The sequence below is a fragment of the Lissotriton vulgaris genome, chromosome 6 (assembly GCF_964263255.1).
Source record: "Lissotriton vulgaris chromosome 6, aLisVul1.2, whole genome shotgun sequence".
In the NCBI taxonomy this organism is placed as follows: Eukaryota; Metazoa; Chordata; class Amphibia; order Caudata; family Salamandridae; genus Lissotriton; species Lissotriton vulgaris.
This window is the reverse complement of record NC_141694.1, coordinates 677,307,987-677,452,165: the sequence shown is the minus strand read 5'-3', so window position 1 is coordinate 677,452,165 and position 144,179 is coordinate 677,307,987. Positions and strand designations below refer to the sequence as shown.

Below are 144,179 nucleotides of genomic sequence, written 5' to 3'. Positions count from 1 at the left end.
TCGCAAATAAGGAATAACTCCCCATTCATTCCTATGGGCCAAAAGGCCCATAGGAATGAATGGGGAGTATTCCTTATTTGCGATTAGCAATTTGCTAATCGCAAATAAGATAGCGATTTTAAACAGGTGTTGCGCACACACATGTCCAAAGTTTTCGCTATTTACCACGAGGTTTGACCTCGCAGTAAATAGCGGGCCGAAATTGCGAATTTGCAATTTAAAAATGGATGATGAATTGCATTTAAGGAATCTCAAATAGAGATTCCTTAAATGTAATTCCCCGCAAAATAGCGAAATCGCTATTACCGATTATTGCATTTGGGATGATGAATCCCAAATGCAAAAATCGCACTCGTAAAGGGCCAGATTCTCAGAATCTGGCCCTTTGCGAGCGCAAATCAGCTTGATGAATCAGGCTGTATATTTTTTAATCATTGTTTTACATAGCGCACATTCCACCTATCCTGCAATCAACAATCAATGTGGTATAAAAGCACAAAAAACTGAAATTAGCATATTATATTCGTTGGACCTGGCCCTTTTAGCAGGGTAAACCCCAGAGTTTTGATTTTTGTTGCTGAACCCGTTTTTTGGCATTAGGGCCTCTGTTTTTTTCCTTTCTGACCTGAGGTAAAGTGCTTGTGCTTTCTCCCTAAAACATGATACAATTGGCATCTACCTGATTGATACATTCAATTTAATTGTAAGTCCCTAGTAGATGGTACAACGAGTACCCAAGGGTTGTAAATTAAATGGTGCCAGTGGGCATGCAGCACTCATTAAGCCACCCACTAAAGTAGCCTTTTAAAATATGGCTCAGGCCTGACACTGCAGCCTGTATCGCAGTTTTAAACTACCATTTCAACCTTTCAAAATAAACCTTTATCCCCAGACTAAACCTTCCCTTTTAATACAGGAAAGTCACTCCTAAGGCAGGCCCTAAAGGCTCATATGGCAGGTGCAATGTATTTAAAAAAGTAGGACATGTGTGCTTAAGTTTTAGTTGTCCTGTCAGTGAACAACTCCTAAAGTCACTTTTCACTATTGGAAGGCCTATCTCTCCGATTGACGAACAATGGTTTACCTTATTACATATAATAAGTGTTAACTTTGAATTGGTTGGGGACAGAGCAGATATAAATATACTATTTATACTGAAATGAATTGCAATTTAAAATCCGTTTTAATGGTATTGTTAAATTTAATGTCACAATTCTAAACAAGTGGGGTTGGGACTATTTTTTGTTAGTAAGGCTAACAAATCATGGGTCTATTAAATAAGAAAACATGGGAAAGTCGCTGCTTATTTCATACTGACATATTTCACACTGTCAGTCATTACATGATTTTCCCCTCATTCTATTCTTAGATCATCGCGGATATTGAATTACACAAAATACATTTGATTGCATTGTCAAGATTCCAAGCACCCATCATGGCCTACTGGAAATAAGTAAATCAGCTGACATAATTGGCCAGGTATTTTGAGTAATAAGGGTAGAGTATATACATTTCTTTAAAGAATAGTACTAAATGTGTTTTTCTTCTAGTTTTCTGTTACAGTGTCCTACAGTTTGATGTCCTAATGAGAACTCCTAAATAAATTGGGGTTCGAAACACGCTGACACGCTGTGAACCACCAGAGCGACCTTATTTTAAAAATAATAGCCCAGCTTTGAGGGAACCTTTTTGGATTCTTTGATGGACTTTGTTACAAGGTCCCTTTGCAGAGCCTAGTAAAGTGGAGTGGTTTATCAATACTCCTGGTGTGTCACCTTACCATAATTAAGACTATACACATTTTTCAGTCTGTTGGGGCTGCATGAGTGTATAGGTAGTGCCGGGGTAATTGGATGACTGCCTGAGTAGTACCTGGGTGATTGTATGTGTGCGTGGGTAGTGCCTGGGTGATGGGATGAGTGTATGGGTAGTGCCTGGGTGATTGGATGAGTGCATGAGTTGTACCTGGATAATTGGATTAGTGCATAGGTAGTGCCTGGGTGATTGGATGACTGTTTAAGTAGTACCTGGGCGATTGGATGAGTGCATGGGTAGTGTATGGGTGATTGCATAAGTGCCTGTGTCAAGCTTGGGTGGCTGGATGAGTGCATTGGTAGTGCCAGGGTGAATGGATGAGTGCATGTGCAGTGCCTTGGTGATTGGATGTGTGCCTGGGTAATTATATGAATGCAAGGGTAATGCCTGATTGATTGGATGAGTTTATGTTTAGTGTGTTGGTTATTTCATGAATGTATGGGTAGTACCTGGGTGTATGGTAGTGCCTGGGTGATTGTATGAGTGCATGAGTGCATCAGTAGTGCCTAGATAATTTAATGAGTGCATGGGTAGAGCATGGCTAATTATTTGACTGCATAGGTACTGCCTGGTTGTTTGCATGAGTTCCTGGGTAATGCATGGGTGATTAGATGAGTGTATGGTTAGTACTAGGGTGATTGTATTAGTGCATGGGTAGTGCCTGAATGATTGGATGAGTTTGATGTGTAATTCCTGGGTAATTGGATGACTTCATGGATAGTGCCTGGGTGATTTGATTAGTCCATGGGTAGTGTCTGGGTAATTGGATGAGTGTATGGGTTGTGCCAGGGTGATTAAATGAGTGCCTGAGTAGTGCTTGGGTAATCGGATGTCTGCATTGGTAATGCTTGGGTGATTTGAGGAGTGCATGGGTAGTGCCTGGGTAATTGTATGAGTGTATGGGTAGTGCCTGGGTGATTGCATGAGTATATGGGTAGTGCCAGGGTGAGTGCCTGAGTGCCTGAGTAGCACCTGCGTGATTTGATGTTTGCCTTGGTAGTGCTTAGTTAATTGTAGGACTACATGGGTAGTGCCTGCTTTACTGGATGAGTGTATGGGTAGTGCCTGGGTGATTGCATGAATGCATGTGAAGTGCATTGTCTGGATGATTGGATGAGTATATGGGTAGTGCTTGGGTGATTGCATGAGTAGCGACTGGGTGAGAGCACAAGTGCATGGGTAGAGTCTGGGTAATTGAATGACTGTGTAGGTACTTGCTGGTTGTTTGCTTGAGTGCCTGGGTAGTACCTGGGTGATTGGATGAGTGTATGGGTAGTGCTTCGGTGATTGTATTAGTGCATGTGAAGTGCCTGGTTAATTGTATGGCTGCATGAGTAGTGCCAGGATAATTGTATTACTTTATAGTGCATAAGTAGAGCATGGTTTAAAGGGATTGGATCACTGCATGAGTAGTGCCTGAGTGATTGGAGGAGTCCATGGGTAGTGTGTGGGTGATTGGCTTAGTATATGGGTACTACTTGGGTCATTGCACGAGTGCAAGTATAGTTTCTGGATGATAAGATGAGTATATGAGTAGTGACTCAATAAATCCAACATTAGATTAGTGATTTGAAAAACTTAATATATTCCGATCTGCAACTACTTTAAAAAAAATATATTACACAGTGTATCAAAAACTCATGTTTTTCTAGTGAGTTTTTATAAAAAATCATCTTTAAAACGTGTTTTCCATTTTCTCTGTGACGTCGGAAGTCAAGATGACATTGGTACCCGCAACGATCACAAATACGTCACGAAAACATGAAGCGAATGCAAGACTTCGATAGCCATCACCACATTTAAAATGTATAGCTACATAATTAATTCTAACCATCACACTAGATAAATCACTATCTAAATAACTCTATAAAAACATTTATCAGTATCTCAATATCTCTATATCAGTGTGCATTATTGGTTCACTGTGTTATGTGAGTGGGTGCATAAGCCTCCAAGTGGGTCTGTGACTAACTGCATAAGTCCTTCACTAAGTCTATAAGTGGATGCATACGTCTCTGACTGGATATGTGAGTGCATGTGTGAGTGTCTGAGTGAGTATGTAAATGGGTATATGAGTGTATGAGTGGGTTTGTGAATGGGTACTTGGTTCTGTGAGTGGGTGCATAAGTGTCTCAGTGGGTCTGTCTATCAGTGAGTGTGTGAGTGAAAGCATAAGTCTCTCAGTTGGTCTGTGCATCAGTGTGTGAGTGTCCAAATGAGTCTGTGACTGAGTGCATGAATCTCTGAGTGGACCTGTATTTGAGTGTAGAAGTCTCAGACTATTAATGTGAGTGGACACATGAGTCTCTGAGGGCATCTGTGTGTGGGTACATTCTCCCTGAATGCTTATGTTAGTACATACATGCATCGCTGAGTGAGTCTGTGAGTGGGTACACTAGTGTCTGGGAGGGTATGTGAGTAGCTTCATGAAACTGTGACCAGCAATGGTCTGTATCTAGATATAGATACTTTTCGTTTTATATTACCACCAATATTTGGGACGTTGCCATAATAGTCATTACGTCCATGCAACAATACACCGGGGCTGTGCTGATGGTCGCGACATCAACGTTTATATCGCGTGTGCATAATAAAAACAATTCTGGACACATAACTTTTATCACTGACACCCTCATTTCTCAAACATGGGGTCAGAGTAACTACACCCTGACACCTTATGTTAGCTTTCACAGAAATGTTCTGCCCTGGAAACCGTTCCCAACCGATATCAGCTACAATTTTCGGTTCTGGTTGAACCCAGCCAATCACAGCATTCCATTGGCACTCCCATTCAAGAGTAATTGCGAAATCGTTATGAAATATCCACGGTCAGAGATATCAGTATAATTTTCAACTTGAATTTCTCAAAAACTACTGAATTGAATTGTACCAAATAACAACATCTAACGTTCTGCCAAATTTGGTATAATTCTGTCCAGCAGTTCGGGCTGTAGGTTCTACAACGCATTCCTATAGGAATCAACCTTACAAATGCACCCTTAATTTGTGCCCCTTTTTCTTGGTGCCACTGCACGAATCATCCCAAAACTTTCTATGACACACAGAACCTACCTTGATGCTTTTTGGGGAAAATATCATGAAGATTGGTCAAATGATGCTAAAGTTATAGGCAAGTCAAATAAATGCTTTTCCTATGGAAACTAGGTGCTAACTATACAGAGAGAGAGAGAGAGAGAGAGAGAGAGAGAGAGATAGCCCTCTACTATGCACAGTCTTCTCATAAATTATGTGATTTGAGACATAATGTGTGCTGTTATGAATGCTATGGTTTAACCTGCTATAAGTGATGCGGTATGAAAGAATATAAGCAGTGCACGGGGAAGGAGCTAGTTACAGTTAATTTAGTCTGGCTAGCGAGTTAACAACACTCTATACAGAGGTGCTCAAGCTATAGTAAGATTTGGGGGGTGCAAAATATAACTTAAAGTTATAACTTCAGAATTTATAAGGCTTGTGTGGTTTAAATTTGTTAGAATATAAAAAATCATTGAAGGTTTCCTAACTATAACTAATCTTAATCTTTTGGATCGTTCATATATATATATATATATATATGTATATCCCTCAAAAAGGTACATTTCATTTGCCTATATCTTTAACACTGGTTGCTGAATCTTCATAACACTGACGGAGCAAGGATTCGCATACAAAGCGAGTTGCTCGTACTCATGAACCTCAAATAACGTTAATGAAGTAACCAACCTGTTTGTTTTACTAATTTTGCACATCCTTCATTTACATAGGGTATACGAGAGAAGCTTGCTTATGTGTTTACTAATCCTAATACGCTTGCAAATAAAATGGCTGCTGCTACGTGGGAATTTCTACTGCGCATGCGTCTGTCATACCCACGTGACATGATGTACTCCTCAGTTGTGGAGGGAAGTCTGTCGCATCTGCGCACTAGTGTTGATATGGCTGTTCTGTGTTCTCACATGCGAGAGGCTTGCACTGCTGCTTTTGCTAAGCTGTTCGTTCTGCTTAATCCTAATGCTATAGTTTATTATAAACTAATGGGTATAGTGTAGAAATTCATGGTATACAGTGTAATCATTTATTTCTGTATTTTAAATTGTTTCCTTTTACTTTTCATGTATCGTATTCTTTGGGCCTTGTTGGTGCTTATTACTCCATCTTGAAAGTCTTTTCCGCGCATGACAGTCTGCAGCGAGAAGTTGAAAACATTTGACATTGAATGGGAGCCAAGAAAGCCACAGCCAAGATGCGTCTGGGAAGCTAACCCCTCACCTGCTAAAAGAAGCTGAACTGTACTGAAATTATTACATTGTATTTAATGTTAAATTCACCATTGTTAGATGGAAGGCATATGTCATGAGAACCTGAAATTTAATGGCCGTAAACAAAATTTGAATAAGGAGACAGAGAAAGTCTAAAATTTAGGTGGTGTGATGACCTGTCCTCCTCCTTTGTCTAATCAAAATTGGCGATCCTTACACTTGCAACATTGGGGGGTGGTACACTGACCTGAAAAACAGTATAATTAGCATAGGTTTAGCTAGAGAAATTGTCCGACTTGTCTGAATAGCTGACCTGTCACAGACCCAACGCACTCAATAGGTAACTAAGAGCAGAGGGCTGCGGAGCACTCTGACGGGAGGTACGAGAACCCATTTGGGGTTTTGGGAAGTGAAAGTGCTGGCGAAGCACTTTTGTTGGTGAAAGCTGTAACCCAATCGGGGATTTTGGCAGATTCCTTGCAGAGAGGGAGTAGCGCAGGCGTTGCAACCGAAACTGCAGGTGCTGATCTTAACCTTTGGTGGCCCGGTCCTTATCCAATTTCTTGGTTATCCTGTCCTGATTGTCCATGAGCTGCACCTGCTTGCCTACTGGCACTGAAGTCTTTGAGGTTTCTCCTGTCCTTTCCAACTGACCCGTGGCCAGGGTTGGTCTTCACACTATTCTAGGTAAATATAAATCTGTGTAGGAAATTGTCTTTCTAAATCGCGTCCTTACCTTCCTTGAAATTTGCAAAGCTTTGACTGCATATGTTCCTTTTCTTTCCCCTCCCTCCATAAATGAGATTTTCATGTATTACTGTCTATTAGCGTGTTCCAATTTTCAACCCACCTTTAGTCAATGCTAAATGTTTCTATAATAGTATATGCTCCTTTTCTTACCCTCCCTTTCAAGAAGATAAGCTCAATTTATAGTGTGTTTCAATTCTTACCTTCCCTATAGTCATGTGCTGAATTGAACCTATATTTACATATTGTGTTCTCTTTTTCCAAACTGCCAATGAATTGCGAAAGTTCTTGGGTTTAGTATGTTACCTTTCTTTACCCTCCTTTAATCAAGTTGCGAAAGTCTGTTCTCTAAGATTAGCATGTTCCTTGTTTTTACCTTCCCTTTACTTCAAGTTTTCTAAATGGTTGGCATAATCTATATTTTACATAGCTATACGCTGTTTATGAACTTGGTTATTGACAGTTTAATTGCTTTTAATCTCTGGCTCATGACTTTTGATGATGATTAGATAAAGAGTTTGAACCTACCCTGAGTCTGTGGTTATTATATAAAAGTAAATGTTATGATATATTTTTGAGTGCCTGTCTTTATTAAACTCCCTGATTTATCATGTTTAGGTATCTAGTGACAAGGATTGGTAAGTTACTGGTATAGGAATTAGTGTAAACACAAACTGGTAGTAGTGCGTGGGTTACCTTTCTGTGGTCACAAAATTGATATCTTTTGAATTATGGGCCCAGGCGAGTATTGGTAAGATCCTAGTTGGGTGACCTGCGCGCTCCATCAGTTAATTACTTGGTAGCAGCAGTATGGTTAGGGATTAGTTCAAGTTAGGTAGTCAATTAGTTAGTAGGTTAAAATTCATATTTCATTGATCGATCAAATGTGGTATTATGGAAATGTTAATTTGATGCTGCTATATTGAATTTTATGTATTAACCAAAATCGTTCGTACCTGTTATATGTTTTGTCTGGAATCCCCAGTGGCAGAATAGCGGGTGGTAAAGAGAAGCCACATCGTGGCGAGGTCAATTACTAGAGGAAGTTAGTGCATGGTTGGCAGGACCGGAAGCACTATTTAGGGTTTTCTGTATGAATGTATGAATAATTTAATAGCAAGGAGCATGTGGGAGGTAATAGGACTGAGAAAGCTAAACATTTAATGAATAATGTTGATTCCGATGATGATTACATGGAGAATTTATTAATGAAAAATCCACCACCCTATAATGAAGAAACAAGTATAGTGAATCCGAATAACCCGTTTTTTAAGTCACCTTATTATGAAGAGTCAAGCACATCGAACCTGACCGCCCCGTTTTTAAAGCCACCTTTAATTCCGCAAGTGATACATGAGACCTCCATCGAAAGGGTATTACAAGAAAGAGAAAGAGAAGCTTTAAATAAACAGAGAAGTGAACTAATTCAGAAAATTTCCCAATTAAATACCAGTCCTGAGGCTTTGACAATTCCAGTGACTATGTGCCAGTTGTTCCTTTGTACGGAGATAAACAAGCTAGTCCAAAAGCTCCAGTTATAACTGCATCAGTAGTACAGCCAAGAAAAGAACCACTGATAGTAGATGATCAGGCAAGTGAATGTGAATCAGTGATATCCCTAATGGATTTACAGATAAGGGAACGTGAAGCTGGTTCAATGAGAAAAACCACTCCTTTAACTTCAAGAGAAGTACAGATGGAGACTTCCTCAGGTACGAGAAGTGCCACTGTAGTAACTCCTGAAGAGATAGGCAGATGGACACGAGAAATAGAAAGACCAAAGACACAGCCTAAGCCATTAGACATATATAAATTAAGGATTGAAATAGAAGAAATGATGGCTGGGAATGTGGGATTGGAAAGATTAAATACCCTTAATGAAGATGATTTACTGTTTATCTGCAAAAGCATCACTAGAAATACAAAGGTGTTTCACGAAAAATTTATGGACACAGCAGCTAGCATGGGATTCGACATTGGTAAATCTAAAGTATTGCAGAAACCCTACCGAGTAGAATTCTCTGACAGATTTAGAAAACATGAATGTGTCGGGGAAATCTGGACAGATAAGAGAGCAGATGACTTTAATGCAAAAATGGGGAAAACTAGAGAAATAGAAAGCAAGATGGCCAAAGAAAAAGGAAGAAATTCGATCAAGACAAATGACTTCAGAATATGTTTTAAAAGAACCAGAAAAGGAAGAAAAATGATGTCCCATGCAAGAGGTACCAGGTGGAGGCTATGTGCATGTTCCATGGTCCAGACAGGATATTTTGTCATTTATGAATGATTTCCCAAAACTTCGAGAAAAACCTGTAGAATGGTACAGACAGGTCGAGAGATTTGTAAAAGTATCAAAGTGTCTTTTGAAAGACTTAGATGGCTTATTTGACATTGTAGTTCCCGTAGATTTGTGGACAGAATGCAAAGTAGATGTTGATTGGCCTAGTGATGAGTACCCAAGAGACCCAAAGACAGGAGCACCTTCTGAGGATGTAATTAAAAAAATACAATCAGGTAATACTTAACCTAAAAGGAAAGGTGTCTGCAAAAGAACCACTCAGAACAAGGATGATTCAGTGCATTCATATTATGAACGTCTACCACAGATCTTTAAACAATACAGTGGATTAGACAACATTGACATGAAAGACATGACACATTTTATTTACCGATTTGTACTGGGATTAAGACCAGACATTTCACAATGGATTAAATACAATAACATTTGTTGGCAAGCTAAGCCCATAGATTAGGTCCTGAAATATGCAAAATATTGTGAAGATGAGCTAGAAAACAAACGGAAAGATTTTAAAGAAAAGGTTATGTGGGCACAAGTGAAATTAGCAGAGCACCAAGAACAACAGTCAAATCAGATGACTACTAATCAGAATAAGTGCGATGGAAGTGGGGGAATGCCGGGGGGAAAATTCAATAGGGAAGAGGCGAAAAATAAATTCCCCTGTCACGGATGTGGCAAGTTGGGGCACTGGAAAGACGAGTGTAAGGCTGTACAGAGTGGTAATGTTCAAAATAATGATTTAAATCCACAGACGCAGCTTGAGGTGCCACGGAAGACCCAGCAGCAGGTAATACAGAACCAGATACCCCCGGCGCCTATGCCAAATTATAGGAGCAGAGCACAACAGAATGTAGAGACTTCGAATTGGGAAGGAAGGGAAAAGAGAGATGCATCAACCTCACAATTTCTTTTGAATGACACATTCTTTTGCGAAGAACCATACTGACGGTGCCTAAGGGGGGAGGACGAGGAGTGCGGGCTTGGTGCCTCCTTGCCGGTAGACCAGTCAGGGCCATACATTGAAGGAAAGGTTGAAGGGAATGATGTCACCTTCCTGTTGGACACTGGTGCTACCCGTTCTACTGTGAGAACAGCAGACTTTCCAAACCTACCCCTATCGGGAGAAGCAATCCAAGTAGTGGGCGTTTCTAATAAACAAATTAGTACCCCAGTCACAGAACCAATGGAAGTAAAAATAGGGAATTTTAAAGAAATGCATAGATTCGTAGTCTGTGACTCAAGTCCTGTAAACCTGCTAGGACGAGATTTGTTGTGCAAAATGAATTGCACCATCTTTTGCAGTCCAAATGGTGTTGAATTCAAACTCCAGACGAAGATGGCATATACAAACTAATGTTAGCAAGACCAGAGACAGAAGTTGCCAGAATGACAATAAAAGACTTACCAGAAGAACTGCAACAGACGGTAAAACCAGAGGTATGGCACTTTACTGGAAAGGATGTAGGATTAATGGCAAATGTTGATCAAATAAAAGTGACCATAAAAGAAGACGCAGTTTACCCAAACACACGACTGTACAAAATGAATGCAGAAATAAAGGCAGGCGTTGCAGTAGAGATAAAGTGGTTGCTGGAAGCAGGCATTTTGCAAGAAGTAATGAGCAGGCCATGTAACTCCCATATAATTGGTATACAGAAACCCAGCGGTAAGTGCAGATTAGTACAGGACCTGAGATAGGTTAATAAGATTATTGTCCCTTGCTGTCCAGTTGTGTCAAATCCTACAGTGATTCTGTATCAGATACCGTGGGAAGCTGGATGGTTTACTGTCATGGACCTATGCCATGCATTTTTCTCGATCCCATTGCACCCAGATAGCAAAATTCTTTTCTCATTTGAATTTGACAGTCATGTCTATGTTTGGAATCGTGTCCCTCAGGGGTACACAGAAAGCCCCTGAATCTTTAATCAGATTTTGAAAAAGTGCCTGGAGTCGCTAGTACTACCTGGACGGACAGTCTTGGTTCAGTACATAGACAACTTTTTGGTGGCCTCGAAATCACGAAAATACAGTGTTGTCAATACCATTGCTTTACTGAATCACCTGGGTGAAGGAGGACATAAAGTGTCCCCAGAGAAATTGCAATTTTGTGCTGCCTCCGTGAAATATCTGGGACATCAGATAGAGAGAGGTGTCAGGAGAGTTACCACAGAAAGAATCAGGATAATTAAAAACATGAATTTGCCAAAAACACAAAAAGATGTCAGAATGTTTCTTGGAGTCGTAGGATATTGCAGGCAATGGATTGTGGGATTCGCAGTCCTTGCAAAGCCTCTGATACAAATGACAAAGAAAAGAGCCAAAGACCCAGTAGAGTGGGATGACGAAAGCATGACTGCCTTTGTAAATTTGAGAAACTGCCTGTGTACAGCTCCAGCATTGGGAATGCCTGACTGTTCGAAAGATTTTGCACTTTTCTGTGACACACAAGATAATTGTGCACTTTCAATTTTGACTCAGATTCTTGGATTGGTGCGACGACCTGTGGCATATTTTTCATCCACACTAGACCCAGTGGCCACCGCATTACCCAGATGTCTGAAAGCAGTAGCTGCAACTTGCATGAGTCTTGAGCAAAGTGAATCCATCATTATAGGACATCCTGTAACCGTATATGTTCCACATGCAGTTGTAATCTTGCTAACCAGGACTAAGACTCAGTATCGCACATCTAGTCGGTTGACTAAGTATGAGAGGATTCTTGTAGGTGCAGGAAATGTAACCATTGCTAGGTGTAACATTTTAAATCCAGCAACCTTACTGCCTAATTCATATGGTGCAGAACGTAAGGAAGAAGTTGAACATGACTGCATTGATCTGACTGAATACAGTGCCAAACCACGACCAGACATAAGAGAGGAGCCTCTAATTGATTCAGACTACGAGCTCTTTGTTGATGGCTCATGCATGAGACATGAGGAAGGAGGTTTAAGCGCTGCCTACGCAGTGTGTACCTTCGGAGGCTCAGTGGAAGCATCCTATTTACCTGGAGTCAAGTCTGCACAAGTTGACGAATTGGTTGCCTTGGCAAAGGCCTGTAAATTTGGGAAAAATTGGATAGTGACCATATTCACTGACAGCCAGTATTGTTACGGGGTTGTGCATGACTACGGCCAATTATGGATACAAAGGGAGTTTCTGACTTCCGCATGCACCCCCATTAGAAATGGTCAATATGTGAAAGATTTACTGGAAGCAATCCTGTTGCCAAAGGAAGTGGCTGTGGTCAAGTGTGCTGCTCACAAATCTGGCAATGACAAAGTGACAGCTGGTAATCGATATGCTGACCAGTTAGCCCAACATTGTGCAAAATACAAAATGGCTGGTAACAAAAAGGTTGAGGTGGGAGGAAACAGCTGCTAACTTATGTTACTGGATGGTGTGGATACATGGGAAGAAGTGAGATATTTGCAGAATGCAGCAGAACCTAAAGAAAAGGAACAATGGAGGAAATTAGGGTGTAAGAGAAGGGTTGAAGATGGTGTCATTGTTTACCTTGACGAAACAGTAGCGTTACCCAACTGTCTGCTTGCTCCTATGGCTAGGTTGATTCATGGAGATTCACATTTGGGGAGAGATGCTATGATACGTCTGTTCAGACGAACATGGTTTAATGCAAAATTCAGGAACATAGCAGAGGCCCTCGGCCAGAGTTGTTTGATATGTCAGCAAATTAACCCAGGGAAGAGAACAGTGGTATTGCCCGGAAAAATTGGAAAGGGAGAAGGTCCTTTCATTCGATTACAGATTGATTTCATTCAGTTGCCCCCTTGTCGCAGGCTCAAATATGTACTTGTCATTGTCTGCCTGTTTTCAAAATGGGTGGAAGCTTACCCCACCCGTAAGAACGATAGCATCACCGTGGCTAAGCTTCTACTTAGAGAGCTTATCCCACGGTTCGGATTTCCAGTAACATTTGAATCAGACAGAGGAAAACATTTTAACAGAGAAATAATGGGTCTAATTTGTGAAGCATTCAAAATCAAGCAAAAACTTCACTGTGCATATTGCCCACAAGCATCTGGAGTGGTAGAACAATTGAATGGCACTATAAAGTCAAGATTGGGAAAGATGTATGAGTCAACTTGATTGGAGTGGCCAGATGCTCTGCCACTTGTTCTGATAGGACTTAGAAGTATTCCAGACCAGAACACAGGCTTAAGTCCCCATAAAATACTGATGGGAAGAGCAATGCGGCAAACATGGGTGCCAGGACACAGACTGATAAACATATCTGATGATTTAGTACTGGAATACTGCAAAGAACTGGCTGATCAAGTGCATTCTATCTCTCGTCAGGTTGGGGAAGACGCTGTCCCCAGACCAGCAACTCCAGCTCATGACTTGAACCCAGGGGATTGGGTTGTCCTTAAGAAACCTACTCGAAAATCTTGCCTCACACCCAGGTGGAGTAAACCACGTCAAGTGATTCTGATCACCACCACAGCAGTAAAGTGAGCAGGAGTTCCACGCTGGATCCATGTCAGTCACACGAAGAAGGTGACGGAAGCTGATGAAACTGAGGCTGAAGGTTGCGCAGCTGAAGGGTCTCAAGACATCTATCCTGAAGTAGCTGAGGAAGAACAACCGAGCACCAGTCAAGATGATTGGATTCCAGTAATCGACATACCTGCAGAATATGTTCGAACAAGGAGCCAAACTTATTTAGACAGACAGAGTGATAGCGAGAATGAGATAGGTGTAGAGCAAGATACTCAGGTCATTGAAATCCATGTCAAAAATAATTCTGAGGAGGACCAGATAGGGAAAGATCAAGTAATCGTTACTCCACCCAGAACTCCTGAATCTGAAAAGGGACAGATAGTAAACAGGGGGCAAGCTAAAGCAGAAGAAAATCAAAGGTTCGAAGAGCTTGAGCAGGGCCAGGTAGGGATAGACGATTGTGTTCACAACGAAGAAAGTGAAACAGATAAAAGTCAAATCCAACAGATTCCTGAACAAGGCCAGTTTAGTGACCAGGCAGAAGAAACAGAAATAAGACCTGGATCTAGTCAGATAGAGAGGGAAGAAGAAGAAGACACTGAAATTGATGTGCCACAACTGAGCGAAAATAAAAGAGCATTTGAACAGGGCCAAAGCACAGTGCCAGTTAAAAAACTCAAAAAAGGAGACAAATGTCCTAGATATGTCAAAAGACTGAGACTGATTTTAAAGAAAATTAATGAAGAACCTGAACAAGTGGATGAAGTAACAAGTCAAACTGATTCACCTGTGATACAACCCAGGAGAAGAAGTCCACGACTAAAGAGACTGAACAACAAATACAAGGGCCCTGAGTGGACCTACATAGTATTGCAAGAATTTTAGAACCTAGAGATAAGTGACGAGAATGATGAAGAATTGATTGCTGATCGAACTACCGAAGAAGTGAGACCCACCTGAGAGTTGCACGGAGTAAAGACTGTATAAAAGCTTCAAAGAGGGGTTGAGATTTCTTTAAACCAAATGGCTGATTCAACTGTTAACGGAAGACCGAAAAGAAATTATTTAAAAACATACTGCAAAGTATCTTTATGTAGTGTAGCAATACTACTTATACTTTGGATAGGACTAACCATAGCTATTCCTTACATGATGAGTAAAGATATTAAATCTGTACCCTATTAAGCAATTGACAATGGACACAGAAGAGCTGCAAATGAGAAATGCACCACCAAGAATAGACATTAAAGAGAGAGCACTTAGCCTTAGACAAACTAAAATAGACTTAGATGCACCAGATGAGGAAGGACTGCATTATAATAGAATCAAAAACAGTACTCATTTAAATGTGTTTTGCAAACCTATTAGTACACTATGTAGAAGCAATGGAGATAGAAGACTGCTATGTCTGTATGAAGCTGCCTACTTCGGTTGCTGAGGGTGTAACGTATCACCACGAGCCGCTAACATACGGAATCTCCTGTAGTATTTTAACCAGCTTATTTTAAAAGAAAGGACCTTTACAGTATTATTATTCTAACTTAGATGTGATATTTTCCGAACTTCCTGTACGTAGAAACCTGAACCCTGTTCATACTACTAGAGATGTAGCACATTATATGAGTGAATATTTTCTCACAGTAGGGAAAATAGAAATAGGTGACGCACACAGAAATAACTTAACATGTCTATTACACGAGAAAAAAAAAGATATTTCTAAACATGGTTGAGAAAAGAAGGGAGAGTTTCCAAAGAAAAGCAAATGACAAGAATAAGAAAACCCCTAAATGGGCTGAAAATATAGGGAGCACCTCAAATGGTGGAGTTAATGCTGATAGGTTACTGGATTTTGAAAAGAAAGGGAAACTCTGTCTTCACAGAGAAAAGACTAGTTTTTATAACAATGTATTCATTGGTTCCAGTGAATGTGAGCACAATTACAAGGTAATTGGGGGCTGGGGTTTCAAAGATGGGTCAGAACTTGTGTTTCCCGGAATTTATTATATATGTGAGAACAAGGCTTATTTCAAATGACCAGATCATTGGTATGGAAGCTGTTATTTTGGTATTGTCTTCCCAACGATATACCATGTGGATAAAATCACTGGAAGCAATGAAGAAACTAATGGATTAGTACGTAGCAAAAGGGAAAGTGTTGGAGAAATAGTAGGTGATATATTTAGTGCACTGATACCTACAGTGGGAGTTTCTCTGAATACACACAGAATTTGAAAATTGTCAACAGTAGTGGATCGGTTATCAACTGACACTGCTGGAGGTTTCCTGATGGTCAATACCGAATTGGTTGCAATCAGATCTATGGTTTTACAAAATCGACTTGCTCTTGACACATTATTGGCAAAAGAGGGCAGAGTCTGTAGAATGTTGAAAGCACAACATTGTTGCACTTACATTCCAGACAAAAGTGTTGAAATAAAGAGGTATGTGAAAAACATTACTAATTTGGAAAGAGAGCCTAAACCACTGGAGGTTGATAGTGCCTGGAAGAGACTGACTGATGGTCTCTCCTCTGTCGGTAGTTGGTTTTCTAATCTAGGTAAAAGTCTTGTGAGTAAAATACTGATGCCAATAGAGGGAATAGGTTTATTATTTTTAGGGATAATAATTTGCTGCAAATGTCGAAAACATAAAAAGAAATATTCTGTAAATCAGCGAGGAGTGAAGAGAAATATTGAAGAACTTGAATTACAAGAGGTAAATAGTCAAATTTATAAAAAGATGAAAAATTCTCATCCGAATAAAAATAATGAGAAAAAGCAGAATAGAAAGTTTGAAATGGGTGAAATGTGAAACGTGAAAAGCTGGCATCTGTTTCATTAATTAGTGATGATATAAAATATCATCAAAGAGGGGATTGATGGAGCAAGGATTTGCACACAAAGCGACTTGCTCCTACTCATGAACCTCGAATAACGTTAATGAAGTAACCAACCTGTTTGTTTTACTAATTTTGCACATCTTACATTTGCATCGGGTATCCGAGAGAAGCTTGCTTATGTGTTTTCTAATCCTAATACGCTTGCAAATAAAATGGCTGCTGCTACGCAGGAATTTCTATTGCGCATGCGTCTGTCATACCCACGTGACATGGCGTACTAGCAGTTGTGGAGGGAAGTCTGTTGCATCTGCGCACTAGTGTTAATATGGCTGTTCTGTGTTCTCACATGCGAGAGGCTTGCACTGCTGCTTTTGCTAAGCTGTTCGTTCTGCTTAATACTAATGCTATAGTTTATTATAAAGTAATGGGTATAGTGTAGAAATTCATGGTATACAGTGTAATCATTTATTTCTGTATTTTAAAATGTTTCCTTTTACTTTTCATGCATCGTATTCTTTGGGCCTGGGAGGTGCTTATTACTTCATCTTGGAAGTATTTTCCGCGCCTGACAGTCTGCAGTGAGAAGTTGAAAACATTTGACAATGAATGGGAGCCAAGAAAGCCACAGCCAACATGCGCCTGGGAAGCTAACCCCTCACCTGCTAAAAGAAGCTGAACTTTAATGAAATTATTACATTGTATTTAATATTAAATTCACCATTGTTAGATGGAAGGCATATGTCATGAGAACCTGAAATTTAATGGGCGTAAACAAAATTTGAATAAAGAGACAGAGAAAGTCTAATATTTAGGCGGTGTGATGACCTGTCCTCCTCCTTTGTCCAATCAAAATTGGGGATCCTTACACTTGCAACATTGGGGGGGTGGTACACTGACCTGAAAAACAGTATAATTAGCAAAGGTTTAGCTAGATAAATTGTCCGACTTGTCTGAATAGCTGACCTGTCACTGACCCAACGCACTCAATAGGTGACTAGGAGCAGAGGGCTGCGGAGCACTCTGACGGGAGGCAAAGCACTTTTGTTGGTGAAAACTGTAACCCAATCAGGTTTTGGCAGATTTCTTGCAGAGAGGGAGTAGCGCAGGCGTTGCAACCGAAACTGCGGGTGCTGATCTTAATCTTTGGTGGCCCGGTCCTTATCCAAATTCTTGGTTATCCTGTCCTGTTTGTCCATGAGCTGCACCTGCTTGCCTACTGGCACTGAAGTCTTTGAGGTTTCTCCTGTCCTTTCCAACTGACCCGTGGCCAGGGTTGGTCTTCACACTATTCTAGGTAAATATAAATCTGTGTATGAAATTGTCTTTCTAAATCGCGTCCTTACCTTCCCTGAAATTTGCAAAGCTTTGATTGCATATGTTCCTTTTCTTTCCCGTCCCTCGATAAATGAGAATTTCATGTATTACTGTCTATTAGTGTGTTCCAATTTTCAACCCACCTTTAGTCAATGCTAAATGTTTCTATAATAGTATATGTTCCTTTTCTTACCCTCACGTTCAAGAAGATAAGCTGAATTTATAGTGTGTTCCAATTCTTACCTTCCCTATAGTTATGTGCTGAATTGAACCTAGATTTACATATTGTGTTCTCTTTTTCCAAACTGCCAATGAATTGCGAAAGTTCTTGGGATTAGTATGTTCCCTTTCTTTACCCTCCTTTAATCAAGTTGCGAAAGTCTGTTCTCTAAGATTGGCATGTTCCTTGTTTTTACCTTCCCTTTACTTCAAGTTTGCTAAATGGTTGGCTTAATCTATCTTTTATATAGCTATATGCTGTTTCTGATCTTGGTTATTGATAGTTTAATTGCTTTTAATCTGTGGCTTATGACTTTTGATGATGATTAGATAAAGAGTTTGAACCTACCCTGAGTCTGTGGTTATTATATAAATGTATTATATAAATACATATTATATCAATGTAAATAATATGATATATTTTTGAGTGCCTTTCTTTATCAAACTCCCTGATTCATCGTGTTTAGAAATCTAGTCACAAGGATTGGTAAGTTACTGGTATAGGAATTAGTGTAAACACAACTGGTAGTAGAGCGTGGGTTTCCTGTCTGAGGTCATCTATCAACACTTAGCCCATACAATTGACCGTTACTTCAGGTGCTGTCTGGAAAGTTTTTGGATGTTTTATGTAGCTGAGAAAAAGATAACCATCGGAACTTTCAATGCAACTACAGCACGAACTGCCAGATGGAATTACACCAAATTTAGAAGAAAACTAGCTGTTGGTTCGCTGATTGTGCATTTTGAGATTTGGTGTTAATCCATTCAGTAGTTTAGGAAATATTAAGGGAAATCTAAATTATAAATATTGGGAGGTTAATCCTCCGCGGATCCAACAGTCCCTGTGTCCAAAAGTGATTGAGTGCTAACACTTAATCCAGGAAGTGTTGACCGCAATCTTGGGAGTTCCACAACAGATGTAAAAAAAAATAAAGGGCAGCAGGGTAGGGATCACCTGACTCCCTAGGACTGGTGGAGGGGTCCCACAGGAACCTCGCAGGGCTTAAAAAAAATTGCGGAGTCAATTTTGCCACAAAATCATGGGTGAAATCACGGATTTGCGGCAAAATTGAAAGAAAAAGAAGTTTGGCCTCCTGCGCTTCTTTTCAAGGACGCCCCTTGGTGGGCCAAATCCCAAGGGCACTCTTTTTTATTTATGTGGGGGGTGCCCATACAGCACTCCTGTGCCCCAGGAACTGCCACTTCCCTGGGGCAAACAATGTTAATTTAATGTAGAGAGGCCACATGGCACCCCTGCAGCCCCGGGGACTGCCACCTCCCTGGGTCTTTACTTAAAAGCAATGTGGAGGGCCGTGTAGACCCCCTGCAGGCCCATGGTCTGCCACCAGCTCGGGGCTTTAATTATATTGATTGCAGGGGGGAACGTGGATCTACCTGCAGACCTGGGGATTTTGAATACAGTGCAGGAGACCACACAGTACCCCTGCAGCCACTGGAACTGCCACCTCCCCTGGGGCTTTTTTTTAATGGTATGCACGGGCAGCACAGACCCCTCTGCAGCTCTAGGGACCACCACCTCCCCCAGGCCCTTTAAAATTTGGATGTGGGCAGGCCTGCTTTGCCGGCCCGTTTGGCCTGGGACCACCACCTACCCGGAGAAAAATACATGACCATGGGGACCTCCACCTCCTATGACTGGCTCCTGCTATGTCCCAGGGGGGACATCCCTGGGACACAGCTGCTTGATGTGGCTTAGCTGGATCTTAAACCACTGCCACCAAGCAAACACTTTTAGTAAGCGAAAGCAGTGAAAATGCTCTCGCTTGCTGAAAGTGGAGCATTCGCCTGTTTCTCTGGCCGCTGTCAAGTGAGCAGGGAAACAGATGAATTTCTTTCACACATGGGGAGCTGCATGTTTAGCAGCTCCCTGTGAGTGAAAGCAATGCAGGCTCCCTCAGGAGTAAGCATGGGCTGAAAATTTGTTCCCCTTGCGGAATTTGCGGATTTTTGGCAATTTCGCGGTCTGTGAATCTGGCGAAATTGCCCAAAAATCCGCAATTTGCTAGTTGGCGAATTTTTTTTGCTTGGTCGCGCTTCAAAAACTACAATCTCGTGTGCGCGGCGTTGACTTACCGTGATTCTGACTTTGCTGAGTTGTTTTCCTCCTGGTTTGCGTGCGCTGCGCCATTTTGGATGTGGCTGCGTGATCGCGCAAGACTTTTCGGCCGCGAGTACGTCATGGAGTCCCGCCATCTTGCATTATGAGACTTTGAGAACGTGAATACGTCATAAGGGCCCGCTATCACGCATCGCGAGAGTAAACAATTGCGAATACGTAGATGCGACGTGCAGCTAACATCCGGCGGGAGATTTGAACAGCTCGCTTTCCCGAAGTCGCAAAAATTGCAATTCTGCACAAGAAATCTATTGATGGCAGCAAAAACCTTCTGAAAATGATGATTTGGATCAGAATAACTCCTCAGATTGACATTTGGGTGCACTTTTTTGTGCAAGGAGTCCATTTTTGGGGGGGTGGGAGGAAGGAAGTGCCCCAGAGTCTCCAACTTCCTGTTCCTGTCCAGATGGCTCCTCCCAGTGCTTTGTCCATGTCCTGGTAACTTTTCATTTGGATCTGGAGCTGGAAGAATGACTCTTTGTGGCTGCAGCTGGATATTTGTATTTGAGGACTTTTTGTTTGTATCACTTTTGGATTTGAGATTTTACAAGTAAGTTGGTGTTGTTTGTTTGGGGCATTGCAGTTGCTGCAACTACAATTTATAAACTTTAAAAAAATATATTGTGGGTAGCCACAGTATCCAGTAGGCCCAGGGTTAGTCATTGGTGCATGATACAACTGTTTTGTTGAACTTAAATATCTCTTATGGCATGGATGGCATGGAATTGAATAGCTCACTGTTGTATGTGGAAGTTTTTTTAAATTTTGGGGTGCTTGTTAAAGCCACACTAGCCAGTAGGCCCAGGGGTAGTCAGTGGTGCGTGTACCAAGTCTCTCTTGAATTTAAACATCATTTAGGGCATGGATGGCATTGGATTGGGGTGAATTTTGTGTGTATTTCGATTTTTTGGGTGTTGTTGGGGCCTAGTCCAGTGCCTGGTCATGTGGGTGGGGAGCATTTCGATGCCTGGTCCAGGGCCTGGCCATGTGGGTGTGGGTCTAGGGGCCATTTTGAAGCCAGGCAGTGTGCTTTGTGCCATAGGCCTGAACCCAGTCTGCCTTGCTTTCATCCATTATGCCCAGGGTAGTCAGTGGTGCATGGACAAAGTCTTTCTGTGGGATCTCTTGAATTTAAACATCATTTAGGGCATGGATGGCATTGGATTGGGGTGATTTTTGTGTGTATTTCAATTTTTGGGTGTTGCTTGGGCCTGGTCCAGGGCCTGGCCATGTGGGTGGGCGCAATTTTGAAGCCTAGTCCAGGGCCTGGCCATGTGGGTGGGGGCCTTTTTGATGCCTGGTCCAGGGCCTGGCCATGTGGGTGGGGGTCTAGGGGCCATTCTGAAGCCAGGGAGTGTGCTTTGTGCCATAGGCCTGCACCTGGTCTGCCTTGCTTTCATCCATTATGTCCAGGGGTAGTCAGTGGTGCATGGACCAAGTATTTCTGTGGGGTCTCTTGAATTTAAACATAATTTAGGGCATGGATGGCATTGGATTGGGGTGATTTTGTGTGTATTTCGATTTTTGGGTGTTGTTGGGGCCTTGACCAGGGCCTGGCCATGTTGGTGGGGGCCATTTTGAGGCCTGGTCCAGGGCCTGGCCATGTGGGTGTGGGTCTAGGGGCCATTTTGAAGCCAGGCAGTGTGGTTTGTGCCATAGATCTGTACCCAGTCTGCCTTGCTTTCATCCATTATGCCCAGGGGTACTCAGTGGTGCAAAAGTCTTTCTGTGGGGTTTCTTGAATTTAAATATCATTAAGGCCATGGATGGCATCGGATTGGGGTGATTTTTGTGTGTATTTCGATTTTTTGGATTTTGTTGGGGCCTGGTCCAGGGCCTGGCCATGTGGGTGGGGGGAGGGCATATTGAGGCCAGGCAGTTTTTGCCATTGGCCAGGAAGCTTGCGGTTGCGAGCCAGTAGGCCTAGGGTTATATGATGAATGGGTGCATGAAAGAACTCTCTCTGTGTGGTCTCTTTTCTATTAATTTAAACATCCATTTTTTATTAGAATTGAAATTTTTATTTTGTGTCTTTCCGTTTTTGGTTGTGTTGTGTTAATAATATTAAATACCTATTTGCAATAGTATTAATTGAAGCACGACATATGCAACATTTATTTAACTGATGTGTGTTGGACCTGGCCCTTTTTAGCATGCCATGAGAATGTGACCTTCATTAGACACTCGGCAGATTTGTTTGGGCACTAACCGAGATCTGTAATCTTCCACAGATCATATGGTGGCCTTCTGATATGTAAGTCTTCAATAGATCTTTATCTCACGTTTGGGTGTATTTACAACGGGCGCGTTATATTGTACGGCACTCTTGAGCTAACTTGACTTCTTGTTATGATTTAGAACGACCAGTCTGGCGTGCAACTATCGTGAGTAACACTCTAACTAGCACATAATATACTTAGTAATACTCACTATTGACTATCTCTGACGCCACTGCCTGACATATTGCTTTCTATCAGATTATTCGCTGGTACTAGTATTTGGACACGTGAGTTATGCCTATTTGGTATTACTATATACTTTGACTTTTCTGGCATTTCTTAGAATTTGGGTCTTGGATAAATATCATGTGGTCCTGGCATGTTTTTGGAAACTGTATTCATAGTTTCATCTGGTGATGGTTTTTAAAATTTTCACTTTGCCTTAGAGTTGGTGTTTTGCATGCAGCTGGTCATGCTCTCATCACTTTATTGTCTCTTTTTGTGTTGAGCTGAGTATTTATCTCCTTGTACCCTAGGGTTTCATTTATGCCTATGTTATTATGTTTATATTAGATACCTCTGTGCAACTCTTCTGTCCTGAAGATGGTCCTACGGATCGTTGTGACCAACGAGGACCGAAACGTCGACGCATAACACCTTTTTTGCAACATACTGTACAATTCACTTAAATATAATTTGTGAATTTCATTGTGTTTAAATTACTTATATGTGGTTCTATTGTTTACCCACATCATAGGCGAAAGGCGTTCGTTTACTACCATATCACCTGTTATATTTGCTTTGGTAGTATTTCTGTTGCCAGACTTTTATTGTCAAAAATAAGCTATCTATGCACTGAAAATAAAAAATAATCAATTTTTATACAATTTTGAGTGTTGCTTGTGAAGCTATATGGTCACTATAATTAAGTGTTCACGTATGTGACACAGATAACATTGAAAGTATATTTGTAATGATTCCTTCCTGGACATTTTGCTTCTATTGTTTATGATACCCAGTCCCGGGGGGATTATTGGGTGGCTCTGTTCTATTACTACCTTTTTAGCAGGTTCACCCCAAAACTTATTTTTTGCTTTTGCCTAGCCTGTTTCTGTAACCTGGTGCTTGTCGATTTTAGGTCTCTGCGCACTTTTTCACTGTGGTCCAGTGTAAAGTGCATGCGCTCTCTGTGTGTGTGGTGAGAGTGACCTGCCCTCCTATAGGAATAAATGGGGAATATGTGTGACCATGGTAGTTCCTGATGTGTGGAGAGTGCAGGGTCAAGTTTGGTATGTGCGAACTCGTGAGATTGAATGCTGCGTAATGATGTATGCGGCATGATTGTGTCTAGTGTGGATGTGCCACTTCTAGAAGTTGGCATGTTAGTGTAATTTGTGTCTGGCGTGTGATTGACTGGAGCTGGCTGGTGAGCCTTGCTCCAAGAGTCTGGATGGGTCTGCCCGGTGGTGAGTGGAGAGATTCGCATGCCGATGTGAGTGGAGGGGTACACCTGGGACCTGAATAGGGCTGGGTTTTCCCCACACAATGCTGGCTCCGCCCCCTGTGGTGTGACTGATGACCCTAGCCTGGCCAGTGAATAGAGAGAGGGGCTGAGCTCATCAAGATTGCTCCCAAACCAGCTGCGCCTGGTTTTGCCCCCACCCTGCACCTTTAGACAAAGGTTTGGACTGTGTAAAAAGAAAGGGGCTGTGTCCCCTTACAAAATGTTCTTGTCTTGCTACTTAAATCCTGCCAGGGACGTGCTGCTGCTTGGGCCCAGGGAAAGGCTTACCTCCTTGGGCCTTGCCCAGCCCCTGGATGCCTGATGGATGTGCCTGAAACCTTTGGGGGCCTGACCTTTGTCCTGGGCTGGGGTGTCTCTAGCGCTGGGGAGCGCTTTATTTCACTTGGACATTGTTGGTCCTCTAGCGCTGGGAGCGTTTTTTTTTTCTGATAGCGCTTAAGAGCGCTGTGTGCTGCTGGTCCTAGAAGCCGGTGCCCACCCGGCACTTTCCCCGTGCTTATCGAGTCCTGCGGCGCGGGAACCCACCCCGCTTATTTGCCGCTTCTGTTGGCCCGTATTTGCGTATTTTTGAGGGTGCCCACCCCTCATCTGCCCGGGGAATATCACCGCTGCGGCCCGAGGCCGAGTCTCCCATGAGAAGGCAGCTGCCGGCATCCTGTAAAGGCCGGGCTGGGATTGGCCCAGCCGGCCGAGCCTCCCGCCACGTCATAGGGCGAGGAGCAGGAGAACCAGGAAGCGGACGGGAGGCCACCCCGCACTCCTGCATCGAGGAAGAAGGCCCCGCGAACAGGAGACCAGCCGATGCCTTCCCCCGGTCTGGAGAAGCTAGCAGAGTCTCCCCGGTGATCCCCTCAGTCCCGAGGGAGAGAGCGGCACCGGCAGAAGCAGAGAGCCCCGCCCGCTGCCTCAGTGAAGCCGCCGGGGCTCCCATGAGTGAAGGAGCGCCCCGGCGGAGGAGTCCAGCGGCGGCTGTTCAAGAAGTCCCTGGAGCCTGGTAAGTTGGGGCTGGGCAGGATACCGTACTGCATTCCCCCCCCCACTCCTCATGGGAGCAGGGTACGTGTTCAGCGCCCTGAGAGGGTACTAAGTCAGGGCGGCCCCGGCTGGCAGTGGGTCGCCCCACCATTTTGTTTAGAGCCTGAGAGACTCCACAAGGCGGCCATTGGTTACTTAGAGCCCGCAAGGCTCTTCTGAGGGCCCAGTCATTCGTCAAAGCCCATGAGGGGCTCCAGAGGGCATGTGTTTATTTAATGTAGAGCCCCTTTTTGGTCCAGCCTGTGTGGCTCTGACTGGCCCACGTGTTTAATGTAGAGCCTGTGTGGTAGAGCCTGTGTGGGCCCTGTCGCAGTTTTGTTGTTTCCCAGCTGCCCAGCAATTAGTGGGCAGCTGCACCGTTTAGACACAATTTGAGAATCCTTGGGAGGGACAGAGATGACACAGTGGTGCCAGGCCTGCTACAGCTGTGCAGCCCTTAGTGGCAGCTGCAATGTTTAGGCCGTGTTACTGTTCCCAGCTGCCCAGCAATTAGTGTGCAGCTGCAACATTTAGGTTTGCGCCGGTGGCGCACCCCTGAATGGCGCTGCGTGGCAGCGCGCCCTGACATTCCGGACACAGGGCATTTGAGCCCCTTCTTGAGATGGCCAGTTGGCCAGGGGGCTGGTATGTGGGTAGGGTGCAAGGCCCTAATGTGATTTTTGCTCAATGTGATTTTGCTATGTTTATGATAGTAATTGCCTAAGGTGATGTTTGCGCAATGTAATTATGAGGTTATTTTACCTATGTAGGTTTATGCTAGTGAGATCTTTTCACTCTGTGAGTTACGCCCCTAAATATGATTTATTCTTAGGAGGCAGAGTCTAATGTGTTTAGACTAGTGAGAGATTGCCTACGGTAGTTTTACTGGTTAGGCCTAAATGTAGTTATGCGTAATGTGCTATGCCATTATGCCTGTGACACCGCTGAATGTGTTTTATGCATTATGTGTCTTACCTACACCTCTGAATGTTTTTATGCATCATGTGTAATGCTTCTGGCCTATACCCCTAAATGTATTTTATTCTTAGGTGGTTGTGTTTTGCCTAGTATAGTTTATACTAGAGAGGTAATGTCTCCATGCGTGATCTAGGCCTATGGTTATTAGTATTGCGTAGTGTGTATCTACCTGTTACCAGTGGTTACTGATTGTGGTCTAGAATTGTTATTTTGTGATACGCTTATTCTATGTTCTAGAAGTGCTATTTCTACTAAGTGCTGATTCTGACAGTGGCCCACGTGGCCCTGTCCTGGTGTACATAATCCCTTGTGAATATTGCCCGTGCCAGTTGGCACAATGTATATTGTGTGATTACTATCTGATGTGTTTTGACAATACAAAAAGTTATTTTTATATATGTGGAGTTCCTTTTGTGGTGTGCCTCGGATGTTGTTGCTGTTGTGTGCGTGCGCAAATGCTTTACACATTGCCCCCGGGATAAGCCTGTCGGCTCGTGCCAAGCTATCAAGGGGGTGAGCAGGGGTTATCTTGGCGTGCGACTCCCTTGCCCTGACTAGGCTTTTGCGTAAGCCTTAGCCAACCAGAAATCCCAGTTCTAACAATGTTCCTCTGGCTTCTTTGCTTTTAGGTGCACAAAGACTGAGAACCAGGAATCATCCTCATCATCATCACTTGTTGTAGTGCCAGGAAGAAGTCCTGCTGCGATTTGTGTACAAAGTCAGGTGACGTCACATGTGGCCACAGACAACTCTGCAACTCGTGCAACTGCGTCCTGCTGTTCTGACATTTGAAGAAGATGGGCCCAAAGAAAAGTGGCCGTAGCTCCTATACCAAGAAAGTTGCCAGTGCCACTGCCAGTAAGAAGGAGCAGAAGAAGCAAGTGGCACCACTTACCAAGGAGACTGGTGTGCTGACCGACACTTTTTTTGGGAAAAAAAAAATTACGCCTGCAGCAGCGTTGTCCACCGGGGACCAACCTGGGAGCTGCACCTCTGCTTCATTGGTCTCAGTGCCACCACGCCAAGTTAGGCCCAAGCCCATGAGTGCCGCAGAGGCAGCCACTTTAATTGCTCTTTCAACATCGACCAGTGATAATGGCGTTGACTCATCGCAAAGTAGAATCCAATCAACGCAGGGTGTAACTCCTCTGCCGAGTGTTCAACCACAGCTGCAATGACAAACACAGGTGCAACAAGGAGAGGCGCAAGGAGAGGCACAAGGAGAGGCGCAAGGAGAGGCGCAAGTAAAGGCGTAGGGAGAGGCGCAAGGAGAGGCACAAGGAGAGGCACAAGGAGAGGCACAACTGAACACAATACTTGTTCCTCCAGAAGTAGCAGCACATGAGGAAATCGACATTCATGTGGAGGTATCAGCCGAGCAAGCCACTCCTGATGATCCATTGTCTTTTAGATCCCCACCAAGGAAAAGGATGGCTACTAGTACAACTTCTTCTTCAAGCCCCTTTCCTTCTGATGATCTAGATCTTGATTGGCACTCACCAATTCAGTCTGAGAGGGAGGCATGCCATGAGCCGACAAAGCAAGGTAAAAGGAAGGTTCCCGCAAGGCTTTCAGTTATGGGTGATGACAAAGAAGAAGTAGAAGTGGTGTATTCTGCTGCTGATGAAGATTCTGATGATGACGACCCAGTCATCACAGTCGTCACTCCAGCAACAGTGGGCATGCAGCAGACAGACATTTTTACCCTATCCCGAAATGCTGTGCGGGATGTGGGCAGCGTGGCACTGGTACCACCACCAACACAGGTAAAGACTACACCAACACGACCTACAGCTCCCATATTTTCTCTTCAGAGGGCCGGCAGGGACCTCCATCCAGCTCGACCTCCAGTACCTCAAGTAGTGGTGCTGTAGGTGCACAACAGAGACAAATTCCACCACGCCCATCGTCCACTTCATCTGGCATTGAAAGTGGAACCTCCACCACCACCACCAGAAATCTAAACTCCCCAGTTTGGGACTTCATTATTATTAGCAAAAAGCAGGAAAACCACGTTATTTGTTCGATTTGTAAACAAGTAGCTAGTCGGGGTAAGCTTGGTACCAACTATGGTACCGGAGGCCAGAGGGGTCATCTCCAAAAACAACACAGCATCCAGTGGAAGGCGCACCTAAGTAACATCCGGAAAGCCAAAAGTACAAATCCAAATGTAGCCATTGATATTGCATCTGGTGATGACGAGGAGCTGATGGTGCAGGGGGAGGTGAAGAAGCGAGAGACATTTTTTCTGGTACACACAGTACCCCTGGCAGCAGCACTGCAGTGGTAGCGCCCACACCCTCTACCCCAGCAACATCTAGGAGGCACAGTAAGAGTCTGGTAGAGACACCAATGTGAAAAAGTGCATCAATGAGCCTATCTGGGTTGAAGAAGTCTGGCTCATCATCACATATGAAAACGGTCCAGACCACCATTAAAAGCATGTTTTGGTCGGAGGTGCTATTTGAACACAACCACCCAACGGCACGTCTGTATAATGCAATGCTGGCTAAAATGTTAGCGCTGGACCTTTCCCCTTTTTCCTTCATGAAAGGGGTGGGTTTTCTAGAATTTGTGGCAACAGTCTGTCCTAAATGGAAGGTTCCTAGCCGGTCCTATTTTGCCAGAGTTGTGGTTCCAGCACTACATCAAGATTTGCTGGACGTGATTGGGGCAGCTTTGCAGAAGAGTGCTGTTCACACTATCCACCTGACAACAGACATGTGGACCAGTTGTCAAGCCGTTGATTACATGTGCATCAATGCACACTGGGTCTCTTTTGCGGGGATTAGAGAGAAGATAGCTGCAGGTATTGACAGTGTCACAATTTTTCAAGCTACTCTGAAACATGCAACAGTAGCCATGTTTGCCATGCAGAAATCTCATACTGCAGTAAACATTTTAGAGGAGTTTAACAGTAAGGTCTTTGAATGGCTGCAGCCAAGAAGGCTGATTGGTTATGTTTCCACGGACAATGGCAGTAATATAGTTAAGGCCATGGCTGATGGTGGCTATTTCAGAGTGCTGTGTTTGGCGCACAGCATTAACATTATTGTTCAAGATTTCTTGAAAAAAGAAAACACAGTCAGCAAGTTACTGACCACCTGCCAAAGAATCTGCACACATTTCAGCCATTCTTTTAAGGCCCGGAAGCAGCTGAGGATCATTCAACGTGACCGTAGAGTGCCAGTCAGAGGACTCATCCAGGAGGTGGCAACACGTTGGAACTCAACCTTCTACATGCTTGAGCGTCTGTTTGAACAGTACTTGGTAATCAATGAGTATGTTTTTCATGCACAGGGTGCTTCTATGAAAGACATGAGGCTAGAGGTGGAGGAATAGGACCTAGTTAAAAGCCTGACAGACATGCTTCATCCTTTTGAGGTCTTCAAGCGTGAAGTCAGCAGGGAGGACTGTACTTTGGGCAAAGCTATCCCATTGTTGCGCATGCTAGAGCACCAACTGAAGGCGGTGTCTTCAACGTTCCGAGTTGATGCTGAAAAACAAGATGTATATCAGTTGGCGGAGAGCTTATTAAGCCGCCTAGTTGACAATGCATGGCTTAAAGCAATACATTCAGAACAACATTACATTTGTGCCACTATTCTGGATCCACAATACAAAAAGGCACTGGCCAGCAATACATTCATTCCATTTTCGAAAGCAGATGTTTCCAAGTACAAACATTGGCTAGCTCTGTCAGCCACTTGGTTTGAAAAAGAGAGGCAGGAAATTGAAGGAACCACCACAAGTACTACTGAAGCAGCAGGCCATCCGGCGTCAAGGTCCACTTCTGTGGCCGAAGGCAGTCACATTCCCTCAGAGCGGTTACCGACACCAACAACCGTATCATCATCACCTGTACCAGGCCCAGCCATAATATTGTCAGAAGCGGATTGGATAACTCATCAAGGGTTTGCTCTTCCAGTGTTGATGCAAAGGCAACAGATGGTATGCAAAGTGGAGCACCCCTGGAGGACCTTGAGTGGATGGTGCAGGCCTATCTGGATGACCCAAAGGGGTCTTCTTTGATGAGACCCCTTTGGTGTATTGGTATGGGAAAAGGCCTCAATGGCCACTGAACACCAAGCTGGCTATAAATTATTTGGCTTGCCCACTCGCAAGCGTGTCTTCTGAACGTGTTTTCAGTGATGCTGGTGCCATTGTAACTTCAAAAATGACCTGCCCAAAAATGTGGAGAGGTTAACAATGATAAAGATTAATCAGCATTTCATACCATCAGATTACAAAAGGAAGAAGAGGACACCGACTTAGGTGACGGAAGTTCTTCTCTGTTAGCTGACCTACTCCTGTTTCAATTCACAGAGTTTGAGGATGAGCTCTACTTCCCTGACACCTAGGCTTGAAATACTTACTTTTTTTTCATCCTTATTCACTTTTATTTCTGTGTGTCTTTCTTTGTTTTGCAACTTTTTGCACAACAAAACTCTAATCACAACAAATCCATCAGCAGCACTGTCTTCGTCTTATTTCCATATTGAAGGTGCCGTTGCCTGCATTCCTGAAGTTCACAAGTTCACAACTCAGTCATGCTCCTCTATCCTCCTCCTCCAGACTCCCCCTATCCATTTCCCTCAAGGCAGATGGCTGGATTACGCAGAATCAAGAAACTTTTGCTACTTAGACGAGTCCCCTCAAAAGAAGTGGGACTGGAATGACTGACTATGCTGACTGTTATTTCTGAAATTGACACAAGAGGCTGTCCTGTGGCCCTTCACTTATAAGATGCTGACAAAAAGTGGAACAGGTAATGAATGATGAGATGGCATGCAGTGGACAAAACTGGCTGTCTTGCTCTGATGAAAGCAATTGCTGTTTGTTTGTTGTGCATGACATGAATCATATGTGTTCTGTTATTATTTAATCTTTTATACACTAAGGGGTCGATTCCGAATATGTAAAAACCGCTCCGAATAGCCGTACGGAGCGTTTTTCCCATACGAATCGTACCCTGCAGCGTCCCTCGTACGTACGACGAAGTACGATTCATACCAGGAGCTGGACTTTGTATGAATCGTACAGAGACCGTACAAATCAAATCCCCATACTAGTCTCCCTCGGAACCCGCTGTACGCGACATCCGTACCGTTCGCTGCAGCTTTTTCCGACCCGGCAAGTACGATTTGTGTGGGGTACGCACCGTACAACGTTTTTTCTACGGGAGCCGAAAACATCCGGAGAAGCAGAGTTCGCCTCAAAACAGGTACGGAATGCCCCCCCCCGGTACGGTGTGTATACCCCATGATCGCAGGGGTACGGTGCATACCCTGCGATCGCAGGGTACAGTGCATACACCCCATGATCGCAGGGGTACGGACCGTACCCCTGCGATCATGGGGTGTATGCACCGTACAGTGTGTATGTGATTGTGTGCTTTTTTGTACGAATCGCCCTTACCTGATGTGGACCGTACGAATCGCGTCCTCATACCCCGGTCCGGATCGCACTCGTCGGGTCGTACGGCATGTGTACGAGTCGCACGGTTCACGGTTTCAGCCTTGCAATACGTACAGATCGCAACGATTTTGACGGATTGACGAAATATGGATCATACTATGCGACTCGGACGGACGGGTACGATTCGTACGGAGAGGGCTCCGGATACAAATAGTACGGACGTTTTTTTTCCAGGATCGGATTCGACACCCAAATGTAACTCAAGTCTACTCTGTTTACCTTGTTTAATACAAATTGTACTTCGACTGCAGGGGCCACTATGTTGAATTTATTTATATGGAAAATGTCCTTGGACTCACAGTTTGTAGACTGTGACTGCATGAACAACATTGAGTTTGCCAACACCATGATGATGATGAGTCATGATGACCAAAGTTACATTATATCTTTACAGTCACTCACTGGGATGGATGGATCATCATCATGGATTTACGGAAGAACTACGGACATTTCGTGAGTGGCAAACAGGTAAACAAGTCAACAACTACAGCAGAACTACATGTCTATCTAGTGATGGTATGGAGTGGTCGGGCCGTGTAGTGTTATGCCAGAGTCCAGACAGCGGTGCATGTAAAATTGCGGCTATGTGGCTTGCTGTATAAAATTAGGTCTGCTTTGTCAGTCTGTGTCAAAGATGTATGCTACATGGAGGTTGGTTCACTCAGTGGTGCCTGCCTTGATCGTCTGCATGGCCCTGGCCTGCAGTGTGCTAATTATTATCCTGGAAACAGAGACTCAGAGTAGGCACTTTAGAAATGATGCATGTATGTAATACTGTCACCTCTGAAAGTGAAAGTGTTATTTTTGCACTACACACTGTACCTTATATTTTTCCTCCGGGGTGTTTTAATATCCCTTTCTGTTTTTACATCGACAATTACAGGCCGGCACTTACCCTGTGCAATGGGAAAAACATTAACTCAGGCTTACCATAGCAATCCGCAATTCCGCATCCGCCAGGCAGGCAGTGGACAGTGTGGTCACCAAGATTGATCGACGGAGCGCCCGATGGAATGGAGGAGTACCGCAAATAAGAGGAATGGCTGGATGCATGCAACTTCCAAATTTGACCAGTACAACTACAACATACAGTTACAGTATCCACTTCACTTGTCCTTATCTTTTGTGCGCTTGCTCTCTGCTTCAAATTCATCCCTTCAGCTATTTTTGAAACTAATGTAATTTACTACTAAGTGTTTATTCTCTCTGAGGGCAGATAGGCAAGTGAAATTGTATAATTATAATTACTGCAGCCCTGTACTGTCTAATTGTTTAGTACTAGTTAGTAAGTTGTAGTAAGTACTACTTTTCAGTAGCCTAACCATCCATTTAGCAAACAACTTCATTCATGCACTTCCTTTATGTCCCTTAAAAGATTTATGGATATCTTCGTATCCAAAGATGTTTTTTTCTTCATTTGTTGTTTGTGGATGCTGTGTTTTTTTTTCTCACTCCAAAAAACTTTCCCAAAAACCCCCATTCCCATCAATTTTCAAACCCTAACCCTCTTCCCCCGGGCTGTGTGGTTTTCATTGAGGTGTGACTAAATTACACCAATAATTTAACACGCTTGCTGGGGAGGATAAGGTCAAAAGCAACAGAAAATCAATTTCAAGGCAGGTCAAGAAATCCGAGGATTTATTCTTATTCTGCTTGAAACACACCCATGAGTATTTGCAAATCAATTCAGAATTTCAGGTCTGCCATCGAGTGGATTTATCATCAACAACATCCTCCTACACGTGACTAAAGCTTACGCTGCTATGTCCTTCAGTACTAGTTCTTGTAGTAGCCGTAATCCACGCATTGCTTAGGCTACAATGGCACTGTACTATTTTACTGTTCTTATGCTCCTCTCAGGCCACTCAATGTCTCATTTCCTTTTTTCATATGCTGCTACTGCCAGTGTGTACCACTACTACTACCACCACAACGATGCCATTTCATCCGTCCAGGATTCAATAGCCAACCTTAATCGCCATTTGCCATGCAGCCTAAACCTGTGCCTAGCCCTATTCTCAAACACGAATCAAAGGTAAGATGAGCATTTTGGGGGAGGAAGAATAATGGAGTAGGAGGAGAGGAGAGACTGACGGTAGTACTAGTAAAGTACGAGGACAATTGAATTCACTAACTCTGTCAGTGGCACTTTTGTACAAATGTGGGCGATTACTTAGACAATTTGAATCAACCAGCCAGTTAAGTTTCAGGAAAACAAACGTACAGTTAACCCCCCCTGCCTCTTCCACAAAACAGTAAAAACGAGTATGCTATGTTTAAGTGGAAAATAAATAATTATTTCGACCATAACAAAAATAAACTATCCCTCAAGACCCAACTCCTCCCTAACCCCAACCAATGTCCATGAAATGTCCCCAAAAGTTCAAAAACCTCAACTCCCAATTCCCACCCCCACAAAAGTCTTTAAAAAAGGGGCAAGAACAGTCTCTACTTTGTCAGGTGGTTTCCTGTGGCCAGGTGGTCCCGCATCTCTCTCCAGAGGGCCTTGAACAGGACTTTCTGCCTCTCCACCTCCTGCTCAAGGTAGGCCACTTGCAGGTACTGTGGGGTGCAACTGTTGGTTTCGCTGCTCGGCGGCGGCGGGTGGCTGCCGGACCATGGAGCCATACCGCTGGAGGAGTGCGCTTGCTGGCTATCCCAGGGGCAGTGGAGGAGGATGCAGCTGTTGTTGTTGACTGAGGCTCATCCTCCTCCTCCTGAGCCACCCGCCACCGATATTCGGCGACAATTGCCTCCCGCTTCCGGCGCGTGGCCCGGATAGCCAACTCCTTCCTTGATGGTTTAGAAGGAGTATCTATATGAAGAAAGAAGAAAATACTGTAACCAATACTCTTTAAGATTAACACAAAATAAGTCAACAGAAAATTGTGTCACAGTAGCACTAGCAACTTGCAAGCACAGTACATAACATTTGTGGCATGTATCTATCTAACCTCCCACTTTGTCGGCCTCTGCTCTCACATTAGTGGGAGTTTCAGGAATTCTATTAGCACTATGGACTCACTACATTAGACTCAGACAGTTCACCAGTCTTCTTCTTCTCTCTTGTTTCACAAAATTAGTACGTAAAGTTGTGGAAGCCAGTATAATGCCAGCGCAGTCAGCTTGCACCCAAGAAAAACAGACGCAAGCCATGATGACGCAGACTTGCGTTACTGTTAACAGTACATGCAGGTGGGGAAGCTCTTATTTTTCTATTACGGGTGGCACTGGCCATACTCTGTTACAACAAGGGCTACTGCTCAATTAATTTAACTTTCACCCTGCCCTGCCCCTTACTACTACAAAAGGAAAATGAAGAAGATAATATGATCATCTATCCTTTCACATGATATTTGCTTATATAAGGGATGACTTTAGGTGCTTTATTTTTATTGATTGAGTGAACACCGATAGGCCACACATGAATGCATAGGTAGTGAGTGGTCCCCGTAATCGCCGGAGGAAGGCACTCGTGACTTGACTTGATAATGTGAACTATACAATATAGATACACAACATATGCTGTGCTTGCTAACTACTGCTAGTCAAGAGAGTATTTAGAAAAATTACAACTTCTACTTTCCTCTGCCTTGCTACTCTGGCACGGACATACAGTGTTACATGCTCTCCAAACTAACACTCTTCATCGAGTGCCCATCTACTCTGTCTACTCTACATACACCTATGCTATCTATGAGGAAGATACCATCCAGGCATCCATCCATTCAAAGTAAATGTTAATCATTCTTCTTAATGTCTCAACTGAACAAACCTTACTTTTTCTCACCAACAAACACCCTTTTAATTTTATTTTGTAACCCACCACCCATGCATCCGGGCTTGACTTGCATTTGAATTTGACCCAAAGGATATATTGCGCACACATACAGTTTCTGTTTCACCCACCCAGGCAGTCCTCTTTTCTTTCTCCTTCCACCCATCCTTGCTTCAACCGGCCATGCATCAGATTCCTACCAGCCACCTCTGCCTGCATTCAAAAACATGTATCATTCTTTGCCAGTCATTAATTTAACTTGCTCGTCCTTCCTCCTTCCATACATCCTTCTTTCCCTTTTCGTTCATCCCATCCATCAAGTTCATCTCTGATCTGACTTGGCTTCTCGATAAAACTTTCACAGCTGAGTTGAAGTCAAATTTAGTGGAGGCCATTGGTTACTCGTCAATTCCCGCCGCTAATGCTATTGCTAATGCGAAGTCAAGGGTGACTGTCTTCTACCTGGTTGACAAAAACTTAGTTCTAAATTTGTAAGTCTTCTTAACAGTAAAGTGTACTTGTGTAGCAGGGATTCTGCCCCTACACAGAACTGTGCAAAGAGACTTAGAACTTCAGTGAATTAGGGTGTGCCAAAACTCACCTTAGTATCCAAAATCCTCTACCAGGCTAGCAATCAGTGTCTCGTTGGTTCTTACAGACCCCCAATGTTTAGACAACCTAGAACATGGACTTAGAACACCTCAGGTAATGTGGAACACATGAACACTCTTTCGTTATACTAACATATCAGTCCAGAACGAGGAGTAAATGATGACACGTGTAAGTTTTAAATGTTTATTTCTAATGCAGTGTTCTCAAGCGCAGTATCTTAGCTAATACAAGCAAACATATTATAAGGAACAAGGTTAGCAGCATAGTTACTATTCCACAAAATACAAACGGAGAAAGCATGTTAAAATGCTAAAGGGAAAAGGTTTAAATAGAACCTCAGTTTACCCTCCCTTGCTAATATGTTATATTATATCTACAGAAGGTCTCTTTGGGTTTAGAAGGGCGGGCCCATACCTCTGGTCTCAGCAGAAATGGATCACATCATCTCCTGCACAGACTCTCTGTTCCAAATATTCATCAAGTGTGTAATTCATGCTCTGTGCAGTGCATTATTAATCGCGCCTAAAACCCAGAGTTGGCCGCAGCTGTATATGTATTATGTCTAGACTGTGCGCTGATCAAACCGAACAACAAGCGCTGTGTTGAAATAACCTTGAAGGCCTCAGCACTCACTGTACAGACATAGCTTACCAAGCAAAGCTGATATTATAAGCAAACATATTCTTTTGTGAAGCAAAATATTCTACTTGGCGAAAAGCTTTAATAACATAATGTGTCGTGTGCAGAGGCTGCAGAAAAGGAAAATGGCGTTTAAACTTCTAATAGGCTCATGCTAACATAACACAGTGCGAAGGTAAAACCAACCCACAGGACACCCTCCCTTTGATCCGAGCACGGACAGGACAATTAAAAGGGGCAAATTTAGGAATGCAGAGTTCAAGATCGATAGTTCGAACACAAGTCTCCAATTTGGTACCTCAAGAGCAGAGATAAAATAAACATATTTGTGAAGAGAAAAAAATCTAGCCTTTGGACATTGATAACGTCAATAGGCTAGGGCTCAAAAAAACTGTGCGAAAAAGAAATCCAATTAAAAGTGTCAGTCAAGGAAGCGAGACTGCAAACTCATCTCATCCTAATAATGAATATGCAAAAATATGCAGCAACAGCCTCGAACAGGAAGTCACTGTTCTCATCCAAAAATAATTCAGCCATCCAATTTAACAAAGGGAAAGAACATACATGCTCTTCAATTACCAGAGCCTCTAGCACCATCAGAGGACAACTCAGTGGGTTTTCGAGGAAGCTGTGAACCAAGAAATCTTGCACCGCTACGAACACATTCCAACTACCCAGTATTCCATGCATCGCTGCAAAGGCCATAATCCCTCCATAAGAACAAAGCAATTCATGAGCAACTAAGGGGCTCATAAGTTGATTATAATCCGCATCGGGGGACACCGTATTGCGGAGACACAAATACAGGGCCCATTCAAAGTTGCAACTCAGGCAATGAAAGACAGGCTGGACGCATGTAAAGTAGGAAAATTGAAACGATAATCCATAAGCTGCACTCAATGTAGCAAGAGGCAGCGCTCCATAGTACTCAAGCATCCGGGCCCGAAGCAGCCCTAGCCGAGACAGCTCGTCTTGTAACACAGGATGTGCATCCATTTTGAAACAAGCAAAACGGCAATAGCAAGCCAGCAGCAAGAGCCAGTAGTAAGGGAAATCCACCGAACAGGCTGGAAAAAATAGAATGGAAGAAAGCTGGAAAGACCCCGAAAATCATTTGGAAGGAAGTCACCAAGCCACTGCTTACAACTTTAAAAAAGTGAGCCAGCCCGATATGGAGGACACATTAAAGATTGTGTGAATTAATTCACCGAAGTGCAAGGGAAAATCAGTATTTAATAAGGCATGCACCTCTGTGCGGGTGTTAGCCACGTGAAGGACAAATGTCCTGATAGGGAATTATACAGAACATCGTTTCAACTGTATAAAAAGCTTATCGTATCAGCTAAGAAGGACTATTATGAAACACGTATGAACAATGCCACAAACATCCAGAAAGAAACCTTCCAAATACTGAAAGAACTAAGCAAAAAGGAGGAAAAGGCAGATACATTGATTGATTGTGACACTTTTCAAGGATATTTTCTCGAAAAGGTAGCAACTATACTGTCAGATATCAAGAAAGACAACTCAACTACACACACCATGCCATTGCCCCCTCAAAACCCCTCAACCCCTATCATTACTAGATTTCCCGAAATTGACTCCACCACCCTTAGACAACTAGTAGCATCTACCAAGTCAGGTTCCCCTGCCGACCCCTGCCCTCCCGATATTTTTCGACTAGCAATTCCGATTCTAGAGGACCAGATCCTAGACCTCCTAAACAATTCATTAGCTACTGGATCATTACCAACCACCTTTAAAGAGGCACGCGTCAGACCCCTGATAAAAAACCTGGGGCGGATCCAACTAGCCTGAAGAACTACAGGCCAATCTCTCAGTTGCCATTTCTATCAAAAGTTCTAGAACAGCATGTGTTAAAATCATTGTCACCCCTTCTGGAATCTCACCATCTTCTCCAGGAGCGGCAAGCTGGTTTTCGTGCCCACCATAGCACGGAACTAGTAATGCTGTCAGTACTGGATGAGCTCAGATGCATGGCTGACAGTAAAAAGCCAAGCGCCCTGATATTATTAGACCTTTCAGCGGCGTTTGATACTGTCAGCCATGCACTGCTCCTGGACAGACTAGCCAGGTCCGGGATAAAAGAACAAGCCCTCCAATGGCTAACGGCCTTTCTACTAGGGAGGACGCAGAGGATCCAGCTAGCAGATCAGATCTCCGACGTAGGCGCCTTGGTTTGTGGAGTCCCGCAAGGGTCCGCGCTCTCACCACTTTTATTTAATCTATACCTACAGCCACTGATAGAATCCTTGGCAAACATGGGCTGTAAAGTTTTTAACTACGCCGATGATACTCAGCTGCTGCTGAGTATCGACAACACAACATCGGCTCAGTCCATGGCCCAAAATATACTACGGTTCACAGTAAATTGGATGTCGTCCAACCTATTAAAAATCAATCCAGACAAAACGGAAGTCCTTGTAGTCTCAACTTCTACTTCCCCCTGGAACGATTTGTTCTGGCCACAAGAACTCTGACCTACCCCAAAACCGTGCCCTAGTGTAAAGAGCCTCGGTATGAAAATCGATCAGGAACTCTCGATGACCAACCAAGTGTCCGCTGTGGTTGGCTCCTGTACCAACCTGATCAGGCAGCTACGTAAACTCGTCCCTCTACTCTCAATGAACATGCTTCGAACCATTGTTTCAGCCACAATAGTGTCCAGAATCGACTACGGAAACGCGTTATACCTAGGCCTCCCAAAAAATTTCATCAATCGTCTTCAGGTCATCTTGAATGACGCAGCCCGTCTAATATTCGGATTACCCAGGTGGACCCACGCCTCCCCCCTGCTTTATAGGCTACATTGGCTCCCTATGAAGCAGAGAGTCAAATTTAAGAGCATGTGCATCTGCCATAAAGCAATTCATGGACAGGCGCCAGCCTATATAAAAGATAAGCTTGAAAGGTATGAACCTAAGCGCGCCCTGTGATCCTCCGACTCCTTCCTGCTATCCTGCCCACGCTTTAAACTGGCAACTAAAGGAGGCAGATCCTTTTCAGTCCAAGCTCCCATCATCTGGAACAAGTTGCCGGAGGTGCTTCGTAGAGAACCCAATCTTCTCCGCTTTAGGAAATCCCTGAAGAACTTACTTTTCAAGGACGCGTTTACATCCCCGTAAGATAGGTCGATATTTTCACACTCTTCCATCTTGTTTCTTGTTGCTGTACTTGGTCAGAAGCGCTTTGAGACCTGTCGGTGAGTTGGCGCAATATAAAACCCAGACACAAATACAAATACAAATACAAATGTTTCACGAGCAGATGTAAGGGCAACTTCTTTTTGGGACAATAGAGCTCTTATGCGACTCATCTTATTGAACTCTGCTTTCAAGGTCGGAAACTTAGGCCAGATGGAAACATCAAGTTTCCCATGCGGGGGTGGATACATTACATTCTTGCAGCAAACAACACGCTCACTGACGGTAACTACATAAGCAATCCCTTTTAATAACCCACAGCAATTTTTATTGTTTAAAAGTAAATAACTCCCATTTGCCAGTAATGTGAATGTGGGAACAATTGTAGGCACTGGGGTACCTTTCAAAATACAGGCTAAATTCTGCTTGTTTTGATTACAAGAGCCGTGTAATTGGATATGTCTACATATTAATGAATGATCCGGTGTTTCAGTGCATTCTTCACCATTCAAATAAACTTCCTTACCCTCCCTAAGGCATCTATATGTAAAAGGAAGTGACCAAGCTTCATGGAGATAAGAACTTCCAAGAGGCTCATATCTACCAATGGCAAAGTACTTCATACAGTTCTTAAACTTGAAGAAAGGGAACGGGAGAGTTATTAAAGCGTGAATAAGCCACATTGCAGTATTGACCGCTGCCAAAGAAAACGGTAGAGGCTCTAACCTTTCAATGTGTAACATGGAAAAAGAAGCATCTTTCATCGACAGTAAGCGCTGCTTATCAGTCAAATTAAACGGGGCAAACAATGATGATGTATTCATGTAATGCCATGGCACTTTTCCAGCTTTATGGGTCTGCAATGTCCATGCAAACTGCATAATGGAACGCAATTGATTTTGACCGTGGTACAAAACAGACACTTCATCCCAATATTATCTAACATGTAAATGTGGGAAGAGAGCGTGTTGATATTGTTATCTACAACTGCTAGCACTTTTTCTTAATTAGCTTGATCTATAGCTCTAAGGCGGGTAGCGGCCTCGATCTGGGATGTTTTCCAGAATTTGTTATAAACAGCATATATCCATCTTTTAGATCTACCTTTAGCCGGGCCTTTTATAAAATCATTCAGATCAACATCGTCTGTCAGTTTAAATAAATGCAGTTTAACTGACGCCAAGGTAGAATGTCTGAGCCAATTTTGACATAATTGGCCTACAGAATAGGTAGTCACAGAATGGTCACTTTCAAAATGGGGATCTACCCTGACCTGTGTAAAGCCATGAGCTAAACCCAGAAAAGGATGCTGGCATGAGTCAGCACTTCTGTGCCAGAGCAACCAGCCTTCGGGATCCAAACTGGATATGTTAAAGGAGGAATACAATAACAGAGATTAGTAGTATTACTCCAACTGGAATATTCCTCTAAATCAGGAAAAGAAGGAGCATTTAATCTTTTAGGTGTAGCCAATCCAAAGCATGTTGTCTGTGAAATTGTAGAATTCAAAAACAACATATGGTTCGGGATTAGGCATGCACGGTGCAAAGCCTCAGTGCCTTGCACTTGTCAGCTTTTAGAACCCCAAACTGATTTAGGGTCAAAGGTATCCCTCCACAACTCGTAGCCCCAACAGCTAACTGGTCTAGAAAGGACTTCGAATACAATAATTTAGTATCGGTAAGTCAACTTTGGATGTGGACTTTTCAGTCATTTTAACATAAAATGCATTGGGATTAGACTGAATAAAATCTGTAAATAAAGTGAGTGAACCTTTTCAAAAAGGTTGCAGAACTGCCTTGTATAGGAGCTGGACAGTGTTCCCACTGGGTGTAATTTACAGTGAGCCTCCTAGTATTAGCTTTATGCAGGTAGTGATTGCCAAAATGTTGATAACAATACATATCACCGTAATTAGCAGACTCCAAGTACAAATCTTCAGCATCAAAGGCAGGATAATATTTCAAATCAGAAAACAATGATTCTACGGCCTGAACATACCAATCATCAGAACGTATATTTTGTTTAACTACATCCCCCATAGACACTCTAAGCACATTAGGGACATTTATAACCTCAGTGGGCCCATGGATTTGAAATCGAACAGCATCCCATACAATCCCATCTATGACAGGCCAAGCAGTGATGTTAACTAAAGCCAAGTCTCTCTTAGATCTGTGTGATGAGGAATGGGGAGCTAATGTTCCATTGATATGTCGAATGCATGTTCTCTCCTCGACATAGTTTCCATTGACGAGACTCAAAGAATAAAACACAAAACCAATTGACATAAAAAGGTACATTGAAAAAAGCACCATCCAAATATAGGTCCAAGGGGAACCAAATTTTTTTTTTTAAACAGTCTTGCCAGAACAGAAATCTTTGAAGGCTTTTTTGATGTGTGGGAAACAGAGTCAAATGAAATTCTGGATTCTGTAGCTAAGCAAGTTTGCAAATCAGCATCGATAAGTCAGTTGGATAAGTGTAGTCAGTTTCATCATGTTGAGTAGCAGGCAGAATACTCAATAAAGGACTGGAAATAGCAGGCATCTCGAGAGCAACATCAGGCACAGGATTGGAAACCGGGGCCAAAACAGAATTTCTCATAATCGAAGGACATGAGACTGCAGGTGTCATACTAAGAAGAATAAGCCACTCTGTCTATCTTGCCATTGTCACTGGAGATATACCTGTTCTCCTTACGACCTGGAAGTGGTGGTAAATGACTGTTCTTGTGCCCTTCACACCAAGCACTGGAACCGGAGCTCGATAAGAGGGACCAAATTCTTTCTTGTTTTCGATCTTCTCAGGATCCAGTTTTTCAACTTGGGGTAGCCAGCCAACTACCAGGATCTGCAACGCATCATCCGAGGTGGAGGGCAAATGTTCCTTTGCAAGACTGTCTCTTGTCTTTTGTAGATCCTGTAAAACATTCCAATGTTCATCTACGTCAAAGGAGGCAGCTAGAGCCACTGAGTCTAGACTGTCAAGGTCCAGGACATACATCTTGATACCAAAGAGCATCTCGTATGGGGTCCGCCCACCCAGAGACCTTCTAGGGAGATTATTAAGAGCACGCTGCACGCTATTGAGGTGGGCCAGTCAGTTCCTGCCAGTGCCTATAACTTGAGCTGTCAAAGACTGCTTTAAATCTCGGTTCATCCGTTCCACAACACTATTATCCTCAGGTCTGTATGGAGACAAAACTTGACTAGGACCCCCAACGAAGTCATGGCATCCTTATATGCCTTAGAGGCAAAAACCGGACCGTGATCCGAATGGAAGGTACCACAGGCAAAAATCCCTACAAAGACACGCAAGTCTCTTATGACAGTCTGTGAATCAGCGCTACGGTGTGGCCACACCGCAACAAAGCGTGTACATGAATCAACTGCTACTAAGATGTACTTATATGCAGTATCAGAAGAAAAAGGACCACAGTGATCTAGATAAACACACCCAAGGGGTTTATTAGATATGTACAACTGTGTCTGGGGCAGACGTGCAGCAGTTGAAGGCTTAATATGCTGGCAAATGTCACATTGAAGGACATAATCATGCGTCTGTTTGTACAGTCCCCTTACCAGAAACTTTGTTGTAACTGAGCTACAGTAGCCGAACCGCCTGCATGCGCAGACGCAACACCTTCATGGGCTGCACTAATCAGTGTGCGCCTGCGGGCCGCGTTGGGAATTAACCTCTCACCAACGTCAGGTATTTTCACATAAGGAACTTTATCAGGACTTAAGTGGTATGAATACTTCGAAGGGAATCCTTTAGGATATTTACTCCCCTTCTCAGTTGCAGCAACAGCTGCCAAGATATCATCATCAATCTTTTGGAACGTGTAACTGCTGCAACCAAATATGTTGATACTGCTGATTTTGCTGCCTCATCGGCAAGCGAATTGCCAACAGCGTGGACTCCTACGCGCTGATGACCGAGAGTATGAATCACAAACACGAGGGGCAACTGCTCTTTAAGCTCATCCACTCAGATCCAGATCATTTTATGCTTTATTGTGCTACCCTTGGAATCACGAAAATCATTCTGTATCCAAAAGAAGAGGTTTTCATTGTATGACTGGACACAGTAGTAAGAATCACTCACAATAGGAGTTGTCACACTAGGATCAGCATACTCCAACGCAAGCTTCAGAGCACGAAGCTCTGCCAATTGTGCGGTGCAGTCCCCTAGAGTCTGCGTGTCCACGACTCTGGACTTGACCTCCTCATTCACCATTTCACCTACCATAATAGCACAGGCGGAAACGTATGCGTGCTTAGACCCATGCGCAACCTGCGTTGAACCATTAGTGTATATGATGCAATGGAAGTCCTCCAAAGGCTGCATAGCCAAAGGGGCAGGATGAACAAATTCATACTGCAAAAACTGTAAGGAGGCATCAAAAATAAACGTGACATCCGGAGATGTCAATGATGCTGCCCAATGTATCCACCGTGGGTGCAAAGCTTTCGAATTTGGTACACTGGCTTTCGCCACTGCCTGTAATGCAGGAAACGGGGTAACAACCAACATGCGTTTTCCCTGCGACAGTGCACGTTCCTTATGAATCGCCATTTGCATTGCTGTCAAAACTTTTTCCACAGAGGAAAACCGCATTTCAGCCAATCTGTACAAGTGTGACTTGTAAGCAATAGGTACTGTGTCTCCTTCGTTAAACGTAAGGTACGTAAAACCCACCGCCCCAGGAATGATTCTTATCACCAGGTTGGTGTTGTTGTCACGAGTCAGCAAGAATTTAGATTCTAGAAGATCAGCCTGAAAATATTGCAAAATAGCTAAATGTTCTGGCAGCCAGCAAGATTTGGTAAAGGTAGGTTGTATCAAAGCATACAAAGGCTTGATACGCTGGGCATATTCGGGGATATAAGTACGCCCGAAATTAAAAAATCCCAGCAAGGACTGTAATTTTTTTCAGAGTTGTAGGAGTGCGCAGTTGTGCGCATTTCTCCAAGAAGTGAGGAGCCAATCCTCGACCTTAATTGTTGAGCTTGTAGCCCAGGAACAACACTGTTTACTCTGCAATGTGAGACTTTGCAAAGTTGAACTTGTAACCAAAGTCCGCAAAGTTACAAATTATGCGGTCAACGCGACACTAATGCGCCTAAAGCTTGTCGTCTGTGAGATAAATGTCATCCACATACGAACAGGCATCCATGTTTATCCTCTCTAAGAGAGAGACAATACGGAAACACGCCTGGACTATTTTTATAGCCCATAGGCAAACGTTTATATTGGCGTAGTTTGCCGCCACAGGTAAAACTGATCCACTGGGAACTCAGTCCGTCCAAATTGTGGGCAAAAAAAACGTTGGATATGTCAAGCGTTGTTTTAAACCGTTTAAGCACAAGACCATTCACAAGAGCAAAGCCATGAGTATTCTGTACTGCACAGGTACGGCAATGCGAGTTTAAATGCCGGCAATCCAATACCAAACAGTACGAGCTGTCAGGCTTGGTCACAGTAAAAAGAGGGTTATTCATCGTGAACACACAAGTTTCAATCACACCTTGATATTCCAATTGTTCAAGGATTTCCGCGACGGAAGCCTTAGCTTCACGTCGGATGGGATATTGAGGTTGAGGCTGTGGCATAGACCGCAAAGGAATCTCGTGGTGTGGGGAAAATGTATCCCAACCACACTGTGTACGGTACAGAGCCGACGCAAGAGCCTTAGCCCACTCCTCTGCAAAATTCAGCGCATGCTCTTTCGAGACCGTGTTTGCGAAACTAGGGAGGATTACCTCCTCCCCTTTCGGAGCTGTGAGCACAAAAGGTGGGGGTCAGTCAGCCTCCGCTAACAAAATGTCATAAGTAGTCGTAAGATTTTCCCAAAATACCCCTTTGATGTTACGCCGTATGTCACCTTCAATTAAAAGGACTATGTTATAAAGTCTATCAGGGGGAGCTACTCTAGTATCAGCTGTCTCCACAGCAACATATTGGTCAGTCGCTGTCACCTTCAGTAGTGGACGCAGGGCCTCTCGCACTATGGTAATCTCCGCCGCGCTGTCCAGCAAGGTCAGAGCCCATGTCTGATTCCGAAGCTTCGTTCTCACTATCTGTGGCATATCTCGCTGTTAAAGAAGCAACTTTATTTTTCTGAAACTGGGGTCTTTTCGGTGTTGAATCATCCTGCTTGCCTTTACTGCTGTCTTTCGGGCGGGGCTGGTCGCGTCCCTGCTGGCCACCCCGACCTCTGCCGCCTCCTCCACCACCGGTCGATGAGGCCGATGAGTCCTGAAAAGAACGAGGAGAGCGTTGTTCAGAAACCTGAAAACGATCAGGTGATTTTATCGTCGCGCAATCGCGCAAGTCATAAATACGTTCTGTAGGCGCAGGCACTGGAGATGCAGGACGAGACTTTCTGCTATTGTTGTTTACCCTGTTTTTGTTTTTTCAGCCAATTTTGCTTTTTAGCCTTGGGCTGCTCGTCAGTCTCTGACTTCGGCCCTTGGGTTTGCTTTTTCTATTTAGTGGAAAATGGCTTGACTCCCAAACTATTGTGGCCCATGGTCTTATAAGCCGCCACAATAATTTTCGGTAACTGACGGGGTTTATCGGCATCGGGTACAGCCTGCAAAGCATTAGACACCTGAATGCTCACAGCATCTCCCTTGACATCCGCAAGAACAAGATTGGAAACTACGTCAAAACTGCCGCAGATGCGCATACCCAATTCAACCGCTGCCTCAGGTCCGTGCTCATCTTGAACACACTTAACGACCGTCGGAAGGACCGACATTGACAGTGTGCCAAAGCACCTCGTATATACTGCTGCAAAGATCTTACCCCATGATTCACAGTCACCAGCTTCTGGAATCAAGTCTTTAGGCATGCTAATTGTCAGAATCCTGTGTTTTTCTCCAGGACTTGTGTTAGGAAATACCGCTTCCAGCTGGTCAAACTTCTTGGTAAGCCAGAAAGGAAAATCATCCTTATTCTGGGGGCCCTTGCCCATCACAGCGTTCACCATCACAGGACTAAGTTTCATTCCGCCCTGTCTGGCTGGAAACGCTGCAACACCTGGGGCCCCACCTGGGAGTTTGCGGGTAATGTATTGTACTAACGACCTAATCACGCTAATTGCAACTACATGTAGTCGTCTTATATCAGCAAGGGGACACGTCCTGTGTTGAGCATGAGGTGTAAATCCAACCAAAACAGGCCAAGTCGTGCCTGGAATGGACAACGGACCTAACCTCAGTGCTGTCAAAGAGTGGGGTAGGACGCCATTAAACCAAACTGGGTGCTGCCAAGCGTTAATCGGAACTTCCTGTGGCCTATATGGAGCATTGTCCTGAGGCACAGCAGTGGGAGTGTACATGTCGAACACAGTAGTATTTACATTCACAGCCGGGAAGGTCACCCAAGAGTAAAATATTTTCTACGGGTAAGCCACCTCGGCACTCACTACCATAATTACGGCCATGCCATCCACTGGGACATTATAATTCTGCAAGTGATTGCGCACCGCAATGCGACTATGTTGCGGAATGTCCACCGCGGCCATAGTGACACAGAAAGGAAAAGATACAATAAAAACTATGTAGCACAACTAGGCAGTAATTCAAGGAAACCGTTTCAAAAGATTCAAGCTTGAAAAAACCTATGTAAGTATAGGGAGGATTGTCCGACACCACTGTCTTCCGGAAACAATAGTGAAGGGTGTTAAGGACCGATATAAGCACTATTCAAGTGTCATGTAATAAGACCACCAACTATCGGGCGCCATGTAGCAGGGATTCTGCTCCTACACAGAACTTTGCATAGAGATTTAGAACCTCAGTGAATTAAGGTGTGCCAAAACTCACCTTAGTATCCAAATCCCCTACCAGACTAGCAATCAGTGTCTCATTGGTTCTTACAGACCCCCAATGTTTAGACAACCAAGAACATGAACTTAGAACACCTCAGGTAACGTAGAACACATGAACACTCTTTCGTTATACTAACATATCAGTCCAGAACGAGGAGTAAATGATGACACGTGCAAGTTTGAAATGTTTATTTCTAATGCAGTGTTCTGAAAGCGCAGTATCTTAGCTAATAAAAGCAAAAATATTATAAGGAACAAGGTTAGCAGCATAGTTACTATTCCATAAAATACAAAAGGAGAAAGCATGTTAAAATGCTAAAGGGAAAAGGTTTAAATAGAACCTCAGTTTACCCTCCCTTGCTAGTATATTATATTATATCTACAGAAGGTCTCTTTGGGTTTAGAAGGGCGGGCCCATACCTCTGGTCTCAGCAGAAATGGATCACATCATCTCCTGCACCAACTCCCTGCATGCGAATATTCATCAAGTGTGTAATTCATGCTCTGTGCAGTGCATTATTAATCGCGCCTAAAACCCAGAGTTGGCCGCAGCTGTATATGTATTATGTCTAGACTGTGCGCCGATCAAACCGAACAACAAGCACTGTGTTGAAATAACCTTGAAGGCCTCGGCACTCACTTTACAGACATAGCTTACCAAGCAAAGCAGATATTATAAGCAAACACATCATTCTTATTTGAAGCAAAATATTCTACTAGGCGAAAAGCTTTAATAACAAAATGTGTTGTGTGCAGAGGCTGCAGAAAAGGAAAATTGTGTTTAAACTTCTAATAGGCTCATGCTAATATAACACAGTGCGAAGGTAAAATCAATACACATGACGTTTGTACTGTACAACATACACCCCTGCAGCGAGCCTACTCTGCAATCTCATTAAGTAAGGAATATAATAGCTTACCACTGCCCGCCACTACCGAGCCATCCCCCACGGCAGTTCCTGCTGGCACTGGTGGCACTGCATCCACCCCTGGAGTGACCAATTCCGTGCTGGCCCCGGCACTGGTGGTGGTCTATGCTGATGGTGTTCTGCCTAGAAAATAAATTTCATATTTTTAGATGCCATATATACCACTCCCTATTTTGTCTAGGAATGAAAAAAAATGTTACTACATAAACAAATTTAATTATTTGTGACTCTCTAGTCTAAACTTAAAATTCCCCTTTCAGAAGGGGAGGCTGTTTTGATTTATGCTTAGCCATAACATGCTACACTCTTTGGCACAACTGATGAATGCTTGCTTTTTAACACACACCATTTTTCTCATAACAGACAGAAGATTCCCTTCTACGAACAAGAGCAATATGTTACTCATCATCATCATCATCACCACCAGTACTTTAAGTTCCAACCAGGTGAGGGGTCTCCCACAATTAATGTGTAAATCAGCCACTGTTCAGTTTTCATGAGTTCACCATTTCTTTTCTATGAAGTTGATTTTAATAAATGTTTTTATATAATGCACAATTGAAAATTAATATACAGAGTACACACAGACCTATTTGTTTTACTTTCAATACAGCTTTAAAACTTACATAGACTCTGTGGTTTTTGGTCATGAGTGAGTGAGCGAAAGGGTTTGCAATTTGCAAGTATGATTCCATGACTCTGAGAGGTCGGGACTCTGACTTCGTAGTCTTATCTTCTGGGTTGTATAATTATTGGGGATCATCGCTGCATTCGGGATCTAAATAATGATTCTGACACACTAGCTAGTCAGTAAGGAGATTGGGGGTTCAACTTCTGTTATGATTGAGGTATGTGGAAAGTATAACTGCGCCTATTGTCACCAATGCCCTATTTCTTGTCCATAGTTCTGTATGTGCAGAATAGTCCCTACAACAGTAGTTGTATGTCCTCCTATCCAATCAAAAAGTAAACTAGTATCTTATTCTTGGTGGCCATTGACATTTTATTGTTGAGAATTGTCAAAGCATAAACATTAAGAATATTTCAATAGACATTATGTACAACCCAGAGGACTGCACTCAGTGCCTAGAGCTATTGCTGAATAGGAGTTTTGTTTAACACCTTTTGCCAACTGTGCAAGCTTAGCTAGCTACACAGACAGACTAATAATAAAAAATAGTAGTAGCACAGAGAGTCATAGTAGAGGCAGGATAAGAATTTAGAAACAGTCAACAAGAAGATCAAAGACGATTTAGGAAAAAATAGAATTATGATGAACGTTTGGAATAAATAGGTGCTGTAAAAGTTAGGGAAGTATAATTATTATTATTAACAGGAAAACTTACTGGGGTCAGCAGAAGAGCCCTCGGCGGACCGGTCCTGGCCTTCCTGCTCTGCCGGCGCCGCCACCTCTGTCCTCTTGCCCCTGGGAGGTGCTGATGTACATGAAAGAAAGACACAAACATGGATGATTGTTGTCAACGAAATCAAACATTTAAAAAAATCAATAACAAATTATTTTGGGGAAATAAACAACAATTGCACAAAATTTATTGACCTATCTGATGTGGTCTACTAGGATATTAGTATTGCTGGATTCAGGGACCATCTACTTAGAAAGTTATGTAACTCACTAAACCAACTACAAAAAGCTTCTACTAGGACTGGCAGCACTCAGCAGCACTCAGCAGACACGCAGCAGACACAGTCCGTCATGATTGCAGACCACAAAAAATGTCCTACTAAATAACAAGTCATAATATACTCAAACTATCAATCCACCACCACTATCTCTTCTTAGTGGCAGGAGTACAAAGGAAGGACTGGACTTGAGTCTCTAGTCTCTAGCATTACGCAGTTCTGTAAAGTACACTCATACATAATCACTCAGGCCAAATGAGCACAACATTGAAAACATGTAAGCATAGTAGCACCGCCACTGAGCAGGCGAGCACCTGCAATCACAGAAGCTTTTGAAACATAATTTACCTGCAATGTAATCAGCAGCATTCTTGCTCTTAGGAAAAAACATATATTTGCAATATAACACAGAGCAGAAGAAAACAAAGTAGTTATTAAATAGCTACTAGTACTCACCAAGCCCAGGGATCTCGACGCCAAGCAGGTCGAGCAGGTCTTGTTCCCGCTCCAGTATGTCGGACCACCATGCGTCACCTGGTTGTAGCTGCGCCGGACCCCTGACTCCCGATACATGGCCGGGCACACCTTACCACATAGCTGGCGACGCTCCCGGATGCCGTACCCGGTTCCAGGCCTGCTGCGATGGTCTGAGGGAGGTGGCACTGCATAAAGAAGACCAGTGCGGCCACCGCGCTGAAGATCTCCCTGGGACTTACAGACGCCCCCCTTAAACGCCCGGAAGGGAGCAGTCTGCGGGGTGCGGGACTCTTCCCCTTGGACTTGCCGGCTCCCTTTGCCAAGGTCCTGGGTTAAAGAAAGGAAAAATAGGAAAAAATAGGGAAAAAAAGTAAAGGAAAGAAAAGAGAGAGTTAAAAAAAGTAGTTATTAAAGTAACGAAAAATAGAAAAAAAACACAAAACATAGATGTACAAAAATAGAGAGATAGATAATAAGTAAAAAAGATTTAAATAAGTTCAAACAAAGTAGTACAAAGATTGAAGCAGGATAGAAAAGGCATGCCCAGAACCATAGCAATTAATGAAAAACAAGATGGCCGCGCCAATTGCAACCATGTGGGTAAGTTTGCGCACAATTTTCCTCGCGATCACGCAAAAACAGACGCGAACACGCAACTGCGACCCGTAACAGGAAATGCGCAACACGAGCATGCAACTAGCGACCGGAAATGGAAATACGCTACGTAAACAGTGAAAACAAGATGGCCGCGCCCATATACGACCGCATGGGTAACTTCACGGTAGCCGCAGTGAAAAAAAATCCTGCAAACTCGCAAAAATAAAAAAATCCGTAATCTCACGAAACTTCGCATATTTTGCGAACCGCGAGTACGTTTTTTCGTGTGAATTTGCATACCGTGAATTCGTAAAATTTGCCCACACTTACTTTGGAAGCCACCTCCTGTGTTGCTATAGTTTTCGGAGTCTGCAGGAGCTCAGGTTCAGCAGATCAGTCCGTTGCGTTAAGGTGCCTGCAAATGCAGGGAAGTGACTCCTTCACTCCAAGGGAGATTCTTCAGTTTTCCTTAGTGCACTACAGGTCCTGCATGGAACAAGGGCACAGATAAAGCTTTGGACGGAGAGGGAGATGAAGTCAGGCCCAGTTGAGGTCCAGCGAAGTCTTGAGTGTCCAGACTGTCGAAGGTCAGTGGTTTCTTCTTGTAGAATCTTGTCCACATAAAATCTAAAGTCTTACAGCCAGGTTAGCCCTTTTGTACCCACGGGAGAGGGTTGGACACATTCAGGGGAGGGTCAGGACAGAGGGGAGGTTACTCCCATGTCCTTTGTCTCGTTTTGTGCCAGAGCAGGAGCCAACGCCTCCCAGAACTGGTTTGAGATGGACTATGCACAGGGTCACCAAATGTGCCCCAGGTTCAGACTTTCAGGCCCTTTGGAAGTGCACCCAACCAGCCCCAATGCACTAAATCTTGTCTGGGAGGTGGTCACACCTCCCTGTGACAGGATGCCTATTGTGCTGCCTTTCTCTGCTCGAGCTTGGCTCAGCAGCAGGAGGGCAGAAACGTGTATCTGGTCGGCAGCACCCATTTTGTGCTGACTGCGTCGAGAAGGCTGGCACCAGAAAGACCAGTGACCCCACAAAGCTCACTTCAGAAGGGTGGAATCATACCTCCCACACCGGTTACAGGTTTGGAGGTATGATTCCAAGGTGTTTGATACCAAACACAAAATACTTTGTTTCAGTCGTTTCCGAGATAGCATTTACCACGAGCTTATGATGCACCTCTAGCTATATGTCTGGCTGAGTCACAGACAACCTGGGAGAATGGTCTCCGATGGCTGCTGAGAGGCTCTGCTCATGCAAGGTCACCCTCTCACATAAAACCCAGCACCCTGCCTTCAGGATTGTTAAGACCTGCTATACGGAGGACATAGGTTTTAGGTGCAGTGACCTACAGATATAGTGAACCTATATCTAAAGTAAGTGGTGCCAGCACCAGCTTACACAGGCTGCAGTAGCAGACCTGTAGTTCGATTTTGCATGGCCTCTCATGGGTGGCATAAAACATGCTTCAGCTCATCGGAGGCCTCTGGGGTACCTATGCCCTGGGTACATGGGTATCATATACTAGGGACTTATAAGGGTACCCCAGTGTCCAATCTGGAGTGTACCAAAGTACATGGTCTAACATTTTAATGAGAAAGCAGATGTACTGGCGTCCTGATTAGCAGGATCCCAGTCAGACTAGTAAAAACAGTGTAACATCAATCAAAAGTGGAGGTAACCATAAGAAGCAGATTCTACTTTCCTATAATAATTGTGTCTCAATCCTTCAGGATCTTTTGATTTCGTGCCTTATACGCAGAATGCCCAATCACCATTTCCTCTGCTTGGGCCCACTTATGACCCTGAGCCCTCCAGCAGTTAGTGTGGCGGCTTCCAGCATAGAGCTTTTGCTCTTCGTGTAAGTACTACTGCTAGGCCAATAAAGTGGTTCTGATTCTGCCTCCCTTGGGCCTCATGATAAGGGCCAGAAATAATGCATGTGGTGTACCTGTCCATCTTCCAACTGTCCCTTTCTAGATTAACACCCCCTCCTCCCACACCTGCATCAAATAAATACAGGGTTAACAATGGACCCTGTAAAAGCATAATATAAACAGAGTCATCAGGAGTCTTTCATCTCGGGCAATCACGTGACACAACAAGAATATTCAGTGCAGTCTCGCTGGCTTTATATAGGTTCTGTGACCATAACTGAACCGAGCGAGCTTCTCACAGAAGCAAAGAGAACCCTCTGAGGGGTTAGCTTTATCGATTGATATATGTTATCTGTCATATGGTTAACTCCTCCCCACGATATTAATGTCTGCAATGTACAGTTAGTCTCAGGTTCAGTGGATGTCCGCTTACATGTAGTTGTTATTGCTTTGCATGATGCGTCATTCTGTTCTGCATATGATATGAGGGAACTTGAAATAAACGCCCAATCTGCACTATACCAGCCACTGTCCAGGCTCTTTGGTTGAATGTGTCCTCCACTTTAAAAAAACTCTGACTTCCACTACATGAGAGTTTCCAGTTTATACATAGATCTTTCCGCGACTATCTATGCAAGTAATGCCTAGAACCTTCCAAAAGCAACAGTCCTCTGTGTGGACAGTGCCTTGCACCAGTAAGTATTCTACTACTAAACCTTCACCCAAATGGGGCTAAACATAAACCTACCTCTGGCAATGCCACTGGGCTCAACTACCTTGCAACCCACTAAAGCTACATCAATATATAATACAACTCGAACAAAGGAAGTGCCATGCTTCCCTACTCTAATGATTCATAAAAGGGGGTGGTGATGAACAGAGTGTCTGAATTAAGCAGACCACTCTTACCCAGTCCAAAGATCAGGGCTTGATCCATCACCGTTATTTATCTCACTGCACCATCCCAGTTCAGAACCTGGCTATATGCAAATCAGTCTGTCCCTGGCCCAGTGCATCATGGGAACAGGGCAGACTAAACTACCAAGCCAATTTTTCACCAGAAAGGAGACAAGCTACCGGGGACCGGTTTCTGGCATTTCAGCCGTCTTCGGCCCGGCTTGCTTGAATCCTGATGGTGCAGTGAGAAAGGGACTCATGTCTGAGTATACCCTGCCACACCTATAGTGGCCAAAAACGATTCATAAAAGGGGGTGGTGATGAACAGAGTGTCTGAATTAAGCAGACCACTCTTACCCAGTCCAAAGATCAGGGCTTGATCCATCACCTACTCTAATGGCATAGGCAGTTTGGTCAGCACCACCGTTCAGTTACCCAACCTCCATACTATGTCCACCAAAGAAACTTGTGGACACTACCATGTGTATTGTTGAGAAGTACTATAGTACTATAGTACCCAGGGAAACTGCACCATTTTAACCCCTTCGATGCTGATGACGAGCTTAGCTCGTCATCAGCCACCGTGGTCGTGTGCTGATGACGAGCTGAGCTCGTCATGAATATATGGCATCAGTGATTTTCCAGCACAGGGGAAAAATACCCACAGCAGCCAAGGTGTTAACGAGAGATCCCCTTCCCAGTACCAAAAGGGGAAGTCATTTTCAAAAACTCCCCCATGGAACGCAAGGCCACCAGTTCACTGCGTAGTTTCCTATCAAGCATATCCCTCTACTCTCTAAAAATATGAATTCCCAAATATATAAAGGTGTGAGTATGTAAGTCAGAGATTTCTGCATATCATGCTGTGTTTGTTTCAGAGCCTGCAGTGGTCAGTGGGTATAAACAGGACTTGGAAATATTGAGGAGAAGTCCTGATGTTGTGGCAAACTCTCGCAGCATTGTGAAAGTCAACAGTAAAACTGTAGAGACATCTGTAACATATACCAACGTGTCATCCACATATAGGTAGCAGTGTGGGAAATTAGTGGAATTTGTTTCCACTGGATTCCATTAAAAGTTTGTGAGATTCTGCGGAATTCCACAACATTGGGGAGTGGGTATTTGGTGTTATTTTCTTGGTGCAAATTGCACTCTACCATCTAAAAATGGATAGGAGGATGCATTTTTGCGCTAAGAAAATTGTAGAGCCAAGTTCCCCCAGCACCCTTACACACTCTGCCGTGATTGTGATCCCAACACAAGACTATAACCACATCTGCACCATTCTCCTTTTGAACATGTATATCCAATGGCATATCGGAAAAAGGGCTCTCATGTTTGCCTATTTTGAATGCAGCTCTGATGACATGGCAGGTCTCTTACTGTACTTTAATTTGCATCTTCACACTGTACTGTGGAAGTCTTCCACAATACCTCTGATCTACAATAGGCAGTGTCTTCAGATGATAGGATCTATGCTCATGACAAATAAAAATGTCCACAAAGAAATTTACTGCTTATCTTTAGAAGGGCTATATTGAATGACAAAGCAATCTACCCATTTGATGGAAAAATGCACTCCTTGACTTGTTTCTGTTTTAAGATTGACCTTTCAGCACACTTTACAACTATGCTTGTCGTTGGAAAATAAGGGGGTAATTATGATGGCAATCCATCCGCCATCACAACACAAGTTACCCCCGCCATATTACTATGGCGGGGGTACGGCGGCGAACGGAAAGTCAGTCCGCCGTTTTTCCACCCGTAGGCACTGCCATCCATATTATGATGGTTGCAGTGGGTATGCCTTTCCATGGCAGAGACTCTACCATGGAAAGGCAGGCGGGAAATGACTTTGGTAGCCCGTTGCAGGATCTGGGTGGGTGGGGGGCTGCACTGGAGGGGTACTTATGGTACACCCGATATTGCCATGCACAAGGTGGCAGGCACTGCGCGGTGCCTGCCACGTTGTGCATGGCAATGCACAACTTGGGATTTTAACATGCATACAGTGCTGCAGCCAGCAGCACCGTCCGCAATGTTAATGTACCAGGTTGTGCCCGCCAATGTGCAGGGTGCATCCTAATAGGGCGGGCGGGACTGGTGCACCTATGTTGGATGGTCCCAGCTCTGCAAGGATGTCAGGCGGACGAAAGTCCGCCTGCCATCCTCATAGGCCCCTAAGAGTCATAGACACTTTCTACCTTTAATTTCGAATTTCTCCCTGGCCCAACAGGCTGAGGCATCAATTTGATCCACCCTTTCCATCACAATTCCAGGGAGGAGTATGTGACGGTCTTTGCTGCCACAACCATATACCAACACCCCATCTTCATATTCAACTCTTTTCTCCTCTTCCCACCTTCATTTTTTGCCTTGTGTCATCCTGATTTGTGTTTGCCTTTGAAACTTATGATCTGGAGAACTTGTTTGTTTCACAAGATGTGACTGGAGCATTTTTCTTCTGCAACCACTGAAGCATCTCCATAAATAATTGTGCAAGTTAATTAATTTTAAAACAAGCATTAACTAAAATTCACAATTGACTTCAAATGCTGGCTGTGGATACAAATTGAGATTTTCAAAAACACAATTGAAGAGAAAGCTCATGTCACTTTTTAATGCCATGGTGTACACTATATTGGATATTAGCAATTCGATCATCACAATTTAGGAGTGGATTAAAAAGTGGCAACCCTAAGCTTAAGATATTTAACTGAAAAATATTAATTTAAAATTATTTCCATAATGGGATAATGCTTCAATGAAATGCTAAATTGTTTGTTCCAACAAGCAGGTCTCAATAAATTAGAGGGAAGACAGTGGAGAGTCTCAAAATGTGGCTGTGACACTTTACCTCTAAAACTTGTTGTTGAATTGAAGAAAATGGAAGATTGCATAGCTTTTGAATTGGACTAGCAGAAACCTTTGTAGTAGGCTGAAGGAAGCTGGAAATTTGGGCAGAATCCCCAGTTTCACTGATTCTGTGACAACTGTGCTCTGTGGCCTACTCAGTGACTCTGCTTGTCTCTGATCTAGCAGCGAACCTGATCCCTCTCTGGCTTTTTAGTGCTGTAGTCTTATTCATTGTCCATCTTTCTGTTCTGACAACAGAAGCACCCTCCTCCGGTTTACGGTTAGTGTCTCGAATAGTATGATCTGAGAAACCTTTTAATTAAAGAATGGAATGTTAAATAAAACGCTAACTTACATTCACTAGACAGTATTGATCATTCTGCAATGCTCTCTACAGAATCACGAACTGCACAATTTTAAATTGTTCTGTAAGCATGTAATTAAGTTTGAGGACAAAAAACAAATGCAAGGCACCAGCAAATCCTGGTTTAAATACCAGTGTTCTAACAGCTATGCAACTGGTCCTGCACCTTCTAATAAAGAAGGGACTACTTGAATAGCCAATCAAACCACCGAGATATTTTAATGCAGGATATATCTTACAGGAACTGGTTAACCAGACATGGAACGCAATGCGTTAATAATGTGTTACCACAGGTGATGCTGTATGCAACAGTTACATTTAATTAACCCTTGTGTGTCAATGTCTATGTTTTCTGTGTTGGGAAGGACTGTTGATTAGGTCATTAGTCTATGGAAAATTATAGGCCTACTTTGTATGTGCTTCACGCAACACACCACAAGGCCAGAATTGGGATACTTTTGAGTTTTCTGTTATTACATCTAGACATAGTACTCAAAAGTGAATAAATACACCTAAAACAATCCTGATCTCTTGGTTTTGCAGTTACTTTTTACCAATATCAGATTAATCAGATACAACAATGATATTAGTAATTTGAGAAATTACCACATAAGTAAGTTATTAGATTTGAAAATGTTTCAATTCTGAAACTATGAGACCATGCATTGGTAGGGTCAGAAATAGGTAGAGGTCCTCGTATTGTCTCAATCATTTCTGTTCTCCCCTTTATACTACTTTCCTGTGCAATCACTATTAGGCAACATACATACTTTTTCTCCCAACCTATTTCTGAAATGCCCTATCTGCTTCTCCCACATGCTGTCTCCATCCTCTTCCTCACTTTCTTTTCACTCTTTCTTTCTGCAGGTACCTCCTTGCATCACCTCTCTTTTTCCTGGTGCTGTCAATATTTCACCACTTATGAATCCCTCCATCACACTTTCATGTACAATATAAAGTGTAATTACTGTATGTGACTGTTACTCGATGTACTCTGAAGGAAGACCCAAGATTGGAAGAGTACGTAGTCTGAATATCGTTATGCCTGATTGATGAACACAGTACAAGAATCACAATGCCTTCAGATTCATTGATCTCCACAGGGCTAAATCAGGTAAAAGGATCTCATACTTCATTGTGTCCATATTGTGTGTGTACCTGATTGGAACCAGCTCCACCTGCTTTGAAAGCATCACTCTACACAAAGGCAAGGGGCCTGAGAAGTCCACTTTAAAAGTAATCTGTATTTGCAGTGCCCTCTGTGTGGGGGACACAGTTTACACTTTCACTGACTGTTACACATAGTGTGTGGGCAGAGTAGGTGTGCATGGATAAGGTCATGCTGCATTGATGTACCAGTTCTGTGTTTGGGAGATGCTTGCCCTCCAGCAGTCAGTTTTGTACCCTTGTGGCATACTAGTCATGGACTTCTACGTTTTCACACTCCCTGAATTGAGGTCCTTGGTGTGCCCCTTCCCAGTTCCTTTGTGACTCTTTCACCTGACCAGAAATAGGCCTTGTCCTTCACCTGGTTATTATGCTGCCACAACTAACTTCTATTTAAGCACTCTGTCTGGGTCTCGGCCTTTGCAGATTCTTCAAACAAGAACAAATGGTATGGTATTTTCCCTTTGGAAAGGTGTCAACCCTAATAGGTAGGCCGATCCATGGAGAGGAAGGGGTGCTATGGAAGGGGCTCTGCTGGATAGGCCTTCACAGTTGGACAGTTTTGGACACCCAGGTCCTCGCTCTGCTGCTTCTTTAGTGCTAGGATTCTGAGGCCTATGTAGGTGTTGATATTGACAAAAACAATGCTAAGGCTTATGATGGTACACTCGCATTTACAAATGAAATCGCATTGCTATTGTCAGATTCGTAAACTATCAACAGGAGAGTGAGGGTATAATCATTCACTTTCTTACCCCTACTAGATTATTATTAAACAACAGAAGAGTGAAAGACCAACAAACAACCACAAAAAATATGTGAGGGTTAAGTGGAAGGGAAAGAAAGGTAAGAGAAATCAACACATATAAAAAAGATTATTTAAGAACCCTCACTCACCAACCTAGTGGTGACATGCTTCATCACTGGGTTCCCACTGGAAAGACCTAATGTCTTTCCAGTGTGCTACAATGCCTGTTTACAGCGGAGCTGGTTCTTGTGTGTGTTGAAGGGGTGAAAAGAAGCCAGATTGTGCTAAGTGAGTGCAAAAAGGTGTGAAATATAAAAAGTGCGAAGTCGTGACTGTCAACTACTTTATTAATAGTCCAACCAGCACTGATTAAAAACAGTTATGAGTGGAGTCATAGGGTTGGTCTCATCTATCAGAGACACCTAGTCCACAGTGAAAATGAATTTAGGTCGACATGTTTCTGCTTTTGGGAGCCCGAGTCGCTCAGCTTTCTTCAGGACCAGATAATGTGATCCTCCGGTGGTATACACGCCCTAAGGTGCACCCTGCCGTGAGGATTTTAGTGTTAAAAAGACAAAAAAAGGTATTTCCTATTATACTCATGGCCCAGACTACCTAGTCTGTCACCACCGCGCCCCGACTGAACCAGGTTCAGTCGGGCCGCGGTGGTGACAGACTAGGTAGTCTGCGGGGAGTTGTCAGCAAAAATATATGTGACGTGAAAAAAAACCCCATCGCGTCAGCCCATGTGGAATGAGAATCGCCTTCCTCGTGTACCTGACCCTAGCAAATTGCTGATTGGGTTTGAACGGCTTTGGGCCGTGAGTATAATAGGAAATACCTTTTTTGTCTTTATAACACTAAAATCCTCACGGCAGGGTGCACCTTAGGGCGTGTATACCACCGGAGGATCACATTATCTGGTCCTGAAGAAAGCTGAGCAACTCGGGCTCCCAAAAGCAGAAACATGTCGACCTAAATTCATTTTCACTGTGGACTAGGTGTCTCTGATAGATGAGACCAACCCTATGACTCCACTCATAACTGTTTTTAATCAGTGCTGGTTGGACTATTAATAAAGTAGTTGACAGTCACAACTTCGCACTTTTTATATTTCACACCTTTTTGCACTCACTTAGCACAATCTGGCTTCTTTTCACCCCTTCAACACACACAAGAACCAGCTACGCTGTAAACAGGCGTTGTAGCGCACTGGAAAGACATTAGGTCTTTCCAGTGGGAACCCAGTGATGAAGCATGTCACCACTAGGTTGGTGAGTGAGGGTTCTTAAATAATCTTTTTTATATGTGTTGATTTCTCTTACCTTTCTTTCCCTTCCACTTAACCCTCACATATTTGTTTGTGGTTGTTTGTTGGTCTTTCACTCTTCTGTTATTGTCAAATTCGCCCATCATGATCTCTTCATAAACCCCGTAAAAATGTGTGATCAAGCAGGCTCTGCCACCCAGACCCATGGTAAATGATTGACAGGTCACAGCTGTGGTGAAACGTAGCTGGCAGACAAACGTGTGAACAGGATACTCAGGTACATCCCCCAGATAAGTGCAGTGACACTACAAAAGGTCCGGGGAAATTCGCCCCAATAAAATACACATGGTCAGAGGGGTGTGCGCATGCCCAAACACCATACAGTTAGATGCCACATAGAGTTAGGAACACACAGCCAATCAGCACACAGCACACACACTTCACTCAGCGATCACTCTCACCTAATGCTGGACATTTGAACATACTACCCACTGACCCACATTGTGTCCACTCATGGTCGAGCCACCTGCATTTGTTATCAAAGACCCTTTATTTATGACTCCACAGACAAGTCTCACATTCCTGTACCAAACAAGGATCACCGCATGTGCTTTTATTGTACCCAAAAATGTATAAAGGCCCTCATAAATTGATTGTACGTTGAGACAGTCCTCAGACTGTGTGTTGTACTCCCGGCCATAATGTTTAATTAAACCAACTGTTCCTGTAATGCCAACTGCCTCTTGTTTTTGTTTTTTTGCGAGGTAAATTCATATTCCAGCAACATAGGCTTGTCCATGAAGGCGGAGCGAGGGCTATAAAGGGTTCTCTGCTGGACAGATTTGGACACCCAGGGTGCTTGCTCTGATGGACAATTTTGGACGCTCATGTTCATCTCTCTACTTCTTCATCTGCTTCATAAGTGATAAGGAAGAGAAGGGGGGCTATAGAGGAGGCTCTGCTGGCCACAGATGGACCATTTTGGAAATCTGCATTACTCGCTCTGCTGCTGCATATTTGCTAGGGTTCCGTAGCTAAGGTAGGCCTGTCCATTGAGGGGAAGATGGAGTCAGGGCCAGACTGGTCTAATGGGCAATCAAGCAGTGCCCGAAGGGCTGGTCTGATAGATCACTGTATGAGCAGGTTTTTGTCTGTTTGTAGCCCCTTTTTTGTTCTTGTGAGACAGTTTTTTGTTGTTGATTTTTCTGATATTATCACACACATTGTCTGCAGCTAACAGAAATGCATAAAATCTTTCATACCTTGCAAAACAACTATACAGCTTGTCTTTGAAACTACTCTGATTTGTAATGGAGGACACTTTTAATTTTGTGCCTCGGCTTGTATATTGTCCCAGTCTGACCCTGGATGGGGTCCAGATGTAGATCTGGTGTATGGGTCACAGAACTGGCAACTCAGCTGCTTATTTGCTTAGGAAGGTAAGAAGTACAATTTTAAAAGACTACATCCCTGAACACTAGTGGCACCACATCACACATTACACTAAAGTATAGAAAACAAATTCATCTGCAAAGCAAATTTCAGTGACTGAAACACTGAGGAAGACATGTGAAATAAGGATCACAGGAAAGGTTTTCAACAGTCATTGCAATAGCACTCACATTTCTTCTGTTTTCCCAACTTACTTGGTGTTTATATTTGGAGCACTCTGGATTCAGCTTCTGGCAGTCTAGGCTGCTCTTGTCCGGAAAAGGAGCAGATCTGTAAATAAAGGGCTAGGAAGCTCTGGGCATGCAGGAAGAAAGATTTCCAGCAGAACCTGCTAGGGCTCGTGGTGTTTAAACAAAGAAAGGTACAAGGACCAGTGGATGGCCTCTTCTAAAGCAGCCTGCTTTTCACACGGAAGACCTCTTCTTTTTCTGGGGGGCATCATCAAGGGTAGGTAGGCAGACAGCACTGTGTGGACATTGGCAGCATATGAACAAAGATTTACAGTCTGGCTGAGCCTCAAAATAAAAGACAGATTGGGTCAATTTCTGGGGCACCAGTGCACCCTGATGTCTCAATAGTATAGGCCATGGACACAGAGGGGTCAGGCAGGTAGGGTCATGAGGTCAGCTGTAAATCACTGCAGGGCTGTCATAGGTAGTCCTTATCGCGGGCTTATTCAAGATTGACAGCCTCTAGAGTGATACTGGGCAGGCGGCGACTAGTAGGGCCATCCTATATGCACACCACAGAGGGCTGTGTGCACTAATTTTTAAGTAAGGACCATTCCTGCCATCCTAGTATGTATTTTTAAAACAAAAAATAGGGATTTTATTATAATTAAAAAGTAGGAGCACATTGTGCGCTGCTGATTCTCCCACTTTGACCACTGGCTATGACTGATGTTGTTCTTGAACTACTTGCTCTAAGTACTGCATTCTTGCCATACTGGGTCATTACATTGGGATGCTAATAGCACCAAATTACGTCTAGCCTGTTGTTCTCTACTGTTACACAGAAAATGTCAATACAATGTTTAAAAACTAAAGTCTGACACCAAAACAAAACTTTGAATATGACAGAAATTATCTCCTCAGATGTCTAACGAGGTTTACCTGATCAATGTCTTGTTGTGCACTGCAGATTCTCCCACTTTGACCACTGGCTACGACTGATATTGTTCTTGAACTATTTGCTCTAAGTACTGAATTCTTGCCGTACTGGGTTATTACATGGGATGCTAATAGCACCAAATTACTAGCCTGTTGTTCTCTTTTGTTACACAGAAATGTCAATACAATGTTTAAAAACTAAAGTCTGTCAACAAAACAAAACTTTGAATCCAACGGAAATTATCTCCTCAGATGTCTAACGAAGGTGATCTGATCAATGACTCATTATTCCAACAAATCATGCCAAAATATTTCAAGATAGGTGAGGTATCACCCTTACTCAAAAAACACACTCCTCTGAGTTGAATAATATTCACCTGGGGCCTCATTTATGTGGTTTTGGCGTAAGGCAGCTGTTGCAAAGTCATCCTGTGCCTTGGGCACCCCACACATTTTGCTGACTGGTACTGGTGGTAACTGACTCTGACTGACCCTGGGCTCTGCTTAACCAGGCCCAGGGCCAGTGCTATGCTGAAAAACACTACTGTGAAAACACCTAGACACAATAGTGTACACTATGAGTTGGGGTATCCCTGTGATTGGCATGAGCTACCCTATAAGGCCCTAGTACATAATAGGGCAGGGGGATGAAACTACCTCTCAGTCTTTAGTATGTGATAGGGCATGGCAGTTTAGATGCCAGCAGCCGTTTCTGCACTTGCATGTGTGCACTGCTGAGCCTGAGGTCATTTTAAAAGTAGCCCTGTATTGCAGGACTGCTTTTAAAAAGTAGATTGTGCCCAAACTCGACTTTGGGGTTTGAGGTACTTAAAAATGGATAACCTATCAATGTTTGGGCACATTAGGCCCTCCCAGGGTTTCCCCAAGGTGCCCCAGGGGTAGGTGGTCAGGTATCTATAAGGAGGACATTTATAAAATGAGTTTTAAATGTCCTGGGTTAAGTGAAATTGCACATTTCACTTTTCACATTGTGATAAAGTGCTGCACAAACTCGACTTTGATGCTAGAAGCACTGTGGAGGGAAGATCTGCAATATTTCTGCATATCCAGAATCCCAAAAGTCTCCCCTAGGTATACCAGGGGTGGGGGCCTGTAGATGTAGGAAAAGTCCTTATAAAATATGTTTTAATAAGCCCTGGTGCTGGAAAAATGGCCCACGCCATTGCTCCCATTGTAAACCCCCTGCCACATAGATTAACATGGCAAGAAGGTATTAACTAATAACTCTTGATAGGAGAAGGCTGAAAGTACCATTCAAAGACTTTTCAGAATGGTAATAATAAACTAAACAATATGATATTGTTGAATTTCTCTAAAAATGTACATACAAGAAGTTATAAGACTTTCTTGTTTGTAAGTTCAGATTTAGCCTTCCAGTGGTCTTTCCTGATTGGTCAGAGTTAAGTGGATTAGCCCGGCTTCTTTGAAGTGGTGATAAAGAGCCCCTGAGGTTCACCAGCTCTGCTGGGAGAGCAGTGTTCTGTTACACAGTATTGCCAGAGCAGGGGGAGGAGTCGTAAACAATGGACTTCAAGGGAAGGGGAAGACCCCAGTGTAATTTACAACTCTACTCTTTTGAACCTCGCCAGATGCTAGGATTAAGGATGAAATGAGCAGATGCATGGGGGAGAGACTATGGAGATGAGCCATCCTAGATGTGTGTTTAGCCAGCTCTTCTATCCTTCCTGGAAAATCAGCCATTATGAATTTCGAAGAATTTGTGCGCTCTGGAACAAAATAGTGCCACACTATGTAGGAACTTGTCAGACCTTGGGACGGTACCCTACACCCCATTGGACAGGAGTGACCTCCTGCTTGACCCAGAGAACTTGGAATAAGTATCTGAGAGTGGCAGAGCACTCAGATCTGCTGCTTGAAACCTTAGAAAGCAAGACGGGCCATGCTGAGAGGTTTGATGTGCATTTCCTAAGGCCTGCTCTCTGAAGATTGCACCTTCTGCACCATTTGCAACTACAGCCTGTAAACGGACTAATGAGTGGCTACATGCAAGCTACAGGTTAACAGAGCTCATTTAGATTTACACCACCACCAAGGATCCTCAACCTGGAGAACTACCTGTGGATTTGTAAGGGTTTTGTCCAAATGGATTGTGGGAACTGAAGTCCTCAACTTTCAAGGACCATCTTGAAGTTTCCAGACCCTTGGAGTGAGTTTAAGACACTTTGGGACCGTTTGGGGAACTTCAGGAAGAAGCTCCAGGAGTTTGGAGAACTTTGGAGCAACTTTGGAAAAAAGCTCCATAAGGGGAACGACTCAACCTGGCCAGCCAAGCCGTCTGCCTTCAATGGCGAGCTGGCCTACCATCCAGGTTTGTCCCGCTGAAAAGCGCTGTAGGTCCTACTTCCAGAGTTTGTCCGGTAGTATGTGAAATCCGAGGCTGGCGAACCCTCACTGAGTCCGGCCTGGTGAAGACCATCGAGGGACACACGAATAAAAGCTCCAGAAAAGTTTCTCAGTCCGAGGGTAAAAACTGTGACCAAGAACTACTGTGAGGGGTAGCCGAGCTGGACTCCATCGTGGTCGGCCTGATACTTTGACTTTGACCTAGTCTATCGCGACCAGATGTCCCGATTAAGGCGCTATGGTTTTCTATGTGCTAGAAATTGCTACATCTTTGAAAATCCAAATCTCCTGTTCCCTACATTGAATTTTTGTTGTTTTGGTGTCATTTTAAAGATACAAATAGTTCCCATGTTTAAAAATTGGTGTTGGATTTTTAGTGTGCATTGTGTCTTCATTTTTTACTGAATTGGTGTTTGTAAATGCTTTACATACTTGTCTTTGAAGTTAAGCCTGCCTGCTCGCAGCCAAGCTACCAAGGGTTGAGCATGGGAATAGTTTTCTAAGACCTATTCTGCGCCCTATACATTGTTAGTGGCCTTATTGCCAGTGGGAGATACACATTTGCCCCTACTAATAATCCACTTACCAACAGCAGCAGAGCAAGTAACCTTGCTGTGCTGCCCTATGTCAAAGTAAAAGGGCAGGAACGCACTGTATTTAACTGATACCGTACACTCCAGCCCTTTCCCCCTGTGCTGGCGCAGTTTTGGCAGCCTAGCACCAATGCAGTCAGCCTTGCACCATGTTGCAAGGGTTCCTGTGTTGAAGGCAGAACTTTTTTTGTGCAGGAAGAGGCACCTACCTGCACGTAAACAATCCTGGGAGGCTTTTTCCTCTTTCCATGTGCGCTGCAGAATGTAGCAAACATGGAAAGAGTTAAAAACAAGGAGAAATAACGTTTATTCTCCTCCTTGTGGCTTTCCTGGGGAGGCATACATTTGTGGTGCATATTAATTTTATCAAATGATTTAGTCTTGTAATCAAAATATATTTCAAATTGCCATAATTTAACGTGCTTGAACCTGACCTTTCTGTACTTATCCCTTCTAGCAACAAGGTGTGCTTCCTATATCTATGACAGATATCTGAAAATCTATCAGCAGTCTTCCCAGGCCACAAGGAATACAGCTGGTAAATATATGTTAAAGGCTCAGAATATTGATGGGCAAAGACTAACGTTAATGACGTGCATGAAGAATATTACAACCCTGCACATGGATAAAAGTCGAAGAATTCACACAACAAACAGATGTAACTTTACAAATATGGAGGCCTGCGGTGTACCACCTACTATTTTCATATTAAAATCACTAGCAGGAAGTAATAAGCTTATTTTTAAGCTTGTAATGTTAATATGCAAACATTGAAACCAGGTGTACCATTACAGCTGCATCACGAATCTGTAATACTGTGCAACATAAACATATATTGTATCACATTTCCAAAGGAAGAAATAGAAAAACATTCACATCTGACACTAGTCAACTAATAAGAATGCAATAGTACACCCATATTTATAAATAGCTGATGTTGGCTCTCTTTGATTTCAGCTGTGCTTATTTTAAGAGACATACTGATAAGATAGAGGCAGTACAAGTTCACATTCAAGTAATCTTTATTCAGCTTTACATAAAACCATAAAAGATAAGACAATGCAATCATAATCACATAAAACACTATTTGAACATCATTGTACTTTTTACAAGAGATCATAAAGAAATACCATACAGACATAATCAGATAAAACACAATTAAACCTCATTATACACCTACACTATACAAACAAAGAATAAAATCAAAATGTAAACACTCCTGGGTCAACGCTCCATAGATTTCCTACATCTAACTGGCACTTAGAGGAAACACACACCTGGGCTATCCAAAAGATATAAATAAAATAAAGCATCACAACACTTTCTGAAACTCAGTCATTTTAAAATTGGCTTCAAATAAATAACAAGAAGGCTCTGTAAAATGTACAGAAAGCCATAAAATGGAGAGCTAGAGTCGATGACCTGTCACAAGGGCAGGCCTGAGCACACAGTATCAACAAATGGGAACATTCCCAGCAACAAAGGAGACGCCATGCCAAGCCTGCTCTGAATCAGACCAGAAACAATCTCTCCCATAAAAAAAAGAGATAAAGATAGATAAAACGCCGGTAACTCAGGCATCCTAGTGCTAAGTACCTTGTATATATAAAGAATAAACAATAGAGGAGCCAAGATGCATCCTTGGCGCACCCCTCTAGCTAACCGGAAGGAATCTGAAATTTCACCTGTAGGATCCGATCTCACTTTAGCTGTTAGATCCTCATGCAGATTGGATAAAAAATGTACCAGTGCAAGATCCAGCCCCAATTACAACAAGTGGACAAAACTGTAGCAGAATTCCATAGAATTGAACAAAATAAAAAATCGAACAAAGTAAAGAAGGATATAAAATCCTATAATATAGAAAATACTTACCCATATCTACAGAAAGATTTCTATACAAACAAACCCCATTTCAACCCCAACACAAGACCTTGGGGGAGATATAATAAGCGACAGAACCTTGTGGGCTTTTCAGAGACCTCTGGAGATTCTTCCGATAACTCGGACCCTGGGGAGGGTGGTAACAACTCGAGACGACGTGGTGGGGCACAATCCAATTTTTTATCCCGAGGCCAACCGAACACCCCCCAACGAGGGAGGGTGAAGAAACCACAGCGTTGGTTCAACGTGCACGGCGAACGGAAGACTCGCAACAATTTCTACCAATGGTAGTTGATGCGCCTAATATTGAACCTCCAATTGAGGTGATCCCCATCTTCAATTTGTCTCAACACAATTTGTGTGGCCCAGAATTGGAGCTCCTTAAAAAGGGTCTCTCATTCATACCAACTGTTCGTCCAAATTTTATGGACCTACAGGCGGAACTACTGAAATTCTTCAGAGTCATCCGCCTGAAAGCCTTCTTTCAGTTACACCCCTCTCCTATGAGTAGCTTGAATACTCCCTTTCACCCCCTCTCCACATTTTTACCCACTGCCAGTATGATCCCCGCAGAAATTATGACCTTTGAGAAACTGGTCATAAATGATCTGGTAGAACTAGAGAAAAAGAAACTCTACATACCATACAACATCTCCAAATCAGAAAGAGAAGCAATTGATACATTAAAAATAAATTCCTCACTCGTAATCAAAAGTGCGGATAAAGGAGGCGGGATTGTCCTCCAAGACATCGATGCATATAAAACAGAGGTCCTCAGGCAACTCGGCAATACTGACCACTATCAACGCCTCCCAGGGAACCCAACCAAGGAGATCCAGGCCACCATTATGGAAATTACCACCAAGGCTAGAAACGAAGGGTTCCTCAGCAAAAAGGAATATAGTTTCCTGAATGTAAAAAGTCCTCGCACTCCTGTAATCTACACCCTACCCAAAGTTCACAAAAACATTGACCATCCACCAGGTAGACCCATTGTGTCAGCTTGTGGGTCTATCCTGAAACCTCTAGGAGCATACGTGGACTTCTTTATTAAAGAATTTGTCCCCAATACTGCTTGCTACGTCAGGGACAGCATGGCAATGATCAATCTAATAGAGCATCATCCCTTCGATCCCACCGTCAACACATTGTGCACCCTAGATGTAGAATCTCTTTACACCAATATCCCACAAACAGCTGCCTTATTGGTGATCCAAAAAATCTTAGACACACGACCCCGCCCACACAGGGTCCCAAGCCTTTTTATCCTTCAACTACTTGAAATATGTCTCTCAAAATTTTTTTTCTCATTCGAAGGCTCATACTACCAACAGATCAAGGGGACATCCATGGGGGCTATTTTTGCCCCCAACCTAGCCATTCTATTCATGGATGCATTAGAGACTGGTGTCATCCTACACAACAGCAATCCATTCTTTGCAGGTATCTCCCTATGGCGTCGTTACATAGACGACATCTTTCTAATTTGGAACCTTGACATTGATGTATTGAACCTGTTTCTCCACTGGTTAAACAATAACTGTGCAGACTTAACTTTCACCATGACCCATGACAAATCACAAATAGCATTTCTTGACCTGTCAATATACCATCATGAAGGCGAATTGCTCACCCGCCTTTTCAGGAAACCAACTGAGCGTAACACTCTGCTCAGTTACAAGAGCTGTCACCCGAGAGCATTAAAAGACTCATTACCCTACTCGCAGTTCCTACGAATAAGGCGTAATTGCTCCAACAAAACTGACTACTTCAGGGAAGCCGCAAAGTTATCAAACAAACTAAAAATGCGTGGCTATCCGAGAAGAATAGTTAAAACAGCCCTAAAAAGGGCTTGGTATTGTCCACGGGATGCCCTATTGACACCAAAGCCAAAAGAAAATAAAGACAGAATCGCATGTGTGACCACATTTTGCCCCGTATCTAATAAAATCAGAAAATCAATCCTGAAGCACTGGCCCACTATAAATGCTGGAGTCCTAACCCTGGAGAGACCCCTTTTCGCATTTAGAAAAAATAAGAATCTGAAAGACCACCTGGTGAGGGCAGCCCTACCGACCCCCACTCCCCGTACCACTCTTGATTCCAATTGGGGGATGCCACCATTGAGGGGCCATGTCAAATGTGGACACTGCATTGTCTGCGATTTCACAATTGAAACCAGGAGTATCAGTCACAATGGGGTAAATTTCGATTTGAAATCATTCACAAACTGTAACACCTGTAATGTTGTGTACGCTATTTTCTGCCCATGCAATAAAATGTATATAGGCCAGACAAGTCAAAAGGCCAAGACCAGAATCAGCCAGCATCAGAGTAGGATAAGATGTAACACGCCGAATGCCCCCATGGTGGAACACTTCACTGAGATGAACCACACAGCAGATGACATCAAGTGGACCATCTTGAAATCCATCAAACTCCCACAAAGAGGTGGGAATTTGGCCCAAATTATGAACAGAGAGGAACTTAAGTCCATCATTCAATTCAATACTATCAGGACTGGTTTGAATAGGAGTGAGGATTGGACCAATCTGCTCTGATTGCAACGCAATAAATCTGCCCGTTGGGCTTCTGCCAAAAATGTATATGGATGTATATAACCATTTTGTATATAGTATATTGTGCGCTTTCAGCCATATGTTGATGAAACTGTATGTGTCCTTGTTCACCTCTTAGGCACGCACTTAAAGCGCCGTAATTCACTCCCCCGCCACTCCAATATGGCCACCACAACCGACTGGCCACCACATGACCACTGTTATATGCAAACGTAACCAACCTGGTTACTTAAGAAACTGCCAAGCGTCTTTCAAAACGTTCGTAATCATTCGATATATATCACACCTTGGCATGCCAATGCTATCCTGTTAGATTCGTGTCTTTGCATGTTCACCTCCTAGGCACGCACTGAGACTCCTCCACCACTCCAACATGGACGCCGCAATTTACGGAGGATCACATGACTAACGTCACATGACCGCACTCCTTCAAAGCCCTGGATGTACGCTTCCCAACTTGGAAGCAACAACGCTTGCTAGGAACAGATGCACCGTCATCCTGACTAAAGCGAGGTAAGAATCTGCCCCTGCCCGAGCTCGTAACTCTGACACGGTCAGCAGAAGGGCACACCCTAACCTGACTCTCCCTTATCTAACCATAGCGGATCGTGCAATCTCCCGACCGCCGCTACGGAGCCCCTGGAAACCGGGTGAGAACGCCAAACTAGGCGCTCGCTCAACTTTACTTAGCTATCTGATGCTGTTACGGGATAACGTATCCCCCTCCAAGGTAAGCAAGTTCCCGCTCCTGCCCATTGGCGCAATTAATTATATTTCACATAATGCTAAATTCCCGTCACCTCTCTCCTACAGACTGTTCCCCCATTATCTCTTCTAACCGGGCACCCCTCATTGGGCAGCCGTTCCAGGACGCTGGATAAATATATTGGTAAGAATCGGTGCTTGATACTCGGTTTGAAACGAGCACCCATTATCGAATTACTTATAATGACCATTCTTTCGCAGCTCCTTGAAGTACATCACTAACGTCCCAAATGTACCGCATCATCGAGGTACAGCAATTACTGAAAGCGCCTCTTCAAACCCTTCTCTGGGTACGTCGGCGAGTTTTAATCCAGTTATTCCCACGTCTAATTATTTTAAGACCTGCACTCCTCCACTACTGTCTCACCATTTTTAATGAATCCGTTTTTCCAGTAGCTCATATAATCACAAGATGTCATCTCTTCACTCCCACAGAAATGACTATCTTTCACAAAATAGGCACATCCCAGCCACCGCGCATTGTTCTGGTCGCCATCATCAATGAAAACTCCCTTCACCGCACGGCGATTCCGAAATTGCATGTCATTTAGAGTGTGACTAAGTTGACTCCTTGTCTTTATCTGTGCTAAAATACAGAGTAGCGTTCTAAAAAATATTTTTGCCTCTCTGTTTTCTCCAGTTTTTTCCTTACAGGCTTGATTGTTCTTTGTTATTCCAGGCATATATTAAGTCCTGATGATGATCCTTTTATTTTAGAGCACAGGATCGAAACGCCGTCGACACTGTTATGTAGACATACATTCTTATTTATTGTGATTTATTTTTGTATGTTCTACTATGGGAATACTGCCAATTTAAATCCTAAAGCAGTACCACTCTTTTGCTCAACTCTTCCTTTGCCTGATGTAAACTATTCTTTCCTCTGCACCCCTTTTCACAAACTTTTCTCTATCCTGTTGAGTACGGCACAGGCTTGTGCCTTACTTCAAACACTATTATGTTTGATATGATATTGTAAGATTTGAATTGACTTCCTGTCAAACATTCCTAAAATAAACTCTTTGCCCGGCTGGGTATAAGAAGAACTGTACATATTGTCCAATTGTGGTCTATATGCTATCTAATTTTCTAGAAATTGTTCTAAGCTTAGGACCTTTGTTCTCTTGAAATAGCCAATTACAACAGCATCAACCATAGTTTTGCTCAGTTGACACAGTTAAATGCTGTGGATAAGTCCATAAAGGCCAGGTGCGGTGGATAGTGCCTAGTGACACAGCGTTTTCTGAGCCCACTTGCATACCATTGGTCCTCCGACTGACCTTTTTTTTTGACTGAGAAGTGATGGGAGTTAACATTGATATCAATCAAATTCAAATATCAGTGCAAATCATTTGGCTACACAATGAGGACCAGAAATCCGTAGCTAGGGTTAAGAAGAGTTATTAAAAATCATATTGAGGTACACAACTCCTAACACTATGCTACAGAAGTACAAAATAGCAACAGGTAGTCCCAACCTGCGGTAGAAATTTAAACGGGCTAATTTGAGGCAAACAAGCAATTCAGTCACAGCAATACAAAAGATCAAGGGCCAGATGTATGAAGCCTAATACCGGTCGGTAACAGCAGAAATTACGACCGGTATTAGGAATTTGAGATGTAGGGGCCTAATTTAAGGATTCCGTTTTTACCAAATCGGTAATTTAAGGAATCAGTAAATTACCGAATTCTTAAATACTGATTCGGTATATTACAGAATCCTTAAAGTAAGAAGCACTCAAATGAGTGCTTTTCACTTGTAAGGATTCGTTATTTACCACCAACTACAAGTTGGTGGTAAATAACGAAAACTGTTAAAAAAGCAATTTTGTGCTTTTTTACAAGTGCCATGTGGCAGACATGTATGGGTGCCACATGTGCACCCATGCACTATACAGGGGTGCAGCGGGGTGTCAATGTGACACCCTGCCACCCTTGAATGTGTTCCCCATTTTACCAAATTGGTATTTACCAATTCGGTAATTCCCATTCATTCCTATGGGCTTGGAGGCCCATAGGGATGAATGGGAAATACCAAATCGGTAAATACCGATTCGGTATTTACCGAATCTTACCGATTCGGTAACAAATACCGAATGGATACCTACATCCCATTTACCGATTCTAAAATACAGAATCTGTAAAATTCGGTATTTTAGACTCGGTAAATCTGGATTACCTACATCTGGCCCCAAATGCAGTATCTGGTGCTTAGAAATGAGTTGTAAGTTGTGTTGTCTATGCATGGATACATCTAAATCACCTAAAAAGAGTTACAACTAAAAGAATGGTTCTAAAAATCTAGAGAGTCTTAACATTAGGAATTTTCATGAAGGAAATTAAAACCTGGCAAGGGAAAAATAAATAGGTAAAGTGTCAGCATTTCAGAAGCTCGATCAAGAGTCTTTCTTTGGTCAGGAAAAAAAGTGTTAGCTTAAACCACACTTTTGAAAGATACAAAAGTAAGCATTGAGGTCCAAACCTCTCGGACTCCAATGGAAAGGAAGTCCCTGAAGGGGCAGAGAAGGTTTGAAAGAGATCTCCAAAAGCGCCTTTGGAAAAAGGGGTTCTGAAGTCTAACAGGATGAACACAAAGGGCCAGAATATGAGTCTGGCAGTCCGAGGACCATCAGACTTGTGGTGGGCAGCTGTGGCGGTGCAGCGCCGCACTGGCAGTCCAACCGCCCCTTTAGGACTTGGGCAGTTGGACCACCATAAGACCGCTGACTCCATCAGGGAATCGCCGTACCCTTGCAGTGGCACGGCAGTCCTGAGGCCACAATATGCTTGGCAGGACAGGCAAGCATATTACAAGTTTCCTCTCTGCCACAGTTTTCCTGGTGATTCCACAGCCATGAAAACCGCGTCAGAGAGGAAAGAAAGGGGACTCTACAGTGCTCTACAGGCCCCCCTGGTGCTGTGCCCCCCTTTGTGCATGCACACCAGTTCCTGCACGGCATGGATTTAACATGGCGGCATAGCGCCCGCTTCCCCAAAGTCATAATCGGAACCTAAGTTATAAACAAAGTCTCCTGGGTAACACCCCCTTTGCATGCATCATCACGGGTCCATTGTTTTCGTCCCTTTCTCATGTTGCAGACTGCAACAATTTCCAAATATCCACACCGAACATTGAAACAACATCTCCTTCACATGCACAGATCAGATCCCAACATTGCTGAAAAGGCCTTTCAGTTGACACTCTGGTTCCTCATGTTCTTTCTTCAAGGTCTTCTTCTCAGACTCTCTCTAGTAAAGTAATGTGTCTATACCACAACTAACAATGCAAGAAATGTCACGTTAGCAGAAGATGGAAAATAGTACTTATGCAGCATGGAGAAATAAAGGCCTAGTAAGTATAAGTTAAAACACTAACTCAGTGGTGCACATTTATTTATTTATTTTACAGTTTTATAGAGCGCGAACCAGACCTGTGAGGGTATCAGAGTGCTTTACAGGATTAAGGGGGGAGGAATACAAAGCATAGATGGGAGGGATAAGATTAGGATACATTGTAGGGGAGGAGCACACAGTATATAGTTCAAACACATGTGGGAAAAAAAGCAAGTAGATAAAGAATACAGGGGGCTACATTATGCCTGAAGAGCGTGCTGTCAAAGGTCCAAGCTACTTGTGGGATCAATAGGTAAGTAGTTAAATAATTAAAGCAGGAAGGTCTGAGCTCATTGAGGGAATGATTGAAAGGTGTTCATTAGATTAGGTAATTTCCCATTAAGAACGTTTTGGTCTTTTTTTTAAAGTGTACCAAGGACGGAAGTCTTCTAATGGCGGGTGGGAGAGAGTTCCAGATTCTTGGTGTGGCCCCAGAGAAGGCCCGATTGTAGGTTTTTTTCTTCCAAAAGCGTGCTGGTTGCAGCAGCAGGTCTTTGGCAGATCGGAAGTTTCTGGTTCCTCCGGATATCCTGAGTTTTTGGGCTAGAAATAATGGGGAAATGGAGTACAGAGCCAGTTTAAATTGTATTCTGGCCTCAAGGGGAAGCCAGTTCAGTGCTTTGAGGTGGGGCGAGATGTGGTCACATTTTTTTGAGCCTGTTAGGAGTCTGGCGGCGGTGTTGAGGCAGGCTTTCAATGGGGCCAGAGAGTTCTTGGGTAGCCCTGCAAGAGTAGAGCATCCATATTCAAGTCTGGAAATGACTAGGGCTTGGGATGCTGTTTAAGGGGAACCTGCCTTGAGGACTTTGCGATTGCGGTGCCACCGTTGCTGACTGTTTGTTGTCGGGAAACCCACTCCTCGCCGCACCCGCTGCGTGGGTGCCGCTTCGTTCGGTGGGCCTGAGGAGGAAGACTCTGTGCATCAAGGGGGAGTGTGCAAAGTCGGAGGGAACTGGGCAGGGACTCAGTGTCCCAGGAGCCTCTGCATGCACACACACCTGGGCTGACTCCATCGCCCGGCCCCGCTCTCCCGCACCCACACCTCAGAAAAGTCCAGCGGATCACTTGTTTAGTGGGAACCTGCCTTGAGGACTTTGCGATTGCGGTGCCACCGTTGCTGACTGTTTGTTGTCGGGAAACCCACTCCTCGCCGCACCCGCTGCGCGGGTGGCGCTTCATTCGGTGGGCCTGAGGAGGAAGACTCTGTGCATCAAGGGGGAGTGTGCAAAGTCGGAGTGAACTGGGCAGAGACTCAGTGTCCCAGGAGCCTCAGCATGCACACACACCTGGGCTGACTCCATCGCCCGGCCCCGCCCGGCCCCGCCCGGCCCCGCCCTCCCACACCTGCGTGACTATATATCAGATCTGACCGCGCAATGCGGGAGCGTGCAGGAGTGCCCGAGTCTGGGCTGGGCCACGACCCCAGGCCAAATACTCAGGTCATTGTGTTCTCTTTTGCAAGTTAAGTCTGTTGTGTTCTTTGCCATTGTATAAAATCTTGCTTAGGGGACAGGCGACGCATTGTTGGACATTCTATCTTGGATAAGTATCTTGTCTCTGTATATTGTTTAGAGTATGTCGAAACCGAAGGTTGACAAAATTTCTTCTGGGGGGCCCTGTATGGACAACTATCTGGTAAAAATAGTTAAAAAAAATAAATAATGAGCGGAGAGTTTCTCTAGGAAGAGATAGTCCTGTGGTAATTGATCTTCCTATCTCTCCTTCTCTCTCCCCTACCTTTATCCCCCCACCGCTGGTAACTTCTGCAACGACACCATCTACTACTTGTAAAGCTATAGCTATTTCTGAGGGGCCCCAAGATGGCAGTGCACCTGTCGCGGTAGATAAGATCTCTGGCCCTCCAACTGCATCTGTAGGGAGTTCCGCTCTGGCTCCAGCTCGTACCCCCAAAATTTTGGCTGTAGATATTGAGAACTCACAGGTGCAATCAGCGGCAGCAGTAAAATTAAGAGCACGAGGGCTATCGATTAAAAGGAAAAGAGTTGTTAGCGGTGTAGGGGGTGGGTGTATAAAATCCACTAAGAAGCCCAAAAAATTGAGGGAAAGTTTTAGAGTGGGGGCAGGGGTGAAGGATGTGGCAGTCAGTGTAGATAATATTCAATCATGTCACATGCCTGCCACTCTGGCCACTGTAAATCCTAGTGACATTATCCCCCTTGGTCCCCCTACTCTAGAGCCCAACTTGATTTGTTTAGAGAAACTCATGAAATCTCTGTTATCACCCATTATTGAGAGCCTGGAAGGGAAGGGTTGATAGGCTCGAACAAACCTCCCTGGACAAATTCCACTCCCTAAAAACCTTAATAAAAACCCAGGCAAAAGGCAGGGAGCTGGTAAATTTATCTGATAATAACTCGAGGGGAGCATTTGAGCCGGCAACCCAAGATTGTGGGAGGGAATGTGAGGGGCCCTCGGCAGGGAAAGCCTTACCTAAGGCTTCCAATGATTTAGCCAAAAGTAGATGCCCTAAAAATGTAGCATCCCACATAGGAGGGAGCAACTCCCAGGCTCTGGGTACAGACATCACACCCATATTGAACCTGGGTTCTAACTCTAATGGCATTACTAGTAGGCCCTTGGCCTCTAATTGTCCTCCACTTGTTACCCCTGAAGATCCCATAGCTGAGGCAACCACGGACTTGGTTCATCTTAGTTTGCCCCCTGCATGTCTCCCCTATGTAGTGGTCCTAACAGGGGTTCCCAAACTAAAGGAGGGTAAATATGAATCATACCAGGAATTGAAAAACAAAACCATGTTCTGGCTAAATACAAATAGGCCTATTTTAAAACACCATGATGGGAAAATCTTAAATGTAAGAAGAGCAAGTCGGGTGGGCGACTGTAGGAAGGATATAAGTGGCGATTGTATTTTGGTGAATTTTGGCGACCCTAGGGCAGTTAGCCACATATGCAACCAGCAACCCAAAAATGGAAGCATGGGGATTGGCACTTTTGACTTAAGCTACTTCCATCAGCAAACTTTGCCCCCCTGCTTTATGGGTTATGACTTTAGGGGAACTGAGCTTGGAACTCCCTATCGTCCTGCTATTTTTCCTAATAGTCCTTGTTTTCTTCAATCTAGAGACAGGGGCGCCCCAGGTTGGCCTTTTGGCTATTGATATAACAAGGCCTTGGGTTAGCCCTGGGTATGCATGCTTCAGCAACACCAAACTGCGACAAAACACCACGTAGCCATGTCTTAAGAGAACTGTTTCCACATCTACCAAGTACTGACACCATGAACGTGCCACCTGTTCTTCCTCCTATACCACACAGTCCTGCCATCGGATGTGATCTCCTCGAGTTGGCTTCCCCGGTTTCCCCATCCGTCAGGCAGAATCTCAAAATCATTAGCTGGAATTTGGCCGGGATTGGTAGGAAGCTTGAACTCCCAGATTGGAATTCAATTATTGGGTTACATAACATATGTATTTTCCAAGAAACATGGAGTCTTGTTCCCTGCCACAAAGTTGGTTACTCGACCTATCATGTCCCAGCAGTTGCTTCTTGTTCAGGTCGGGGCCGCCCAGCAGGAGGATTACTCATCTGGGTGGATATTGCCCTAGGGCTCCGTGTTACTCAAATCGAAACTAACTCCCCAGATCTACAAAAAGTGACTCTGTATGGTCCTAGGAAAGGGGAGCCATTAACTATTTTTAATATCTATGCCAGGGGGTCGAAGGGCAGTTTACCATCACCCACTGTTACCAAGCTTGAGGAGGAGCTCAGGAATCTGACTCAAGGCTCACTAGTCATGGTGGCGGGCGATATGAACTGTACTTTTGAGCCTCTTGCGTCCGAAGACTTTCTTAATATTATGGAAGACGATGGTAGGAGAGGTATCCCGCAGCTCTCAATTCCTTCTGTCAAAAGGTGGTCTCCCAGAGTAGTCCAACTTAATGCTCTGGCACTGGAATTTGATTTAAGAGCAGTAAACGGAAGGTCAGCTTCGGACATGGTGGGAGCGGATACTTACAATAGAGTTGGTCACTCGTCATGCATCAATTATATCCTCCTAGACTTCCAGCTATGGAAAGGTGTGGAAGATATGGTGGTTGTTCGTACGATCCTTAGTGACCATAATCAGCTTTACCTGACCCTGCATTCCTTATGGACAAGTTCCCTATCGTCCATGGCCCCTCTCGAATGTCTCTCTACGGCAGAGGTGTGCCCTTCAAATTGTGGCAGACGCCTAAATTGGCCTCGAGTTCTGCTTGATGAGGGAAAGGTCCAGCTTATTGGCTCCATTCTGGCTTCTTACCAAAGCAAAATAGAACTTGGTGGCTCAAACCCGATTACTATTTCATCTACATTCTGTGGTACAATTAAAGCCCTAGGAGATTTATTTTTGACTAAAGCCAATAGCTCCAAGGGGCGCCAGAAACGCAGTAACAAACCTGGCTGGTATTCCAAGAACTGCAGAGTAAATAAATTGCTCCTCATCCAGGCTATTAAGGGTAAGCAGCAGTCTTTGATTAAAGTAGCAAGACACAATTATAATCTGGCCATTAAGAAAGCTAAGAGGGACTGGGACGATAAGTTTTGGCAAGACCTCAAGAAGGCCAGTGCGGGGAAGGACGCACAAGGTTTCTGGGATCTAGTTAGATCGAGGAATAGACCGGATAGCTCCCTGATCACCTGCAACATCACTGGTGACAGTTGGTTTGCCCATTTTTCTTCCTTGTATACAGCTGACTCCCTCGGTGAACAAGTCCAGTCTTTGGAAAGCCTTATGGTATCTGAAGAGGAGGCCATTGAATTCACGGCAAAAGAAGTTGAAGCGATTATTCGCTCCTTGGTCCCGCGCAAAGCAGCAGGCCCCGACGGGGTTCCAGGAGACCTTTTGCGCTTAAACTATTCTGAGTGGGGGAGGATTCTGGCAGGTCTCCTTAATGCCATCATGAAGGGTGCGCCAATTCCAGAGTCTTGGAGGGGGGCGGAGGTGGTCCCTATCTTTAAGAAGGGTTCTAGGGACGGCCCCGCCAACTACCGCCTGATTAGCTTAATAGATTCCACGCAAAAGGTTATAGGGAAGGCAGTATTAGGCAGAATCCTCCAGTAGGCCGAAGACAACAAAATTCTGTCCGATTTACAGGCAGGGTTTCGCTCTGGAACGGGAACAATTGAGCAAGCCTTCCGACTACATTTGTTGTACTGGAAGACAGTTGTTCTGGGCGGAGGCAGTCTTTATCTGGCCTTTATAGACCTGAAGACTGCCTTCGATCTAGTGCCAACGCAGAGTTTATGGGGAGTTCTGCAGGATCTGGGTATGCCTTCATACATTTTGAGTATTTTAATCAAGCTTCACGAGGGTAACTTCGCCCAGGTGAGGTGGGGTAGTCAGGCCCAAAAAACATCTAGAATAGCTATGAGTAGGGGCGTCCGCCAGGGTTGTGTGTTAGCCCCCACTCTATTTTCACTTTATGTTAATGGAGTGGTGGAGCATCTGCTAAGAATATCTGCAGATGCCCCTTCCCTGGCGGGCAAACGTATCCCGACCCTGTTATTTGCGGACGACACCCTCCTCATCTCGAAGTCCCCAGTAGGCTTGCAGAAGCTACTTGATAGTTTTCATCTGTTCTGCACACTTAGGGGTCTGGTAATTAATACCGGCAAAACTAAATATCTAGTATTAAATCCGGCAAAAAATATGGGAATTCCGCCGAACTTGAATGGGGTACAGCTGGATAGAGTGATAGAATTCGATTATTTGGGCATCAGACTCTCTGACCGAATGCATTGGGGCCCTCACATTATTAAAATGGTCCTCTCCCTTAAAAGGGTTACAGGCACACTTTTAAAACAACAGTGCAGTTCTACAATAAAACCTATTTCCCCCATTGTAGAGATCTACAATGCAAGAGCAGTTTGCGGGTCCCTGTATGGGGCAGAATTATGGGGTGCCTGTAATATTGACCAGCTTACCCAGTCAGAGAACAAATTGTTTAGGTCATTGTTGTCCCTTCCCCAAAGTACACCTATGATTCCGGTATTGTATGATCTGGGGAATCGCCCAATAAAGGACCAGGCCCAGTTCCGTCCACTGCTATTGTGGTCACGCTTATGGCGAGTACCGGAACTCGCTCATTATGCGGAAGGGCTAACGGAAATTCTGTCTATGTTTGGTTGGACAAAAATAAGCTGGCTGCGAAATGTAAAATCCCTACTTGTTGAGCTCGGGCTGGGGGAGGCTTGGTCAACTAGATCTGCTGTGCCAAAATCCCAATTGAAGCAGATCTACTGGAGCTGGGTGTACAATAAAAAATACTCAAACCCTAAAAATGGTAGGATTGTTTCTAACTATCTTCTTTTAAAGGATGTACCCTCGTTAGAGCCCTATTTTGATTTTATTACAAAACCGCGTGATTGAATGCTGTATTTTAGATTTAGGATTGGCACCCTTCCACTTCGCGAGTTTACAGCACGCTGGAGCGTGTCCCCAAGTACCTCTAGCTCGTGTCCATTCTGTCCGCTGACCTTGGAAACAGTGCCCCATATCTTATTCGAGTGCACTGCTTATAAACTTCCGAGATCCAGGTGGTTAAAACCAGTGTGCAGGAATATGGGTACTAGGTCTCATCTGATGGCCTTGCGAATCCTTTTGTCAGATACTCGGCTAGTATATGTTTGTGCTATCTCTAAGTTTCTTAGCTGGGCATGGATCATTAGAGCAAGAAGGCTTAAAAATAAATGATTATAATGTTTAATCTGTTCTTAAATTTAATGTGTTATCAAATTTGTATCATTGGATAGTATACTGTGTATGACCATTCCCTTCTTGTTTTATCTTGTGGAACTTGTATGTAAAATTGTTTTTATTGTAATGCTTTTTAAGATAAAATTTTATCGAAAAAAAGCCTTCTACAAACAAGCTGTTTTAAGGTCGGACGCATCGAGTAAGGGTTTTAGGTTTCTTAGGTAGCTCAGGTGGAATCTAGCCATTTTGGCCATAGAGTTTGTATGGCCTTTCATATTCAAGCTGCTGTCAAGGGTTATTCCAAGGGATTACTCCGAGTCAACAATGATAGGAGGGCAGCTTAGTGCCGTGATGGTCTTTATCCATTCCTGGATGTATGGATTGGGTTTGGGCGGGGAGATCAGAAGAAATTCGGTTTTATTTGTGTTGAGTTTCAGCTGATTGGCAGTGAACTAATGGACTGTCAGCTTCAGGGCTTCGTTAAGGGAGAGAATGTCCTCAGGGGAAGAGATTTTTATGTAGACCTGAGTATCGTCGGTGTACATGAGGTAAGAGATGTTGGCGGCATGAAGCACCTCAGAGAGCAGTTCAAGGTAAAGGTTGAAGAGGGTGGGCGAGAGGGTTGATCCTTGTGGGACTCCAACAGAAACCGGCGAGGGGGTGGATAGATCACCATTGATGAGGACTCCCTGTGAGCGGTTTCGGAGGGAGGATCTAAACCATTCAAGGACGGCACCATCCAATCGCATCCTGAGTTTGAGGCGTTCTCGGAGAATTTCGTGATTCACCGTATCAAAGGCGGAGGAAAGATCTAGAAAGATTAGGAGACAGGTTTTGTCTAGGTCTAGGGCTTGGAGGGCTTCATCCACAATGTGGAGGAGGGTGGTTTCCTTGCTATGCCCAGGTCTGAAATCTGATTGGAAGTCATCTAGCAGGTGAAAGTTGTTGATATGTAGACTTAGTTGCTGTTGCACACATTTTTCCAGAACTTTGGCAAGGAGTGGGATGTTAGATATGGGTCTATAGTTCTCAGCGGCGGCAGGGTCCAGCGTGGGCTTTTTTAGGATGGGAACAACTTGGCCAGTCTTGAGCGAATCAGGGATTGAGCCCTGTACGAGGGAGGCATTGATTATTGCTGTCCAGGAAGGGATGATAGCCTGAGAGGCGGCAGCTAGGCAGTTAGAGGGGAGATGATCATTAAAGTTAATGTTTGGTTTTAAGGAGGCAAGAATTTGCGAGATAAAGTGATTGTCATAAAATTTAAAGTTGGACCAGTGCGCTCGGTTTTTTGGTGAGGTTTTGGAGGACAATGCGGAGAGGTGAGGTGGAGCTGGCTGATTTTGATTTTGGTGGTGAGATGCGGATTTAAGTTCATTTCCTAGAGCAGAAATTTTTTTACAGAAGAAAGTGGAGAATTCCTCGCTTGATATTAGGGGTTTAGGTGTTTCTTTGATGATTTTCGCCAGTTTGTTTGATTGTTGTTTGACCAAGTCGAACAGCTTGCAAGGTCGATTTTTGGCGTTCTCCAGTTCAGTTCGGAATTTTTTTTAGTGTTGAGGATTTTCTTGTTGTAGGCATTTCTGGCCTGTCGAAGGAGTTTAAGATGTGCTGCAGATGGGTGTTGTTTCCAGATTCGTTCCATCTGTCGAAGGGATCTCCGATCATTGTTAAGGGATCAGTTGAACCAGGGATTTTGGTCCTTAATCTGGGTTATTTTTAATTTTAGAGGTGCCAGGTCATCTAGAATGTCGGTTATTGTGGAGGAATAATGGTCCGCTAGATTGGAGACGGATGTGCACTGTGTGTGGGGGGGGGTCAGACTCACAACGCGCTGCTAGTTTCTTATGGTCGAGGTTCTTGGTGTCCCTTACCAATCGTTTCGGAATCACAGGTTGAGGTGTCCATGATTTATGGGTGCTGGGCAGAAGGAAAGTGATGGCGTGGTGATCAAACCAATCACAAGGATCAATGGAGATAAGTTTGACCACTGATTCCTTAGCTATGATCCAGTCTAGGGTGGCACCTTTTGAATGAGGGGGGAGGGAGCAGGCTTGCGTAAGGTCTTGATCGGCCAAGAAGTCTCTGATGGCCTTGACCTGAGGATCCTTATGATCGTTCCAATGCAAGTTAAAGTCGCCAAGGAAAATGTTGTTAGAGTTTGGAGACACCTTGGCTGTGATGATTTCCATGAGAAGGTCTGTAAAGGTGTGGTAAAAGATGTGAAGTTTGCACAGCTGTGAGGTGTTATTGGAAATGGCGAGTGCAAGGTATTCACAGGAGTCCGAGGGCACCACCGGCAGTTCCGTAACAAGGAGGTTAGAGCGGTAGATACAGGCAATGCCACCCCCTTTTTTCTTTGATGGCCGGTCCATCTTTACAATGTTATAGTTGGGCGGTACTAAGAGGTCGATGTAGGGCGATGAGGAGTCCTTGAGCCAAGATTCAGTTAAGACCGCTAGGTCAGATTTATGACTCAGGATAAGGTTGGCGACATCAGATGCATGCTTCACAGCTGACCGGCAGTTAATTAGGAGGCCAGCTAGGGAGGGGAAGGAGTGTGTGTCGAATGTAGAAGTGGAGGTAGAAAGTTTAGCTAGGTTGCTATTGACCCCCCTTCTGATGCGGAGGGTAGCAGATCTGTTAGGGTTGGTTGCAACCGTGCAGATAGGGTGTTCTCCCCTCAGGTCTAAGGGGCATGGGGTTGTCAGGGCCGAGTCATAGCTACTGAGGAGGTCAGCCACTCCTTCCTCCGTGAGTTCTGAGGGATTAGGCGTGCCATGGGTGGGTTCGTAGGCGTGAAGGAGAGCAAGGATTTCCTCCTCAGAGTGGTGGCAGGGTTGCTTACGAGGGCGCAAGTGTCTCAGGGATAGTGGTAGAGGGTGAAGGCAGGGCATCGGGCTTTGTGAGTCTGCTCATTAAGGCACAAATCAATATGTTTCTAGTGCATTAGACTCACATTACATGCAACATTCAGTGAATTATTAACATAATCATGTGTAAGTATGGCTAGGAATTACATTATAATCAAGTTCAGGTATTAATGCACACGTTGCATAAACATTATATCATTTTACGTGAACTCACATTCTCCATATATGAGGATGGTTTCTATTTAGTTTTCTAATAAATTAATGTCATTCAAGGTATTAAAGCACACATTATGAAAATCGAATTTCATCTATAAAATAAGTAAATTAGCTATTAAATAAGAACTGTTTATTTCAACAAGACTTCAAATACAATATCAGTCAGTTATGATGAATCTCTAACCCTACAGTGAATGCACTCTTTAATAATGATGTAAATTGCAACACCTATTATTACATTACATTATTCGTTGAACCACACAAGAAACATGTGCTAATTGCACGTTCATGTCATGCATCTGTTAAGTATTTGTGATGTGTAAAGGGTGGGCAATTTTGCAACGCACCTCAAGCAAAGGTATATTTGCCAATTATCTGGTGCAAGTTCAGGCACACACAGAAGCCAAATTAGAAAGGACACAAAAACCTTAACAGTACTATCAAGTAAGAAGATCGGGTGGTTGCATTTGGGCAAGTTCCTGCTTCCCTTTTTAAAATGGGGACTATGGTAGACACCTTCCATGAGTTTGGAATATTGCGAAAAGAAAGCATTAGTGAACAAGTGACCCCAGAGATCGGTATTACATTTTTTAAGGTCCATGAGTACCCATCTGGCCCTGGAGCCTTTCCTCCTGGACTTTACTGTATAGCTGCTACTATTCCGGATCCACGAGCATGCTCAGGACACGGACTCATACACTGGGCTGGTTGTGTTAGCGAATTTATGGTGCACCTAATTAAGGATTATAAGGTAGCACCTCAGTTTGGGTGTCACACTAATTGTGCATGATACCCACAGTCAAACCCACATGAAACTAATGTTGATAAACGACTCTGCCCAGAAGGAATTAACCCTTCTCTTTCATGTTTGTGTGTTTGTGGTCTTGTACTTGTCCCTTCCTTTTCACAGGTTCCCGTTTTTGTACACCCCTACCAGAGTGAGTAGTGTGGTGGAGATGGAATGTCCTTCCATCCTTTGATTTTAAATAATAAACATTTTTTCACACTTAGAGCCTCACGGGAGGGTGCACCTTAGAGCGTGCACACCACCGGAGGACTTATGTTGTAGGTCCTGAAGAAAGCTGAGCTACATGCAACCCTAACAGCTGAAACATGTCGACCAAATTTTACCTCTGATTTAGGACTCCGGTTCCTTAATTAAGAACCGTGGGAGTCCGCTCACTTTGTTTTTAACCAATGCGGGTTGGCCATTATTAAAATTTTTCTAAAGGCACAACCTCTGCATTTTTTAATTGTTTAATACACTTTTGCACTATCACGTTTAGTCATTTCCTAATTTGGGCACTGTTGCACCCACCACATCCTGCTCCGCTGTAATCAGGCGTCGTAGCACGCTGGGGAGACATTCGGTCACCCCAGCGGGGACCCGATGATGAAGCATGTCACCAACTAGTGGTGAGTGAGGGTCCTTCTAAGAACTTAGGTCCTTCCCCCCACCCATTAGATGGTGACTAGCAAACGCCCTGACTTTCTTCCGATTGAAGACGGTCGTCCGGGCCCCCCTAGGGACTTCTAAGACTGCCTCACTGTATTCCCTGCACGCGTGTGAGCATTGATCACGCGTGCAGCATACAGTGAAGCTTTATTTTCATGATTCTATTTTGATTATCACTTTTTGTTTTTCACTAGAGTCACTCCTTTGTTGTTTATAATATATATAATTGGGGTACAGGAGTGTCTACACCCTACCTCTCTTGTTGTTTTTGAATAGCTGCTACTATTGCCAGTAAATTAATTGTCAATGGGGCAGAGTTACTCATTTAATCCCATAAGCAGGCCTCAAATCCCTTGTCCTCTGTGATGTAATATATGGTACCAAAATGCTGGACGCAATCAGAACCAGATACATTACAAGATAGAAAGGGATTTACCAGAGCTTCTCTTTGTCTAGGCTCTGCTCACCAGATCCTAAAAAACTTTACTCTTATGTTGCGTGACTACACATTCCAACTTATCCCTATCCTTGTTAAAGAGAAATTCCCTCCTGTCTTTCAGGGTATTTTATAATACAGCCTTACTGCCATAATCTCCTGAGAGTGTTTAGGCAAAACCGAAAGCTCCCTCCTCAGTCGGCCATTGGCCGCTGAGCAGTAACTAATAAATTAATACAGGCGCTCTTGTTTGCGTCGGCTTGTCTTCAACAAATGGTTCCTGATGCAGGAGCAACAGGCTTCATAGTGAGCCAACAGTCCTATCTCCTAAACATCCTTGAAAAATCTGCTAACAATTTCCTTAGAAGTAGGCCGAGAGTAGATTCAAGATCCTTCAACCACCAAACAAGCCTGAGGCTATCGATAGAATGCTAGATGATCACTATAGAGACAACAGATGTTTTAGCCTTACTCACAGGGAAAAAAAATCATCAACAATTAGGGTGTTACAATTCCCCCAATCTTTATGTAACCTTGAGAAAACCATAACCAGAAAGCCCTAGAAGTGAATATATAATCAATAATCGAGGCTGGTCCTGGCTCCCTAAAAGTAGACACTCGGGGTTCATCTCCATTAAACAGGTGAATTATATCAACAAGGTCGTAATAAGAAATGAAATGCCCTAATTCCTTCCCTCTGGCATCACTCTGCCCTGGAGAAACAACTTGATCATCACATCCTGAGTCCTCACAAAAGGCCCACTCCTCACAGCCAACTCTTGTTTCCATCTCTGCCAGGAGGGATACAATAATAGAAATGAGCAATAATAAAACACAAATTAGCTTGAACGAAAATAAGTATCTAGACAAAATGTATCTATTGCTAAAAAGGACAATCTCACTGTTACTTTACGGGAGAAGGAAGCCACCATCTTAATGTGAGCTGTGGCTTTGCCTCCACATTTCATAAACAGGGAGCCTACAAAGACATGTAAGTTTGAATGAGGGTAGCCTCAGACCTCTCTGGATATCTAAACATGAGTATTAGGGGTTATGTACAGCAAATAATTGAAAGGGCCACACCAATTGTGAATTAAAACAAATGCATTTTTCACTATTAACGTAATAAAAATTACAGAAAACAAGCAAACTGGGGCCCCAACCGACATCCATAAGGACGAGCTGTCCATGTGTTACTGGCGCTGATTTTGCCACCTCTGCCAGGGGTTGCAAAGGCAGTGTCAGTGTTGGCAAGGGGCAAACCAGGGGTCGCGGCTGCAAACTCCGGAGACCCCTAAATGACATCCGTGATTATTTCATCATACGCGTGTCCATTAACTTCATAGGAATTTCACTCCGTTCTTAAAGTCCTGCACTTATTTATATACCAGAATTTCGCTGCTCACGCATGGTCAACAATTGATCAATACTTATTGCAATAGTCAGTACTCTGATTTTCTAATGGCCTGCCTCCACCTTTGTTGTTCTTTTTTGGATCGTTGTTCACTTTGATTCACACCTTGCGGGAAGGTGGAGGGGAATGGAAAGACTACTGGGATAGCTGTGAGGAGCAGTTTCACTTTGAGTTGCAGCCATTCATGACATACCTTCAAAGGCCCCTCTATAACAGAATTTGGGTGTACAAGGTGGAGTATTTACAACAACCATTAGATACCATTATTCCAGAATGAGGTATTTGTTTGTTATGATGAATACCTCCAATTATGAGTTTTCAATATGAAAATGAGCATAACATGAAGTATTGATTTTAAACATGGTGTTCTGTACCTTTTGCCTTTTCCCAGACCTATTCTCATCGTAAATTATGCCAGTTTGACGTTCTGGAATCTGCCCAAGCAAAAGCTTAAGGGTATAGGGAGGAGTGCTGCTGACTTTGGAACTGGGGAATCAGGTTAAAATCATGGCTTTGTTTCCAAATCATGTGATTCTGGGAAATGAACTTAGGGCCTGATTACGACTTTGGCGGTCATTGCACCGCCGTTACACTGGCTTCGGACTCACCACCGCTGACTAGGCGGTCTGCCTGCTGTATTACAATGTTGCCGGTTAGCTAAACTAAAGACCGCAGGAGCATCGCTGACACTGGCAACCATTCGCCATCCGCCTCAAGGTGGTAGGGGGAAATCAGCTACCAGAGGGCAGTGCAGAGAAGTTAACTGCCGTCCATATTACCAGTTGGAATCCTGAAATGCTGACCATGGAGGGAAGACTACATGCTTCAAGTCAGATAAATTGAAGGATTTGGGGTGCATGCTTTCCTGATTTCTTTTCTTCCCTTCTGTTTCCCACATGGATCCCTTCCTCCAGGTCCCCCCTTCACAGCACCATCTTTACCCTGAAGGTACCAACCCTGTTGGTGCTGAATTCCAGGTAAATCTGTTTTGCACTATTTACCCATTGACTGGTCTGGGCACATATTGTACGTTCTCCAGCAATGGGAAAGTACTGGTAATAGGTATTTGTTCATGTGTCATGCATATGTGTACAGTACATTCAACATATACACACCTGCATTGACACATAAGAAAAATAGACAATGACATCATAAATATCACTGCAAGGCCATCAAAAACATCACAATTTTTGGGGTCGTTGACCGTTGCAGTGGCGGTCTCCGGCGGTATGGCAGTAAGACCGCTGAACTCATAATCTGGCCCTAATCTAGCCAGGGCTAAAGGATAAACTATTACACATATATATATTTAAATCTTATTTCTGTAGCGGAAACCTAGCCAAAAGACAGCAGAGTGCTATACAGGGTCAAAGACAAGCAAAAAGCCAACAAGTGAACGGAAGATAGCTGAATTTTGGATGGTTAATGCATTGTGATGTAGTGTTCTCTAAAGAGGCTCTCCTGCAACTCGTTCCTATATTGGAACACAGCTGGGGAGGTTCCACATCTTCTTTAGATGTATAGCCTCATTCTTCCAAAAACTAAACACAACAAAAGCTGAATTACTCATTAGTTACACTGGAGTTTTGCCAACCACTTTCTTGATCATTGAACAAGATATACAAATGACTCCATGTTTTTAAACATATTCTAACCAACTCCTTTCAGATTCTTCTATCAGGTAACTCAAAGCATCCATTTCTCTCTATAAGAAATTGGGTTTTTGATTGAGAGGGTATAAACTCATGTCAGTACGAACCACAACATTAATTCAATTAACCTATGCTTAACCCTCTGGCAGCTTGGCACAATAGCAGTCAGGTCTAACTTAGAGGCAGTGTTAAGCATTTATGCAGCACAGAACCGGTCATAAAGTGACAACACAACATTAGAAGAAACCCTCACCAATTTGGGAAGATAGAGAACATTTTGATAAATAAAATTACACCAAAAGTAATTGAATGCAATCAGTACAAGCAGAGTTGTTAATTCTTATATTTTTAGTGAATAATAGAGTCTAAAAGATCAAAGCACCGACAATGGGGTATCTGATCACCCAAGACTGGGGCAAAGCTGAAGGTTAAAACCAGATGTGATGGAGTTTGGTTCAGTTGTATGCGGTAGACTGGCCTAAACTTATCGTCGAACAAAGAAGAAATCCTGAGAAAAAGTTAAAAAGAAGTTCAGTAGAAGGTAGAATTTAGTAGTTCAAGGCATGTGGCTGTGTCCGAGATGGAGGTATCATCATCATCGAAGAGAGTTGGATGAGGCTCAGAAAAGTTATAGACAATGCCAGGAAAAAGCTTAGAAAGAAATTAGCCAGATTTCCAGTTCAAGGAGATCCTCATTGCCGATGGAGAGCCTTCCATCATGAAGCCAGGTGAAGGTTTTTACCTTTGGACTTAGAAAACATTTTGAAGCCTCCAGCAAGATAAATCAGCAAGTCATAGCCCAAGATTGCTCCACGAGGCCAGAGACCATTGTTTGGAGGTAATACTGAATATTATTTCCTTCTGTGGAGAACAACTGGAGCTACTACAAAGTCAGGCCAACCTACGATTTGGCGCACCTTGATCGGATTGGCTGCCAGGTAGGTCCCACTCTTCTGTCGGTTCTGCTAGCATTTTTTGGGTGAACATTTATTTAGCCACTTTTACTTCTAGGCAGGAACAGCAGCTCCAACACTACTTACAATGGTCCAGGACCTGGGGAGTACCACTTGAGGCTAGGACTTGATCCAGAAAAGGTCAGGTGCAGAGTTCAAGATCCCTGAAGCTTGTGATGTCCCTGTAGCTCACATAGGAGGCCAGCCAACTAGCCCTTGGAGTCATTCTTGTAGTCCTAATTTCAAGGAGATGGTACTCTCTCCTCCAAGCAGTAGGGTAAACCTCAAGCAGCAGGACAGTTCTCTGAAAAACACAGCAGGGTGTGGCACTGCTCCTGTTGCATCTGTCTGCCGCCTTTGACACTATCTCCCAATCCCTGCTGGTCAAACACCTACAGGAATTGCGAATCACAGGCTGGGCCTTGAACCTACTGTCTTCCCTCCTCAAGGACAGATCCCAAAGGGTGACGTTGAACCAGTTTCTATAGGACCCGTTTCCCTGCCATGTGGGGTGCCGCAGGGCTCATCTCGGAGCCTAACGCTTTTTAAACTGTATGTCTCACCACTTGCAAGGATCATACATTCCTTTGGGCTACAAGAGGTTTCTTATGCCGATGACACCCAGATCGACGTGTAGATTACGAAAGATATGGAAGCTACAATAGCTAACGTCAAACTTTGTATGACAGCAGTGGAAGAGTAGATGTGAAAAAAGTACCTGGAACTCAACAGTGAAAAGACTGCAGTGCTGATCTTTGGAACCCAGACCTACATCTGAACAATAACTGGTGGCCTGAGGCATTAGGTACATTACCAATGCCAACAAAGAACGCTTAGAATTTAGTGGTGATTTTGAACTAGAAGCTCTCTTTAGATTGCCAGGCCAACTGCATAGCATCAACTTGTTTCTGGCTAATCAGAATGTTGTGGAATATCTTTCATCTTTCTGTCCCCCTCTTGGCATGGAAACAAGTTGCCCTGCTGTTATTCATGTAAAAAATCAACTATTGTAATACCCTTTATTTAGATACTAACAACATCACTGAAGCCAAACCAAAGGTAGTATAGAATGAGTCTGCAGGTTTACTCTGTATTTCTCAAAATGTCAACCGGCGACCACGGGGTTACATGATCTGTACTAACTCCCAATAAAAAAGCACATTATGTTCAAGGGCATCTGCATAGTTCACAAGGCCCTTTATCAGGCCAGCTTGGTGTGAATCAAGGCAATGTTTCACTGGTATATCCGAGGGAGAAGTGTTTGTTCAGCTCACCTTAATTTGGTTAGAGTGCCTAGAGCTCAGAAGAAGAGATGGGGAGGCAGAGCTTTCTTGGTCATGGAAGCTAGGCTGTAGAACTTGCTGCCAACTCATCTGACTGGTATCAAATTACACTTCCCCTTCAGGAAAGCCTTAACGACCTGGCTTTTCACGATATAGGAAAACCCCTGTACGTTTTTGCTATTCTGTGTCTGGCTGAATCGGACAACTGAGACTACATTGCCTTGACACCTACGGGCATTTGCAGTGCTTTATAAATTCCACTCAGATTCAATTTTTTTCTAAAAGTGGCATTTTTAGAATTGTGACTTAAATTCCAACTTCACCATTAAGGAGGATTTTCAATTACAATTCATTTCATTCCAAACTTGACATCCCTATCTGTTTTCAAGCAAACCTTAGAACTTACTAAATGTTATCCATGGGAGTTATAGGCCTTAAAGCAATGAAAAACAAAGTTAGGAGATTTTCAAAACCAGGAAATGTAAAGCTTAAAAACAAATGTCCCACATTTTGAATACAATGCACCCTGTATTATGGAATTTTCAGGGCCTACCTTAGGGGTGACATAGCTTTTAAAAAGAAAGGTTTAAGCCTGCCAAAAGGTTTATTTTGCCAGTTTGAATTTTCAGTTTTCAATCTGCACTACAGGCTGCTATGGCAGGCATTAGACATGTTTTAAAGTGCTACTTAAGTGGCTGGCACAATGAATACTGCCGGCTAACTAGTAGCATTTCATTTGCAGGTCCTGGGTACATGTACCATAATATACTAGGGGCTTATAAGTAAATTACATTTGAAAATCAGATGTAAGCCAATAGTACCATGATTTAAGGAGAGATCACTAGCACTTCAGCACTGGTTAGCAATGGCAGAGTTTTATTTGCTCAAAACCAAATTCAGAAAACATGAGGGGTGAAGGCAAAAAGTTTGGGGGTGACACTGCAGAAAGAGCCAAATTGAACACTGCATTAGACTCCATTCTTTCACACCTAGATGGGGCAATACAGTGCATGCTGACCTCCCCAAATCAGACCTCAAAAGCTTCTTTTATGCTGCAGCACATCTTCAAATGTACATTAGTGTCAGACAACATCACTCACAGAGACTAGATCTCCTGATGAACAGGAATCCTCCTTAAAATAACAAATATCTCCCAAAAAGGTATTTGACTTAGCCTGGACAGATATCTAAAAACAAACTACACCTCACTGGAAGGTATATCATGACTGTAGAATGGATAGAGACTATAGCATGCCTTCTCCTTGTTATCACGTAAACCAAACAAACCCAAAATATCAAGAACTAAGATGCTGAATTGTTGTATCCCCACGTCTCTGTCTTTTGAATGTTTGGGAAGCCAATGACCTAACCAGGTTTGAATGACTCTGAGTTGCACTCGGATGTATGATCGCTAAACACAATTTTGCTAGAACCTGGAAGGGTGGGGGGTTGCATGCAGACACTTGGATTGGGCATCGGACACGGACTATTGCATGCAAGCGGAGAGGGCACTGTATGAAAGCAGAGGTTGCCCGGGTAAATGGACCAAAGTGTGGGGCCCCTTGAATGAAAGTAGAGGATATATTTGTACCCCACTCAATGAGGCGATTGATGTTGTTGACAATGTAACACCATAGGCTGACTGTCGCATGGATTGATGATATCATTGTGTTTTCCTTTGACCCAATGTATTCTTTTGTTTTATTCATTTTTCCTGCTGTCCTCACAAGCATATTGTGTTACTTGGAACAAGCTATACCAAGCTATACCTGGCTGATCAGCCCTAACTGTGGTGATGCTGACCATGTGTTGTTGTGTTGCAGTTCTGGGAGGTTTATAACAACAAAAAAAGGGGTCCAAGGGAATATTTAACCACCAAACAATGCTGCAACCCTTATAACTATGTAACTACCAACTATCAAGTAGCAGGGGGTCGAAACGAGATAAATGCTGTGTGTCTGTTAGGCAGTGATCTCAACTGTGATGATTAAACAGCGAAATCTATCACTGGGTACTCTCTTAGTGCATAGAGAAATCCCCATCAGAATCTCGACCTGTACTGCCCTACATCATTTGGGAACCTTCATATAACAAGTGGGAAAACGTACCCAATGGAAGATTTGGCCAGATTTAGCCGAATCTACCATGTAAATCCCAATGTATGTATGATATTAACTCAGTATCAGGTGGTAACTGAATAGCAGTGCTGAATAGTGTAAATCAAAAGGTGTTGAAAGTGAGATAATATAAAATTGAGTAAACAGGAGGAAAAATATTTTAATAGGCACCTCCCTTTTCTCAACGATAAAAAACAGTGCAAATGGTAGTGTTAACGAATAACTACTCGGATGGAAGTAATGGTCGACATGTTTCTGCAGTTTACCTTGGGCCCATAGGTCACCTACTGCTTCATCAGGACCTAGTATGCTACTGCTGAGTGTTGTGAAAAAAATAAATGTGAAGTAACAGAGTAATTGTCACCTGAAATTCTCCTGTTTTCAAAATCCCGGAGTGCAACAAGTAGACAGACACACACACACATAAAGAGAGAAAAATATGTACATATCATTAGTGATGTTTTGATATCATCATATGCCTGCTAGTTTAGTTTAACAAGTCAGGGATGTACACTGCAAGGTATCATGTTGCCTGTAATTGGTATACCATGAGAGCGATATCTATAGAGTATTTATGAAAATATGGATTTTCACTCACCCAATTTGTAGGAGAATGTAGCCCCACCTCACCTGGCCACAGCGCAGGTAAAACGGAGCACCGCTCTATTCAGGCAAAACAGAAGAAAGAAGTCAGAGGAAGCACTCTGATGCTACGGTTTAAAACAACACTTATCGCCTTGGCTAGGCTAACTTTGTTCAAATTAAATTCATTCCCCAATGCAGGTTTATCAATTGTGGCCTCTTCACCCGCCTTCTTAGTATGGCCATAATGTAGTAAACGGGTTTCTTTAGGCGCATTGGCAGTGTCAATCATGCCGCATGGAATTGGCATGTGCCGTTATGAGTGGATGCATGTTACCATGTATATCGGTCAAATGCCGTTCACTCGCATCTCGCTTTGGTTTAAATACGAGTAGCAGTGAGCCAAACGTGTCTGCTAAAAATCAACTATATGTTTTGGATTACAACCCTGGTGTATGGCAATCATAAGGGATTACTACCGTCCGTCCATGTTACACCCTCATGTTAGCACTATTAGTATCCTGTAGTCGCCAAAGCGGATAACTAATCACACGCTTCCACAACACTTCATCCTGCTTACCTGTCTGTCGGTACTCCGGACGTCTTTCTGGGCTGTCTGTGGGAGGTACCGAGCGGACAGGTAAAGGTCTATTTACAGATTCGTGTGGTTGGCTCCGGCGTATACGGAGTGACGTCATACAGCCGCGCCCCTGGGGAGGTTGGGAAATGTAGTATAGTGCCCTTAGTCACACAAAGTACGTTAACTGGTGTACGGCAGGCAGCGCAGTCCGCATTGCGTGAACACGCCGTGCCTAAGGGAATAGCCGGGAAATGTAGTATGGTACCTCTGTGGATGATCGTGTGTATAATCTTACTATTGGCAAACGATAGTCCTATGAGATACCACTAGTAATGGGCTAATGGTAGAGAATATTAATTGGTGTTTATAGGGTGTTTGTGCTCAAATCAGAGTTGCCATCCAATATAAGCGTGCCAACGATCAACAGAGTCATATGTACCCAATGTTCATTATGAGGAACGGCTATTAGGAACGATGTCGTCCTGCTGGTGTTGTTAATGACGTGTCAGCTTATTAGGAGTTTATTGAGGGAATTTCTTTTGCCCGGCAAAAAGTTGTCATCAATCGTTATGATCCCAGTGACCAAAACAAATGCTCGCGATGGCCAGTGTCATCGAGCTTCTGAACTGGTAACTTTCGGGATGGTCAAGGACATTCTGTAGTGTCAAGAGACATTCTGTAAGTCAAGAGGTTCTGATTGTACTGACATCTAAGGGACCTAGTTATAATGACATCCAAGGGATATCTTTGTTCAGTCCGTGCTTGTCCGTCTGGAGCTTATATACCCATTCCTGCTCCCGTTTGAATAAAAAGCCACTTACATCTGTGACGTGTGTAGGTATTAGTGGCTGCTCGAGTACCGTCCAGTGTAGATCTGTAGGGGTGTGTTTGGCTTCTATGAAATGGTTCGTCATTCTGGTCGACTGTTTTGAGCATCTAATTGAGCTCTTATGCTCTGACATCCGTGTTTTGACTCTGCGTGTAGTCATCCCTACATATTTTTTATTGCAGGGACAGGTGATCAGATACACGAGATTGGTACTGTTACAATTGGTGAACCTCCGTTGCTGCCACGGTCGGTCCGTACCGATGTCAATTGTAAATGATTTCGCAGTCTGCGGACAGGTCGCACAATTGCTACATGGATGATGCCCTGTGGCTGCTGGCATATCCCACAGAGTCCCTATTGCTCGGGGAATCTCACATTTAGGTCGTGTGTGGACCAATTTGTCCCTAAGATTCTGACCTCTCTTAAATGCAAATAGTGGGACAGGTATGGTGTCAGTACCTGTGTATAAGATACTCCAGTGTTTCCTCACTATTTTTTTAATCTGGTTTGACTGGGTACAGAATGTATTAACACAGGTGATTCGATCCTGTTTCGGTTTGGGAGGTAAGATTTCTAGTAAGCTCTCCCTATTATTGTTAAATGCTCTTTTTTTGGATTTTCGAATCAGCCGTTTGGGATAGTTTTTCAGTGATAAATCGGTTTCTAAACTCTTGACATGGTACTCGAATGCCGGTTTGGTTGAGCAATTCCGTTGTATTCGTAGGAATTGCCCATAGGGCAAATTGTCCTGCAGTGCTTTGGGATGGCAGCTGTGGTAGCTAAGTAAGGAATTTTTCGCCATGGGTTTGCAATATAGTTCTGATTCAAGGCCGGTGGAGGTAGATGTAATCAAAAGGTCAAGAAATGCCAGATGTGATCTGCTTTGTTCCATCGTGAATTTAAGGAAGCAGTTTCTTTTGTTCAGCCATACGTGGAAGTTTTGAAGTTCATCCTCATTGCCTCGCCACACTACTAGAACATCATCAATGTAGCGCTTCCACAAGCGCAAGCTGTTTGTGAAAGGATTGGTTTCTGCAAAGATGTGATCTTGCTCAAATCTGTGTACGAACAGATTAGCGAGACTAGGGGCAAAAATGCTGCCCATACTAGTCCCGCTAATCTGCAAGTAGAGAGAGTCCTCATACTGAAAAAAGTTTTCAGTCATGGCCAGATTAGCCAAGGTCATAATTAGCCTGACTGGAGTGATGGTGTTAAGATCTCTCTCAGCTAAGAAAGCCTCTACAACCTCTAGGGTCTCAAGTTGGGGTATCAAAGTGTATAAGCTCTCTACATCGAACGATACCTACATGTCTAAGTCTCTATCATAGTCTATCTCAGGAAGAAGCCTGAGAACATCCTTCATGTCCTTTAAGTAGGTGGGCATCTCCCTCACCATGGGCTTCAGAAAGAAATCGACAAAAGTCGATAAAGGTTCCAATAGGGAACCTATCCCAGAGATGATAGGACGACCGGGGGCGGACGTTGTGTCTTATGTACCTTTGGGAGCTGGTAAAAATAAGGTGTCCTAGGATTCCCAGTGCACAATTACTGTCCTTCCTTGGCTGTAATCCACCCCTCACTGAGGGCTTCCTCCACTATCTGGCTGATCTCTCTGGTGAGTCTCACTGTAGGGTCTATGGTTAGTTTGCGATAGGCCCTGGTGTCATTCAGTTGGCGCAGGCATTCATTCCGATAAGTGTCTGAATCAAGTAACACTATCGCACCACCTTTGTCCGCAGGTTTAATAACCACGGATTGGTTATTAGCCAAGTCTTTGATTGCTTCTTGTTCCTTTCTTGATAGGTTGTTAAAAGGTCTTTGATCCTGGCGGAACAATTCTCTCAGATCATGGTCCACGGCTTATTCGAAGGTGAGCACTTTCGCCGGCAAGCCCACTGTGGTGGGGTTAAAGGTCGATGGCCTTTTGAGACCTGTGTTGTCATCAATGCTCTGGCTCTCCCCAGGGGTTAGGTTCTTGTTGGCAAATAGATAATGTAGCCTGATTTTTCTAAAAAACTTGCCCATTTCAATCTGGGCAATAAAAGGGTCGCCTCTATTTGTGGAGACAAAGGCCAAGCCCTTATTGAGAACCTGTTCTTCCATGTTAGTAAGTTGGTGAGAGCTAAGATTATTTACAAGGCTGGCCCTGTCGATGTCCCCGCTTGGTCTTGTATGATTTTCTTCCCGCTCCTCAGATCCATGGTCTGGGGGGGCAAGTTCCAGCGAACCTGGCCTTGTTGAGGTGTTCGTTGTCGGCCTGTGTCCTCCGGCCAGACCCTAAAAAAGGCTGTTGGTTGTAGTTTTGATAGAGTTGCTGTGGGCCGTAAGGCCCTATCATGGGAGGTTGTAGTTTTGATAGAGTTGCTGTGGGCCGTAAGGCCCCATCATGGGAGGGTAAGGTGGAGGCCCCCACGGTGTAGGTTGCCACCAGGGGGGTCCTTGAGGATGGGCAAATTGTTGGCCATAACCTCTCCAATTTCTCCTGTTTTTTCCTCTCCCTCTCAACTTGGTGTGGATGCTCCCCTGGTTAGATGAATCCGAGTCACTTGAACCACCATCAGAGCTGGAGGTGCCATAGCTGGATCCTCCTTTGCGCCCGTTCTTATTGAACGCTGTTGGAGTGTACTCATCACTGGTGTAAGGGTATACCCTTTTCATTGCAAAGTTGGCTAGGTCCTTCTTGACTTTCTCCAGCTTGGTGAACAAAATGGAGTCTCGGAATTCTTTACTGGTCTTGTTACCATCTTCCTGATTCTTAGAGAACACCTTGCTGGAAGGGATAGTAGTCTTGATCTGACCTTCTAGGACTTGAATCTCAATGAGAATTTTATCGGCAGTTTTTTTTGCCGTCTTAATGATCAGTACCAGCCAGTCGCGTGTACATCTCCACGCTATGAGGGACCAATCTTTTAGAATTTTTTTGTCATCTAGGAATAGGCGCGGAGCGTTGTTCACTATAAGTCCACTTGGGGCACAATTACCGCGCAGGTATTCTGCCATAGTGATACCATGCACACAAACCCTCGCCTGGTTCTTGTTCAGTATGAGGACTTTAGCCCACCCCTCATCAGTGTTGACCTGGACTGTGGGTAAGAGATCCAGCATACTAGGATTCTCTGAAAGTATATTCTGTACCTCTGCTTCGGCAACTGCCAGACCCAGATTGGTAGCCATGATTGGTATTGATAATATAGGGAAATGAATAAATAGTGATGTTTCTACGCAGCTAACACAATGCCTCAACTATGACGCAAATCCTCGTGTCGCCGAAGTGCAGTCCATAATTGATTACAAGAGAGAGAAAGGACCCGCAGCCAAGGCTGATCAAACAACGTTTATAACAACAAAAAAGGGGGTCCAAGGGAATATTTAACGACCAAACAATGCTACAACCCTTATAACTATGTAACTACCAACTATCAAGTAGCAGGGGGTCGAAACAAGATAAATGCTGTGTGTCTGTTAGGCAGTGATCTCAACTGTGAAGATTAAACAGCGAAATCTATCACTGAGTACTCTCTTAGTGCATAGAGAAATCCCCATCAGAATCCCAACCTGTACTGCCCTACATCATTTGGGAACCTTCATATAACAAGTGGGAAAACGTACCCAATGGAAGATTTGGCCAGATTTAGCCGAATCTACGGGAACGCGAGCAGAAATGGGTATATAAGCTCCAGACGGACAAGCACGGACTGAACGAGGATATCCCTTGGATGTCATTATAACTAGGTCCCTTAGATGTCAGTACAATCAGAACCCCTTGACTTACAGAATGTCTCTTGACACTACAGAATGTCCTTGACCATCCCGAAAGTTACCAGTTCAGAAGCTCGATGACACTGGCCATCGCGAGCATTTGTTTTGGTCCCTGGGATCATAACGATTGATGACAACTTTTTGCCGGGCAAAAGAAATTCCCTCAATAAACTCCTAATAAGCTGACACGGCATTAACAACACCAGCATGACGACATTGTTCCTAATAGCTGTTCCTCATAATGAACATTGGGTACATATGACTCTGTTGATCGTTGGCACACTTATATTGGATGGCAACTCTGATTTGAGCACAAACACCCTATAAACACCAATTAATATTCTCTACCATTAGCCCGTTACTAGTGGTATCTCATAGGACTATCGTTTGCCAGTAGTAAGATTATACACACGATCATCCACAGAGGTACCATACTACATTTCCCGGCTATTCCCTTAGGCACAGCGTGTTCATGCAATGCGGACTGCGCTGCCTGCCGTACACCAGTTAACATACTTTGTGTGACTAAGGGCACTATACTACATTTCCCAACCTCCCCAGGGGCGCGGCTGTATGACGTCACTCCGTATACGCCGGAGCCAACCACACGAATCTGTAAATAGACCTTTACCTGTCTGCTCGGTACCCCACAGACAGCCCAGAAGGACATCCGGAGTACCGACAGACAGGTAAGCAGGATGAAGTGTTGTGGAAGCGTGTGATTAGTTATCCGCTTTGGCGACTACAGGATACTAATAGTGCTAACATGAGGGTGTAACATGGACGGACGGTAGTAATTCCTTATGATTGCCATACACCAGGGTTGTAATCCAAAACATATAGTTGATTTTTAGCAGACACGTTTGGCTCACTGCAACTCGTATTTAAACCAAAGCGAGATGCAAGTGAACGGCATTTGACCGATATACACGGTAACATGCACCCACTCATAACGGCACATGCCAATTCCATGCGGCATGATTGACACTGCCAATGCGCCTAAAGAAACCCGTTTACTACAGTATGGGCATACTAAGAAGGCGGGAGAAGAGGCCACAATTGATAAACCTGCATTGGGCAATGAATTTAATTTGAAAAAGTTAGCCTAGCCAAGGCGATTAGTGTTGTTTTAAACCGTAGCATCAGAGTGCTTCCTCTGACTTCTTTCTACTGTTTTGCCTGAATAGAGCGGTGCTCCGTTTTACCTGCGCTGTGGCCAGTTGAGGTGGGGCTACATTCTCCTACAAATTGGGTGAGTGAAAATCCATATTTTCATAAATACTCTATAGATATCGCTCTCATGGTATACCAATTACAGGCAACATGATACCTTGCAGTGTACATCCCTGACTTATTAAACTAAACTAGCAGGCATATGATGATATCAAAACATCACTAATGATATGTACATATTTTTCTCTCTTTATGTGTGTGTGTGTCTGTCTACTTGTTGCACTCCGGGATTTTGAAAACAGGAGAATTTCAGGTGACAATTACTCTGTTACTTCACATTTATTTTTTTCACAACACTCAGCAGTAGCATACTAGGTCCTGATGAAGCAGTAGGTGACCTATGGGCCCAAGGTAAACTGCAAGGTAAACTGCAGAAACATGTCGACCATTACTTCCATCCGAGTAGTTATTTGTTAACACTACCATTTGCACTGTTTTTTATCGTTGGGAAAAGGGAGGTGCCTATTAAAATATTTTTCCTCCTGTTTACTCAATTGTATATTATCTCACGTTCAACACCTTTTGATTTACACTATTCAGCACTGCTATTCAGTTACCACCTGATACTGAGTTAATATCATACATACATTGGGATTTACATGGTAGATTCGGCTAAATCTGGCCAAATCTTCCATTGGGTACGTTTTCCCACTTGTTATATGAAGGTTCCCAAATGATGTAGGGCGGTACAGGTCGGGATTCTGATGGGGATTTCTCTATGCACTAAGAGAGTACCCAGTGATAGATTTCGCTGTTTAATCTTCACAGTTGAGATCACTGCCTAACAGACACACTGCATTTATTGCAGTTCAGGGAGTACCTGGCCTGGCAGTTTGGGCCGGACTGTTCCAGTGGAGCACATTCAAGATTGATTTGCATTTGGCTAGATCCAAACTGAGGTTGCATGGTGTGCAAAAGAAGAATGGTTTGGAATGTGGCCCAAGTAATTAATAGTGGTTGAGAATAATTCAAGCATTCCATCACTTTTTTGTATACTTTACTGTGTGCCCCTAGCCTCGCACAAGACATCACTGCTGTTCAGTGTGTTGTCGAGTCTGCATGTTTAACTCGAACATTGTAAGTGTTAGGGCACTTGGAGGCTTTTGAACACTGATGCAACTGAGTGTCAAGGTTAAAACTTTAGATATCGCTTTTGGTGATAGTCCTTGCCTTGTAACTGCAACAAATTTCAGTGCTAAAATCTACTCTTGTTTCGATGAGAAATATCTTCAACAATTTACACTTTATTGTAAAGTCTCCACTATTATGTGTCATGTTATTCATCCACAGGACTATTTTACTTCCTATTTTTTTCTTTTCTTCAGTGGTTAGGCCTTCCCCTACTTATGGTGCGGAAGTTGCTTGCCTAATATGGGTTAGGGACCTCTCTTAGTCATAAAATCCTACTGATGAATACCCACTAGGAGGTGAAGACCAACAAAAGAAGCAGCAGCGGACCCTACAATGCCGCAGCTTGGGACCATCCATGCCGCTACGGTGATACATCTACGCCGACAGATACAGATTTACGACGACTTTACACCGACACGGTCAGGGAAAGGAAGAGATTGAACTTCCTGGACTATTTGTGGTAAAAACTCCCAATACCGGAAGCGTGGAAACTTATATGGGGAAGAATATATCACACTGATAACAGACCAATATAAGAACAACTAAGTGGGCAAGGACTAAAAGGAAACTATTTGGGAAAAGGAAGGATTCAACCCCATGTTACCGGAAAAAGACCGTTGTGCCCTGGAAGGGAGTGAAACGCGTTGGCTGACCTCATTGTAAAATATCTGGTGATTTGTATTTTAAGAATGGACAAAAATAAATAAAGAACTTTTCAATATACTTGAACAAAACTCTCTTTGGACATCTGTTTGGTACGCCCCCCCATAAACATTGCGCAAAATACCCACTAGGAGGTGCTCTACTCAAATGGATTATTTTTTTCAGGTGCGGATTCAGGCACTAACAGATCCTCAATATTTTCTAGTCAGCCATCTCTGCTGCCCCTAACTGAAAAATGATCAATTATATGCCTTGGTCTTCTTGCCTTAGCTTCCCATTTTGCTTCTGGATTGTTTTGTATACCTTTATTGATGTTTTGAATAGTGCCCCATTGCCTTTTAATCTTAGTTGCCCACTGATTCAAATGTTAAAAAAATGAACATAAACTGTCTCTCCCCGTACCAAAGTCAAGATATATAAAACCACAAACAAAATTCTTCATAATTTTGATCTCTGAACATTACTCACTTGTAGCTCAGGAACGGGAAAGTAGTCCAGAAAGTGTAATGAGGGGCTACATATACACTTTTCCCCCTTTCCTGTACTGAAACTATAGAAGATGTGTGTGTAATATCCCGATATACGCTGGGAGCTAGGACCAGCACATAGGAATAGAAAGTGGGAGGGGAGTCCAGGAAGGAAGGGGAGGAGTGAGGGGCGTTAGAAGGAAGGGGAAGTGCAGAGTAGGGACGAGAAAGTAAAGAAGCATATGAATAAAGTTCAGATAGCCTACTTCAAGGTATCCGTGTCGTTCTTGCCGGAGCGACGACATTACATCTGGTGATGAGGGTGGGGATTTCCTGTGCTCCATCCCCTGCACTCCGGCGTGTGCCCTGCTGCTATGGTGCTGCGCTGTGCTGCGTTCAGCGTCTGCTCTGTTGCCCCGGAGCTGGGATCTGTACCTTGCGCGCTGGGAGCCCACCCCAGCTGCGCGTGTCCTGTGCGGCGATCTGCGGCTGCTGCGACCCGGGAGCCCACCCCAGACGCGTGGGAGAAGAGAAGTTTGTGCTGTTTTCTGGAGCAACGGGAGCCCACTCAGGTGCATTTGTGCAGCGGCGGACGACTGAGGCTGTCTCCCCATGCCTGCTGCACATGCATGACTGCTGTGCCCGGCCAGGATTTGCCCACTGCTGGCCCATCGGCAATATTTCCTCTCTATGTGCATGAACCTCGAACTCACGTTAAACACGAGATCTCGCCGGCGGCCATCTTTGAATCAAGCGCCTCGGCCAATCCCCTGCGAGTTAGGCTTGGCGGCCATTTTGAGGTCAGGCAACTTGCCAAGAAAGTCAACAAGCAATGGCAAAATACGCATGAAAATGTCAAATAACGCCTAATTGCCACAGAAGTACGCACTTTGGGGGTTATCAACTCACCTGGCTGTCTGCCCCTGAAGGCTGCACCTGCAAATAAATACTGTCACGTTTCCTGTCTGCAGAACACTGCCGGGTGCAGGAGTTTTTCCTTTGTTGGTTGGAGCTCAGCTGGTAGCTCCAGTGTCTTGCGATGTCTAGGTCGCCAATGTCTCATCAGAATCGTGCCTTGGCCGGCGCCTCCACCACGCAGGAGTCACCCACATCCACAGGGCACATGGGTGGACCCCGACTTGGATTGCTTGGGGTCTCCTTTTTACGCCCACCGGAACCTATGGTCCTCACTTCGGGAGGAGGTATGGGTCTTCGCTGGCAAGAATGCGGGAGGATTTCGAAGACTTCATGAAAGGGTCTCACGTGACCGAGGAGGAACAACGACTGATTGCCTTACGTAACTTAATTGGAAAAGACGTTGGTCAGATTATAAAGGAACTCCCAACTGATACCTCCTCATCTTATGTCAATGTGCGGGATGCACTAAACAGGAAGTTTCTTTACAAACGGAATATTGACAATGAATGATACACATTCAATCTAGCTGCTCAAGAAAAGGATGAGCCCATGAGCACCTTCTTCATGCGACTAAGGCATTTAGCCCATTATTGTGAATTTGACGCATTTTCAACGTAAGACGCCCTTCGTCTGAGAATCATAGCATGGTGCCAATCTGAGTCACTACGTAGACGCCTCCTAAAGAAAAGCTACTCCCTGGATGAGATAGAAGAGATGACGCAAGTACATGATCAGGCGGAAGAGCATGCCAAGAAGATATTAGCTGGAAAAGGAGAAAAACGAGAACAGGCATTTCGGCTCCAATCACGCAACAATAACAAGTCATTCCCCGCAAAACAGCAATCATCCAGATCCAAAGTCTCGTCTCACCACGCAAGCCGACTACGCCGCAACTCAAGCCGCTCAGACGAAAGACAAGAGAGTCAACTCAAATGTTATCGCTGCGGGTATGACTTTCCCCACACAGAGACATGCCTTGCAGTGGGTCAAAAATGCAGGAAGTGTGGACGCAAGAACCACTTCGAGAATGTGTGCGGAGCTTCTAGAAAAAACACCCGCAGAGAAAAATTACAGGCAATCGAAGCAGTCGAACACTCGCCACCACGCCAAAGCAGTGTGGGACTATAGAGATTCCTCAACCGGCTCGTTGTGATCCAGTCGCCAATCTCGTGAGACGTATCGATTTCAAAGATCACAGTCCAGTGAGTCAAGGTCGTTGTCATCGATATCCCAAGATAGTGATGAATACGTATGCATGGTTGCAGATCCGGACCGGCTGAAGAAATACCTGTGACTAGATCTGAAAATGGACACTCACTGTGCTAAATTTGTCCTGGATAGCGGAGCATCTCTTAACTATATTTCAGTAGCAGAATATAAGACGATGAAAACACCACCAAAACTACACAAAGCCAACGTGCGGGTGTACACATGGATGTTGAAGAAACCCCTTCCATGTCTAGGATATTTTCCAACTAACCTCACATACAGGGACAGAACTATTCCAGCTCACATTCACGTCATTGATGGCCCTGAAGCAGACTGTCTTCTTAGTTTGCCCACAGCAGAAAGGCTCCGACTAGTAGATATCCTGTACAAGGTTGATGATGAACCAGACATTGTACACAAGTTTTCAAAATTATTCACAGGGCTCGGAAAACTGGCTCACTGCAAAGTTCGTTTACACATCAATGAACTAGTAACTCCGGTTGCACAACATCACAGGAAAGTTCCATTTCACCTCCAGCAGGCTGCAAAAGAAGAACTGCAAGACCTTCTCTAAGCCGACATCATTGAGAGGACATCAGGACCAACTCCCTGGGTCTCTCTGGTGGTCTTTGTACCCAAGAAAGGATTGACTAACAAAGTGCGCCTCTGTGTGGACATTAGAGCGCCCAACACCGCCATTGAGAGAGAAAGACACCCGTGACCTCACATCAGTGATCTGATTGCGTCACTCAATGGCGCGCAATTATTTTCCAAGTTTGATCTCAACAAAGGATATCACCAACTGGAACTCCATGAAGAGTCAAGGTACATCACCACATTTTTGACCCATCAAGGTTTGTTCAGATATAAGAGACTCAGCTTTGGGGTTTCCTCGGCCACTGAGATCTTTCAGGAGGCTGTCAGAAAGGTGATTCTTCATGTTCCCAACACTCTAAATTACAGCGATGTCATTTTAGTCTACGGATCCAACATGCACGAACATGACACTGCGCTTGATCGAGTCTGCCACACTCTATTGGAGGCCAACCTCACTTTGAACAAGGACAAGTGTGAATTTCATAAATTCACGCTGAAATTCTTTGGACACATTTTCTCAGGCGACAGAATGAAGCCTGACCCTGAAAAGATTGCCACACTAAATGACACGCCGAGGCCTCGAGATGCAGGAGACGTGCAGTTCTTTCTGGGCATGGCAAGCTATTGTGCACGCTACATTAAAGACTACGCGACCATTAGCTACCCCCTGAGGAAGCTGACCAAGCAAGGCCACTCATTTCAATGGATCACAAGATGCGATCAAACCTTCCAAGCAATTAAAGTGGCAGTTGAATCTGCTAACAACTTGGCCTACTTCAACCCGGAAAGAAAGACTGAAATTACAGTGGACGCGAGTCCTGTTGGACTGGGAGCTATATTAGCTCATTATGACCACAACAGTGCCCAACGGTATATTATTGCGTATGCCAGTCGAAGCCTCATGGACACAGAGCGAGCATACTCCCAACCGGAAAAGGAGAGCCTGGCGGTCGTCTGGGCCTGTGAACACTTCCACATCTTTCAATATGGGAAACACTTCACGCTGATAACAGATCACCAAGCCCTGATAACAATTTTTGGAAACCCCCGAGCCAAGGTGCCACCCAGAATAGAGCGCTGGGGTATCCGCCTTCAAGAGTACACTTACGCAATCATTCACAAACCGGGAAATGCTGCTAATCCAGCAGACTACATGTCCCGACATCCCAAGGCAACATGTGCATCTAATCCATCTCTGGCTGAGGAATACATTCACTTCGTTGTGGCTCAAGCCAGACCACCGGCAGTCCCTATGGAAGCTATTTGTGAAGCCACAAATAATGATACCACTCTACAACGTCTCAAACATCTCATCCAAATGAATAACTGGAGACAATTGGACGAACCCCGACCGAGTGATCAGAATAACGAGCATGAACTGTTGTCTTTCAGACATGTGAAGGATGAGCTGTCTCTCACCTCAGAGGGTCCTATATTGAGGGGCAAAAGGATTGTCATCCCGAAGCAGCTGCGCCAAGGAGTCATTAATTTAGCGCACAAAGGGCATAGAGGCATTGTAGTAACGAAGAGAGCTTTGCGGGAACGGGTCTGGTTCCCCATGTTGGATCAGATGGTGGAACTAACATTGAAAGACTGCGCACAGTGTCAGTTAGTAACTCGAGAAAACTCACAGGCTCCACTCCCAATGTTTGAATTGCCGGAGGTCGTCTGGCAACATGTCGCAATGGACTTCTTTGGACCACTACAATCTGGCAACTATGTCCTGGTCGTAATAGACGAATACGTTCGTTTTCCAATTGCACACCTTACAACGTCAACTAGAGCGTCTACAGTCCTACCTATACTCGATGAGGTCTTCGCAGCATGGGGCCCACCCAAGGTAGAGAAAACAGACAATGGGCCCCCATTTACTGGACAAGACTTTGCTGAGTTTGCCAAACATGTAAATTTCAGACACCGGAAAATCACTCCCCTGTGGCCCCAGGCCAATGGAATGGTCGAAAGGTTTATGGCCACGTTAAAGAAAACCATTCAGCAGGCTGAGCAGTCAAAGCGTGATGTACAGGTAGCTCTAAATGAGGTGCTACGGGCCTATCCGACCACCCCACACAGTACTACTGGCAAATGTCCGGCAACTTTAATGTTGGGCCGCACTGTACGCACCCGATACCCATGTGGGAAGATGCAGTGAGCGATAGGCCACCGGATTCTGAGTACGAAGATCTAGTAGCCACAGACAAATGTAAAAAGGAAAAGATGAAGGAATATGGCGATCGACGGAGGAAAGCTGTGCAGCCTTCCATCCATGAAGGAGACTGGGTGTTTGTGCGACAGGAACAACAAAGAAAGGCAGACTGTCCATATCAGGCACGGCCACTGCTAGTGAAGAAGCAAAAAGGGACCATGATCACAGCTGAAGCAGAAAACAAAAGAGTCACAGGAATGTGAAGCACTTTCAGAAGTGCACTCCCAGTGTCCGAGAATCATTGACGGCACCCCACAGAGTAGAGCCAGGAGATGCACCTGAGTCAACCAGTTGACTTCGATCTCCCACGGCTCTTGAGGTCAGAGAGGAGGTGCCTCAAGAGATCCCTCTCTGGCTGCAACGAACACTTGGAAGACCAGCTCGACTAATTGAAGAACTGTAACTATGATGTTTGCTTTGCTGTAAATTTATCACGTTTGACATGTTAAACAGTTGAATTTGTTAAGGAAGGGGGAGATGTAATATCCCGATATATGCTGGGAGCTAGGACCAGCACATAGGAATAGAAAGTGGGAGGGGAGCCCAGGAAGGAAGGGGAGGAGTGAGGGGCGTTAGAAGGAAGGGGCAGTGCAGAGTGGGGACGAAAGAGTAAAGAAGCATATGAATAAAGTTCCGATAACCTACTTCAAGGTATCCGTGTCGTTCTTGCCGGAGTGACGACATTATAGTGTGATAGTTTCAAAGGTGCTTTGTAATTTGGAATGCTGCAATAGTAATATGGTGGAGTAGCACTGTTATTTTAAGAAGGTAAAACTATGTATTGTATTTCCTTTTCTTAGTTTAAATTAATATTGAACAATTTGTACAAATAATGTAATTTCCATTCATCATTACCTATGTATGGGTGTCAGGCTGTATTAAATATGAAAAATCAGTAATGGAATGATAATTTACCTGGATTTGAAGACAATTATGTGAAGTCAAACGTCTCTTTTTCTGTCTTTTTCTGTTCCTCTTTAGTGTTTTGACAGCATCTGCTTCAAAGTAAGCCCTTCCAAGCTATTTTGAATTGTACAATGTTGTCACTTTCTTCTGCATTTCATCAGGGTACCTCTCACCCCCGAGGGCTCCAATGCAAGAATGTAATTTTAGATAGGGCTTCTGTTTGGACATGGATTCCAGAGCTAGGAGCAGAAAGCAAACACTTCATTCCCAGAGCAATTCATAACCCCACTTCACAGCCAATATTTTTAATGAAATAAGTCATCTGGAAAATAACTTGCAACGTGTGTTTCTTTTTCTAAAACAACAGAATGTCTTTTCAAACACTCAGCCCCGAGCCACGATAGTATCTGCTTTTAAAAATATCTGCTTCAAAGACACCGTGAAAAACTATTTGCATTAGTCAGTATCTGTTTGTGTTATTTTCTGAGTATGGATAATAGGCATCGCAGGAAATGTTGAACAGACCCAGTCGTGCCAGTAACTGATTAATACGAGCTGCATCAACTTTGCTCTCATTTTTCTCTGCTCGTGTTTACCAAAATGGCTGCTGTGACATGACGGTGCTTTTATGCAAAGAATTAGAACCATTAATATGTATTTTCAAAGTCTCTTGTTTAGGATTTGAGAACCTGTGACATTCAATTAGTAGCGAAATACAAAAGGAAAGAAAAGAGAATGTAAAGGGCGCCTTTGCAACCCTCTAAATGACCGGAGATAGTAATTGGCTACACAAATATTCAAACAGGATGTGCTGCAGGAAGGGGAGGATTTTGTGGGACGCGCTGAGTTTCAAGTCAGTAGAAAGAGAAAACAAATTGGAAGAATGTACCCAAAGGGATACATAAGGTAAAACCTCACTGTGTAAGGATTGGGATGAGGAAGAGGATGAGGAGGTAATTCAAAATCTTTAGATCGCCATGTTGGCCTTGTAAATCACTATTAGACAATGGATAAACATAAAGTTTCATAAATTACAAACACTTTTTTTAGTTTTATATAGCGCGAACTAGACCCTAGACATTGGGTATCGGAGCGCTTTACATGAGCACAGTTTCGTTACAGATGGACATATTCATTTCTGTACAGCATATCGGTTTTATATAACAGGCTCGCAAACATGGTGGCAAGACAACTCCAAGGTTACATTTCATGAAAAACTGTTGTACATGTAGGCCCAGATTTACTAAGCCTTTGCATTGACCTTGTGCCACCCGACGATAAGCAAGGACTGTGAAGATGCATCAGTAAGATTTACACAGCCACGCAAGGGGTGATTTGCACCTCCATGTATGGCTTTGGAAACAAATGTAACACAACGCAGTAGCTTGCATTGTGTAGATTACATTTCGAACTGTGAGGCATTCCATGGTCGAAGCATGGGCATTTTGCATTACGCATAGAACGTGGAAAATACCTCTTTGGATCCTTAGAACTCTTGCTTCCCTTTCCTCTAGTACCAGTTACATCCACTGTTTAGTGATTTGGGAGTCTCAGGGGCATCGAGCAAAGTCTGACAACGGCCCCAACTGTTTTTGAGATGACTATGGACTACTCATGAACTTGCCCACTATGTGGAATGTTTAACCCCTTCGATGCACATGACGAGCTCAGCTCGTCATGAGGCACGGTTGAGCTGTGCTCATGACGAGCTGAGCTCGTCATGAACAATGGGAATGAAGGGAATGCAGCACAGGAGGAAAATCTCTCAAGCACCCAAGGTGTTAAAGGATGTTAAGAAGGATGACCGATTTGAATAAAATTCCCTGGCTCTTGAATATGAAGTCAACCTTGTACTCATTAGGGTTGCACGACTTGTGGAATAATCTGGCTTCCACTGTTTTTCCACTAAAGGCCCTCCTGAGAAAACACTACTAGACTGGCGGTGGCGAAAGAATCCCGTAAAGGCTGGCGAATTTATTGATATAAAGCCAACTTGTGGGTTTTATTTATTCTGGGATTTTGTTTCTGTTCCATTGCATAGAAATGTATATTTCCAATTTTGACCAGGCAATCTACCTCTTAGTGTGTTTACTTCTGATTGAGTAGGCAGAGGAGACACTTGTTGTAATTTCCCAGAAGAAAGTGTTAACAATGTTTTGTTTGTGTGTCCAGGGTATATTTCCCCTGATGTACCTGTAAGCAGGCTATTAGGAGTACACACTCATCAAGATTCCCTTCACATTCCTAAATCCGATTCCTGTCCAGTAATAGCTATTTCCATCTGTAAATTTCTGAGTGCCATGTGGGTGCTCCGTAGCAATGCTCTTCGTCGCCCATGTACTTTATTTTGGTTAAGTATATCATGAACCTGTATGTGTTCAATTGTTCTGATAATCGCCTGATATGATGGTACTCTCTCTTATCTTTAATCTTAGCAAGTTGTGTATATTTGTATCTTTTTAAATAGTTCATGAATTTACTTATTGAGCATTCATTGCACATTTGTCATATTGTATCTATGTTATTTTTTAACTTATCTAGCTGGACAATTTTTTTAAGCATGTTTTATTCATTTTAAGTTTTTATGGTGTTCTACTTTTATGGCCCTGGTTGCCGAAATAAAGTGTTTTGAACTGAACTGAATTGAGCCTCTTTGCATTGGTTTTGTGAAGGAAGGCAACCCTCCGGCACAAAAACAATCCTGGACATAATGCAGGCATCCTTGCACTATAGTGCAAAGGTGCCTGCGTGGGCAGTCGGCAGCACACAATGAGGCAGCACAATAAGAGAACAGAAATGCTCCCTATAGTTGTAAATAAGGAGCATATCTGCTATCTCCCTTTCATAGAACTCCGGACAGCAAGTTACCTTGCTGCACCGCATTGCGTGAAATAATAGTAAATACAGCCCATATTACGCTGAGTAACAAAATTGCACATTTACAATTCAAGTGCAGATAGTCTTGTTTTTTTAAATAAATCATTGTTATTGGCATTTTCTTTAATTGAGTACATCACACCAGTATTGGTGACATTTACATAAAAAGATATATCACATACATTTTACACCTTGACATGAGGTCAGATAACATTGTGGTCTATAGCCTCATGTACAGTCCCAGAATTGGTGATATTTCTAAGGAGCGAGTGGTGAGGCAGTATCAGCATTCATATAAGGCAGTCTGTGTTGTGTGTTGGGATGCAGATAGTCTTGTATATGTGTATATTGCTTTACAATAATAACATATTTACTTCCAGGAGTACACCAGGAAAATATGTAGCTGTTGTAAAAGTCCACCCATACTCTGGGACACGTGTAAACTAGAACAATTTGGAAATCGGCACCCCTGACAGGTCACAATCTTGCAGATGCTGACTTCTGCTCTTGTTTAAATAATTCTTTTTTATTTTTTCAATTTTAGTCCTAGTTTCAGTTTGACAACTGCGATACTAAAACTCATACATTAACTTTTCTGTTTATCAAACAATTTTGTACTGCCCTGCTGCTTGGTATTTTTATGGGCAAAACCTGAAATATACTTTTATTGACTGTTTTTTCAATGATGATTCTTGAACATATATATGAGGGATAATCTACCTATGGATGTCAATAGTACATGATAAAAATAATAATCTGATGGATGGATGCATGTGATTGAACAGCAGGACCCTGGCCGAAAGGCAGATGAGCACTATATATGATCAAATACTTTACTAAGAATAAAATATCCTGTTGTTTTTTTTCGGAAAGATAATTGCTTTGCAATATAAATGACATGCTACTCTTTGGAGAAATTGAAATCATTTTTATCAAAGTGGAAATATAAACTCTTAAAGCAAAATGTGCGCATTTTCTGAATCTGACAAACTCATGTTTGTATACAAAATAATTTAATATGTTGAATATATTTAATGATGACATCCGAATGAATGGTCATTCTGAGATCGGGACACCTATTACCTATGTTGATTCTGTGGTGGACTAGCGCACTTACTGTTATGGCTGTTATTTCTGGATTTTAGAAATATTCCATCCGCAGTATGAATACTTTATCATGCTATATTCCTGCCTGGTGCCTGAGTCTTTTGTTAGACCTGTTTACCTTTGCTGTCTAACACCTAAAATTGTGCCTTTGTCTAGCTTGTGATTTTATCTAATTAGAAAGGGCATGAAGGAAACAAGAAATAAAGTGAAAAGGAGAAGTGAAGGTATATGTTATCTACATACGTTTAATGAGATTTGGCATACAGAGACATTTTGAAGTACAGAGGTTTGCAAGGACACTATCAATGCATTAGAATACATTAGTGCATGTGAGAAACTGGATTGCTGGTTGAGGAGGGTGATGCGCTACTCAAGCAACAGCCACAATCCTTGTCAGGGTGAATCACAAATTAACCTAAACTTATCCCCATGATTGCTTGGCACAAAAGCAGTAAGGCTTAACTCATGGTCAGTGTGTGAAGTATATATGCAGAACACAAACAGTAATAAAGTGAAAACACAACACAAGAAAAATTCAACACCAATTTGGAAAAATAGTGTAAAATTAATTTCATTATTTGACATCCAAACTACAAAAATCCCAACCAGCAGAACTGACGATATGCAATTTCAAAGATTTCAGGTAAGTATAGCGTCTAAAAGCAGAAAGCTGCACTCACAATTATTTGTTTGTGTGAGATCGGGTGAAAGTTAGAAGTTCAGGCCAACCGTGATGGAATGCAGGACAGATACAGGGACCAGGTTAGTCCAGCTGAAAAGTTGCATTGATGGTGGACGGGGCAGACAATCATGCTGTAGTGTGAGTATCCTGTCGGGCATCGCTGATGGTCATTGCTGAAGATTCACATTGGTGGTCAGCGTGGGCTGTCAATGATGTAGCACGATGTGTAAACCTAGTTTAGCTGGTCTTTGCTGTAGCACAGAGTCGGATTCACCAGAGCTACTTGTTGGCAGTCTGTGCTGGTGGCAAGATCTTGGAGAGAACGGGCCTGATCACAGTCGCTAAGAGCCCAAAACTTTAGGATTTCTGCTTTCTTCTAGAAGGAACTAAACTAATGCCACACAAAGGGTCCAGGACCTGGGTGGCATATCTTGAGGATCAGGAACTCACTCCAGTAGAGGCTAGTAAGGCTCAAGGATGTCCTGTTGCAGGTCCAGTCATGTTCAGTGCAGCAGGTCTGCTGGGCAACTGCAGGGATACTTCTGGAACTTCTTGGGTCCCTATAGCTAAAAACAGGAGGACAGTTCATTAGTCTTTGGAGTCATCCAGGCAGCTTGGGATGAAGGGTGCAGATCCAATCTTCATTCTCAGACATCAGGCAACAGGGCAGCCCTTCTTCTGTAGTATCCACAGGTCCAGGAGTGCAATAAAGAGTGAGTCTGAGAGTCTTGTTTTTATAACTGTTGCCCTCTATGAGGTGGGAGAAGTTTCTGGACTTCTCCCCACAGAATTGTCTGGAATTGCCTGCCTACTTGCCCTGATTCCAGTCTGTCTGGGGGCACGATAGGCTGTGTGTGAGCTGCCCAGTGTCTTTTGAAGTGCAAGCTTGACAGGTGACAGCTCCAACCCTCTCATTAAGTCAGGGTGGCCCTTCCTGCCAATACTCAAACCTTCTCATTTGATACTGTCTGGGAGGAATACACAAAGGCCAACTACACTGTTAGACCTGTTATCCTAAGGATGGTCATTCCCGAACTGTTTGCGTGCTTACCTCCACTTTTTGCTGTACCTTTTTGTTGGCCACAGGACTCTGAACACTTTACCACTACTAACCAGTGATAAAGTGCATGTGCTACTCCCCTAAACATGGTAACATTGGTGTATACCTGAATGGCATATTTAGGCTAGCTGTAAATCCCTTATAAAGTGGTGTACATTATACCCAGGGCCTGTAAAATAAATGCTACTAGTGGGCCTGCAGCACTGGTTGTGCCACCCACACAAGAGGCCTTTCAAACCTGTCCCAGTCCTGCCATTGCAGGGTCTGTGTGTGCAGTTTACTGTCACTTCAACTTGGCAGTGAAAACCACTTACCAAGCCTTAAACCCCTATGGTAGGCTCTATGTAGCCCTAAGGGCAGGGTGCTGTCTAAGTAAATGGTAGGACATGTACTTTTGAGTTTTACATATCCTGTAGTGACAAACAGCTAAAATAATGTTTTACTACTCTATGGCCTACTCCTCTCATAGGCTAGCATTAGGCATTCCATACAACACATCTAAGCTGTAATTCCTGATTAGAAAGGAGTAGCTAAATAATGTTTAGTGGTAAAGTTGGATTCAACATTAATATTTTGGAAATGCCACTTTTAAAAAGTGAACAAAGCGATACAAAAGGGGATGATGGACGGAGCGTTTGAGCAAATCAAAGACTCACCCCCAGTCAACTGATCTGGGTTTTAAAAAGTGGACATTGCTCTGCTCTTAACTTACCTCTGTGAGTCTGCAGCCTGTCTCTATTAAACTTCTGGCCTGGGTGTCAGCTACACTTTGTGCATTCCCTCTAGACAGCCACAAATACAGGAAAGGTGGGTGTTACAGTGTACTCATCTGCATTCATCTTCATCCAGATAGTCTTACTGGGCAGGAAGGGGGCGAGGGCTGACTCTTACATCTGAATAGGCTGAGTCATGCCCCCACACAAAGGACTGATTACCCCTCACAGGTAGCTTGGCAGACAGGGATGGGATAAAAGAGGACCTGTATAATTTAAGGAGCTGCTTTGAAGTCGCCCTAATTTCAAAGGCACATTTAGGTACAAGTATTTGTTTAACCAATTACAATTTACGTTCTGCAAAGCAAATCACATTGGAACAAGATCCTAGTGCCCATCTGTCACTAACAATTAAGAATCTTTCGACTATTGACTAAATTTTTTTTATCACCATCTCTGGCAAATAAATTAATCATGATGGAAATCCCCACTCATACCAAGGGCAACCATAACCCTTTGACTGTAACAATGGATCTGCAAGTGCGTGCCGCTGCCGAAAAACCTGAAGTGGGGCATTCAATGCAGGTTGAATTCCATACTCTACACACTGGGGTAAACAACAAGCTAACCGCAAGATATATTTATACTTTAACATCAACATGAGTAAGGGCTAGGTATATGAGAAACCAGTGTGTAATTTAATTATCTAGAACATTTTTACATAAACTCTTTATTTTATTATAAAGTCGATTTTCTATATTCTCTAATTTTTTGTTCTAAATTTTAACACATTTATCAAAATTATTTCTGTTTTTTATATTTTGATTTTTCATATATAGTGATTCTTTTTACAAACACACATTTTAGTTTTTACACACAAACACATCAATAGTATACACAATACATTTAAAAATCTAAAGGAGGGGTTGTAGCTTAATGTAAAGGCTGGCGGTCGATAGAAAGAGGGACACGACACGTGTTTCGGCGTTAAAGCCTTCTTCAGGTGAACCCATCTCAACTTAATCTAAAAAGTGCACAAAATACATATAATCATAAATACATAAATGCAAACATTCCTATATTAAAAAGAAGACTGACAATTCGTATTTCTAGGCCTTATTCTGTAGTTTTTGATAAACACAAGAGTTTAAACAGCTTCTCTCTTTATATTATAATCAGACATTCACATTTTATTTTTCTGTAAATTTTACACACTTCCACTGAAGAGATTGATTGTTCCTATATTGAAGGAGATGGAAGTAAATCGGTGCCGCCCAGCTTTTTTAGCAATACAGAAATTAGACACTATATTAACAGTTGCATCTATTTCTGAATTTTTTAGAAATGTTTTTAGATTGCGGAAATCAATTTGAATGTGAGAATCTCTCTTTAAGCAACGATTGGCTGATGTCCTACTTTGATCTTGTAATCTTCGACTGTAGTTTTTATTCATTGTAATTTTTATTCTGCTTTATTGGTTGTTTTTACTGATAATAACCGAATAAAGTTTCTAATGAACGAATGAATATTATCTTAGTTCATTGTGTCTCCAAGAATGATATTAATAACATACATGACCTGTCTGCCGACATGATACATTGCAATATCTACATTATTTCAACAGTTGAAACCACCACAGAGGGATGTAGAACATACAAACATCAGTCAAGAAAGAGGGTCTAAGATCCTAATACTTCACCCGTGACTCTAAAGCAAGAGTTCAAGAAAGAAAAAAGTGATAACAAAAATAAGTATGTGGTACTTTGCCTTTTTGCACAAATTTCCTTTTTAACAGTTTTTACTGAACATATTGTTTTGAAACAATCCTTGTAAATGTTTTTTAATATTTTATATGTATGGAATGTATGTCTTTTTATGATTTTATTTAAAATCGAATAAAGTATTTTGACTGACTGACTGACTGACTGATAACAAAAATAATAAATGAAAAACTCAAAGTGCTCTGCTTATGTTTCATTACTTGTAGCCTTAAAGTGGTCTGGCCCATTTACCCATTATCCTTATCAACCTCAAATATAGAGATTGAGTACCAAAGTTTAAAAAGTTTTCTTAATGGGTCTTATAGAGTCAACCATGGAATGATACCTGAAAATAGACAGGTGAGAACAGTTTGTAGTGTTTTGCGAGTATGGACTTACCATTACAGTTGACCTTTTTAATGTTATACAATGCCTGTGTGATCTACATAGTCGCGTAAATTACTCTCTGGAATGTTAATCAGATATACAAACAACAACAATGGCTTCTATTGATCTCTGATGCGCCATCTGTAAAGATAATTTTCAAATTTGTATTAAGGAATTCCTATATTAGTGGGCCAAGTATGGGCATCAATTTCTGACCCCCATGTTGTTTATTCAAGGTATTACTCACTAATAAAAAGAACTAGATGATGGTAGATCACTTCTTTATTTTATGAAGTTCTAAAAGGTTGTGTTGTAGAATGATATCAAAGGGCAGGATAGAGCAGTCGAACCAGATAAAAATCTATAAAGTCAAAGAGGATCAAGGTTGAAATTTATAGAGACTGTGAATGACCTAGATTACATTTCCTCCTATATCTATCATGTAATGTGACTTACCAGAGCTATTTTTAATAACATTTTAGGTTCTGGTTCCTTCTGTTTTTACTTACTTTAGGCTGGTGAAAACATTCCACTAACAGTCTTCTTATTAATGGTGTAACAATATTTCTAGGGAAATAGAGCATACATATTGCTGGTTTTTAATAATATATTTTAAATATACCCTATGGTATGATGACCAAGCATAGTTAAGCATACTATGTTTCATGATGTTTTTAGTGATTGTAGATTAACGGAGGAATGACGATATAAAAGACAATTCACATAATTAGGTTGAATTACACAATACAACGGCTAACTATATAGAAAGATAAAACAGAAATGCATTTCCTGTAAAGTGATGCACAAATATATATCCCATCTGCTATAACTATCATTTTATGGACACCCATTTACCAATGGAGCAGTATGTAGAAATTATTGGCAAGCTTTATGAAGTCTATAGTGTCTCAAAAAGAAGATGGACACCCAAACCTATCGATATATTGCTGTAATGAGATGCTCAGAAATGTATGGAAAAACAGCAAGTCCCAGTGACTTACATACATTTGGGGAAATAAAGTGCCTGAGTTTTCCTTAAACACTGTTTACCTCTGAAAGTATAATATCATAGTATGGATGGTTATTTCTATGACTACCGGAGAGGAGCTAATAAATATCTTCTTTCCTGAAATTCAATCACTGCAATTTCAGAAAGGGGAAAGCGAATGCTAAACCCCGTAGGTCATTTACTCTAATTAGGTATGCATACTCATATGGGCATCCAACCTCCGTATCTTTAAAAGTATTTACTAAAGCTTCCCTACAGCCGCTTACCTCGAAAGTAACAGTTTTCTGCCGCAATAGGGGGTCTGCTAGAAGAGAAAGCAGTGTCTCCACTCCCGGTTTTAAAAGGCCACAGGTAGCCTGGCAGACAGGGATGGGATAAAAGGGGACCTGTATACTTTAAGGATCTACTTTGAAGTCAACCTAAATTCAAAGGCGCATTTGGTACAAGTATTTTTTTAACCAATTACAATTTACGTTCTTCGAAGCAAATCACATTGGAACAAGATCCTGGTGCCCATCTGTCACCAACAATTAAGAATCTTTCGACTATTGACTACATTTTTTTTATCACCATCTCTGGAAATAAATTAATCATGATGGAAATCCCCACTCGTACCGAGAGCAACCATAACCCTTTGACTGTAACAATGGATCTGCAAGTGCATACCCCTGCCGAAAACACTGAAGTGGGGCATTCAATGCAGGTTGAATTCCATACTCTAGTCAGACAAATTAAATGGGACGCTTCGGGTTTTGATAAGGTGGGCACTTGGCTCATGGGAACAACTCCAAACTTCACACACAATGCTCCCTTAGCCTTCCATCACTGGTGGGACAACCCCATTGTCAAATTACGAGACCTCTTAACAGGCCCTGAAGCTCACCACAGTCCACCCCAGGCCTCGTCCTTAGCCAATTTTTGACCCGGTGTTAGCCATCCAAAGAAGAGCCCTATGGAGGGCTGTGCGCCTGCACAAATTGAAAGGCACAGAGCACTCTGCTAATAATATGGCCTTCCTGCGCAAAGCCTACAAAAAATCATCATGGGAAGCCAAGAGACAAAAAAAACAGAATGACTGGCCAAAAATATTTGCCCTGTTAAAGGGAAAAAAACGGACCCATTTTTGGAACCATATAAACAAACTTTGTTCCTCCAATAAGAGCAGGGGGACCGTGGTCCGTGAAGAAGATTGGTTCCAGCATGTGATTCAATAATGCTGTTTTGATATCCTGGAGCCTGGGGAGGGCGAAATTAGAGATTGTGTCGATACTAAGCAAATAGAAACCCATGAGATGACTACTCCGGCCGAGGTCTCCAAGTATTTGAAAGCCATGAAAAATGATGGCGCTCCCAGGCGCAACGGCCTCCCATATGCGGTATTCAAATGTGAGCTAAGCTATTAGTCCCCTTATACAACAACGCGTTTACTACCTATCGATTACCAGACTCATGGAAAGGCTCCATCTTATGCCCAATTTTTAAGAAAGGAGATCCCTCTCTCCCAGCTAATTATCGACTCATTGCCCTATTAGATCTTGAGGCCAAAGTATATGCCCGGTGTCTTCTCAGGTCTCTAGAAAAATGTTGAGAAGAAAACAACATTCTACCATACTTTCAAACTGGGTTTCGATCCTCGGCCTCCACAATAGTCAACATTACCACCCCAGCAATCCTGAGTCAACAAGTAGCGCAAAAAAATAATCTCCCCCTTTATTGCTGCTTTATAGACTACAGCGCTGCCTTTCATAAAGTATCTCGCAACTCCTTATGGAGCAAATTAAACAAGAGGGGGATCCCTCAGAGTCTGCTAGGAGCCCTTATTTCCTTGCATAAGAACACATGGGTACAAGTCATTACTGGCCCAAAGACAGTCTCTGAAAAAATTCCAACCTCAGACGGCCTAAAGCAAGGTTGCGTTCTTGCCCCCCTCTTGTTCAACCTTTACACCGCCGATCTGGGAAGATTCCTGGAGAAAAGCAATCTCCTTCCGCCAAAACTGGGCCTCGTAAAAACGAACCTGCACATTTTGCAATATGACAACGATATTGTTATAATGAACCAGGCAAAATCTGGCCTCCAATGAGCCTTAAGCACGCTCCACAAATATAATACTGCTAACGCTCTAAACATCAACCAGGAAAAGTCAAAGGTTTTGATATTCGGCTGCTGCAAGAACAAGAAAAGTTTAAGGTGGAACATTGGGCCCGCAAAGATCAAAATAACATCAAAATACAATTATCTGGGGTTCTGGTTTAGCGAGTCTTCCAGACAATCAGTCCATCTAGCCGCCTTGAAAAAGAGAGCTGGAGCAAAAACATACTCTCCGACCTGACTGAACCAGTCCCTGAGTAGTCCTTCTGCAGAACCCATTCTGAAGGTGATTAAAGCCACTCTTCTTCCCACCTTAAACTATGGATATCAGGCCTTTCCTGGCGCATGCTCAGCCAGTCTCGACCACACCCAAGTTTTTATTTATAAAAAAATCTTCCATCTTCTGAATTTCATCCACAGGTCAAGACTACGACTGGTGCTGGGCCTTCAAAGACAATCTATTTTCTGTGAGGCTGATACCCTGAAATACTTTATAAGGACACTAAAAGCTGCAGACAACCCCATAAAAGCCCGGGTAAAAGAAACTCTTGCCAGCTCTGGGAATCCATGGAATTGTCAAACTATAAGCGCCATAAGAACTCTAAACATCAACAACTCATTTCTTACCATAGACACTATTCCATTCACAGTCTGGAAAAGGGTTATCAATAAGCAGTTCAGACAAATTTCCAACCGGATGGACATCCAGGTTCTAACAACATCAACTATGCTGCTTCCCTTGAATAACTCATACCACCCTGGGGTAACTCAATCCTACCTCCTAGAAAATCTGAACGCAGTGGCCCGGAAGAACATAATGTTCATGCACCTCTTAGGTCTGCGCTCCACTGCCTTCAACCGATGGGTTCCAACAAGTGAGGAGGGGAGCCTGCAGACTGTGCAACTACAGGTCTGAATCATGGTTGCATCTTCTGTGATGTTGTCCCGCCCTTGACGCTCCTAGAAGACTTATTTTAAAACCCTTATATTTAAAATGGGGCATCAGAACATGTTGGGAGGCATCGACCCTCTGCTTTACTTCCTTAGACATTCAAGTGCTTGGAAGGTCTGGAAAATATGGACTCTTGGACAATCTTTTTCACCCTCTCTTGCCCCTGCCCTTCCAGTTCCTCCCCCCAAAAAACTTATCGCCAACTTTTTCACCCCCTGTCCTAGTATTCCTGTATTAATTAAGTTTAAATCTTAGCTCTGGAAACCTGTTACGTGATTATAATGGTAACTACAAGATTGCCTTGTTAGTTATATGTATATGAACTTAAACTTGGTTTCTTAGTTTTTTCTTTTAAAGTGGTAACAGCGCTATGATGACACTCTATTGCAATGGTTTTAATTAACTGTGCTAATTTAATAAAAAGCTACAAACCTACAAGTATTGGACCCTACAAAATCAGTACAATTCTGGACCTGTGAAGAAATCTGCCAGGTGTAAGGACTTCTGTGCTACAAGGATTGCCACTTTGCTTGACTGAATGTTCTAAGGATCTGCTTCACTGCTGTGCTGAGCTGCCCTGCTGCTTGCTGATCTCTGCCCTGTTGAGGATAGGGACTGGAGTCATCTCACCTGAACCCAGAGTGACTCTAAGGGCTTGCTGACTTACCACCAATTGTTTTCTGAAATCTCTGTGGTCATAGAAGACTTCTTCCAACTCTGCGGGTGCTACTGGACTCTGCCATCTGTAAGTCCTACCCTTGCCTGAGGCAGTCCCTCCAGTCCTGGGCTGCAGAAGTGGGTTTTTACAGCTTTGTCTACACTGACGTCGACGTAGCAGTGGCTTTGTGCAGATCGGAACCGAAACATTGTTCTTCAATGCCGAGACAGGGGGTATTGAACGAAAGCAATTCTACAGCCAGCACAGCTCAACAATGACAGTCTGCGCAGCTCAATGACGACACAGTGCCTGCATCATAAAGGGGTTTGATGATAAAGCTTCCCTTGACAGTGCGGATTGGCGTGAATGCTAGCCCCCATCCACGGATCAACGACAACTCAGCACCTCCTCGACTCCCAGCCTTTAGGTCTTCGACATCAACGCTTTGCTCCATCCAAGGTACTTTGTTACCGGGACCTGCCTGAAGTCTGTATCCGGCCTGCACTCCATTGTGGTCAGCCTGAACTTTGGATTTACCCGGATTTTGTACACCCTTAAATAACCTCTTAGTGCTATTGACTTCTAAGCAATATTTTGGTTTATTCTTTAAAAATTCCTAACTCCAGTTCTACCTATTGGATTTTACAAGCATCCTTTTTTGTTTTTGACTTATTGCCCTCAGTGACCGAGGGCATGCCCAGACATGGATCCCTTGCTCCAAGCTTGAACCAGGTCCCACCCGTCAGAAGAGGCCTAATTTGGTCAGAACGTGTCTTGGGTTGTTTGTGTTCTTGTTCAGAAAGGACCTGGCTTTGTTGTTCAGGCAGGACTGTTCCTCCTGAAGCAGGGTCAAGGTTGATTTACATAAGACTGGGTCTAATTTTAGGCTGCACAGTGGGCAAAAGAACAATGGGTTGGAATACCGCCCCAAGTGATTGGCAGTGGTTAGACTGTTTGCAAGCAGCCCTTCCATCACTTTTTGCCAGCATTGAAAACAGTGGCTGCTAAAATCTGAATTTTTGAGAAGCTGCACTGTTTTTGTAGCACAATTCAGCAAACATTTCTTTGACCTTTAATCTTCACACTCTTACCCAAACAATAAAATGACTTTTAATGCATTAAGAACTATGAACTCATTTCAATGATTGAAAGCAAAGATAATTTTAATATGATCTTTGGAGAAAGTAAATATTACTTAAAACCAAAAAACTCAAGTCAACTGTGAAGCAGACATTGCTAATAAAAACATTAGTTTTATAGGCACATTATGGAACTAAAAGCTAGAGTGCAGTTTATACTTACTTTGCAGCTATTAACATATAATGATAATGTTATTTGGATTCAAATGTTAAATGTTCTCACATTTCCCAGGATCCAGTGTTTACTGCTAGAGCATAGTGGCTTTCAAAGTGCTGTAATTTATTAAAACAATCAACTATCCAATGAGTTGAGGTAACATCAAAGAAAAAGCTGAACTAATTGTATTTCATTTGAGCTAACGTTTGGCTGGCACTGATTGCACACCCTCAATTAATTTCCCTTTGAGGTATTCAAGTTGAAGTGATTTAATTATTTGTTATTACTTGTACAAATTATGAATTTGCCTTTCATTAATTTAGCATTATGATTCAGAGATATACATGTTATATAAGTTGTTCCTAAAAATAAAAAAAACTTGTATTTCTTTCACCTAGCATGGAAAAGGCAAATGTACTATTTGTCGTGCAGAGAATCCCTGATATCAGAATTGTTTTTTCAGAACACGGGTATCTATAAACTAAGCCGTAATGCATGTTATGCAATGACCATATATGGCTATATGGCCGTTATTTTCTCAATAGTATTATATTAATTAAGAATCAGTCTGGCAGACTTTCCTAAGAGTGCAGTGGTGCAAAGGCACACAAAAGTACATAAAGCGGTGCAAAGTCTAGAACTGATATTTACTTTCCAGTACAAAGGATATTTTGCACTGAAATGTGCTCTTTTCTAGGCACAAATAGAGTTCTACAGTGCTTTTCAATATTTTCCCACTAGGGGGCACTTTTACACGGGCGTACCGCATCCATTACTTACCATTGTATGGCTTCATTGTCACTCTCATTTTCTTGCTTCATATTGATCAACGCATGCTGGTTTCCCTTTCACTTCATGTGTTTGTTCCTTCAGTGAAGCATGGACCAAGTACTGCTTCTTGTCGGCAGCCAGTGTCCTTCTGGGTCACTGGCCCTCAACAGCAAAAACTTGGCTGATTACCTCCTAGAAAAGTTTAATTGCATAGTTATAGGCAACCCACATGTAGAATAAGAAAGGCATAGGTTTAGTCCTAAGTTGAAAGGCCTTGATGGGCACTGAAAATCTAATATATACAATAAAAGTGTTGGATGGAATGCTTGAATCAATATCAGACACTGGTAATTACTCGTGTTTGTACTCATTCATATGCAAATCAGTCTTGAACCTGCTCCGATGTGAACACTCCAGCTCAAAATGCCAGGAAAGGTCCTCAACAAACCAGAATACAAGCAATTCATGACCAGTTTCACCCTAGTTAGAATTTATCTGCCATGGATAGCTTAATTCCAGTGAAACTGCGTGCCCAGGACCCACATTTGCTCATACTTGTCCCACTTAGAGGAACACGTTAAAGTATACAATTGGCTGTTCCTTTTGGAACATGAAAGAGACAGATTTGCTTAAGGCTGGGTCTGATCTGAGATGGCAGGGTGGGCAAAAGAACAAGGGTCTGGAATGCTACCCTGAGCGATTACCAGCAGTTACATTTAATTCAAGCATCCTCCCTACACCTTTTGTCTACTTGATGTACCACCCTAAGTGGCCAAGGTTATGCTTAGTTATGGGTCCCCTGCTCACTGTGCAACTGGAACCAAGCTATATCTGACTGAAGAGCCCCAGTGAGAGCAACACTGGTCTTAGGTTGCATTAAGCATGGGCGAATTTTGCGGATCTCGCGTTCGCGAATTTTGCGGATTTGCGGATTCGCAATCCGCAAAATCCGCGAATTTCCGCGAATTTGCGGATTTTTTTTTTTTTTGTGTTCGCCCGTGTTTCTGCCAGTTCGCGAGGGTTTTTACAATTTCGCAATTTGCGAACTTACCTGTCGGGTCGCAAGTTTTGCGAACTTGTTGTTTCTACATGTCCAGCCTGTTTGGGACACTCTTCTTCATCACTGCCACTCTCTGTCACCACTGCCACTCTCTGACTACTCATGCCACCCTCTGGCCCACCCATGCCACCCTCTGTTTCATCACCACACCCTCTGGTTGTCCAGTGTACATTATTTTCGGCAAAGCAAAGCACACCTTCCCTGCCTCAAGTGACCTGAATTAATTTGGGGCTGATTAATGTGTCACAGAATATTTTTTTAGCTGGCACCTGCTTCCTTAGTGCGCCCTGATTAGTGATCTTTTGCACTTGCTAAGTGCTTTCATTGTTGCAAAATTAGTTACAACACCTGCCCTGCCCCAACTGACAATAATGAATTAGGGGCTAATTAATGTGTCACTGAAAGAATTTAAAGTTCCAGCCTGGCACCTGCTTGTCTGCTCCTTTAGCTGTAAATCAGGACCTTTGTGGCATACAGTTAAGGTCAGAGCAGGGTCACACAAAATAGTTGCAAGCAGGCAACCGAATTCTGGAGGGCCCCCTCAGGAAGCACTACAAAGAATCGTTACAAATCATGAGGTTGACCTTTTGCACCTGCTCATTGCTTTTGCTTTTGCTGAAATCGTTTTTCGGTTTTTTTCGCGCTATTCGCGGGGCGCGGCGTCGTGCGAAACCGACCGCGGAAGCCGCCAATTCGTGCGAATGAGCATTTTATTTTTTTGCGGCTTGTTGTTTCGCGAGTTTTTTTGCAGTATTCGCGAGCCGCTTGCAGCGCAACACGCGAATTTACCCCAAGGTCGAGTACGGGCGCGGCCATTTTGTTTCCGTGACGTATTTCCGTTTCCGCCCGCTATGTATAATCTCGCGCACTAAGCGCATTGCGAGTAGAGGTTCGCACGAGATCGCGCGGGAAATCTACAGGTTCGCACGAGATCGCGAGGAAAATCTCGCGCGAACTTTCTTTCGCGCTCGTGAACGGGCGCCGGCCATCTTGTTTTTCATTCATTTCCTGTGTCTGGGCATGGTGTTTAATCCTCTTGGTATCTTTGCCATCCTTTGCTTGTTTTCAGTTTTTTTTTTACGATTTTGCTTCTTATCTATCCCTCTCTTTTCCTAGCTGTATATTTTTGTCTTTTCTGCTATTTTTCTTTACTTTTAAACTACTTTTTTAAACTCTTTTCTTTTCTTCTTCCCTATCCTATTCTTTCTTAATTTTCTACTTCTTCCTACCTTACCTGCCCAGACCATGGTCAAGCCAGGCGCCGTGAAGCTGCCCAGGCACTTGAGGGCCGCAGCGGCGGCGGGGAGTAGTGCTGGACCCAGTGGCAGGACAGCATGCGGGAGATTGAGGGGGGAGCAGGTGACGCGACGGGAGATCTTCAGCCCGGAGGAAGTGGGCGCGCTGGTCTACTTCGTCCAGCGCCGCCTGCCCAGGACCATCGCGGGAGGCGGCAGGATCGCGGCCGGCGGCTACAACATGCGGGAGCGCCGGAAGCGGTGGGAGAAGGTGTGCTGGGCCATATCCCACCTCTACGGGGTCCAGCGCACCTACAGCCAGGTCACCCATCGCTGGACGGACCTCCTGGACCGCGAGCGCGACCTGCTGGACCAGCTCGGCTTGGAGATCCCCGGGCTTGGTGAGTAGTAGTAGCCATTTAATCACTCACTACTATGATGTTTTCTCCTGCTCTGTGTTGTTGTATTGCAAATATTTGTTTTTTACATGGAGCAAGCCAATAATGCCGCTGATGACGATTACATTGTAGTTAAATTATATTTCAAAATCTTCTGTGCATTTCAGGTGCACTGCTCTCCTTCTCAGTGGCGTTGCTACTATGCTTATTTGTTTTCTATTTCGTGGTCTCATTGGCCTGAGTAACTATTATGTATGAGTGTACTTTACAGAACTGCGTAATGCTAGACACTAGGGGGCAGATTACATTTACAAGCCCCTTGTGCCACGTTTACGTTGCCTTGCGTGACGCAACAGCGGCGTAAACGTGCCGCATCCCTGCGAGTCATTTACAGCATGACGCATCTAGGGAGATGCGTCATGTTATAAAGCCATGGGCCTGCACCACAATGGGTGCGTTCCTAGTACGCAGGGTGGGCGCCGCGGTCCAGCGGCTGTGCGCCTCGCAAAATTGCCTGCGTGAAATGTACAAGATTTAACGCAGGCACTTCTGCGACGCTGCTACGTCAATTCAATTCCTTATGTCTGCTCGAAGCAGGCGAAAGGACTGACACAGCATGTTAAGTATTGGGTGGCCCTGAGCATTACTGGAGTTGCATTGCGTTGGCGACGTGACTCCAGCGATGCGCCGCTCTTACGTGACGAGATGCCTCACGCAAGTGCCTACCCTTGCGCCAGGGCGCGCCGCATTGTAAATGAGGCACATCTGCCGTGTCGCAAGGGTAGTTTTGCGTGACGCATTTGATCTGGCGCATCTCTGGAGATGCGCCAGAACGCGTAAGTAAGTATGCCCCTAAGGGGCAGAATTGCAATTACCGTCGCATCCCTGCAAAGTAGCAGGGATGCGCCATTAATTGTGCGGCCCGCTACCACCACCAAACATGGTGCGCCGTATTTGCAATGCGGCGCACCATGGGCCCAAAACGTCACCGAAGCTTTACTGCTGGAGTTGCGTCGCAACGATGGCGCAGCTCCATCAATGCTCTGGGGTACCCTATCTCCCCAATGCTGGGTCAAGCCGTACGTCTGCTTCAAGCAGGTGCAGGGTTTGTGTGACGCATCATTGTCCTAAAGGTGACTGATTGATATTTTGTAGATTTCCCTCAGCCACTATTAGGATGTGTTCCAGCGCAGGAATGCCCTCCCTTGCGCCGGAACGCCCCCTGATGGCGCAGGGCTTTATAACGGGATGCATCTCCCAAACGCGTCACGTTGTTATAATATTATACGCCGCACCATGGCGCCCTTTTTTGTTTAGCTGCTGCGTCACAAAAGTCACGCAAGAACGGCGCAAAAGAGCCGCAAGGGCTTAAATCTGCCCCTTCCTTTGTAACCCTGACAATAAGAAAAATAGTGGCGGTGGATTGATAGTTTGACTATTTAAATGACTGGTAATGTAGCAGGCAACTGTTAGTGTTGTCACTGATCTGACTGAAATCACAATGGAGTTTGTCTGTCACTTTGCGTCTTGCCTGCGGACTGCTGCCTGCCAGTCCTAGGTGAACGTTTCAGTACTTTGTTTAGTGAGTTACGTGACTTTCGAAGTCACAGGTCCGCAAATAAATGAAAAGTAACCATAATCAATATAATTTCGCAGAAATATTTTGTTATTGTTCTTTTGAAATGTTTGATTTGGTTGACATTGACAAGCAACAATCATCCATGTTTTCTGTTCTTTCTTTCATGTTGTACGTCAGCTCCCCCCAGGGGCAAGAGGAGGACACAGGAGCAGCAGGCGGCGGATGCTGTTCATCAACAGGGCCAGGATCGGGCAGGCGAGGGCTCCTCTGCTGGCCCCAGTAAGTTTTCATTTTAGACTAGTACCCATTTTTCCTAGCGTTCCTCATTTGACTTTTTTCAAAATTGTCTTTGCTCTTCTTGTAGACTGTATCTAAATTCTTATCCTGCCTCTACTATGACTCCCTGTGGTATTACTAGATTATTCTTATTAGTCTGTCTGTGTAGCTAACTAAGATTGCACGGTTGGCGAAACTCCCATGATTCTAGTCAGCAATAGCTCTATCAACTTAGTGCAGTCCTCTGGGATTGTCCATAATGTCTTTTGAACTGTTCTATCTGGACTCATGCTTGCAAAAATTGCAAAACCTTTCGCTCAGTCACTCTAGTCTGGACCAAAAAACACAGATTGTATTTAAGTTTAAAAGCTTTATTAAAAGTAAACACATTTATTAAAATGAAGTCATAATAAAACTAAACGTTTAACTGATAATGGAAAAGTGGTTAGTGCTGACGATTAATTGAAGACATTTCTTGTGGTCGAGCCGAGCTCTCACCTGGTTTCAACTTGATCTTGTTGTTAGAAGTCCATCTTCTGTCTGTGTGGAGAAAAATGGTGCGTGTTAAAAAAACAGATTTCATCAGTTGTGCCTAAAAGTGCAGCAAGACAACCTTCCCTGGAAAAAGGGACATTTTTTTTAAGTTTAACGTAGACAGTCACAAATTACATTGTTTTCACATGTCTTCATTCCTAGACCAAATACTAGTGACTAGTGAGTGCTTTATTCTAACATTCCTAAATGTACTTTGTAGGTGGAACATCTGGTGGCGGGGCCAGTGTGGAGGTGGTGGTGCTCGACACGGAGGCGGAGGGCGATTCTTCAGGGGAGGAGGCGGCGGCGGCAGCTGTGAGAGTTGAGACGGTGGTGGTGGCGGCCAGAGGTAAGCTCTTATATATTCCTTACTTATTGAGATTGAAGACTAGCTGGGAAGGCAAGAATATGAGATGCATGGCTGGGTGAATGATGAAGCAATGATGGGTGGAAGGACAACAGCCTGGGTGGGTGACACAGAAACTGTATGTGTCCATATACCTGGATCATGCTACTATCTGACTCTTAGATAGCATATGTGTATCTAGAGCAGGGGTACTCCTAGTACGGCCCGCGGGCCGGTGGTGGCCCGGCAAGCCTTCGTTGGCGGTGCGCAGACCTTGCAGACAATCACTGCTCCCCCGGCCCCCACAGAGCAGAGGCTTTTTTGTATTTCACCTGTTAGCGCCCCTGCATCTCCACTCTGACAATCACTGCTCCCCCGGCCCCCACAGAGCAGAGTGGAGATGCAAGGCCGCAAAGAGGTGAAATAGAACAAAGCCTCTGCTCTGTGGGGCCGGGCAAGCAGTGATTGTCAGGGTGGAGAAGCAGGGGCGCTAAAACAAACAAAGCCTCAATAATATGTTAATGGTCTTTTAAAGACCTGTTAAGTACTTTGGTGTTGTTGTCTGTGTGTGCGCGTTGAGGAAGCGGTCTCAACCCGGGCTGAAGGCTGACACAGATAGACACACACACAGTGAGATGACAGAGGGGGAGGGAGAGGGAGGGCAGGAGGGAGAGAGAGATGGAGGGAGGGCAGGAGGGAGAGCAGGAGGGAGAGAGATGTATGTAAATGCTGGGTCTGGTGGCTCAGTGGATGAGGGCATCTGCTGCAGGGACCTGTGTGCAACCTCATGGTCACAAGTTATCGTTTTGCTTTAGCCCCGCCCCCTCTGACTCCGCCCCCACCAGTGCGGCCCTCGGCCCCAAACTACACTGTAAATGTAGCCCCTGAGAGAAAGTTTGTGAGTACCCATGATCTAGAGAGAGTAGATGGTCAGTGGATGAACTAAGTGTAACTTTGAAGAGCATGTAACACTGCACCCGCACGTCCGTTCCAGTGTAGGAAAGGCAAGGAAAAGAACTTTTAATTTTGTCCAAATACTACCATAAATAGTAGCAGTAGTTTGTATTGCAAGCACTGCATAGATCCGGTTATTATGGTGGCCACTCCCTACCTCTCTTAATAAGTTTAGTAGTACTCAGTTATTCATGTGTGGATGTATCACTGGTCACTCAATAAAAAGCAAAGCACCTAAAGTCATCCCATATATAAGCAAAAACATCCCATGTGAAGTGATAGATAATCAGATTATTTATCTTCTTCAATTTTCCATTTCTAGTACTCATTTCCACTGTAGGGTGAAAGTTAAATTAATTAAGCAGTAGCCCTTGAGTTGTAACAGAGTATTCTCAGTGCCACCCGTAATAGAAAAGTAAGAGATTCACCACCTGCATGTACTGGACGGGTACAGTAACGCAACGGCAACGCAAGTCTAGGTCACTCCTCATGGCGTGCGTCTCTTTTTCTCGGGTGCAAGTTTACCGCGCTGGCATTATGCCGGCTTGCAGAAAATAACGTACCAATTTTCCAAAACAAGAGATAAGAAGAAGAATAAGACTGGTGTACTTTCATAGTCGACTCCAATGGAAGTCCACAGTGCTCATAGAATTTGTTCCTTAAACTCCCACTAATGTTAGAGCAAGGATGAAGAAGTGTGAGGTTAGATAGATACTGGCCTCAATAGTTATGTAATGCGCTTGCAAGTTGCTAGTTGTACTGCAGCACAAATTTCTGCTGAATGATTGAGTTAATCTTAAAGAGCATTGGTTACAGACTATGTCTTTCTTTCTTCATATAGGTTCTCCTTCCAAACGAACAAGGAGGAAGGAGCTGGCTAGAGCGGCCCGGCAACGGAGGATCGAGGCCACTGTTGCGGAATATCGGCGGCTGGTGGCCCTGGAGGACGTGGAAAGTGTGCAGTCGACAACTACGACAACGTCGTCTGCATCGGCCTCCGTGGCCCCACGGGCTGCCACCCAGCACAGTGGTCCACCGAGACTGAGCCGGGCTGCCAAAGGCAAACGCCACCGCCGAGCAGCAAGGCCAACAGCTGCTTCTCACAGGCCTTGCACCTGCAAGGCAGTGAAGGCACGCCTGCGCCGCACTACCCTGATGGTGTCCCGCCTTCAGCAGGAGCTCGCCTTGCTCCGCGAGGAGCATGATGCCCTGGCCCAAAAAGTTAACAGCATCCACCCATAGTGTCCCTTGCCCCTTTTTTAGAGACTTTTGGGGGGTGGGAATTGGGAGTTGGGTTTTTGGGGACTTTTGAAGGACAATCGTTGGGGTTAGGGAGGGTCTTGCGGGAGATTATTTTGTTAGGGATATAAATATACTTTTTCAAACTTTATCTGAGCATACCTGTTTTTTACTGCTTGCCTGGTGGGTGGGGGTTTAACGTTGACTGTTTTCCTGAAAGTTTAGTTCCATTTTCTTCCTTTAAGTGTAAATGCCCAAATGTTTTCAACACTAAGTGCCTCTCACAGACTAAGTGAAGTGAATCCAAGAGTCCTAGGACTTTAGTAGTACTACCTTCAGTCTCTCGTCTCTCGTACTAATACTCCATTATACCCCCAAACCACCAAACGCTTATCTTACCTGTAATTTGTGTTTGAAAGTAGGGCTAGGCCCAGGGCTGGCTCCACGGGAAACACCGAATAACGTTGGCAATCTTGGTCGGATAAAATTTCCTCATAGCGGTGGTACTAGTGGTGTGACACAGTGGCAGTTGCATGCCTATGAAAAAAAAGAAAATGAAATCTGGTTTGTCCTCCTGAGCAATTCAACGGTACAACTGAGAATATAGCAGGTGACAGAAGTACAGTAGAGCAGTGCCACATTGTAGCCTAACAAATGGTAAAGTATAACTACTAATTCGGTTGAAGTTCTTTCACATTAGCAATGGTTCTTTGTCAAGCAGAGTAAGAATATATCATCGACAACTGTGGAAAGAAAGAATGCGACAGTACAGGGCCTGTGTGGAATTATTGATAACGATATTCAACATAAGGTCTCTGTAGCCAGATACCCGAGAGCCTTGCTGGTCACTATAAATCCATTCACAACAACACTCAATGGGGTTGGTCTGGAAGGTGTCAGGTTTACTCCCCGTGATCCAGTCGATGCAAATATGGTTCCACCTCCAAATGTCACCAACACCCAGAAGTGTAAACACAGGGTGTTCGAGGCATTAGGCGGGGGAGAAAAATAACAAACTAAAATAAAAAATGTGGGATGGGTAAAGGTAGGGTCAGCAGGGAAAGGATACCTGTAAGAGAAGACAAGACAGGCATCAGTGAAGTGATGTCCTAACATACAAGGGTACTCTCATATAGTCTCACTAAATAGTCTGCAAGTCTCCCGCCTACTCATGGGAAATGTAGTTTCATAGTACGGTAGGCGCTTAGGGGCTGCGTAACCTGACAGAAGGTATAGTAGATAGAAAAGGAGAAATTGCTTTTTTTCTAGGTGTCCCCTCACTCACCAGGGTTGCCCCTTGGTGACATGCTTCATCATTGGGGCCATCCCAGTCCTCTACGGCCTGGGGCGTGCTGCGACTTGCGAATTACGTAGGAGCACTTACAAATGACTATGTGTGGTGCAGATAGTGGAGTGGACTAAGTGATGTGTTAAGGGATCAATGTAGAAGCCGAGAGAGAGACAAGAAATGCAGTCACAGTCAGAGAAAAAGGCAAGGGATACTGTATCTATGTGGTTGTAGTGGTCCTGTTGGAAGTGGTAAGTAAGTTGCCCGCAGAAAAAAAATCCTCCTATTAGCGGCACTCCTCCATTGCAGCCGACGCTTCGTCCACCGATGTTGGTCACCAGAAGACACCCTGTCCACTGCCTGCCTGATGCTGAATTGTGGCTCGCTACTGTGAAGCCTGACTCCATCCTTTTTTCCCCATTGCAGAGACTGAAACCCGGCCTGTAATTATTCAACGAAAAACAGGAAGTGATATAATATTACAACACCACTGATAAATAAATATAAGGTATGTAGGCTGTGGAGTGCAAAAAGTCACAATTTGTTTTTCCTAGTAGACAGTACAATGTTTTTGAAAGTGCGTACTCTGAGTCACCTTTTGAAGGATAAATAAGTATGGGCAAATTAATGTAGCGGATCTTGCCCCTCAAGCTAGGTGTACTGTAAACTGTGTTTTAGAACAAAAATAGATCTTCCTAGCAGTGCTCCCACCCAGACCCTTACTAAAGCCAGTCGCAAAAATGTAGAAGACCCCCAATCAAATCTCAAAAAACGAGGCCTAGCAGAAAACTGGTGACAAAACTTACTTTGAAAGTAAAAGTAGGCCGAAGTACCCTAATTACCCATTACCCACCGTGGATTGCATTCAAACCACTTGCAAGCAACCAAGCAAAAGTAGCCATAGCCAGCATCGCTCCAAGACTCGAAATCCCCCCCACTCAAACACATGCAATAGAAATACTGCTAACCCTAACGAACCCTAAGTTAAGAATAGTGGCAAAGGCTTTCTTTAACTATGCCAAATCCCCCCTTTCCCACCATGGATTTTCTTCAAATGACTTGCAACCAAAATTACACATTCTCACGAGTGCTCTAAGACCCCAGAACTCAGTTTGAAAAATCTAGAACACCCCGATACACATGCAATCCTGCTGCTAGGGCTAACCCTAACGAACCCTAAGTTACAAAAAGTGCCAAAACTAAAGGCTTTTCCGCGCGGATTTTGTCCCAACCACTTCTACCCGGTATTAGACCTTCCCAGGAATGCCCCAAGACCCGGCAACCCACCCGCCAAGAAGCATAACACCCCCAAACAGGCCAAAAGCAAAATCTCATACTTGCAATATTTCTGGGCCTTCGGTCCAAACGCGCTGCGTAGCTAGGCCATAAGTCGGGGTTGGCACGACGGATTTCCTGAAAAGCAAATGCAATCAAGATTAGAGTGTCCCAGCAGTGCTCCCAGACCACGAAACTCACCCACAAACACCAGGAAGCCCCCCAAACAGGCCCCCGAAAACGCTACATAGAGCAAAATGTCAGAAATAGCCCAAAAAAAAATCGGCCTGGATTTTGTCCCAACCACTTCTACCCGGTATTAGACCTTCCCAGGAATGCCCCAAGACCCGGCAACCCACCCGCCAAGAAGCATAACACCCCCAAACAGGCCAAAAGCAAAATCTCATACTTGCAATATTTCTGGGCCTTCGGTCCAAACGCGCTGCGTAGCTAGGCCATAAGTCGGGGTTGGCACGACGGATTTCCTGAAAAGCAAATGCAATCAAGATTAGAGTGTCCCAGCAGTGCTCCCAGACCACGAAACTCACCCACAAACACCAGGAAGCCCCCCAAACAGGCCCCCGAAAACGCTACATAGAGCAAAATGTCAGAAATAGCCCAAAAAAAAATCGGCCTGGATTTTGTCCCAACCACTTCTACCCGGTATTAGACCTTCCCAGGAATGCCCCAAGACCCGGCAACCCACCCGCCAAGAAGCATAACACCCCCAAACAGGCCAAAAGCAAAATCTCATACTTGCAATATTTCTGGGCCTTCGGTCCAAACGCGCTGCGTAGCTAGGCCATAAGTCGGGGTTGGCACGACGGATTTCCTGAAAAGCAAATGCAATCAAGATTAGAGTGTCCCAGCAGTGCTCCCAGACCACGAAACTCACCCACAAACACCAGGAAGCCCCCCAAACAGGCCCCCGAAAACGCTACATAGAGCAAAATGTCAGAAATAGCCCAAAAAAAAATCGGCCTGGATTTTGTCCCAACCACTTCTACCCGGTATTAGACCTTCCCAGGAATGCCCCAAGACCTGGCAACCCACCCGCCAAGAAGCATAACACCCCCAAACAGGCCAAAAGCAAAATCTCATACTTGCAATATTTCTGGGCCTTCGGTCCAAACGCGCTGCGTAGCTAGGCCATAAGTCGGGGTTGGCACGACGGATTTCCTGAAAAGCAAATGCAATCAAGATTAGAGTGTCCCAGCAGTGCTCCCAGACCACGAAACTCACCCACAAACACCAGGAAGCCCCCCAAACAGGCCCCCGAAAACACTACATAGAGCAAAATGTCAGAAATAGCCCAAAAAAAAATCGGCCTGGATTTTGTCCCAACCACTTCTACCCGGTATTAGACCTTCCCAGGAATGCCCCAAGACCCGGCAACCCACCCGCCAAGAAGCATAACACCCCCAAACAGGCCAAAAGCAAAATCTCATACTTGCAATATTTCTGGGCCTTCGGTCCAAACGCGCTGCGTAGCTAGGCCATAAGTCGGGGTTGGCACGACGGATTTCCTGAAAAGCAAATGCAATCAAGATTAGAGTGTCCCAGCAGTGCTCCCAGACCACGAAACTCACCCACAAACACCAGGAAGCCCCCCAAACAGGCCCCCGAAAACGCTACATAGAGCAAAATGTCAGAAATAGCCCAAAAAAAAATCGGCCTGGATTTTGTCCCAACCACTTCTACCCGGTATTAGACCTTCCCAGGAATGCCCCAAGACCCGGCAACCCACCCGCCAAGAAGCATAACACCCCCAAACAGGCCAAAAGCAAAATCTCATACTTGCAATATTTCTGGGCCTTCGGTCCAAACGCGCTGCGTAGCTAGGCCATAAGTCGGGGTTGGCACGACGGATTTCCTGAAAAGCAAATGCAATCAAGATTAGAGTGTCCCAGCAGTGCTCCCAGACCACGAAACTCACCCACAAACACCAGGAAGCCCCCCAAACAGGCCCCCGAAAACGCTACATAGAGCAAAATGTCAGAAATAGCCCAAAAAAAAATCGGCCTGGATTTTGTCCCAACCACTTCTACCCGGTATTAGACCTTCCCAGGAATGCCCCAAGACCCGGCAACCCACCCGCCAAGAAGCATAACACCCCCAAACAGGCCAAAAGCAAAATCTCATACTTGCAATATTTCTGGGCCTTCGGTCCAAACGCGCTGCGTAGCTAGGCCATAAGTCGGGGTTGGCACGACGGATTTCCTGAAAAGCAAATGCAATCAAGATTAGAGTGTCCCAGCAGTGCTCCCAGACCACGAAACTCACCCACAAACACCAGGAAGCCCCCCAAACATGCCCCCGAAAACGCTACATAGAGCAAAATTTCAGAAATAGCCCAAAAAAAAAATCGGCCTGGATTTTGTCCCAACCACTTCTACCCGGTATTAGACCTTCCCAGGAATGCCCCAAGACCCGGCAACCCACCCGCCAAGAAGCATAACACCCCCAAACAGGCCAAAAGCAAAATCTCATACTTGCAATATTTCTGGGCCTTCGGTCCAAACGCGCTGCGTAGCTAGGCCATAAGTCGGGGTTGGCACGACGGATTTCCTGAAAAGCAAATGCAATCAAGATTAGAGTGTCCCAGCAATGCTCTCAGACCACGAAACTCACCCACAAACAGACGGAACCCCCCCTAAGAGCACCTCAAAGGCAAGCAAGTCATCAAAAACACAAAAAATTTTCCGCCTCGGATTTGGTCCAAACCACTTTTAGTGCTTCACAGCAATGGCCCCAGACCCGTCAACTCACCTGCAAAGAGGTAGAACAACACCCCCACAAGTGCTGAGTCTTTCTTCATTGGGCGTAAACCAGCCCTCTGCTTTGATGGAAATAGGAGTCTGGAGGAGGAGGATAGAGGAGCATGTTCTTCTGAACTTGTGAACCTGAGGAATGCAGACTGCGGCACCTTCAAATAAATTAGCAAACAAGTGAAGACAGTTCTGCTGATGGGCTTGTTTTTGTGATTATCTGATTAAAGTTTGAAGTATATTAACTGTGCACAACAAAGAAAGACAGACACACAGGAATAAAAGTGAATAAGGATGAAAAAGAAAGTTATTGATTCGTTGTCTCATTTTCAGGGCTCGAAGTCGGTATCACGGTCCAGGAATAAGAATAAGGCTTCGTCATCATACTCTGCGAATTCAGCCAGGGTGAGGTCAGTGCCACCTGACAGAGTAGAAATTCCCTCATCTATGTTGCTGGCCACCTCCTCTTCATCCGGCACGCTCTCTCGTACTCTTATATCTGGTGGTATGAGGTGCTGATTCATCTTGATCATTGTTAACCTCTCCACATTTTTGGGCGAGAGGCGGCTCCGTTTGGGAGTTACAATCCCACCAGCCGCACTGAAAACCCGTTCAGAAGACACACTTGCGAGTGGGCAAGACAAGTAGTTTAAAGCCAGGTTGGTGAGCTGTGGCCACAATTCTTTTTTCCCATGCCAATACGCCAATGGGTCAGAATTAACATAGACCTCTGTGGAGTCATTCAGATAGTCCTTCACCATCGACTCAAGGTCCTCCTCCAAGGTTCCTCCACTTTGCGTAGCTCTTGCTGTGCCTCTGACCTTTTGAGAACCAAACCCACGCAGAGCTAGCCAATCCTCTTCAGCCTCCAATGTTTCTGTTGTCTTTCGTGCAGATGATCCGGTTGCCGGTGTCTTTAACGGCTGCCACAGCCACAGGTGCAGAAGTGGATTGTTTTGACTGGGGGTGGCCTGCTGATGTACTGCCATTTCCTTCAATTTCCAGCCGTTCTGTTTCAAACTTCTTGGCTGACAAGGCTAGCCAACGTTTGTACTTTGTAACATCTTCATCACCAAAAGGAAAGAATGCTCTGCCTGCCAGCGCCTTTTTGTAGCGTGGATCCAGAATAGTAGCACAAATGTAATGCTGTTCTGAGTGGATCTTTTTAAGACGTTCATCACCTTGTAGGAGCTCTAATAATTGCTCAGCCAGAAGCAAAGAGTCTTTCTTTTTGTCATCTTTTCCAAACACAGAACACACCTCCTTCAGTTGGTCCTCCAGCATGTACAACAATGGGATAGCTTTTCCCAAATTAGAGTCCTCCTTGCTGACTGCACGCGTGAAGACCTCAAAAGGACGAAGCATGCGTGTTAGGCTTTCAACTATGTTCCATTGCGGCCCACCCATCCTCAGCTCCTCTATACCCTCTTTCAAGAAATATTGATCGAGTTGCGTATACTGCTCATACAGACGCTCAAGCATGTAGAAGGTTGAGTTCCAACGTGTTACCACCTCCTGGATGAGTGCTTTCACTGGCATTTGACATTGATATAGCATGCTCCTCAGCTGCTTCTGGGCCTTAAAAGAATGCCTGAAATGCTTGCAAATTTTTCGGCAGTTCTCCAATACACTGTACGCTGCACTGCGTTTATTACCCAAGAATTTTTGGACAACCAGGTTTATACAGTGCGCCAAACACGGCACTCTGAAATAGTAACCGTCCCTCATGGCCTTAACTATATTGGAGCCATTGTCCGTGGAAACATAACCAACCTTGCGTTTTAGTGGGGACAGACAGTTAAGGACCTTTGTGTTAAAGACATCCAAAATGTTTTCTGCTGTGTGACGTTTCTCCAAACCAAACATGGCTAGTGTTGCATGTTTCCGAGCACCTTTAAAAACAATGTTAGTGTCAACACCTGAGTTTAGCTTTGCTTTAGCCCCTGAAAAAGAGACCCAGTGTGCAGTGATGCACATGTAATCAGCGCCTGCGCCACTGGTCCACATGTCTGTTGTCAGATGTATAGTGTGAACAGCACTCTTCTGCAAAGCTGCCCCAATCACCTTCAGAACATCTTCATGTAGTGCTGGAACCGCAACTCGGGCAAAATAGAACCGGCTAGGAACCTTCCATTTAGGGCAGAGCGCTGTCACTAATTCTAGAAAACCAACCCCTTCTACAAAAGAAAAAGGGAGAAGGTCCAGAGCTAGCATTTTAGCCAGCTTAGTGTTATACAGACGGGTCATTGGGTGGTTGCGTTCATATTGCGCTTCTGTAAACAACATCTTTTTAATGTTGCCCTGGACCAATGATTTACGGGATGATGATGATCTCTTCGACCCAGTTACGCTCGCTGATGAACTTTCCCGCATTGATGTCTCACTCTCTCCCACACTCTTAGTGTGGCTCCCATGGGGTGTGCTGCTGACATGGGAACTGGGTGTAAGTGAAGTGTTTGAATCGTCTTCTTCTACCTCCTCGTCATCAGCAGATGACAAATCAACGTTTTCATTACGTGCAATTCCGGCTTTCTTGACCGCCTCTAGGTGCGGAAACCATTGGACAGGGTGCCTTCTCTCAAGATGACCTCTCTGGCCTCCGGTACCATAGTTAGAACCAAGCTTACCACGACTAAATCGAAGCTTACAAAGGCTACAAATGGCTACGTTTTCCTTTTTTGGGCAAACACTAAAGAAGTCCCAAACTGGAGACTTGAAATGTCTTCGGGGGCCGGAGGAGGCGGCGATACTGGTGGTGGTGGTCCTGCTGCTAATGACAGATGAAGTGGAGGATGTGGATTGCCGAACTTCAGTACGTTTTGCACTTTCACCACCACGAATTGAGGTCGAGGACGAGGTGGGTACCTTCTTGCGAAGAAATATGGAAGCGGTAGGTTTTGGTGTACTACTTAACTCCAAATCTAATGATTCCATTTCCATTGCCTCCTCGCCGACATCATCATCACGCTCAGCAGCTTCTCGGGATAGGGTCAAAATGTCTCTTTGCTGCATGCCCGGTGGGGCTGCAGTGACCTTTGTGATGACTGGCTCGTCGTCATCGTGAGAGGCTTCATCACCAGCAGTATCTGTCACTTCTTGTTGAGCCTCATCACACTCCATAGGTTTGAGTTTTTGGACGACCTTCCTTTTACGCTTAGGAGGTACCGGTGTCAGATCATGGGGTGCCTCACTCTCAGGCTGCCGTGGTGGTAGTACCCATTCGTCATCCAGATCATCAGAAGGCGGTGGGCTTGAAGAAGATGTAGACACCCCCCTTGATCTTTTCCTTGCTAGGGATGTGGAAGACAATGAATGATCATCAGGAGGAGTGGCTTCCAATGATACCTCAGCTTCATTGTCGATTTCCAAATGTGCCCCTACTTCGGGAGGAACAACTATTGTGGGCACTTGTGAACCTCCATGCACCTTTGCTTGCGCATCTCCTTTTGCTGCCTCTCCTTCCACATGTACTTGGGCGTGTACTTGCACATGGTGTTGTTGTTGCGGCTGTGGTTGTTCAACACTTGTCAGATGAGTTACAACAACCTGTGTTGATTCAGGGACATTGCTGCTACTTTCTTGCGATGAGCCAACATCACTGGTCGATGGTGATTGGAGAAGTACACTGACTGCCTCTGAAGCACTCAAGGGCTTTGACTTAAGTTGGCGTGGTGGTGGAGGCACTGAACCCAATGGAGCAGGGGTGCTGCTCTCAGCTTGGTCCCCAGCAGATCCTGCTGCTGCAGGCGTACTTTTTTTTTTGCTCCCAAAAAAAGTGGCGGGTGGCACACCAGCCTCCTTGGTAACTTGCTTCTTCTGCTCCTTACTAGCAACTTTCTTGCTAGAGGAGCTACGGAGAACTTTCTTTGGGGGCGGGGCCATCTTCTTCAGAGCAGGTCAGACAGCAGGCCGCAGTTGCACGAATTGTAGAGTTGTCTGAGGCCAGACGTGACGTCGCGTGACGTTATGCTGCACACACACACCGCTGCAGTATAGGGTTTGATGGCACACCCACTCCTAGCCCATTATCGAAGCCTCTTGCACTTTGTCTTGATAAATTTTTCAGTTTTGGCCAATTTTTGTTGTCGCCTTATACTCCAGATAATATTCTGGGCATTGGTTTGCTCAAATATTTTCGAGCGACGATACGTTGTGCTCCGGAGGGAGTGTGAGTTATTTTGAATGATAACTATCCAGATTCAGACAGATTTTTTTCTATACAAGATTGTGAAGCATTAGCCTCTCTCCCTCACACGTTGTGGGCGACCTCAGATACGGATGTGGGACAGATGCTTATTCCACCTATTCGCATTACTGTAAAGGAGGGAGTACTTTTGCCACGTGTACCACAGTATAAGATCTCTAGGGAAGGTGAAATTGCCCTGACACACATTGTTCAAGATTTGATCATTGCAGGGGTAGTGGAGGAAGTCCCCTATAATGTTTGCAATAGCCCTATTCTCCCGATCCTTAAGAAAGATACTGACGACAAAGTCTATCGGTTTATTATTGATTTGAGAGAAATTAACAAAATTGTCATTCCCCAATACCCGGTGGTGTCTGATATCACGACATTGCTTACATTGGTCCCCCCAACGGCGACGACCTTTAGTGTTATCGACCTGAAAAATGTGTTCTTTTCCATTCCCATCCATCCTGATAGCAGATACGTATTTGGTTTTACGTTAAATAATAAATCGTATAGATTTTGTCGTGTTCCTCAAGGTTACACTGAGAGTCCGAGTATCTACAGCCAGGCCCTAAAGAGACAGCTTGATTCTTTTCAATTGCAGTCTGGAGTTGCCCTTATCCAGTATGTCGACGATCTTTTGTTAGCTGCTGACACGTATGCTCAATGCGAGGAGAGTACGCTTGCTTTACTTTCCTTTCTGGCTCAGAACAATCACAAGGTTTCGAAGAAAAAGCTCCAATACTGTAGACCCAAGGTGACCTACCTCGGTCATCTTTTGTCTAAGGAGGGGCGTGCATTAACATCAGATCGAATTCAGGCGATTCTAGATACACCAGTCCCCCGCACACAGAGAGATGTACGTGCCTTTATAGGATTAACGTCCTTTTGCAGACAGTGGATTATGGGGTTTTCGCATATTATCAAACCTTTGTTAGCGTTGCTGTCCAAAACTACACCAATGCCCCTTGAATGGACAGAGGAATGTCAAAATGCTTTCGAACAATTGAGACAGGCTCTTTGCTCTGCCCCCGTGTTAGGTACACCAGACTATTCAAAGATTTTTACATTATACGTGCACGAGAAAGATGGGTGCGCGTTATCAGTGTTAGTGCAAGTACACGGGGATAAGCAGAGGCCATGCGCATACTTCTCTGCCATCCTTGATCCTGTAGCACGAGGGTTACCTGGGTGTTTCCGAGCAGTTGCAGCAACAGCAGTAGCTATACGGCAGAGTGAGGGAATAGTGTTATCGCACAAATTGTTGGTGTTAGTTCCCCATGCAGTTGATGCCCTGTTGAATCAGACGAAAACCCAGTATCTCACGAGTGCACGTTTGACAGGATATGAGCTTACACTTCTGGCGCCACATATCACACTGAAAAGATGCGCTACCCTGAACCCTGCCACTTTATTGCCTTATCCGGTTGAGGAGGGTCAGGAAGAAAAACACCATGATTGTGTTTTCCTGACCGAGGAACAGACAAAGGGTCGTGTTGACCTACAGGATATGCCACTTCCAGATGTGGACGGGGAGCTGTGGGTTGATGGATCGTGTTTGAGGCTGCCAGATGGTACGACTTCCGCAGCATATGCGATCACGACACTTAGAACAGTGGTAGAAACAGCACGAATACCACAAAAGTCAGCTCAAGCAGCAGAGCTGATAGCTTTGACGAGAGCCTGCGAATTGAGTGCTGGCCTATGTGTGAACATATACACAGACAGCCGGTACGCCTTCGGAGTAGCACATGACTTCGGGCTACTCTGGAGAGAACGTGGGTTTTTAACTTCTCATGGAGTACACATTATGCACGGAGAATTGGTGCGTGATCTCCTAAACGCGTTGCTTTGCCCGAAGAAAGTAACGATCATTAAATGCAGTGCCCATAAAAAGATCACTGATAAAGTGGGTCAAGGAAATGCTTTTACAGATAGCATAGCAAGACAAACAGCTATGTCCCGAACTGACTCCCCCATGTATGTAACAAAATCACAAGCTGAGCGATGGTATGATGCTAGAGCGGAGATATTAGATATCCAAAAATCAGCGACTGAAGCAGAACTTGCGGCATGGGCAGCAGATGGGGTGCTAGATGACGAGGGTTGTTGGAGAAGCAAAGACATGGAGAAATGGAAATTGCCTGCAGCTTACTTGCAAGCAATGGTTCAGATGACTCACGGACTAGCACATGTGGGAGCTCTTGCGATCACTCGATTGTTATCACGAGTCTGGGAGCATCCCGAGATTGCCAATACAGCCAAGAGAGTAGTGCAGACCTGTCTGATATGTTTACAGCACAATCCTGCGAAAGTGACCCATACTCCGAAAGGAGGGTTCGTTCCACCTTCTGCACCATTTGAGTTACTCCAAATGGATTACATCCAGCTTGAACGCTGCAATAACCTTAAGTATGTCCTAGTGGTGGTGTGCGCTTTTAGCAAATGGGTTGAGGCCTTCCCCACGAAAGACAATACAGCTTTGACAACAGCTAAGGTGTTGCTCAAGGAGTACTTCCCTCGATTTGGAGTTTGCAAATTTTTGTGGAGCGATAATGGGCCTCATTTTGTTGGGAAAATTGTGGAGTATGTGCTGAAGGGGTTGGGGATTCAGCAGAAGTTTCATGCTGTGTTCCACCCTCAGTCAGCAGGTCTTGTTGAGCGGTACAATGCCACGTTGAAACTAAAACTGGCTAAGATTGTAGCATCTACGTCATTAAAGTGGCCGGATGCTTTACCGTTAGCATTGCTCTCTCTTAGATCAGTGCCCCACTCTCGAACAGGCCTCACACCGTATGAAGTGGTGTTTGGAAGGCCTATGAATATCTGGGGAGTGCCTAAGCCGCGATTGATACATGATGTGCCTTGTATAATGATGAATGACTATTTGGCACGATTAACAAATGATTTGCTTTCTATTCATCAACAGGTTCGAGAAGCGCTCCCTGACAACTCGACTGGAGAGGCTCACAATCTTCGACCTGGCGATTTTGTCATGGTCAGATCGTTTGAGAGGGCGAACAGCTTGGAACCGAGGTGGCGTGGCCCCGAGCAGGTCCTCTTGGCTACTCGAACAGCTGTACGAGTGACCAACAGAAAGCAGTGGATACACTCAACTCACTGCCGGCGTGTCTCTCCGGACCTG

At 44.0% G+C, this 144,179-nt stretch overlaps 1 long non-coding RNA gene across 1 annotated transcript; it reads left to right on the top strand.

Moving 5' to 3' along the window:
- Positions 1 to 128,380: 128,380 nt before the first annotated feature.
- On the top strand, positions 128,381 to 131,276 carry LOC147707842 (uncharacterized). Its single transcript, XR_015296475.1, has 3 exons — positions 128,381 to 128,444; positions 129,196 to 129,324; positions 131,117 to 131,276. It is a non-coding gene; the product is annotated as an uncharacterized LOC147707842 (long non-coding RNA).
- The last annotated feature ends 12,903 nt before the right edge of the window (positions 131,277 to 144,179 follow it).